Source organism: Sabethes cyaneus, chromosome 2, assembly GCF_943734655.1.
Source record: "Sabethes cyaneus chromosome 2, idSabCyanKW18_F2, whole genome shotgun sequence".
In the NCBI taxonomy this organism is placed as follows: Eukaryota; Metazoa; Arthropoda; class Insecta; order Diptera; family Culicidae; genus Sabethes; species Sabethes cyaneus.
Window position 1 is genome coordinate 161,242,548 of NC_071354.1, and position 117,331 is coordinate 161,359,878.

A 117,331-nucleotide genomic window follows, 5' to 3' on the forward strand; every position below is an offset into this window, starting at 1 on the left:
TGTAGTGTAATAGATAGTAGGGTCTTTTTCTAATTCCCGTCGTAATAAGGAAAGCCATTCTAATTTTCATCATTTGCTGGATGGATTTAGTGAATACTCCAAAAGTTCTTGTACTGATTTGACTAAAACACACTTACCTTCCGATCCGTGAACTTTGAAATCACTGAAAAGCGACTATTAAAGCGTATTATTGAAATTACGCAACTGACTTTATTGCTAAAATTCGTCGTACCGTTTTAAAATCCGTCCAACAAAATTTTTCATCGTCCGAACTAAAAATCACAACAATGTTTACGAAGCTAACGCGCATGTATTTGTGTAGGACGGCATGACAAATGTTATTCTACAAAATTTCTGCAGGTCAGGCAAGTTTTTCTGGCTGTAGAATAACGACAATGCCTTGCGTGAGTTATTTTCATTTATGAATGACGGAAATTAGCACGATTAGTCGACATTGTCTTCTTCGTCGCACGAAAAAACGTAGGAAATTTGGCTGGTAGGACTTCTTTAATGATAAAAAGCATTAAATAGATCTCAGCTCACTTTGATTGATTGCGTATGATAGACAACTAACTAAAATATTAGGAAATAACTAGTTTTGCATTGTGTGTCATAAAAATGCTGATATTTTTAATAATTTGTGTTGGATAGGACGGGAATAGGCAATTACGACGATGTAGCAACATACCCTACATTCCATTAAGCAACGTAAACCTCTTTATTCGGAACCGCCAACAGTACAAATCGTTCGGGGAATCTGTTCGAAAGATACAGTACTGAAGCAGATAAAGTAATTCGTGATTTGCTTTACCATAGGATAATTCGAGAATCACATGGAATGCAAGTAATAACTAGTCGTATTACACGTGCGAACTTGAATTCATTTCCGCCTGTAACAAATGGAATTGAAGAGCAAGTATGTAAATTATTGTTCGCTAATCAGAAATGTCAATAAACGCATATTTGATGGACATTATATCGCGCACCTGATAAGTTCTGAAAACGTGTAATATGATCTGGGGAGAGTAAATTTAAATGAATTCGAATAAACATTTGGACGAATAAACATGCTAAAAATTCTGAAATATGGCTTAGGTTATATTATGTAAAACGGCTGCTTCTCATGAACCAGTATTAACAAAGTCGTGCAAATTTCGGCTGCAGATCAATGATTCAGTTAATGAATATTTTGATGGATCATTTCGTCGGTGTTAAGTTAAATCGAACCAAGTGAGAAAACGCTGATTTCGAGAAAAACGCATTCAAAGTTTGCTGTTCTGTGTGATTTATAGCTGTCAATCGTTCGGAATCATCTCATAACTCTAGTTGTTCACAACATTTACGTAGTCTGATTAGAGTAGAATGTAGCTTAGAAAACTCTTGAACGTTTGCTGTCAATAACTCATTTTTTTAAATTTTGCGACTTGGTCCGGTCTGATCTAACACCAACCATTTGTGAGTCGAGGAAAATTATATTTTTCAACAGTACAATGACTCAAAATATATCACCCTCTCTCAAGAGCGATACTGAATAGCATGCAGGATAATCCATCTCGCTGCGTTTCGAAGGAACTCAAGAGAGTCCCTGAGATGCTCACGAAGCACTTCACTTGATTCAAATAGCTCATATGAATAGCGTCAGTTTGTCCGGAAACCGCATTTATGTAAGATTTGTCGGATAGTAAAAATTTGTTCCGTAGTGTTATACTCCCGTTGCAGCAGTCGAACCGATCACCCTTTTTGTAAATGGGATAAATATCTCTATTTACAAAAAGGGAGATCATTTGGTCCATCCATCCATCCATCTATTCCTCTAGTAGCCCCCCTCCTTCCAAATCCTGGAAATTACTCAGTTTATAAAGCTCTGCTGGTGGTCTTTACCCGCGGATTTGTGGGTCTTCGGCAACGCGATCTCTCGTTTGATCTCTTGGAGTACAGGCGCAAAGACATTACTATCTTCCATTGCATTACAGCCAGGTTAACTTCCAGGTTCTCTTTCTGGCACTTTTTACTCTTCATGATCGTGGTCAGCTGGTTCCTTGCTAGCGATCTTGATTTGGCTTTGCTTTTTCGGCGACAATTCGCTTATCGAGTCTGTGCCGAATTCAGAAGACGTGTCCACGTTTCTCGGTCTTGGGCTGCCGCTGTCCAGTCACCCCTAACACCCGCTGCTCTAGTATTCACGTCAACAGCGCTCATCCAACGGGTACGGGGCCTACCCCGAAGTCGTTGGCTTGTGTCGGGTTCTCTGCCTAATATTGTTTTCGCTGGTCTCTGATCCGGCATCCTTGCTACGTGACCAGCTCATTGTAACCTACCATGGTTTAGTCGCTTCACAATATCCGCATCTTTGTATACTTGGTATATTTCATGATTCATGCCCCTGTGCCACACTCCTTCATCTAATATGCCAAAAGGAATTAATCGCAGATCGCTCGTCGGTTTCTCTCTTTCAACGTGCACGCTTCGTGGCCAGAGTACCACCGGGAGCGTTAGCGTCTTATAGAGCGTTTGAACGGAGTTGTAGGCTACGAGACCTTAGCTGACTACGTAATCCGTAGAAGACCCTATTGGCAGCTGCAATCCGCCATTTTACTTCACGACTAAACTAAACGTTTAGACGGTTTAGAATGGATGCATTCATACTTGACTAACCGTTTGCAGTATGTAAGGCTACACAACACTGATTCCAAAGTGTTTGTAACAAGTTCAGGAGTACCTCAAGGGAGTCATTTGGGACCTCTATTATTCGTGGTTGTCATGAATGAACTCCCAGATACGTTAGTGGATGTATTCGTGTTAATTTATGCTGACGACGTAAAAATATTTATACCTGTGCGCGGCTTGAAAGATTGTACGATTCTTCAAGAGAATTTAAATCGTTTTCTACACTTTTGTGAACTGTTTGGGTTAAAAGTGAACGTTGCCAAGTGTAACGTGATTTCATTCGGTCGCAATTCTAACAAAATTGAGTATGAATACCATCTCGGTGCGGATTTAGTCCCAAGGAAAACGTGCCATTGCGATTTAGGCGTGGAAATGGACAGTGAACTGACCTTTAGTAAACATGTCGAGAAAATTGTAACGAAAGCGAACTCATTATTTGGCATGGTGAAGCGATACAGCCGCGAACTAGATGATCCGTACACGATAATCGCTATATACAATGGTTTGGTTCGCACGACCATCGAGTACGCAAGCGTGGTGTGGCGACCAATTTATAACGTATACATCAATCGAATTGAGCGGGTACAGAAAAAATTTGTGCGATATGCTGTGCGTAATCTTGGTTGGAGAGACGAAATGCCGGACTACCGATCGCTATGCTTACTAGTAGGAATCAACAGTCTCAGCGATCGAAGAATTTTGATAGATGTGTTGTTTCTCAAAGACGTTGTTTCTGGAAAATACAGTGCTCCATATTTGTGCAGCCAGGTGACGAACTACGAAGGTAGAACCAACCTAAGAAGGGTTAGGCCGTTTCACCTATCAAACAGGTCGCAGAATTACGCCCGGAACGAGCCCATGTATCGGATAATGGGTGTTTACAATAATCTTCATCCCGTCATTTCTGTTAATATGTCTAGTGTTCAATTAAAATCTAGTCTTAGGGAATATTTTAACAATTCCATGTAATGTTGATAAGTCATTTTTTGTATGTATTTATATTTTTTTAAGTCTGATAACGGGCAAAGCCTACACATCAATAAAGACAAATCAAATCAAACTAAACTAACCGCATCAAAAGTATCTCCATCTATCACAACCACAGTCAACACCCGAAGGGCTACCACGCTCACCACGAAAACATCTGGGGCGCACTTAGGCGTAGAGGAGTTCCAAATAAGCTAGTCCATCTCATCGAGGCTCAGTACGAGGCGTTCTCTCAAGGTTTTGCACGACGGCGTTTTGTCCGACCCCATAAGGGTTACTGCTGGCGTGAAACGACTGCATTTTATCACCGCTTCTGTTTCTTATCGTTATGGATGAGTCGAGGATAACCTTGGAATCCTCTAACGATAGAGTAGACAAAAGACCTCGACCTAGCCGACGACATAAATAAAAGTTCAGCAAAAATATTCCTCTTTTATGTGCAAAGTATTTTCTAGAACATCACATTGAGCTGTCTGTTGAAATAAACATGTTACAAGAAGAAATGTGATTTGAGAGGTCGTTTATAAACAAAGGTCTATTACTGAAAATGAGTAAAAGGTAAAAGTTTCATTTCTTCACAAAAATTACTTGAAATTGGTTTATCTTACATATTTTGAAACCAAAAAGGTGAAAAAAAGTTTACTCAAAAAGTTATTACTTAAATTGTTGTTTAAGTAACGCTTAAATATTGGACGACACCTTCAAAATATGCATCAATTTTTTATTCAAAAAGTTGCCCAAGACCACATTGAGCTGAGACATGCTGTTTTACCGCAAATATTTTTGTCCCGAAATTTTATTTTCTCGCCCATAGTGCAGAGTCTTTAATTCAAACGTTAAATCCGTACTACTGTATGCCTGCTAAACGTGGTGCGTCTCAGCGGAGACAACGTAGAAAGTGCAGGTATTCACCAATGCCTGCGATACATCATTCATGGCTGGTGGTCTGATAACTGGATATCCAATGAGGAACTCCATCGTCGGTGTCATCAGCGGCCGATAACCACAGAAATTCGTAAACGTATGTGGAAGTGGATCGGACACACCTTGAGGAAAGGAGCGAACGAGGTCTGCAGAGAAGCACTCGACTGGAATCCACAAGGACAGCGTAGAAGAGGCAGACCCAGAGGCTCATGGTGCCGTAGCTTAGCCAACGACATCCGGGCTGTAGACGAGAACCTGTCCTGGCTACAGGTAAAAGCCATGGGGGGGTAACCGTCAGCAGTGGAGATCTCTGATTTCATTCCTTTGTTCTGCCGGACCGGCGGACTTGGGCGCATAAGTAAGTACACTCAAGTACTTTTTTTACACGGTTTAGTTTTTTGAGTATTAAGAACGGGGTAACTTAGAGACCATTTATTTATTTCTCAATACATTTGGGATTAGCTCGACATTCCTCACGTAGATTGTAAATAGTTGCTTAGCTGCACCGTTTTCGAGTAATCGAAGAAAACAAACCGTGTAAAAAAAGACTTGAGTGTAAGCAAGTAAACCCTTTTTGTAAATAGGACATATGAGACTTTCCAATCTGTTCGTAGGTAAATTCTCCTTAGTACATATCTTTAGTATGACCTGATGGATTGCACAATACAGCCGTTCGCTCCCGACTTTCAATAGTTCGACGGGAATGCCGTCCTTTCCAGCTGCGTTTTTCGGCTCTCGCGCTGCTAACCTTGTCCACAGCTAGTGGATCCACAGCCTGTCCATCAGGCCGAGGAGGACACCCCTGACCTGTCTGGTATACGTATGCCAGTGTTGAGCTCACATATACTGCTACTATATGAAGGTCAGAGTCAATAAGCCGTATGAATAAAACAGTTAGAGTAAAAATATAAAAAGTTAAATTTTTCAAATGTGTTATCCCCTTAATATCTAATTGTATGAAAATGTCAACAGATGCAGAATACTTTTTTAAGCAATTTTTCCGAAGACACCTAAGCTAAAAAACGTCAGGAAATGCGAGAAAAGACTTTTGACCGCCTTTTTCCAGAATGGTCCCACTGTGTGCCGATAACTTGAACTTTAAATGAATTCATAAAATATTACTGAATCATAAGCTGCGAAAAAATAGAAACATAAAAAATCAAGAAAATGACAAATTTATACAAAAGAGTTTTTAATTTTGGTTTTTGTTTTTACTGAAAACTTTTCGGTAACTCTTGGCTCTTTGGTTTACCTTTCGATTTTTATCATAATTGGATGGAAATTGAACCTTTAAAATATTTAGTTTATTTTAAGCATTTATTAGTTTGATAGCTTCCTTATTTGATAATTAGCAATAAATATAAAAGACACCAAAATTCAGGACGTGTACAGCCGTACTTTGTATATTATACCTAATGAGCCGTAGTTTACTGCCGCAGAAGATATCTCAGCAAGAAATACGTCCCACCAACTGGCTGCAGCGAATTGCATCAGGCCAACCGGGCAGACAGCCTGTCTCTGTGATTCAAGTCTCGCGACTCGAGCCGCGTATGCCGACAATCGCGTTTTTTATGAATTCGACTGATGAAAGAGTGCGCAGTTTGATTTAGTGCAAGTCGCGTAATTTACTGTGCAGTTCATTGAAATATTTTCGCGCGCGAATACACTGCGTGCATATACAAACATCCAACCGAACCAGGCGGTGTTGTATTTAGTAAAGTTGCTTAGCTGGCCAGTAGTCGGGTGGCATCGGGTCTAATTTAAATATTAATTAAAAATAATTAACAGTTAGATCGTGGCGCGCCTGCCACTACTGGGAGGATGCAATTTGTTTCTGATGCAGGAGCCGTGAGCCCAACCAATCGAATTGGAAGCACATACTTTTTTTTTGTTCTATCGTATGCGCTGGGCACTGAGAACACTGCGTCACTTGTTAACTCGAAACCATTGGTATCATATTAATATTTTTTATTGATATTGATATCATCTGGTAAGAGGACTGGAATGTCGGCATGTTTGATAATCGATTTCACAGACAATTTATTTACGAAGCTGAATGTTTGATGTGGCAAGGAAGCATTTGTATTCAGGCTCGGTGTCACATATACATATGTAGAAAGTGGCTTGCCCCTTGAAAAAACTTAGTATGCAGTAGAATCATCACTACATGTTGCTATGCAATATTGGAGCACAATAAAACAATTGCGTATCAAGTGCAGCAAGTTCATTCAACTGGTAACATCTTCGTACTGTATTCTGCGCATCGTTAACATTGACGTCTCATGTGAGGCGAATGTCGTAAACTTGGAATCTCGCCTTGATAATAATTACTTACCCTAGGCACTTTCAGAAGTACACAATTAGACCAGCACTCCTCACCATTCAAAATCCTAGCTACGTTAATACGCATGCTGCCTCTCCTGGTCGTCAGCAAGAAAGCATGCCGCTCTCATAACGGTATGTTTCGTGCATCAAGCGTTTGCGAGGTCCTATCGCGGATCTGTGCGCCAAGCAGTCTGAGCTGAGCCGAGTTGCATGCCGCCGCCGGGTACTTTGTAACACTTATCACAATCAGTACATGGATTCGGACGAAACTGGCAGTTCGGATGGAGAGAGACGACCGACCGCAGAGAAACGCAGAAGCGATTAATTTAAAACAACTTGGCGGTCATTTTGCCCCATAGCTATACAGTAGATGTATTATAAATCTTACAATCAACGTAACGAGGACACGACGGTGGTGGTGCATTCCGGTTGTACTTATTAATTCCTTGCGTGCGCCACCGCCGACAGATTTTAGCATACTGCAAATGGATATGATGGAATGTCTACTGAATTATTAAGAGGGCTGCGTCACCATAGAAAATAGAATTGAAGATTCGGTTACTTATTGAATAAGGCCAAAAAATAATATTAAAGTATGATCCAATATCCATCCATTTACAGTCAATCGAGAATCCGGTATTTGTTTTGTTTTTTTAAATGCATGCTATCTAGTAAAGTAGCAATAAAAGGCATTAGTTAAGAAAATATTCTTTTGGTAGGTACAACATATTCCTCCCCCAAGGTTATTATATTACCACCAAAATCAAATCACATCTCACTTGTATTATTTTGAACAAAAATTGATTTTAATTTCATTTGTAATAGGAATTAGAGAAAAGAAATCGCGAATATGAAAGGAACGAATGCGAGCGTCAAGCCACCATTGCTAATTAGCTAAGCATTTTGTATAAAATGCTTCAAGGATGTTTTGCACTATTGAGAGTACGATTTACTTTGCACTTAGCCACGGTTGAGGTACCTGTACATTCAACAAACTAGTTTGTTATGCGAGGCAAGTTCGCAGCAGTTTTGCATTAACGTTAGCTGACATGCGGTGGATGTATCGTTTTCATTTGACTTTTTTTTGCATCAGAGACGTGTTAGCAATAACCGTGCAATGGACACTGCGCTCCAACGGCAAACATGCAATGCAATGGCCGCCGTTTTTAAGCTGAAACGCTCGATCGAGGGTAGATCGCAAACTCAGATTTAGACTTGCATGAATTAAAACTTTTTTTATGCGAAAGCTCTTGCCATAACCGCTCTCGCCCATATACGCGAACTGTCCTGCGCCGTCGTCACAATGTCTACTAATGTAAAACTGCTGCAGACGTGCTGTTGCCAAGAGCGAGTAATTTCAGTTTATGTTTATTTTGCACTTTTTGTTTTACAACTTGCCTTTGCTAGGCGTAAGCCGATACTGCTTCTCACTGTGTCTACTTGACTACTTCTAACTAGCGAAGACTGATAGGTGAATGAATGACAACACTACATCCACGCCGTAATCAAGTTTAGAGAAATCACGTCTCACCATAGATATAGCAACGCATGACAGCTCGTTATAAATCAATCAGTTTGTGAACAGTAATATAATTGTTGTCAAACATCATTCCGTTTTTTATTGATTTTAATATAATGTTATAAAGTGCTGATAAAATTTTTATTTCTTCTTTGCTCCTGTATGATCAAGTACACGATCTTCATCTACATGTACATTTGCACACGTTCGGTCCTATCACACTGATGTGTTGATAGTTAACTGCTTAATTTTTTTACTTTTTTGTGAGTTTTTTTTTAATTTTTTTTTTTTTTGCTTTTTAAATAAATCAAATTACATGCTTACAATATTAGAAATAATACCCCTTGAGATTATTTTTTTTGTTTGATTATAGTCACTTTAACCAGCTTGGGTCATTCGTGACTTCTGCGAGGTTGGGATATGAACCCGGCTCCTCGGCGTGAGAGGTGTGAATGCTAACCACTACTACGCCGGGACTGACTCCCCCCCCCCACGCCTTGTGATTAAACAGATACTCCAAATTTGGTTTGTTTCACAGTGATCTGAATCTGAACAGATATTATTATTTCGACAAAAATCGAAAATGTTCATGATGTATCAAATAAAACGCAGAACTATTGGTTAACGTTTCTAGTAATTGACTACGTAATTCAATTTTTAGCGTCTTAATAGAATCTCTCAGTTCATGCTACTACTATGGAAACCACAAAATATTTACTTCACGCATATTTCGTATATTATTTCCGTCTTCTCCAGTGCTTCGATGAAAAAACACATGATGCTTAATATAGCCGTTGCTTGCCCCGCATTGGACATTCTCGCAACATATCCAGCTCACTGCGGCCTGCGGAGGGTTTAAGCACAAATTTGTACGCCTTATATATATCATGATTTATGCACTTGTTCCACATTCAGCTTGGTGTCTAGAACTGAGCGCGAGCTCCGCTCAAATGCACCAAAAGCTCGCTGATTTTAAGCTTATCATCCTTCAACATCCCTGCTACATGGCCGTGTTGCAACACCTTGCGATACATCGAGAGTCTTAGTCTTACGTATCAGCCGAGGTTTGAGTTCTGTAAACAGATGATGCAGCTGCAAAGTTGAACTTGTAAATATGAGACACACACTGTCCTGCTGGCTCGCTCTATCTGCTCAGGGTCATAGCGTGTTCAGGGGACTCAGCACATGCGATTGCTTACCGATTCCCGCAAGTGATGTCCCGAATTGGTAGCGTTGTATGTTCCAGCCTTCCAGATCAACTAGCGTTGTGCCTGTGGCGAACCAACCAACGGTTAAAAGCCCCATCAAATAGTAAATAAATAAATAAATAAAACTAGCGTTGTCTTACGTCCTTTACAGTTCCGAACAATCACGTTGCCACACGATCACCATCGGCCAGAATTTTTTAGCGTGACCTCACAATGTTTCCCGTGGCACTAAATACAATAGCTGGTACCGCCGTACCAGCCTCCTTTCCTACAGCTCGTGATTCATGCGTCTGCGCCACACTCCATTTTGCCATCAAGTATAGATCGCAGAATTTTACACTCAAAAACCCCAAGCACTCGCCGATCAGCTTCCTTTAGCGTCCATGATTCGTGTCCGTAAAGGACCACCGGGAGAATTAGTGTTCTGTATAGCGCCAGTTTTGTGCGAATTTGCAAACTACGGAACTTCAGCTGGCTACGTAATCCGTAGAAAGCCCGATTCGCGGCTGCAACTCGTTGTTTCACTTCGCGGCTTACATCGTTGTCACATGTCACGAGTGTACCAAAGTATATAAATTCCTCCACTACTGCGTATCGTTCCCCATCTAACTCCACCTCGGCACCAACACCACTTGAGCTCCCACGTTCCCTACCAGCAACCATGTAATTCATTTTGGCAGTGTTAATGGTAAGTCCCAATCTCGCAACTTCCCTTTTAAAATGCCTGAAGGCCTCTTCCACTGCTCTACGGTTGATTCCGATGATATCAACGTCATCCGCAAAACCAAGAAGCCTATGAGATTTCGTGATGATAGTTCCATTCCTTTCCTCGTCTGCCCTTCGTAATGCCCCTTCCAAGGCAATGTTGAGCAGGTTAGAGGTAGCAGGTTAGAGAGTGCATCCCCTTGCTTTAGTTCATCCAACGTCTCGAAAGCAACTGAGGTCTCACCCGCTTTTTTAATGCATGATTTGGATCCGTCCAGCGTCGCACGAATCAACATAACTATTTTCGTCGGAAAACCATGTCTAGGAATATCTGCCACAGCTCATTTCGTTTAACTGAATCGTACGCCGCTTTAAATTCCACAAACAGATGGCGTGTCTGCAAGTTGTACTCCCGGCACTTGTCTAGCAACTGACGCAGGGTAAACATCTGATCCGTCGTGGAGCGACCCTCACGAAAACCAGCCTGGTACTCGCCGACCAAGCACTCCGCTAACGGATATGGGAAAGCACCTTGTAGGCAGAATTGAACAATATAATTCCTCGATAGTTTTTACACTCCAGCCGATGTACCTTTTTGAAAATTGGGCAAATGAGGCCATCCAACCACTCCTCCGGCATTTGTTATTCCTCCCAGATGTTAACAATGATCCGGTGGATTGCTTCGTACAGCCGCTTGCTCCCCGCTTTTAGAAGTTCAGCCGGGATACCATCCTTCCCAGCAGCTTTACCGTTTTTCAGCTCACTAATTGCCTTTTCAACCTCCTTCTGTGTTGGTGGCTCCACAGCTTGACCATCGCTTACAATTCCTATCCTGTCCCTGCTGATCTCCGCATTTACCTCTCCATTCAACAGTGTCTGGAAGTGCTCCTTCCACCTGGTTGCTACCGCCGTTTTGTCGGTAAGCAGGTTGCCAGCACTATCATTGCACATCACAGGCATGGCAACATTCCTGCATCTCACCGTTTTATAGAAACTCCGTGTGTCGTTGCTGGCGTATCGCTCCTGTGCGCCGGCGAGCACGTGCTCCTCGTACTCGTGTTTCTTTAGACGATGGATTCTTTTTTCCGCAGCTCTAGTCTCTCTGTACCTATGTTTGACGCGTTGCCGTAGTGAGCATGCGACTCCTGGCCTGGTTCTTTTCATCTGTCACTCTCTAGCATTCGGCATTAAACCAGCTGTTACGCTGTCTTCCACGCATCGTGCCTGCCACCTCTCTCGCAGTTGTTTCGATGGCACCATGAATGTTCTCCACAGCCCGTTTATATCTTCTCCTGTTGTTCTGCGATTCGCTGGTCAAGCTTCCTGGCGTACTCCACTGCTACGCCGTCTGCCGTTAATCGCTGAATGTTGAAACGCAGCGTCCTCTCAATGCGAGCTTTCGCCGAGTTCGACAGCCTTGCGCGAATCTTACTCACTGCGAGATAGTGGTCAGAGTCGATATTTGATCCCCGAAAAGACCGTACATTGATAACATCCGAAAAGTGTCGACCGTCAATCAAGGCATGAACGATCTGAGAGCTAGAGTCTGTGAGGATTGCTAGTTAATGCATAAACTATGCCTTCATATTTGCCCATCTATATTAATGAAATATACTAATGTACTAGATCGCAGCAAACTTCATTATTTACATCGGTCAACACTGATCGTTTAGCTGTCACTTTCGTACACGGGGTGAAAGAACAAATGAAAGGCAACATTCTTCCTCCATTCTATCCCAGACGGCAAACGGACCAGTTGGTAAGTTGCGTGACTGCAGGAATTAGATTTCCTCGCTGGATGATTCCTTGGTAAGTTCCCGGGTTTTCACATTGGCGACCGTGACAGGTTTGTTGCCTAATAAGCAACGAAAAAGGAAAGAGCCTGCTGACAAAATTTGTATCGCGGAAAAATACAGGGAATCATCCAGCAGAATCTGTTAGCGATTGTATGAAACAAAATGGCGTCCAGTGTAGTGAAATAGTTTTATTAACGTGACAGCATTTTCGGCCACTGCAATAGCGAGCTGGGACAGCCGTTATAAAAAGAAAAACGAAGTGATGGCGTATTGAAACGGCGCGTTGGGACGACCGCCGCTTATTAAAGAAATTTATATTTTGCAAGCGTGTTGGGACGACCGCTTTTTCAATAATGCACGCGAGTGCAAGTGTTCAGATTTTAGCGTGTTGGGACGACCGCTCATAGTTACAGAGAAATGAAAGTTGATTGGCGTGTTGGGACGACCGCTAATAATTACAAATATGTGATAGTTGACTAGCGTGTTGGGACGACCGCTAAGAGTTACAAAGACGTGATAGTTGGCTAGCGCGTTGGGACGACCGCTAAGTTACAAAGATGTGATAGTTGGCTAGCGTGTTGGGACGACCGCTACTAGCAACAAAAATGGGACTTAAGCTAGCGTGTCGGGACAACCGCTATGAACAGCATATGAATAAGTGCTTAATATTGCGTGTTGCCACAACTGCTATTAATCTTACGGACGAAACTATTCAAGAAATGGTTGCTAGCAATAATTTATGCTTATAATTTCACCATTTGCAGCAAACTTATGTATTAGCGCGTGAGCTGACAACGGTTATTTCTGTTTTTTTTCTTTTATTGTTTGTAGAGTTCAAAAATATAATTCGTAAACGAGATCACAAGCAAGCGAAATGTCTGATATTGGCCGGTATGTTCGAGCTCCCCAACTCTACAGCAGTGACTCAGAAAATATCGATTCCGACGGGGAATCCGACGAAATATGCACAGGTCGATACGTTCGGGCGCCCGAAGTTTGTAACCAGGAAGATACAGCTTACGACGAAACAGTTGAACAGTATGCGCATTATCGTTTGCCCAGTGTGCGCGTTGATAAACATCAAGAGGAATTGACTCGTAGGATTCGTGAACTGGAAAAAGTCATAGCTGAGCTAAATAAAACCACAAACCCTCCATCTAGCACTGATGTCGCCACAAGAACCGTAGTCGGGCCACCGGATGCCATTTATAGCCCAGCAGGGCTAGGAATATCTGAGCAAAGTCTGCCCAGTATTAGATGGGATAACATGAAGCCATTCCCTAAAGGGATACCTGCGAATAAAATGTGGGAAGCTTGGACAAAATATCTCGAAAATTTTGAGATTGCCGCTTCTTTATCGAATGCCCATGATCCCGTACGGCGGGTACAATTGCTGTTTTTATCAATCGGCGAAGAGCTCCAAGGCATTGTTCGTACAGCAAAATTGCGACCGAGTATGGATGATCCGAATTGTTATTCTACGTTCACAAATAATATCGAGCAACACCTGAAGTCAATGACCGACACATCGGCAGAGCACGATGCCTTTTTGGTAATGAAGCAGGTGGATGGGGAGTCTGCAGTAAGCTTCCATGCACGGCTTATGGAAAAAGTCTGGCTTTGCGGTTATAGCACCGTTGATCAGGATCGCCATGTCAGAACGCAGCTGTTGAAAGGACTAAGAAATCGAAAACTGGCAAGGGCCTCACGAATTTACGGCTATGACACGAATTTTATCGTGCAGTCAGCTACAAGAGATGAAGCTTTCCCGTTAAATGAACCAGCCGTTACTGATGGAACTGTGGCTATTAATCAGGTGTATCGCCGCGAATCTGTAAGGCAACCGAAACGACGAAATAATGGTCCTGCGGAATTCGAACCCAGAACCAAGCGTTTTCACAACGAGAGGCCATTCCCACCGGGCCGCCGCAGCAGATGCCCTCGGTGCGATCTTCTGGCGCATAAATATGGTCGCTGTCCAGCGTTCGATAAGAATTGCAACTCCTGTGGTCGTCAAGGCCATTTTGCGGCTGCATGCCGGCGAAATCGTGTTAATACCATTCAGGGTCGTCGCGTTCAATCGGAAACCATCAACGAAGATAAGTACGAGGTAAAACAGAACTGATATGTACCGTGTTTAAGAAATATATGAATGAATAGTAGAGGAAAAAAACAGGTTACTTAGGTTATTTTCATTTTAGCAAGTAAACACCCTTTCGCTCGGAGACGTGTTGATCAACTGCCGGCTGGGCTCATCGAGCCCAATCAGATTTCTAATCGACTCTGGTGCGGACGTCAACATCGTCGCAGGCCATGACTGGGACCATCTTAATGAGCAACGCAAGTTAGGAATGGTGAATCTTGAGTCGATTGACATCCCTAGGAAGAGTTTACACGCGTACGCCATCAGTAAACCTATACTTATCGCAAATGCTTTCAGAGCTGAAGTACAGGTGGATCACTCCAATAAACCTGTAGTAACAGCAGATTTCTTCGTGGTAAGAGAAGGTCGTCAATCGCTTTTGGGTAGATCGACTGCTAGCGATATGGGCTTACTGAAAATTGGATCATCAATCAATAATTGCGAATTCCAGAGTGACGTGTTCCCCAAAATGCCGGGTGTGAAAGTGAGGTTTAGTGTCGACCGTTCGGTAGCTCCTGTAAGGAACGCATATTATAATGTTCCCGCTGCGTACCGTGACGGCGCCAGGAAAAGGTTACAGGAAATGGAGTCGCGTGGTATCATAGAAAGAGTTACATCAGCTCCAGTGTGGATCAGTGGCATGTCTGCCGTTGCAAAGGGTAAAGACGACTTCCGTCTCGTGGTGAATATGCGGGCTCCTAATAAGGCCATTAAACGAGAGTACTTTCGGTTACCTTTAATCGAAGAAATCAAGGTTAAGCTACACGGAGCTAAATATTTTTCCAAACTAGATTTATCGAACGCTTTTTACCACTTAGAGTTGTGCAAAGAATCGCGTGATTTAACGACATTTCTAACTGAAAATGGCATGTTTCGCTTCACTCGACTTATGTTCGGTGTTAATTGTGCCCCTGAAATTTTCCAAAGAGAAATGTCCCGTATTTTAGAAAAAATCGAAAACAAGGTCGTGTACATCGACGATGTTCTCCTATTTGGTGGGACATTAGAAGAGTTGCGAAGTACAGTTTCTCAGGTATTAAGGATATTGAGACAAAATAACTTGACTCTTAACACAGCGAAATGTGAGTTTGATAGAACTTGCCTCAAATTTATTGGACATGACTTGGACGAGAAGGGCTTCCACATCAATGAGCAAAAAATTAAGGACATACGCAAATTCCGCAGCCCCGTCAATGCTTCTGAGCTCCGCAGCTTTTTAGGGTTAGCCTCTTTCGTCAGCCCATATATTAAAAACTTTGCAGACATTTCTGCCCCTTTGTGGCCCATAGTTACTGCTAAATCCTGGAATTGGGGAGAAACCCATGAAAAGGCATTCGAACTTGTAAAAGATCGCATTGTACACTGCACAGTCTCCTTGGGATATTTTTCAGAACGGGACAAAACCATACTATACACGGATGCTTCTCCTAATGCTCTAGGAGCCGTACTGGCACAAAAATCGTCGGACCGATCTTCGCGAATAATAAGCTTTGCTTCGAAAGCACTGACAGAAACAGAGAAAAAGTACGCTCAGAACCAGCGTGAAGCTCTAGCGGCAGTTTGGGCGGTGGAGTACTTTTCCTACTTTCTGCTAGGAAGGTATTTCGTTTTGCGTACGGACGCCGCAGGCATAACATTCATTCTCAATAGACACCGTGAAAACTCCAAAAGAGCACTGACTAGAGCTGATGGTTGGGCTTTAAGGCTTACTCCCTATAACTACGACGTGGAATACGTGCGGGGGCGTGATAATATAGCCGATCCTTCCTCTAGGCTATATGAAGGATCTAGCGAGCCCTTCGATGAGGATTCTAGCCCTTGGGAGATTGCCCGCCTAGAAGCGAATACGATTACGTTTTTAACTGATGAGGAAGTTAAAAATGCTACAGCATCCGATGAAACATTACAACGAGTGTCAGATGCGCTAGAAACTGGGAATTGGCCTAAAGAATTGCGAAAATTCCATGCGATATCGGAGTATTTATCTAAACGAGATGGGATAATAATTAAGAGTGGTTGCGCTGTTATCCCGGAAAATCTTCGAAATAAAACTTTAGAAATGGCACATTCCGGTCATCCATTGGCAGCCAAATTTAAAAGCATCTTAAGAGAGCGAGTATGGTGGCCAGGAATGTCAGAAGATGCTGAACAGTGGGTCAGGTCCTGCTCCGCATGTGCTGTCAACGGAAAACCCGAGAAACCGACGCCATGGAACGCACGTTTGCCCCAAAAACGGTTTGGGAGACTATTGCTATGGATTTTAATGGGCCATATCTCAAATTTGGAGGAATCTTAATTCTGGTAATTATCGATCTCAGATCAAGGTATGCTATTACACGACCGGTAAAATCAACCAGCTTCACCAACACAAGAAAAATCCTAGATGAGGTATTTGATAGGGAAGGGTTCCCGGAGGCTATCAAAACCGACAATGGGCCACCGTTCAACGGCGAGGAATACAAACAATATTGTGCGAGTCGGGGAATTCGAACAATTTTCTCAACACCCTTTTTCCCGCAACAGAACGGATTAGCCGAAAGTTTCATGAAGGTTGTCAACAGAGCGATGTCCACAGCGTGCACCAACGGAACCAGCTATGTGGAGGAACTCCAAGCCGCCGTACACGCATATAATGCTGCAACACACTCGATTACTAAATTCCCCCCTGAAGAGATAATGTTGGGACGGAAAGTTAAACGTGGATTACCCTTAATAAGCCGTGGCAAAACAAATCACGATGACGAAGTGTTTAACGATAGAGACCGTGAAGCAAAACTGAGATCAAAAGAGAGAGAGGATAAACGAAGAGGTGCAAAAAGAAGTGCTGTAAAACCGGGGGATACGGTAATAATCGAACGGCAGCTGCGGGCGAAGGGTGATTCTAGGTTCGACATTAAGCGGTACACTGTGACCGAAGAGAATAATGGTAGCTTACTGTTGACCGACGAAGAGGGAAGAATACTAAAGAGACATGTTTCGCAAGTAAAAAAAGTGTATCAGTGGCGAGAGAAGAGCCCTGAACACATTGATAAATCCCGACAGATTCCGGTGGAATCTGAACATGATCAACGACTCCAAAGACCACGAAAGGTCCCCTCTTACTTGTCTGATTATGTGAGCTGTATTCAGGATATGTGGTTTTAAACAAATAAATACAAACTTCAATGTATAAGTAATACCATCTTTTGTTCACACAAATAATACCATCTTTTGTTCACACAAATAGCAAATACATGAACCTTAAGCCAGTCCACCTACGCAATATTACAAATACCTTTTTTTTCGGTGGAGAAGGGAGATGTGAGGATTGCTAGTTAATGCATAAACTATGCCTTCATATTTGCCCATCTATATTAATGAAATATACTAATGATGTACTAGATCGCAGCAAACTTCATTATTTACATCGGTCAACACTGATCGTTTAGCTGTCACTTTCGTACACGGGGTGAAAGAACAAATGGAAGGCAACATTCTTTCTCCATTCTATCCCAGACGGCAAACGGACCAGTTGGTAAGTTGCGTGACTGCAGGAATTAGATTTCCTCGCTGGATGATTCCTTGGTAAGATCCCGGGTTTTCACAGAGTCTCCATTTGGATGCCTCCAGGTGTGTTTCCGAATATTCAAACGCGGAAAGCAGGTGCTACAGATGGCCATTCCTCTGGCCGCGGCAAAATTTATGAGTCTCAGACCGTTATCGTTGGTCGACAGACGAAGGCTATGTCTTCTAATGACTGGACGGAAGAATTCCTCCCTCCCGATCTGCGCATTTGCATCTCCGATGACGATTTTCACATCGTGTTTTGGGCACTCTCCATAGGTCCTCTCAAGCCTGTCGTAAAACTCGTCCTTAGCATCATCGGATTTATCATTTGTCGGTGCGTATAAAGTTGATTAGGCTGTAGTTGAAGAAGTTGCCCTTAATCCTCAACACGCATATACGGTCATCTACAGGCCTCCATCGGATAACTCGTTGCTTTTGTTTTCCCAACGCTACTAAACCGACTGCATGTTCTGCTTTTTTGCCGCCATTGTAGTAGATGTGGTACTTGAAAGAAGTGCCTGCAATAGGGTCTACTGCACGGAACTCCCTTTCTCCGGAATTTGGCCACCGAACTTTCTGAATTGCAGCGATCTCCACTCCGAGTTGATGCAGCTCTCGAGCAAGCAAGCCAGCCGGTGCCGGTTCATGGAGAGTTCGGACATTCCAGGTACCAAGTTTCCAATCGTTATCCCTTAATCGTTTTCTGGTCCCTTGCCGTGTCCTATACGGATTGTTCTGTCCTGAAATTCTTTCTTCGTTATTTGTGGTAATTGAGTTTTCGGTATACTGGTAATTGGTCGCGCCCCAGGAGAAGTGATAAGACTCCTCAACCAGAAGCACCGCGATAAACCTAGCCCAATCTGATGTCCTGGAGGTGAACATTTATTAAAAAGTGAACAATCAACCCTACCTTTCGCCCAATTGTATCCACATACTGCAAGAATTTATTCAAAACTGATGTCTTATGTGAAAAAGGGATCGACGGAATATTCATGCATGTGACAAGATGTAGTAATTTTCAATGTAAGGAAGAATTAGCTACTGTCTGACCGGAAATAGGTTTTGGGAGTTTACAATTTATAATTTGTTGCTTTACAATTAGTTGCATGCAATTGTTTACATACTTTTGATTGTATTGTGGTCAAGTGTGAAATAATGGAAATAACTGATAAACAGAGTGTCGAAAAAAATATTAATGTGTGTTGTGGACGTTAGTGGACGTTAGCTAAATGATGATATTTTAACTGTCATAATTTTAACGCGTTGTTCGTACGTTAGTTGAAAGGTAATTATATTTTAAATCAAACTGTCAATAAAAAGTACTATATATCAAATATTTGCAAGGAAATTAGACCTACGAGAGCCCCTCGTTCGTGCCCCTAGGCACAGACTTTCATGTGTTTTATACCAACTCATGTCTCTCAGAGGTCATATGGCCGATTCCTGGAACTGGATAAGTTCGTTTCATGCATGGATCAATAAAGAAATCTGTCCGGGGACTGGAACCGGCCATATGACCTCTGAGAGACATGAGATGATGACAAATCGCTATTTTTTCGAGTGCTGATGTTTTTTTGGCTTCTTCTTGCGGTAGAAAGTTAGATAAACTGTCTTCAAACACTTATTCCAATTTCGAAAATTTTCTTTTTCGATGGCAGTTGATGTTGTCGATTTCTTCAATGGATATTAATATTAGAAACGCTCCGGCACTCGTTACTTCACTGAAGAAATGTTAAAAGTTTCACTCAAATCGGAGTAAAACCATTAAGGTGATAGGTGAAGGGATTCAGTACCGTTTCACCTTAAATGTGATGTGACCTTTAGTGATTTAGTGTTATATAGTCATTTTACCTGAAACTGCACAATAACAAATTTTTCTCAGAGACTTTTTCTGTAGATATTTGATTTATTACACAATAAGCCATTACAAATATTTTAAAAAGTTTCTGTCCCTCCGGTGGCTCAGTGGCCCAACACTGAAGGGGGGGGAGGCGAAAAAACAAAAAGAATTTTTTAATCGAGCCAAAAAAAATGGATTCTAGGCATTTTTATTTTAAGTTTAAACGTGAAAACCAAATCTATTTTTGCTTTTAATATATACGTTGTTTATTTCCATGCAAAAATCTACGAAAAAAGACAAAAACGAAAGAGAAATTTTTTGGCCGATTTTCGGAAATTCCGCTGTTTGACTTTCCACGTCTATTTCATGCGTTTCATGTGGAGAAAACTGGCAGCTCTGGGATAGCTAAGAGATGTGAGCCGCTTTTGTTTATAAATTTTCATTCAGGCAGGCTCTCTCTTATCAGCACGCGTATCATTCATTATAAGTTTTATCAATTTTGCATAAGCTTCAACTTAACTGTGTACATGTAGATTCTTTTGAAAGGCCTAAAACTATAATGAAGGTAATTATTTGTATTTAAAACCGTCATCAAAACATTCGTATAATACAGCTGCCTTCTGTGTGCATTACAGAAATGGTTTCCAAATCATGGAATAATCTATTGTCGAACAGGCTTTAGTAAAAGCTCGGCAATAATATTTCCAAACGGGTTGATTCTTACATCAGGATTGGTTCTATTGCAAGCAACGAACTCCACAGATGCATTATGTAAAATACCCGATGAAGCACTAATTCAGCTTGAAGATCATCCTGAACTGTATCAGTTACGCGACCTGGATTTTGGAGTGATAACTGAAAATTCCAAAAATGAATTGACTGAGTTTAAAGCACAAGTCGCCTTTATAGTTTATTCAAAATCTATTGAAGCGACCATTAGGAATTTCTCCAGCTTGAAATTCTTAGTTGACGGTAGATACAAAAATGTTGCCGAGTATAGCAAATATTTTTCTACATTCCTGTTGCTACAAAAATCTGGGACAAAAATATCTGCTGTACAGATGAAGCATTCATTTTGGTATCTAATGAATAGCACAAGTTGTCAGTTAAATTTGCTGGAAGAAATAACATGTATTACTACTCCGTTCGGAAACGAACATTTTATAAACACCGTCAGTTATGGACATGTGGCCAATATCTTTGGAAGTAACAATTGTTTGGCTTTATTGAATGTTCAAACGGCTTTTGGTTGTGAAGGAGGAGGTGTTTATGACAGAAAACTGTATGTAACAGTTTCAGCTTTATCAGTTTTGTAGGATAACTTTTGAGTTTTATTCTTATTTCAGAAACCTACGCAGTATTCTGTTAGGGTCTTGTTTTAACAATCAAAACGATAACGTGAATTTTCCTCTAGCAGCAAACATTACAGAAATTTTCTTAGCACTTTTTAACAGAAACTTGCAACATAATCCAGAAGAATATGATGCTGCAAAGATCATTGAGTCTGTGTGCATGATTGATTCAGTGAATTGTTGGGGAACTGGCTGTATATTCCGCATGGAAAATTACCCACTAGTCATTACTTGCTCGCATGTCGTAAAAAGCGTAAGTGTTGAAATTTTTGAGGTGAATCATACGTAAGCTCTCATATTTTATTTTTCCAACAGGATAACATCAACTGTTTCGTTAAAGGTTGTGAACTTCAGCTCAACTTACTGTACAAAAATCCAGTATATGACAGCGCTTATGATATTGCAATATTATCAGTAGCTGATAGTTCTGATTTGCAAAAAATACAACCTTGCCGTTTGGCAAAATACCTCCCGAAAGTAGGACAAAAGGTTTATTCAGTAGGGTTTCCATTATTCAAAACCGTCGATTCTAATGAAAGATTTAAGCCAAGTATATTTTGCGGACGAATTACCAACTACACAAAAGGAGTTCTTATCACTGATTGCCCCGTGCAAGCTGGCCAAAGTGGCGGACCTATTTATGATACCAAAGGACATTTATTAGCAGTGATGGTTTCAAATTTCAAAAGTTCCATCGATAATAAAGTGTACCCGCATCACAATATGTGCGTCCCGATTTGTGACATCATTCCCGCTATACAGAAATATGTTAAAACTAAAGGTACGTTTTTGGAATACAGACAAATGTTAAAATTACCACACTAGGATTGTACTTAAATTTTACAGATATTACGGCGTTAAAAGGACTTGAGGCCAATCGAACCATAATTGATAAATGGAAATTACAAAACTTAAAAATTCGGAACAAACTGTAGACTATGAGTAAAACTCAGTATCAGGTATTAGCACAGGAGATTAGTTTTTAATAACTGAAGAAAAAATGTGACTGTTGTCGCATTATCGAACAGCACGTTCCTCACAATCGTGTGGAAAATTTGTGCGTTTTAAGACCTGAGATTCAAGACTACGTGATATTGTGGTTATAAGGGTGCGGGTGGGTTTTGAGGTATAACGGAAATTAAACTTATAGATACAAAAAATATATTAGGAAATCGTTTTAGAGAGATTTTCCGGATTTTCCTAATAAAACTACCATCAAACCTTAAATTTTTTTGTTTTATTTTTGGGAAAAGTGAGTTTTTCGACATAACCAGTGCCAGTAGCATTATCTGCGGTGTTATGTGAATTGAGTCACATGTCGTGAAAGATTCATTCTGATCGTGAAGCTCTCACTTAATTCGATTTGACCTCACGGACACCCAACGAAATGCAAATCGCCTCGCAGAATAAAGTTCCAGATTTTTTTTAATAATTTAAATGCGAGAGTGCATCCGAGCCGCATGGTGATCTGTTTTTACCTGTGATATTGGCTTTATAACCAATAGAACCCACTGTGGATAAACGCCAGGCTACTAAACAGTTGGATAATGCGTAGGGTAACCAACGTATTTTGGACCCCATCAGCAGCTGTACATAATTTGGACACTTACAGCAAAATCAAATCGAAGCATCCAAATTATGTATAGCTTCTGATGGAGTCCAAAACAGGTTGGTTACCCTATCTTCGGTGAAAAATCGTTGCATAATGGATCACAACGAACAATAAATTTATGGGTGGAACAATTATTGTAATGTACGCACGAGACGAAAACGGACTACGGATTAGAAATTCGGGACGTAAAACTGTCCATGTTCTAAATACAAGAGAGCGTTCGAGTTTAGGTGAATTTAACCGAAGAATTTCACTCCTCCGAACAAAACTAGGTAACAAGAAAGCCTTCAGTTGTTTCGTACAAATTGTACAATATACAACAGTAAAAAACACAGAAAAACAAAAATCTGTACCTGAGAATAGAAATTTCGAATATTCCTCACCTTGATATTTATCCTCATTGTCTCTCAACATATCGAGCATAAAACACTAATACATACAGATAAGGTTTTTTTTTCAAAACAAATGGTGCAACTATATTATTACTCGCAGTTGTTGCAATTTTAGTCCAGTTACAGTTTAAAATACTAATATTGGATGTGACGGAAAGATATACTATACTCAATGAAATCTACGCATCTGTGTTTCGTTGAAATAATCGTAAAAACGCTCGTAGTTATCAGTTTTTCACTGATGGTTCTGTGACCTCATTCATAAGAGTTGAACGATGTGCGTATTATCTGTACTGTCAGTAATTCAAAATATTGCAGTAGTCTTTGAAGTGTTGTAGGTAGCGTAGAGAGTTTAATCGGATAGAATTTCAACTTTTTATCTACAGAACGACAAGTAGGTATTCCTATATGCAGCACGTTATTCTGTGAATGACTGAACGGCGGTCCTGTTTCAAGTTTTCTTGACTTTGTGGCGTTATACCAGAATAAGTATCACAGTAGTTAGTCTCTATCCTTTTATGGGTTGTCGTATTTCGTCGTCAAACAATGAAAATTTTTCCGCACCAAGCGCCGAAATGCCGAACCAAACGACTAGCAGTCAGCAATCATCGGTAGACTACAAGGCTCGTCTGGAACGGAAGCAATGTTTGGTAAGTACCGTACTGAATTTGTGCCACAATCAGATTTATCGATTTTTATTTTGCATCTACCTATCTGTTTACATTCATAATTGACAGGCGAAAGAGACTCCGGAGCCGATTTACGACCTGACAGATTGTAATTTGAAGGATGTGCCTTCCGGTGTATACATAATGTGTAAAGTCCTTAGGAAGGAGATATTGTTGTTGGCGAATAACAAATTGTCCTCGCTAACTGGCGGAGGATCGCTGAACGATTTGCAATTGTTGGTCACGCTCAACTTAGCTAGCAATCGATTTAAGAAACTACCAGAAGACATCAGTAAGCTGGAAAATCTCAGGGTATGCATTTGTATTTACTGATAAGTACAATTATACTAAACATACAATATTGAAACACTTTACTATTTACAGGAACTATTTATATCGAACAACCAGTTAGAGAAACTCCCAACAACAATCAATCGACTGAAGAAGCTGGAATTGCTCGATGTATCAGTGAACAATCTAGCTACGCTAGAGCAAGTATCATTTATGCCCAACCTTAGAATATTGAACGTTAGTGGTAATGTTCGTCTGACAAAACTGCCGAATCAGCTGGCAACTTGTGATAATCTAGTAGATATAGTGCTCGACCAAAACACCATAACCGAGCCTCCGATGGACGTGATCGATGGTGGAACTTATGCAATCATTAAGTATCTTTCAACCGGTGAAGTTGCCAGCCTGCCAAACGATAATCGGAACGAACAGTCACAACCCACGAGTTGTAAAGCAAGTACAATCAACTTCATCAACAGTGAGCGAGGAGAACAGCGCCAGGAGGAGCTTGCCCGTGAACGGTATGAGAAGGAAAGAAAGTTGTTGGAACGAGAAAGATTGGCGTACGAAAAGGATTATCTGGCAGAAAGTAAACTGCACGAGCAGCAACAGAAAAAGAAGCAAGAACTGCTGCAACAACTTTTACAACAGCAGAATCAGAGTGATTGTCACGTTTCAAGATTACAGGAGGAGAAGCAGTCCGAACGTCAACGCTTAATTAATGATATTCTAAAAGGTATTTTGATTTAGAAAGTTGAGAGATTTATTCATTTTAATCTCTTTGTTTGCAGACGAAGAGCATTCCAGTGAGTTGGTGGAGACGCTGCTCTCCCTGAAGAATGGTCCAGATCCAGCATTTCTTGAATGCGAACGAAGGGAGCAGGAACGCCTTGTCGAACAGCTTCGTATTCAGCAGAACGATTTCCGCAAACAGGAGATTCTTACGGCTATGACTGATCTGCTGGAGAACGAAATAAATGTTATTCAAAATTTCCACAACCAAAGAGATCAATCCTCGCGCAGTATACTGGAGCGGGAGTACGAGACCAATAATCTGCTAAATAACGTATTTCTGGATTACGACCGTAACCGGCAGGATATCATAGAACAAATTAATTGCAATGAAGAAATTCAAAAATCAGCCGTAGCGGCTCTGATAGCGAAAAATGACTCTCGTACATGGGGTCTAGTCGAGCAGGTTCGCATTGTGGAATCGCAGCTGGCTGCACTTACAACGTATGAAATCGAGCGCAAAAAAACTAGCCAAGATGACCAAATCGTGAGTCTGATATCTATTACATATTGAATAAATGTTTTTAGTGGTCTTTTTTTTACAGAATAATCTCAGCGAACAGAGATTAAATCTTACTTATGTACTGATGGATTTGCTCAAACAACAGGATCAACGAAAACAGCAGGTATTTGTGCTTGAAAGTTTATAGTAGTAGGTATTTGATTAAAATAACGTTTTCATTTTCAGCTTCTGGAAACACTCAAAATTATCGAAAAACAAAAGGAAAGTGAGCAATCCGACTTTTGGCTAATGCAATATCAAAAATTGCTAGATCATCAACCGACGGAGATAACCAACGATACAGCGTCCATTGATCCAATATTAGGTTACCAGTTCCTGGAGAATGGCGTAGTTCATTGTTTGCCCTTTTTATCGAAAATTTGGCAAAACCGGGACAAAGAGTTATCCAGCGTCACAGATGAAGATCTAGTTAACGCTGGTGTTCAAAATCTATTGGATCGGCGCGCAATCCTGGTATCGATTAGCAACTATTATGATTATTTGAATCGAAGAATAGAATATCCTGAGGGAGAGACTTCACCAACAGCACAAACTCCTACCGCTCCTTCACCGGAAGAAGATCATGTGCCGGAAACACCGAGCTCACCACCAGAAGAACCAGCTGCTGTCAGCAGCGGAACGGTGCAATTCGCTGAGTGCGTAGTTTGTCTTGAAGAAACGGTAAGAAAAGAAAAACATGTCACCACAGTCTTGTGTGCTAATTTTGATTTTCATCAAAGGTTCAAGTTATTTTCTTACCTTGCGGTCACATGTGCTGCTGTGCTGGATGTCATGTTGAGATAAACGATTGCCCATTATGCCGGGCCTACATTGAAAGAAAGATTAAGGTTATACAGCCGTGAGAGCTGTACTGTAGGTGAGTTGACATCAAATAGTTCGTTGTGTGTTTAGTATATTTTTGCAATGTTTGATATAAATATTAATCCAAGGTTGTCGGTGTATTTTGTCTTTTTCTTTTTAGCAAAAGGGTTATACGCGTCCCAAATCAACGAAAAACGTATTTGCGTAATACAGAATTTGTTGTTGATGTTTCTTTTCTTTCCATAAATAATCAAATTTATTTGAATAATTTGATGATAAGTTATCAACTGATACATATATTGATTATGATGCATGCATTCCGTGTTCACACAATGGAATGTTATAGCATTATCTTTGAATACGACGTATCCGGTTTCGATTGAATGAATCAAGTGAATCGAACTGAATTGAATAAAAACACGGATGCAAAGGAGTTAATAAAAAACATTGGAAAGAAACAGTACATCAAAACAAAAGCAAAAAAAAAACTATTTTACGTAATTTAAATTCTATAAACGTATAAAGATGTAGTCCATTTTCGATGAAAAAAAGCGTTCATTCCCAGTATATAATTATACCGTTTCATATCCTAATATTGCAGTTCTAGTCACAAATTTTGCCGTCACCTTTTAAAATATTTCGTAGTTATTCAATTATGTTTAATATATATCAAATTTTAACGTTTTACCGAAAATATTACCAACATGCCATTTAGTCTGTTATCCTGAAAACGTAGTTTAACTGAATGATTTGATACAAATCGGCAGTCTATATAGTTATTAAAGCTTTAATCCTTACTGTTAATAGATTTAAGTATTAAACTGTATGCAAAAATATCATGGAACACCAAATAATACCAGAAGCATTACCAAAAGCTCAGTACAGCCAATACAGTAAACGGAATTTAGCACACGTGTTATACATTATATTATATAGTGCCTTTTGAAATAAAAATGCATTATGACATAAATTGAAATACAAAAAAGGTCGGGAATACTGACTAAAGCAGGCAATAGGGACTTGTCCCGCATAATATACGATAGCATTCTAAATACGATGACATTTGAGATCCTTACACACTCCAATCCTAATTGCAAATTAGGGTAAACCAATTAAACAAAATTTACCATACATATATGGCTTCAATACTCACCGCAACATGCTATTCTTAACGTTGAACAAATAAAATTTTTGAAAAACGAACCAAGCTAATTACGACTAGCATAAGAAATGATTTATCAATTTGTTATATTTCTTTCAGACATATTATCTTATTGAATTGTCATTTTATTTGCACAAAACTATAAAGAATGTTTCTTATTGTCACACAATGTTTGTTTTTGAAAGAACGTAAATTCCCAAACTAAAACGACTAAAATAATAGTTGTGGAGTATCATTAAAGAGCATAGACCAAAATTACGGTTTGTTGCTTACTTGGCAAAGAAATTGACGATAAAAACCAGCAGTGCGCTTTTTGATCAAATTTGTATTTCGTATCAAACGTTAATTTAACAGGTACATATCAGCTCAACAAAATATAAATAGACTAAGTTCAAAATAACTTGGAAAAACAGATCAAATCGTTTGCCCGCATTGCGACCAAATCGTCTCACTACTTCCTGCGGTGCACTTTTCCACCGTAGCGGGCCACAAAGGCGGCTACGTCAAATTTGCGCTTACATCCGTCGTAGTTCATGTAGCGAATCTTTCCAAACACTTCCCTTTCACGCCAGCCTTGATCGTGAATGCCCCCGATGGACCACATACAGCCCACGTAACCATTCGGGTCTCGCCCGTCCAACTGATAACGATCGTTCAAATAGATGGCAATCTCAAGTGCATCCTCGGGGGTTCGCGTCCATTCCAGAATCTTTTTGGCCCAGTACATTCGCAGGAATCCGTGCATTTTACCTTCCCGAACCATCTGAATTTGTGCCGAATTCCACAAATCGTCGTGCGTTTTCGCTTCTTCCAGCTCTTGCCTCGTATAGATGTACGCTCTTTTGTCTTTACGATGGTCCTGAAGCGTTTTCTGTGCCCAGTCGTAAGAACCCTTTAAACTGTCATAGTGTTGGTTATAGAAGCAAAAGTTATCCGAGAGCTCTCGTCGCACTATTGCTTCTTCACAAAAAGCAGCAACGCTTTCGGTAAAACCTTTACCATGCTTTTTTACAGCTAACACGCTTCGCTGAACAGATATCTGTCCAAAGTGAAACCATGGTGAAAGATTGGATAAGGCATCTTCTGTGGGATCATTACGCTTTGCATTGAATTTACGTAATCGGTTTTCGACGAAACTTTGCAAGGTTGCGATACCTCCTTCGTAACCGGGTACCGCCCAATCAACTTCGTCCACGGTTCGATCTACTTTTACACTATCCAACAACTTCTTCCAGTTGATGGTGTTCGGTCGAATAGTTTCTTTGTATGGATGCTTGATTACGGGTGGAAACTCGGTCAGATATGTATCAAGGTTTTTGTTGATTTTACTACGGATAGTGCGGGCTGCGTACTCCTGTTTGTCCGAAGTAACCCATAGAGGCACAATGTTGTGAGCATCCACCTGACAGAACGGAACTTCTGAAGGTAATGCTTTACCAACCTCTTCAACCCATTGCATCGGTATCCGTAAAGGACTAAAATCACAAACAACAGCCCCAATTTCTTGATCGCGAACGAATTTTGGTACCGTATTTCGAGCCATTCCAGTCAACATGTGGAAATGTATATCCAGGTTTTCACAATCTTTAGCCACATGTTCTAGACCTGTAAAATAAAAATATACCAATGATAAGAAAACCAATCGACTCTCTTCATTCAAGAAGTACCTTTCAGCATAAACTTGTAATGTCTGATAGTAGCTTCCAAAAACGTAGGGACCAAGTTGAAACAGATATGTAACGGAAGTTCATTTTTCAGTGCCAACTTTTGCGCAAAGAGAAATGCCCAGTTGTCCTGTACCCGTGCGTCCCGCGACATCCAGTATAGTATACCTTTTTTCCCTTCCTGTACTTCCTGCACGTCGGACAGAACGCGTACTCGTTTTTTCTTGAAATCAAAATCCAGTATGGACTTTGCAGCGGTTTTTCGGTTAGCATCAAACAACTCAACAAAATTTTTGTTTTCTAATTTTGCTTGCTTCTTAGCGGGCTCATCGGACCGAGAACTACCGGCTGCAGCATCTGTTTTGGCGGATTTTTTCATTGTGCTGCAAATTTGTTACGTATAAAATCCTGAATTATTAAGCTTGAGGTTTTATGTTTACCAATAATGTAGGTTTCGAATCACTGGTATTACGAATAGACCGTTTGGTTTCATATAAAACGTTCAACATATTTTTGCAGCAACACTAAATAAGTACTAAAATTCAATTATTCGCGGAATATTTATCAAAAAAGCAAGATACAAGATGAGAAGGATGCAAGGATAACAAAAACTTGCACCTTGCACAGTTCACGGTTCACGCCACATTCTAGATAGAATTAACAAAAGGGCAAATGTCGAAAAATATAATACCTAATTTTAAGGTTAGAATAGGTTTATTTATTTATTAAATCAACGGGCTCGAGATAGCCCCAATGATTGTCGATAGTTACATAAAAATACAGTCAAATGAGTAAAATACAAATATAAAAACAGTTTAAATATAACTCTACATCACTCGCGGTTTACTGCTCCCCAAAAAAAAGCTTGCAAATCTTCTGCCAAGTATTTGACGCGAGAGATGAAAATCGAATAATGATGACACTTGATTAAAAACTCGCTGCAAGCCACCGATAGCGCCATTCATAGAGTAACTAGTGCGACGAACTGGTAGTCTCAGCTTGGAACTATTACGCAGTGCTCGTGGTTGCACATTTATGTTAATCTGCTCCATAAGCTCAGGGCTGTCTATTCTACCCTGCAGACAATCCGCAATAAACAAAGCTCTAGAAGCAGCTCGACGAACACAGAGACGTTCTAAGTCAATCAGTTGACAGCGGCTTACATAACTAGGTAGACGGAACGGGTTTCTCTATTCGCGATCCTGAAAATGAAGCCTTATGACCTCGAAGCTTTAGCGACAATGCACGAGATATGCTCCTTGTACGTTAACTGCGGATCTAAGATAACTCCCAGGTCTTTAATATACGAAACACGTTCGATGGGTGTGCCATTGAGCTCATAACAAAACAGGATCGGGTTTTTTTTCTGGAGAAAGTAATTATTGAACACTTCTCCGGGTTCACTAACATGCGGTTCACATCGCACCAAGTGGCAAATGCCTCCAACTGATTTTGGAGAAAGTGACAATCGTCTGTCGAACGGAACTGGGAAAACATTTTCAGGTCATCCGCATCCGAGAGCATCCGAGGGCATTTGATAGCCAAATAAACATCGTTGAAGTAGAGCAGAAAGATCAAAGGTCCTAGATGGCTTCCCTGAGGAATACCTGAAGAGGCTAGATACACAGAAAAGAAGTTGAAGTTCGAACGATTCAGCGATCAAAACTAGTAATAGAGTCTTTTTTGTTTTTATTTTTCTTTGGGAAGGATTTCGCATAGAACCGAATAACAGCAATATAAGCAGAACGCTCACTGCCAATCGCATAGCAGCTTTCATATGCTTTCGTGTGCATTCATATGCGCTCGTTTGTTTTCGTGGAAAAAAGTGACTCGCTACCGCCAGGTTCGCTAGTATCTGTAGAACGTAGCATGTACGTGTTTGGATTTCTACTTCCACTTCTGTTCTGTACTAGATAGCTATCTGTTACGATCCGCATCGCCACTGTTACGGTTCGCGTTCGGAGGTGACCGATATGAATGTATTAAAACACGACCCGTACATTAAACAAATTAAAACTTAACTTTATTGAAATATAACGAGGTACAATTGTGCGAGTCTCATTTTCGCGGTAAAACGGAACAGGAACGTGAACGTCCTGTTGTCAGCACTGGCGAGCATCAACTGATGACAGCTGTCACTGTGACCAGAGAGCTTGGCCGTAACGATGTTACGAATGTCGACGTCTCCGACAATAACGATGTAGGGATGTCCACGTCTCCAACATTATCGGACCTACAATCGCCAATGGCAACCACCAACTGTCTCGATTGGTCAGATATGATCGAAACCAGCGCAAAAGGTTGTCGCTAACGCCCAGTCTATGCAATTTTGCAATTGCGATGTCATGGTTTATCTTATCAAAAGCGGCCGACAAGTCTGTGTATAAGACGTCTGTTTGAGCACGGTGGTCCATACTTCCCGTTATGTATGATGTCAGACACAGCAGGTTAGTGGTGGTAGAGCGCTGGGAAATGAAACCATGTTGATCGGCACTTACACTCAAAACATATACGTTGAAGTTACCTGAAAAGTTATGTGAATATTTTCCACCCAGCTTTTCCTGTACTATTTACGTGATTTTCAGGTAGTTCGCACGCATTCTAATGCGTTAACGTGAAAATCAGATAGATGTTATTATTTTTTCCAATAACAATCACCTGAAAGTCACGTAAATCCCTATCCAGCTTTCCACGAGCGATAATGGCGGATATTGAGCACAAGTGGGCACAATCTTTTGACATTTATTGGAGAAGCGTCGTGTTCGCCCTGACGGAGTTACTATGGAAACATCCATGATTGTTTGTTGTTCGAGTGTAACAATGTAAACATTGTTTAATTTTGCAGATCAGCTGAAGTGGAACATAACTAAACGGATTCAAACTTTTATAGTGGTTTGCGGCCATGACTTGCTGAAGGCACTGGCTCAGAATATTTTTTTCATAATCGTGCGAATTAAACATTCGAAACATTACACATTAAGTACATGACCGATTGAATTCTACTGCGGGAAATGCTGGCCGATCCGTTGCTCACGCAGTACAGCGTCATTATCGTGGACGAAGCACACGAGAGAAGTGTTCTCACCGATACTGTGGCAGGGGTTGCTGAAGAAAATCATTCGTAGAAGGAGTGCCCTGAAGGTCATCATTTCATCCGCTACGGTTGATGCGGAACTCTTCCAGGAATTTTTCAACTTGAAGAAAAAGAAAGACGAGGACACCTCGGTCATACTTTCCGTGGAAGGTCGCATGTATCCCTACGAGGTGTTTTATTTGCAAGGTAAGGTTTTGTTCGTCAGGCTCAAAAAGATATAATACTTTGGACTACACTTTCAGAACCTTGTCCGTCCAGACTATGTGAAGGGAACAGTGGAAACGGTAATGAAAATCCATCGTAGTGAGAAACCGGGAGACATTCTTGCGTTCCTGACGGGGCAGGAAGAAGTGTTAAAAGCACTCGATCTTTTGCGTGAGCATAAGGAGGCTAGTGGGAAGGATGACTTGATAATACTTGCCATGTACGGAACGCTATCCAACACGGATCAGTTGAAAGTTTTTTTCAACGCCCCTAAGGGAGTTCGGAAAGTTATTTTAGCTACAAACATAGCGGAGACATCAGTGACATTTCCAGGAATTGTTTATGGTAAGCCGGCTTGTAACTTAACTGCTTGCTTGAAACTGTAAAGAAATTCTAATGTCAACTACTTTCAGTTATTGATAGCGGATTTGTAAAGTTGAACTGGCATTCAGCCGAGAGCACCACTAACAGTTTGGTAATATTGCTGTTGCAGTTGAAAACCGTAATAATCGACTCGCGACATTCGCTTTTATTCTTGTTCTGTGTGTCGCAACTACGTCGCACGTGGTGCGCTGTGATCGCACATTGATGCGCTATACAACGCACCACGTGCGACGTAGTTGCGACACACAGAACAAGAATGAAACCGAATGTCGCGAGTCGATTACTACAGTTTTCAACTGCAACAGCAATAGTACCGACTAGCAAAGCAGCCGCGGAACAGCGAGCAGGCCGAGCCGGAAGGATTCGCAGCGGAAAAGTCTACCGTCTCTATACCGAAGAAGAGTGGGACAAACTACCCGATTATACTCCACCGGAAATGCGCCGAACCGATCTCTGCAGCACGGTTTTATTTCTAAAAGCATTGGGAATTGATAACATCTTGCGGTTCACGTTTCCTTCACCACCACCGGCTAAGAATCTGCTGGCTTCACTGGAGACTTTGTTCGCTCTAGATGCACTCGACTCCGATGGAAACTTAACGTCCCCGGTTGGTTATTTCCTAGCAGAAATGCCTATAAATCCGATGTTGGCTAAAATGCTGTACAACGCCGGCGAGATGGGATGCTCAGAGGAAATTCTTAATAATAGCCATGCTGCAAGTTCAATCAGTTTTCTCAAAACCAGTGAGCGGCCAGGCGTCCATACGAGCCCGTATTGCGAAGCGAAATTACAAAACGGTACGAAGTGACACAGAGCTTTCGATTCATCCACTTTCGGCATTGTATACCGTAGAACAGCCACAATGGGTTGTATTTTGTGAACTTTTGCATACTACCAAATTGTTTATGAAGGATATTACCGTTATTAAACAAGAGTGGCTCACAGAACTGGCACCTCACTATTACCATAAAGTTACGGTCGTAAGAGATATTTTCTAAGCCTTAATATACTTGGAGTTTTAAAGCCAAATAATTTCTTGTATTTTAATTTGATGACCAGTTTGGATCGTGGAAGTTTCGAACGTAAAAAATTATTTCAAATTAAGCTTAAGTTTTATTGCTTTTCCACTGTTAAAACCATAACAATATCTCTCAGCACTTGTGACGTGATACAATCTGGTAGTTCATTCACACATGCCTTTCCCGTACCCCCCAATCAACCAACACGTGGATCGATCGGTAACGTCCCCAAGTGGGGCACTTTTGCAAGTTCTGCCAACGCTAATCCACCTCCCGAAGAGAATATATTCGTACATTCGGCACAATTGGGACACACAAAGCCGCTCATATTCTCTACAATCCCAATGATCGGTATCCCAGTTTTCTTACAGAAAGTTACCTCCTTTCAGACGTCTTCCAAGGCCATTTCCTGAGGCGTTGTCACAATCTGCGTTTACTCCCTTCAAGTTTTCCATGACGGTGATGTGTTCGTCCGAAGTGCCCGGAGGAGTATCGATAATGAATGAGATAATCCAACTCATCCCAAGCGACGTCCTCTAAAAACTATTTCATCATTGCAGTCTTCTTGGGTCCTCGCCAAATAACAGCTTCGGTTCGGCTCTTCAACAGAAAACCAATCGACATAACGGCCAGTTTCTTTTCGGCACTGGTATAAACCGGTACCCATCCTTCTTCGCATTGGTGAACATCGTGATCCTCTAGTCCTAGCAAGAATGGAACGCTGGGACCGCACAGATCAATGTCTAATAAGCCAACCTAAACGAAAGTGTTGATTAAAAAACCCGAATTAATCCACCTAGCGGCGTGACCTAGCCTTTCTACTGTCACAATAATCATCATTTAATTTCTTAGGAACATCTATGTATAATTAACTTGACTATATTTTTAAATATCCGTTCCGTATTCCTCAAAATCCTTATTTGCCAGTAAAATTCACAACGTATTGCGTAGAATAATTAAATTTTCTTTCCTTGTGTGCGTAGATACTTGTAACACCTTATTTAGTTTTATAATCGGTCGGCCTAAACTTTCGGGCTTCAGAGCCACATAGGAAACTTGTTTTGAATTAACAATATGAAATATGTGTTCAGAACAGATTTGTTGCTAATTAATTAATACCATGTGTTCAAAAGTTAGCATCTTTGAAAAACAAGAGTTCAGAAAAATTATTATTATACTTCGCCTTTGAAGACAAAGAATATCGACAACAAAATGATTAATCTCAAAATTTTACTATTAGTTTGCTTGGCTTCAATTTTGCAATATATCTGAATTAGAAAAAATAACTGAATAGAGCATTAGATATGAAAAAGAGAAATTGAACTTTTTCTTAGCTGGCGCTCCTTCAGATAATTATTTTTGCATGAAAATCAAAACTTATGCTTTTTTTGAATGTACTTTCATGAAAAGATAGTCATTAGCTTGATCGCATCGTTTTTACAATGTTGGAGGGTTAGGAAAACAAGAGGGTTGCAAAAGCTGCGCCTTAAACATGCTTGAGAATGGGAAATATGATCGATATGATTTTCAGTGTTTGTCATTTTTGATTTATTTGTTGAAACATGATACATGACATAAGACATCTGTCCTTTAAAATGTCATTAACGAAAACAAATCTTACAAAATTACTACCGTGCAACGTTTACTTCCTATTTTTCATATAACATTTCTAAGCTCTATCTATTGATTGAAAAGAGCATCTATTGATGCGCAAAATTTGTTTGAAATTTGTATAAATTTATTTGGAAAATCAACTCATTTTTAATCCTAACACCACTATACCTTCATGCTTAAATTAACTGCTTTTCTTCGCTGTTTGCTTTTCGTGTACAATTGTGAGTAACAGCAAGTGAACAAAATGACAATTGAAATCTGAAATCAAAGAAAAGAAAAAGCATTTTCGATTGAATCCCATTATTTAATATTTATTTGCAACAGATACGTAGTTCGCCTACGACGTGCAGGCTTCAACAGCGTCTTATTTCAAAGCGTATACGTATCTGTTGCGAATAAATATTAAATAGTGGGATTTAGTCGGTAAAAGTTTTTTCTTTTCTTTAATTTCAAATTTCGTATTCCACTAAGAGGCTTCAAAAATTTCAGACAATTGATTCAGAAAAGTTAGAAACATATTTTCTTGAATTTCAATGCAAATTTAAAAATTGTAAATTGTCATCCCAAGTAACAATTTGAGTTTTATTACACTCTTATGATGACATTCAAGACCAAAATTGGTCATGAAAACCACCAGAAGAGTACAATCAAACTCACATTGTTGCTTGGGATCACATACACACACATACATACATACATACATACATACATACATACATACATACATACATACATACATACATATATACATACATATATACATACATACATACATACATACATACATACATACATACATACATACATACATACATACATACATACATCACACACATTGAATACAATCAACATTTGTTTTGAATTCACACGTTTTAACGGTTTAATATACGGTGCTTAAGTGTTAAAGTTTAAATAACTTTTGAATGAACTGTCCGATTTTAAATAACTCGGTTTCGTTTGATAGATCTCAGTAGTAATTTTCAAATAATAATAAAATGTGTGATGTTTTTCATTGAATTAATGCTTATATGTTACAAAAATATGTTTTAAATACTATTTTTTCACATTTCTTTATGTAACTTTCAAACTACAAGCCCAATCGTCATGAAATTTGGAAGTTAAGGGTTTGCAAGGCTCCTCTTTCATATACAATCAATTTTGTTCAAATCGGTTAAGGGACCTATGAGATAATGAAGTCCCATATTTTTCATATTTTTATACATAACTTTTGAACTAAAAGTCCGATCAGTATGAAATTCAATAGCGACCAATGGGACACCTAGGCCTTTCATTTGACACTAAGAACATTAAAATCGGTCCAGCCATCTCCGAGAAAAGTGAGTGAGATTAAAAGCGTCACATACACACACACACACACATACACACACACACACACACACACACACACACACACACACACACACACACACACACACACACACACACACACACACACACACACACACACACACACACACACACACACATACATACATACACACACACAGAAAATGCTCAGTTTTCGAAACTGAGTCGAATGGTATATGACATTCGGCCCACAGGACCTTCTTTCCATTTCCGGTTTTCCAAGTGATTTCTATACCTTTATACTATATATTTATATAGTAGAAAGGCAAAACATGATTATATTTTGCCAATTCAAATGACTCTTATAACCGGATTCCGATAAGGTTAACGCGATCTGCAAAATTGAACAATGTTTACATTTTTACATTCGAACAACAAACAATCATGAATGTATCCATAGTAACTCCGTCAGGGCGAACTCGACGCTCCTCCAATGAATGTCAAAAGATTGTGCCCACTTGTGCTCAATATCCGCCATTATCGCTCGTGGAAAGCTGGATAGAGAAATTTACGTGACTTTTCACGTGGAAAGGACGTGTGGATTATTTTGAGTGTAGATATTGTTTCCAGTGTGACAATGGAGGTTCCATGATTACCAACTCAAATAGTTTTGAAACTGCACTGAGCGATGTGATTCCTCTATAGTTGTGTTCACATCTCGTTTACTACCTTTTTTATGCACAGGAAACATGCGTAAATTTCCAACAAGATGGGAATACGCCGCTAGAGATGGACATTCGGAATAGATAGAGCAATGGCGTCAACAAACAGGATATGTGTCTCTTCAGGAATGCAGAAGGTACTCCATCAGGTCCAGGGTTGAAGGACGACTTAAGCATGGAAGCGGCTTTTGAAATTTTCTCGACGTTGACATCAATGGCACCTAGTGTTTGACCATAAATTGGAACATTGCTTGCTGCTAGGGCAACATGGTCAACGCTCAATACCTCGTTAGTGAAAACACTTGCAAATTTGCTGGAAAAGGAACGGCATATATCCTGAGGTGCGGCAGCGATGTCCCCGTTATATTCCATAGATGACGGGAGGCCGGACTCTCTGCGTTGATCGTTTACATAGTTCCAGAAGCACTTCGGGTGATGCTTTAGTTTCCGTTGAGTGTTCTGTTGATGCCGTGAAAAGCATTGCCTACTGGCTCGTCTATATTAACCACAAATTAACCTGTGTGAATGAATCTCGGATGATTTTTGTCACTTCTCGAGTTTTGCAAGCCCCTCAGTGGGCGGCGCTTCCAACGGCGGGTCACCGGCAACACTCGCGACCGGCTCGTCCTGAATGATCTAGTGTTACTTTAGATAGTTTTTGTGGTCTTGTTATTGATTAATGTTATATGGAAGAGTCTCGAATTTCTCGAGTTGGATTAGTTTTTGAGTTTCGCAAAAATTTCTGTTTTATTTGTATGAGAGTCCATATCCCCCTACCACAGGGGTGAGAGGTCTCTAACTATCATAAAATAAATTCAAGACTCAAAAATCTCCTACATGCTAAATTTGGTTCCATTTGCTTGATTAGTACTCAAATTATAAGGAAATTTGTATTTCATTTGTTTGGGAGCCCACCCTCTTAAAAGGGAATGGGGTCGTAATACACCACAGAAAAATTCTGCCATCTAAAACTCTCACATGCCAAATTTGGTTCCATTTGCTTGATTAGTTCTAAAGTTATGAGCAAATTTGTATTTCGTTTGAATGGGAGCCCCCCCCCCTCATAAAAAGGTAAGAAGTCCTAATTCATCATGGGAAAAATGGTTGCCTCCAAAAACACCCACATGCCAAATATGGTTCCATTTGCTTGATTAGTTCTCGAATTATGAGGAAATTTGTATTTCATTTGTGTAGAAGCCCCCCCTCTTGAAGTGTGGAAGGATCCTAATTCACCGTAGAAAATATTTTTGCCTCCAAAAACCTCCACATGCCGAATTTGGTTCTATTTGCTTGATTAGTTCTCGAGTTATGGGGAAATTTGTATTTCATTTGTATTGGAGCCCCCCCTCCTAATGTGAGAAGAGGTCCTAATTCATCACAGAAAAAATTCTTGCCTCCAAAAACACCTACACGCCAAATTTGGTTCCATTTGCTGGATTAATTCTCGAGTCATGAGGAAATTTGTATTTCGTTTGTATAGGACCCCCCCTCCTAAAGTGGGGAGGGGTCCCAATTCATCATTGAAAAAAAAATTGTCTCCAAAAACACACACATGCCAAATTTGGTTCAATTCGCTTGATTAGTTCTCGAGTTATGAGGAAATTTGTGTTTCATTTGTACAGGAGCCCCTCCTCTTAAAGTGGGGAGGGGTCCTAATTCACCATAGAAAATTTTTTTGCTCTCGAAAACCTTCACATGCCAAATTTGGTTGCATTTGCTTGATTAGTTCTCGAGTTATGAGGAAATTTGTATGGAAGTCCCCCCTCTTAAAGGGGAGAGGAGTTATAATTCCTCTTATAAAGAGGGGAGGGGTCTCAATTCACCATAGAATAAATTCTTGTCACCAAAAAAACACCCACATGCCAAATGTTGTTCTATTTGCTTGATTAGTTCTCGAGTTAGGAGGAAATTTGTATTTCATTTGTACAGGAGCCCCCCCTCTTAGAGCGGGGAGGGGTCCTAATTCACCGTAGAAAATTTTCTTGCCCTCGAAAACCTTCACATGCCAAAGTTGGTTCCATTTGCTTGATTAGTTCTCGAGTTATGAGGAAATTTGTATGGAAGCCCCCCCTCTTAAAGGGGAGAGGAGTTACAATTCCCCTTATAAAGAGGGAGGGGTCTCAATTTACCATAGAATAAATTCTTGTCACCGAAAACACCCACATGCCAAATTTGGTTCTATTTGCTTGATTAGTTCTCGAGTTATGAGGAAATTTGTATTTCGTTTGTATAGGCGCCCCCCCCTCCTAAAGTGGGGAGAGGTTCTTATTCATCATAGAAAACATTCTTGCCTCCAAAAACACCTACATGCCAAATTTGGTTCCATTTGCTGGATTAGCTCTCGAGTTATAAGGAAATTTGTATTTCGTTTGTATAGGAGCCCCCCCCTCTTAAAGTGGGGAGGGGTCCCAATTCATCATAGAAAAAAATTTTGTCTTCAAAAACACACACATGCCAAATTTGGTTCCATTTGCTTGATTAGTTCTCGAGTTATGAGGAAATTGGTATTTCATTTGTACACCCCCCCTCTTAAAGTGAGGAGGGGTCCTAATTCAACATAGAAAATTTTCTTGCCCTCGAAAACCTTCACATGCCAAATTTGGTTCCATTTGCTTGATTAGTTCTCGAGTTATGAGGAAATTTGTATGGAAACCCCCCCTCTTAAAGGGGAGAGGAATTATAATTCCCCTTATAAAGAGGGGAGGGGTCTCAAATTACCCTAGAATAAATTCTTGTCACCGAAAACACCCACATGCCAAATTTGGTTCTATTTGCTTGATTAGTTCTCGAGTTATGCAGAAATTTGTGTTTCATTTGTATGGGAGCCCCCCCTCTTAGTGGGGGGAGGGGTCTCTAACCATCACTAAAACCTTTCCTGGCCCCAAAAACCTCTACATGCAAATTTTCACGCCGATTGGTTCAGTAGTTTTTGATTCTATAAGGAACACAGGACAGACAGACAGACAGACAGAAATCCTTCTTTATAGGTATAGATAGCCGCGGAAAATTCAATAAAGTCGCGAAGGGGCTTATCCTCAATACAGACTGTCAGGGATGGGTGGTGCAAAACTGGCTTAATTAGCGGACATGGAGCTGCGGTGATGAAGGGGGGCTTTTCTAATGAGCTCACGAAACAGAGATCCAAGTAACGGTTGGTTTCGTTAACTACATGGTTAACTTGATGGAGCATTGCAGCACTATAATTATCGAGAAGGTTTACTGCACCAGCATGAATCGTCGAGTTTTCAGAATCCGGGAAGAGAAATCCGCTATGGGTATAGGTTTCCATGATATACCTGGCAGGTTAAAGTCGCTCAGAATGATGATCTCATCAAGAGGAGTCGCCTCTCTCATAATAGAGTACACCGATTGACAGTGGACATCAATAACATCTTTGTCGCTGACACGATCAGGTGCGATGTATAAAGCTCAAAGAAAAAGTGTGCGATCACTTAGCTTGATGGCCGTCCAAATTTGCTCTACACAGTTCCATGCATTGTTCTCGATAACCCTGGCTTCTAACCCGCGACGGACAGCTATCAAAACACCACCGCCGATAGATTTGCAGTTATTATACAGGTTCCGATCGTAACGAAAGACTTCATAATCGGATCCAAAAACTTGACTGGAGACTGTTCGGAAATCGAGTCATGTTTCGCATAGAGCAATGACATCTTAAGGTTTTGCACGGGCGAGCATAACCTCACTTCTTTGACGTCTATCAGTGGTTTGTTTACATGGACTTAGAACGTGGGTTAACATGTTAAAAGTGATTATTGCTTAAGGCCTTGAGGGCAAGTCAGAAAAGCACAAAAACTGCCATTCTGAATAGTTTGGAGGGCGACACTGCTGGATAATACGCTTTTAAAACGTTTAACTTCAATTTATGCATATCACGTTCGCCTAACAAAAAGTAAACAAACCACGAGTGGATGTCAAATGGGTGAATTTGCGTTCATTCCGGTTCATTCGTGACGTCACCTTGCAAAACCTTATAGCAACGATCTGAGACAGCTGGTCGGTACTCTCCAATATCAGAATTCATTCCACCGGCGTTTTGGTAGAAGACGATGATACCTTCCTTGCGGCTCGGAGTGGAGCAATCCGTTTCTCTGACAAATACGTTAGGTGGATGTTATCCATTTTCGATGCTGAAGCAAACAGGATTCTCGCCGTCGTCGCCGGGCTGGGCTATCGTCAGGGCTGGGCTGTAAACAAAACGAGTGAGAGAATTTTTTTGCTGGGCCAGCATAGGAAAATCAACTCTCACTCGGTTTATTTACGCTTGCGACATTCGCCCTTTTGTTAGTTCTATCTTCATTAATTAACCAGCAAGTTCGATCTGCCGAATTTCGGACAATAATTCTTTCGATTTTCGAGTAGTTGCATACCTTTTAGAAAAATCTGGCATCTCTGATTGTCGCTCGTTCTGGTTCTATTACCACAGCCACAGCGACCCGAGCGACCCACCGCTGGTTCCCGGTTGATTTGATTTACTTTACTTATCGAGTAACTTGTAATCCTTGTAATGAAGAATTAAAGTGTAAGTTAAAACAATTACATCTGATTCTCTTTCGAAGCTTTCGAAATGCTAACCGAAAATACATTTTGTCGCCTCTATAAAGTTTTCCCGGTACTTCAAAATAAGGTTAGTCTGGTTTTTATCGTTTTATGTTTTCGCATTGTTGATTGCTGTTGTTCGCACAGATTCGAATCGTTCCTGCCACGGATCACAACATATCTCAAATAGCGACTGAGCTAGCGCAAACTCAACTGCTTCCTGTCATATATGAAACCATTTTCATCAAAATCGATCGACTACTTCGACACGAAACAGTTCCTCGCTTCTGGGCGCACTTTGATGCTTCACGCAAAGAATCGCCCACAAATGGCCAGGAAACAAATAGAAATTTTTTTCGCTTTCAAGAAGCTGTTCAAAAGCTCTACGGTGATTTCGGGCAGTATTATCTACAGTTGAAAAGACTGGAAAAAATACGTCAACTTGTACCACTTCCGGAGCATTTGGCCAAGAAACCGACTGACATAAGTGAATTTATTCGGATGTTCCGATGCGCGCTTTTGGCACAGTTACCGATAGATTTCAATTGGCTGGTATATGAGTTTTACAGCGTAGCCTTCAAGGTGTTTGCTTTGAATCACGCCGAGAGTGGTAAGATGGATGATAACATAAATTTATGATAAGTTATTTATTCATTATTTTACAGATGAGTATATGGACGTTCCGGACTCGTTTCAATGCTCTGCTTGTGGTTTAGAATCTGAGCACTGCCAATGTCAGAATTTGGCCAGTGCATTCACTAGCACCAATCGGCAGCTAGCTATAATGGGTCTATTGGACAAGATTGCTGGTTTCACATTAACGATGTTAATTCATGAGCGCATTGACGCAAAGATTGGCGAAACGAAGGATAGCTTTTCGGTGTCTCATATAGAAAGCCTTGAGCGCTGGTTAAACACCGTTGTACTGCAGTGGCTAACCCGGATCTACAACCGAGGATCACTGACTATTGAACCATCTGATAGAAAAATCGAGGAAGCAATTGAAAACTTCCAGACTAAACTGGGCTTCTATTTATGCGAAAACTACGCAAATGCCATTATCGATCAATTTTTTGGAATTATCATCGACTTTCCAATGTCGCAAGCAGCTATCGATGATCTGAAAATATGTTTGGAGAAAATTGATTTGAAAGGGCATTTTTCAAAGACGGTGAAGCAGACGTTAGAGACTAAATTGCTTCACCCGGGAGTTGATACACCTGATATTTTGACCGGCTACGTGGCTGCTATAAAAACGTTGCGTCATCTAGATCAGACTGGAGTTCTGTTGCAAACGATAACGGAACCAATCAAAGAGTATCTAAGAAGCCGCCCAGATACAGTTCGCTGTGTAGTAACGGGTTTGACCGAAGAAGGATGCTCGGATCTTTCGGAAGAACTTGCCAAAAGTGAACATTTGAAGGTAAAGGATAATGTTAACGAAAAACTAGAACTGACGGATTGGGAAAACTGGAATCCTGATCCAATCAATGCGGACGCGGTGGTGGCGAAAGAGTCTCAATCAGGTAGGCCGTCGGATATAATTTCGATGGTTGTCGATATTTACGGCAGCAAGGAATTGTTTGTAAATGAGTACCGTAACCTGCTGGCCGAACGGCTGCTTTCACAACTGGACTCAAACCCTGATAAAGAGTTCCGCAATCTAGAGCTTTTGAAGCTACGATTTGGCGAAACACTTTTGCACAGCTGTGAAGTAATGCTAAAAGATATCGATGATTCGAAACGCATAAATTCGCATATTCTATCCGAAGAGTCAGGATTTGTGCAGGATCGTCCCTTTGAAATTTCCGCTTTAATAGTTTCGTCGCAATTTTGGCCAACATTTAAAAAGGAAACTATGGAATTGCCCGAAACTATCAAGCATATGTTTGATCAATACACAAAGACATTCGAGTCGTACAAAGGTAATCGCACCCTGCATTGGACGCCACTAAACGGAAAAGTAGTTATTGAACTGGAATTAGATGGAAAAATTACAGAGATGCAGGTTACTCCGGCTCAAGCCACTATAGCAATTCATTTTAGCGAACAACGGGAGTGGGAATTGGAAAAGCTAGGTCACAAGATGAATATGCCACCATCTATTCTGCGAAAACGTTTAATATTTTGGCAGTCTCAAGGACTAATTCGTGAAACACGGGAGAACTTCTTTGTACTGAATGACAATGTTAGTAAACGAGACTCGGCGGCAGACCAGCATGTTCTGCAAGCACCTGATGTTTGTGACGACGAGGAAGCAGAAAGTGCAATGGAATCGGCTAGTGACCAGCGAGAAGAGGAATTGCAGGTGTTCTGGTCTTATATCGAGGCGATGCTTACTAACTTGGATTCGCTACCGTTGGATCGCATTCACCAGATGCTTAAAATGTTTGCCTCTCAAGTGGATGTTTCTCAAGAAGAACTTAAGGGCATCCTGCAAAGAAAGGTGCGAGAGCACAAGCTAGTTTACGCCGGAGGAGTGTATCAGTTACCGAAGGCTTGACATTTCGATTATCATAAATAAAGCTATATTTATTACGTCGAATGCGCTACAAAAACTGGTCTATATAATCCGGCTCCAGTCCTTCGGAGTTGATTTTGGCCTTTACTGCTAAAATAGGAACACCAACTTGGACCATTTTAATGTACTTTTCGTATCGAGGATCCCGTTCGTGGATGGGACTGGAGTGTTCTTCTTTTACTTCGTTTTTAACAGCAAAACTATCATCATTTGTTGCTTCTTTTGGTGAAGTCGCATGTTCAATCGACTCTGAAGGAAGGTCATCTTTCAAAGCTTCTATGGAAGCAAGTTTTGCCTCCACAATTAACAAGGATGCTTCTAGTGATTGCATTTTATGTTCGTGGGCAATCAGTTTACTTTCGCAGTCTGTCGCAAACCGGTTCAGAAAGTTTACCGTAGTGAGGATAAAGTGGTTTATGAAAGCGACCATTCGTTTTTGATTCGTTGGCGGAAGCTGGTAAAGAAGCTCTTGGACATTAGATAAAAACAACTAAAGGTGCGTTATTACTTACTTCATGTTTTTCGAGTCCTACCGTTTCCATGATAAACTGCAGTAAATTCCGATTGCAAACAGGTCGAAGGCTGTTTCGATTTGTTCCGTTTTTTTCTGTTTGTTTTTTTTTCGTTTTTTAGAACAGTCCAAGGTGAGTTAAAATAGGTGATCTAGTTTTCACCGTTTGTAGAACAGAAGTGCGCGGAACGATTGGTTAGCAACCATCGACGTTGTTTAAACATTCAACAGTTTCCGCTTTGAAAATTTCGGTGATCGTCAAGGGTAACCCAGCGGGGGTGAAAAACAAATTTGAACATCAGAAAACCTCCCTTGACTAACCTTGGAACAGTCTGTAAACGTATGTAAACAAACCGGGTGGAAGTCAAATTATCGGCCGAGCTGCCAGATATTTTTGAAAGATCAACAATGCTTAAAACAGGCAAAACAAGGGTGAAAATCAGGTGTGTATCTACGGGGTGAAGTGGCTGTCAAATTCATACATTTTCGATGTCCCACGCATGGGTACCAAAATGTTAATTTTGACAGGAACCAAAAAATTTGCTGGGAATTCTCCTTTATACCCTAGACAGACATACAATTGTACCAGCGTTGTACCTGTACAATTGTATGTCTGTCACCGTGTACAACGATAGAATCACGCAAACAAAGTGGTACAACGGTGGTTTCTGTACCTACCTCTTTCACCGTTGTACGAAACTACAACTGCTCGATTTTTACTGCGCGCAGCGCCAATGGCTGGTAGTTGTGATAACAAAAACTAAGCAGAATTTTAAATTAATTATTATTTTGCAAGATTTTGGCAATGATTTAACGCTAAACGCTCGGCATCTTGAAATTTGTGTTTACATTTCGTGAATAGGAAGAAAAAACAACGCTTAGACCATGCAATCAGAGATTATCGGTGATGAGCACAACCTCGTACAACGTACAGTAGTATGTCTGTCACCCTTCCGTTGTACATGTACAACGCTGTACACGTACAACGCTGGTACAATTGTATGTCTGTCTAGGGTATTACCGAGGACCATTTGAAAGTTGCTCTCTTCACTCCTACATGAGAAAGAGATAGCAACACACCATGCTCTTGGTAAATATTATAGTTACTATATATATAGTTCGGCGGATAGAAAATCGGGAGCCAAATAAACGTCAAAAGCGGAGCCAAAAGCTTTTCAAAATCCAAAATGCAGGAGTAATGTTAAAAAAATACACTTTATTTTCATAGAACTAGTCATTTTCAACACCCGCCAGTGATTATTTTTCGTAAAAACCTGCACATTTCACTATAATTTCAAATTTAATTTCATAAATCAGGGATGCCAATTCGCCTGGTTTTCAATCCGCCGAACTATATATATAGTAACTATAGTAAATATAACTATACATATACACTGAGAAAACTTTTCGTATAGTTTGTATGTGTCCCACATATATATAGCGAATTTGTTTATTCAATCCGGGTTAGAACTGGATGATTTTTTTGTGTTCATTTACTCCTATCTGACAGATAAAACTCCAAAATAAAATTCCAACCCGGATTGAATAAACAAATTCGCCAATAGATTTTTGCAATGTGCCCAATAAATGATCTTTATGTGCCAAACAGCTATCATTTACGTGCACGCGAGAAACTTGCACATACTATTCGTATGCGTATAATTTTTATGTATATAATTGCACATACTATTCATACGCGTATAATTTTTATGTGTATTTCTGGGTGGATTGTGTTTATATGCGGCTCATGAGAATTATATGGAATGTCATATGAAAATTTACTATTAGTTATGTGCAGAATATTTTGAGTGTAGAGCTTGCTAATTTGCGGTTGTGTTGTGGGGTTTGTTTTCCTCCAGTTTGAAAAACGTCATGGAAAAACCAACAGCAGCAGCAACATTTATGTGCGGTAGTGCGGCATAGTGTGCGTGCGGTAGCTGTCAGCAATCTCAATAGTAATCAATTTTTTTCCAATATTGTGTTTTGCAGCTGTACCTGGATTAATCCAGATTATTTTCTCTAATGCCAATGTATATGACAAAACAAAACAGCAACATTGCAATTGTTACTCTTTCTCTTTCTCACTCACAGCATTCGCATTGTCGCACTTTTTGTGCCAGTCGCACTTTTAGACTGCGGTGTCCAGTAAGGTGCAAAATGCGGGATATTTCAATGAAGAAATCACACATTGACAGAAGGAACATAAAAGAACGTTCGTTAAACCGCACTCCCACTAAACAGAACTCTGCAGTTTGAAAGTGCGACTGCAGAGAACTGCTACATACTGAAATCACTAGTATAGTAAAGCCTATATGAGGTGAGGTGCATTATGATGTTAAAGAAATCGCAAACGAACTTTTCTTTAGCATTTCTTGGCCTATCTTTTTGTCCATTTCTTTTCCAGGCTTTAGCTGCCAGGCACAATATTAGTCACAGAGAATAATTAAATTATTGGTAAAAAGCACGCAAAATCGGTTAAAATTTGTTCTCAATATTTAAGTCTTCTAAGGATATTTTAAGTAATTTTGATCAAGTTTTAGCTAAACGCAATCTATTTCAGGTAAACTTATATACAAGAATACACGGTGTTGATCACTTTAAACCTTGCTTTAAATCCTTTAAACACTTCAAATAAACCTCATAATTCCTTGACAAGTAGTGGTACTGGTGTGCTCCTTGTTTTCAAGGAGAATTATCTGTTATTTAAAACAGTAAATCATATTGTATATTTATACAGAATTGATTTACTCTTGATTTACCACATATATTGATATCGAATAAATAAATATTTGGAAAAATTCTTAAATAATCTCTGATTAACGCATTTGAACACCTTACTTCAAATCTTTGGTTTTTATATTTAAATTTCAAGCAGTTTTTGTGCTTTTCGAGTAGCTAATTTAAAAACATCTGAGATCTGGCATCTCTGTTTTTGAAATGTCAAAAATTTAACAGAGCAAGCAGAAGTCAAACAATTTCCTTGTTCTAGTTTCCCTCGCAAAAGCGCAGAAGTTTTGATTAGGTTAAGCTAGAGTGACTATATACAGAGTGGCGACAAGTCATCCCAAATGTATGCAATGCGGCTTTTCCAAGGTTATTCTTTCTCTTTCCTGCATACGCGTTGGATAGGTCGTCTGCTCGATTGGAATGACACTGACAGATAATTATCTTTCCAATTTTGACATTGTCGCCACTCTGTATATAGTCACTCTAGGTTAAGCAAGTTTTTTTGAAACAAGGATTAGCATTTTTATTTTGAGACAGCGAAAATTTCACTGTTTAACTGCCGTTTCTTCCACGTTAAATCAATCCAGGATGGTTGAGCGTATCGAAGATCTTAATCTACCTAATGCGGTTGTTACTCGTTTGATGAAAGAGGCTTTACCGGCCGATGTAAAAATTGCCAGCGAAACGCGAACGGCACTGACTCGTGCTACTTCAGTATTTGTCCTGTACCTGACCTCCGCGGCAACCGCTGTGGCCCAACGGAACAAGCAGAAAACGCTTAGTGTAGATCACATCTTTGCTGGGCTGGAGGAAATTGAGTTTGAAAGCTTCATCAAGCCGCTAAAAAAGGATTTGGAAAGTATGTGCTAATGTCTATGAGTATTTCTTGGTAATGAGAACATTGGCTTTACAGATTATCGCAAATTGGTAAAAAACAAGAAAGAGAAAAAAGACAAACCGGAAGCAGAAGAAGCCCCTGAGGAAGCCACGGGTGATTAGTTGAGTCGTACTTCTTTCGTAAATAAGTAATAATTCACTATTATTTTTATCATAACATGACTATGAAAATGCCGTTGTTGAAGTACGGTAAAATTAAAGTTTTATTCACCCGAGCTACATTCAAAGCTGCTTCTGTAAAAATATGATGAATAAAACGACATTTCAAATTTACATTCTCTGTTACAATATATTTAACTAACTCTTATTTATATTTTACATTCTAATTTTTTACACAACATCCGGGAAGTTCAAACTGATTTATATTGTCATCGATACCGACGTGCCATTTTTCGTTGAGATTTTTCCCACTCGTCCTGAAATATTCGGTAGATTTTCATCGCGGCACACGCATCCTCTATGGAATCGTGAATGCCGTTTTGAATTTCCTCGCCAAGAATAATCTTGGATAAATTTTTTAAGCTAGGCGTTCCAAGGGATCGAATCCTTCGAGCTATCGGGTTAAAACGCGATGTGTCACGAACCATGCTGTAAGGAAACAAATTCATTAATATTCCTATTAAACTATTTATACCTGTTTTAAGTACTCACTGTTTTGGGTGCCGTAGATTGAGCACTAGCAAGTCATTTTTAAGTGCGTGACCAACCAGAATACGACCATGCAATAAAACTTTTACTGTTTCCCGAACATAGCCATAGTCCTTTCCACTTTCCATCAGTTCAGGTCGTATGCCGCTAATGTCGGTTCGATAGTCTATCACAGCTCGCTGGGGTTTTACATAAGTATCAAGTATTACTTCGCCCCGTTCATTTACTACCGAGACACGGGCTAGCATGTGATCCTTACCATCTGGTCCCGTACCGACAAATTCGCAGTCTAACGCTAAACATTCTGTTAGTTCTGCAGAGAAAATTTTCGGTCGAATTCGGAGAGATTTATTTTTTTTAATCAAACTTTTTTCTGAAACAAAAATACAGTTACTTAGAGTATACTAAGGTTGTCTTGTAACAGTTTTTACTTACCATCGCTGATGCTCAAATTTCTTATACCCAATATATTGTCCATGTTAGCACCAGCTGCAAATAGTGATACAGATAAAGTCAGTGTTTATGAAGTTATATGCTTGATGTTAAAACATGGTCAGAACAACTTGATGGTGTTTTAAATTAGAATAGATACAATTTAGAAAAAAAAACTCACATGCACTTCTTGATTCCGTTTTTTGATCCACGCTATAAGCACACTAATTCGCCGGTCAAAAAATCGATGTTTACCTACGAATACAACTTATTTGCTACATTTGCATCATTGTTGTCGAAGATTTGTTGCTTTTTAACATATTCACTTCGAGAATTTACAGAAAACCACTTGCTACAAACTAGAGAAACAGTATTTTTGTCAATTTGTTTTGCATGACTGTTTTTCTTTTTTCTTTTATGCTCATGTTCAGCTGTCAAAAAAAGTATAAAATGGAGCGTACATATTAGTACAACGCAAAAAGGCCGAACAAAAATAAGCCGACAAAGATTTTTCGGCGGACATTTGAAAACGGCCTATTGCGAAAAAACAACAGAATCATATAGAGCTTTCCAGTTATGTGTGTATTGGTGCTTGAAAATGAGGCAAACAACAACAGTAAACAAAAAATATGCATTCCTTTGTCACCAAGGTACAGAATGAATTTCGTCTTCCGCTGGCTTAAATACTAGCAAATTTTCAAAATATGTGCTTGAATTTGGAACAGGATGAAAAATTTGAGCGGAATATATGCTCTGCAGTGTGGCAAACGGAGAAACACAACTAGTAATCGCTATTTTTCGGTCTGTTCCTCCAGTATCAGCTGTTCCACAAAATGAGGTAAACATCATGTATATACACGCGTATTTCGTGTTCGCTAGTGTGGGTGTCTGAGCTGTCAGAAAGCTCTATACCTTCAAATGTCAATACACTTTGTTATCCGTGTTCGTATTATTTTAGCTCTGATTTTAGCAGCCTTTTTGACCTTTCTATAGATAGAATTAACAAAAGGGCGAATGTCGCAAATGTAAACAAAACGAGTGAGAGTTATTTTTTGCTGGACCAGCATAGCAAAATCAACCCTCACTCGGTTTGTTTACGCTTGCGACATTCGCCCTTTTGTTAATTCTATCTTCAAATGTGAATTTGCGTAGGACTCGTAGAATTGCTGCAATCAAGCTGCAAAGCATAATAAACTTGATAATAAATATCCCGCATTTTGCACCTATACTGGACACCGTAGTCTAAAAGTGCGACTGGCACAAAAAGTGCGACAATGCGAATGCTGTGAGTGAGAAAGAGAAAGAGTGACAACTGCAATGTTGCTGTTTTGTTTTGTCATATACATTGGCATTAGAGAAAATAATCTGGATTAATCCAGGTACAGCTGCAAAGCACAATATTTATTTATTTAAATATGGTTATTTTTTCGGGTTGGTTCGGATACGCTCTTTTCAAAATGTATTTCGAGAAGGGGTGACCAAGGGGGTGACAGATGCCAGTGCTGCAAGCTTGCAAGACCTTTATCGTTCATCGGGGTTAAAATTATCTGGCATCTTTGTTCGGAAAACTTTCGAATAAATTTATTACGCCATCTTGAAAAGTTACTAATAGTGCCCTTTTTGAGAACGCTGTGCAAATTTGCTGAGTTTTCTGGTTTTGATCGCGAGAAAATTATTTTTCAATATGTTAGTAGATACAGAAATGTTTTACGATCACCTCACAATATATATTTTACCTGTTGCTGCAGGAATCGTCACGCAGGACGCGATAATAAAATGAACCGTGGGGGCCGTGGTGGCGGAGGACCGATGCGTCGCAATGATCGCAATGGCGGACGAATGGAAAAACGATTCGACCGTCAGGAACGGAATGGAGAAAATCTCCGACCAGTTCGCTGGGATCAGGTGAAGTTGGAACCTTTTAAAAAGAACTTTTTCACTCCCGCTAGCAGTGTGTTGGATAGGTCGCGTTCTGATGTCTGCCAGTATTTGGACAAGAACGAGATCACTATGATAGGAAAGAATGTTCCTGCTCCTATCATGTTTTTCGAGGAAAGTGGATTTCCAAAATGTTTCTTAGATGAGATGACAGCACAGGCTTTTCAGGATCCTACGTGCATCCAAGCCGTTGGATGGTCTATCGCAATGAGTGGCCGAGACATGGTCGGTATTGCCAAAACTGGTAGTGGAAAAACATTGGCGTACATCTTGCCTGCTTTAATACACATCAGTAATCAAGGCAGACTGTTACGTGGCGATGGTCCTATCGCCTTGGTATTAGCACCAACGCGCGAGTTGGCTCAGCAGATTCAGCAAGTTTGCAATGATTTCGGTCGTCGGATGAGTATTATGAATACTTGCATATTTGGAGGAGCTTCCAAGCATCCTCAAGCAGATGATTTGCGTCGGGGTGTGGAAATAGTAATAGCCACACCGGGACGCTTGATCGATTTCCTGGAGAGCGGAACGACTAACTTGCGACGTACTACATATTTAGTGCTTGACGAAGCTGATCGTATGTTGGATATGGGTTTCGAACCACAGATTCGGAAGATTATTTCGCAGATCCGTCCGGATCGACAGGTTTTGATGTGGTCGGCTACCTGGCCGAAAGAAATTCGCAAGCTGGCTGAAGAATTTCTTCGTGACTATGTTCAAATCAATGTTGGTTCGCTTAATTTGGCTGCAAATGAAAATATTCTTCAGATAATTGATTGCTGCCAGGAATATGACAAGGAAAATCGGCTGCTCAAGCTGTTGAATCAGCTGTCGCAGCAAGGACAGCTGAAATCGATTATATTTGTTGAGACAAAGAGGAAGGTTGATCAGATCGTCGGATTTATCAAGCGTAATGGCTGGAGGGCCGACGGAATTCACGGAGACAAAACGCAAAAAGATCGTGACTTCGTGCTGAATACGTTCCGCCGTTCAAATACAGGAATTTTGGTCGCAACTGATGTGGCCTCACGTGGTTTAGGTGAGAACACTTAACGGTTTCAGTTCTCTTGTTGAAACGGAGTTTAAAGAAATTCAATCTATGGTTGGTGCCACAGGGACTCGAACTGGCAATGCGTATCCGTAACATACGTCGTATATTGGATCGCACTATGGGCAAAAACGAGCAAAAATACAGACGCAATTAAGATACAGCCTGCAGGCTGATAAAGTATAGGTGATCTTATGTAAAATTTTCCGAAGAATCGCGTGGTGCCAACCCCTTTTCTGTTTGTCATCGAAAAGTGGCCGATTTTACTCAATTTCCCCTATTTTTAGCATTTTTTCGCACTTATTGGACTATACCAAGCAAGGTTTTGCGAAAACAAAACGTAACAACCTAATAAATTTGTGAAAAAAAGTCCATATAATCGAATTAGATTTAGAGCAGATTAATTGTTTTGGTTGAGCTCCCGTTACTAAACTGACAATTCAAGTCTGTGGACTTCTTTACACAAAATTATTAGGTTTTTAAGTTTGTTTTCTCAAAACTTTGCTTGCTATAGTCCAATAAGTGCGAAAAAAATGTTAAAAATAGGGGAAATTCAGCAAAATGGGGCACTTCCTGATGACAAACAGGAAAGGGATTGGCACCACCCGTTTCCCCGAAAAATTTTACATAAGATTACCTATACTTTATCAGCCTGCAGTCCGTGTCTTAATTGCGTCCGTTTTTTTATTGCCCATAGTGGATCGGTTTACCTGAACTGGGTATCATTAACACGCGATTAATTTATATTTGTTTCATCTGGTTGATTCTTTGTTCCAGTAAACAGATTTTTTTTTGTATTGACTGTTTACTAATCATTAAATGACTTACTCAGTAAGTGTAACCAGGTGGAGTATGCAGAATCAGAGCGCAAAGTATTAATTGGTGGTCGCTGCAATTGTCTATTGCTGAAGAATACATTCCGTCTTGCATTAACATTGCACTATATTTTAGAGATTTTTAATACAAAAACAGTCTACCTATTTGAATCTAAGGGATGATATTAAGGTTAAGGACATACCATTTACTAAGTTTTTGGTTTAACTCCATTTTGAAAGATTTTTATTTTGCTTGATGCCAACGCATGCATTGAATTTCACTTCGTTCGTAAACTCTACACTGCTGAAAATTGGTTTAACTTATTCTCGCCGGAGTCAGTCACAATAGGTTCCTGCTGTTAGGGCAGGCGATAAAGCCTCTAACGATGCCTGTTTATTTGCTTACGGACAAGTGTGGCCGAAACGTGTCGAACAGATCGAAGATAAATTCACAACTTCCATCATTGTTGCGGCTTGCACCAGTATTCAAGTTGAATTGGATCGCTCGAATCTGCTTTTGCGACTCAGAATATCCACATGCAAGGAATCTTTCAGCACCGTATTCAAAGTCAGTCGGAATTGTTTTGTTATTTCTCGCATCTCTTCTTCCGATTGCAGTAGCTGGACCGCTGTTTCCTATTAGGATCTGAGCCGCAACAGCCTTCTATCACAGATTCTACAAGAGTGATGCCGACGAGGCAATGGAAATGCAAAACATCGCCGCGTTGGAGAGCAATGCTTCTTCGCCTGAATGATTTACTACCCCGGTGAATACTGGCCAGCAAACCCGCAGTACCTAATTGTTAATCCAGCGTCACTTGACTTGCGAGTGTTGTTCCTGCAAACGATGCGCAGTTGCCTAAAAATGCACATCACTGTTAGCCGCGTTTGAGAGTCGCTATAGGGCTGCATTTATTCTCCGAAATATACAATCTGTCGTGAAACATTTTGCCTTTCACGAGCCTTAGAATGTATTCTAAGAAAGGGTAATGCATGTCAGCACTGCAGCGTTGTAGTAATTGTGGATACCGAATAGAGGTAAGTTTGTGGTTTTTGTCAGTAAGAAAAAGGAATGCGAAATCTGAGAGATAGCTGACATGTACCTTTTTTAGAATCGCTTTTTTAGCCCTTTCCTATTCGCTTCAGCACTCTGAACAAAGCCGTTTCATGGTTACTTTGTTTGCTGTTGTCGGCAGTTATGTGGTTTCGAAAAAACTGCGTACAACATACCGAGAATCCTCTTCCGGGAACAAAATACACTCGCCGTATAAAGTGACGTTGACATCTTGTGGGTAGAGAAAGGGAGGGAGGGAGAGAGAGAGTAATAGTATTTTAATAATGAAGGTTTCAGTCATTAATTAGCCTTAAGGATACTTTCGCTATGGCCAGCACAACGAGCAAAACTGTCGAGGAACACATCGTTATGATCTTCTTTAAATGTGCTCGGGTTAATCTGAACCGTAGATCCGTAGATTGATCTACGGATTTTCCCAAATCGTTTAGTTTAGGAATCTGGTCAATTCGCTTCGTTATGCCTGCGTAATATGAACGACGGAGCGTAAATTGATGCAATGCACACGGATCTGAAAGACGCGTTTGATCAAGTTGACCACGGTATTCTATTCGCAAGCCTTGGGAAAATTGCAGTTTTCTCGTCGTATCGTAGGCGATTGCCCTGCGCATTCTTCGTTGGTTTGATCCCAGAAACCGTCTGTTGAGGGACACACATGGGGAACGTTGTCGCTTAACCCTGGGCCACTGGAAAAGAGAGATTTTCAGTATTTGTTGTTATAATGTTACTGGGAGATACTAACATCGCTGTCATCTTGTGACAACTTAATCTGTACGATCCGAAACGAAATCTTCGTACTTTGGAGTTTTGTTCACCTGTAAGGACAAATCTCAAACTATAGACTCTGTAATACCGTTCGATTTACGGCCATGCGGGTTAACGACATGTATAACTTGTTAAGCTTCAATTGGGTTTTAAACACTTTTTAACTTTCACACTCTCGTAGATGATAAATGTATTTGTATTTGCCCTGAGTGCCCGGGATTTGGTTGCTGGAATGTATGTGGTAAATGCTGATAGAATGTGCTGAATGCTGGTAGAACTAAAGAACAGGTGTCGAATACAATTTTCAAATTCAAAATAATGTTTCTAGTTTTATAGAAATTGCGATTATTGTTTGATGGGCTGTGAACTGAATACCGCTATCGATAGATTTCGTCAGCGGGTCGGCGGCGGTTCTGATGTACATCGCTGTGGTTTTAATTAAAGAAGCCATGGTATCGGAACAAACAAGACACACTTATAGCTCTAACAAGGAAATAAAAAAAGTATGAAGGTCTGTACCTAAGGACACGTACGCTGCGCTAACGTAGAACTACGAATGCAGATGCAATTAGATAACGCTGGACATGTTCCAAATATTCCACAGTTTGTTACGCAAACTTTTAACTTTGTTAGATGAGGTCGAGATTATACTTTTCAAATTCCTGCATCTTGTGTACCAGTCTCTTTTTATTTATAGTTCGTTCTTATTTGTAGTACCCTACGATAAAACTGAACCTTGTCGTGGTGTAGGGCTTTTTAACTAATCAGTAAATGAACAGCGGTCACGTTTACTTCTGAATGTGGGTATATATCAAAATACTTTTGTGATTTCAAGTGGGACTCGGGGTAAAAATTTACCAAATGTGATTGTTGCGTTGTTCAGAAAGTGCTTTTATTCCGTTTAAGAATAAGGCCAGTATGGGGATCTCTGACAATAGATGAAGTTTTCTGGGATTCATCCTTATTTATCACAACTGTCACAAATATCTCCGAAAAATGTCGGATTAATTGAGTTGGTCGGGGGCTTAGGGTTAGTAAGGGGATGTAAGCGGGATACCAGATCCGATTGGATGCCGAAGGACCACTCTGTAATGATTACGGGTAATAGCATTTCTTAGGTAGCAGATGGGAAAATTAGGTCAATTCGTGTCGCGTGTTCGAGTTTCGGCTAGGCGGTGCTGCTAGATAGAGTAGGATTTTTGCACTGGCCCCGTGGCTATCCTGAGCTCTGATGGCCGCCCGCGGGCTCTGTCGATGGGAAGGGGTCGAGTCTTAAAGAGACGTTTAAGCCCAGAGCTTTACAGCACTTTGGTCTCGAGGGTTGGAAGGCGGGCGAGTCTCTATATTTTGAAACTTCTGTCGACTACCGCGAACGTCCAGCTTGTGCTGCGCTCAATTTACTTTGTATCGTGGGAATGCACTGTGAATACTAAGGGGATGAAAGATTAAATTTGCCCTGATAAGTTGATAACCACTAATGCTCCGAAATTTGTCTTACCTATTGGTTCATTTGTGGTTGTTTGTGTTGGAAAACTGAAAGCGGGTGCGCGGTTGAAGACCGGTGTCAGGCGGGGCTGACGAATTCTCCACTTCTTCACTATACCACATATTGCAACTCGAGTGGTACAAAAAGTCCAAAGCACATTTACAAATTCGATCTATTATTTTTCTTCTCATCATCATCATTATCATCATCATCGTCATCATCATCATTATATTTAAAATATGACATTCCGGCCTTTGGCAGAGAGATCTTAGAGTCAGTTCGTGGAGTCCGCGCAGGGCCGAAACGCCTCCGCCTGCGGGTATAGGCGTGACGGCTATGCTTGGGGCTCTACCTGTGTTTTAGTGGGCGCCAGTGCCTGTCTCGTCAGGTAGAACTGATGTTTGAGGTCTCCCTGACACTTTGTTGACAACACAAAAGGGCCCAGCGCAGAGTTTTATACGCTATTAAGCGACCAGTTGGATAACCCGAAAAAAAGGAAAAAAAAAGGAAAGTTCGTTCTTATTTGTAGTTAAAGAATTAAACCACCAAGTCACAATCACACATCCACGGTGTTCAATAAACCGTTATTAAAAAATAAAATAGGCTATTTAAACGGAAAATGCCAGTTGGTTTGAATTGCCATCCTACACCTCAGAGCCAATTTTTAAAAAAATCGATCGACGAATTTTTGAGTTACACCCTTTTGAAGTTTTAAAGGGCAGATTGCTCATATAAAGTAAATAAAAATCTTCAATGACACTTCCAAAATGAACGTAAATCACAGCCGGTATTGATTTTTTATGCAGCATATGCCCATTGCCGACCATTTTAGGAGTTTTACGCTGTATTGGGAACAACCAGAAATGTTCCGGTTTAAGTTATCGCTGTGGAAAATAGCCACTATCGAACATGAACAAATACTTATCATGCATTACACCAGAATTTCAAAACTAGACTTCCGGGGACTTCCGGGAACACCCAGACAAGTGGCCAGTTTCGTCCATGAACAAAAACCTATCGTGCGATACCTTAAATGACACTAATATCATCCGCATGCTTTACAGTCCTTATTTACCACTCCAAATGAATCGCAACATTTTACACTCAAAATACACTTTCTAGCTTCGTATCTGCAGAGTACTTGGAGAAGTATCGTCTTATAAAACGTGCGTTGTGTACGAACTTGCAGGTTCTTGCAGGTTGCAGGTCCTCAGTTTGCTACGCAGATATCTCTGTTAACTCAAAGCTCTTCTGCTTCTGGCATACAAAAAAGGAACGAAATACACTGATTTAAATGAGCTATTGGCAGTTTATTAGCCCACAACATCTACGAAAATCGACGGTAGGTTAAAAACTACAAACTTGTTAGACAAACCTAAAATATTGTTGTCTTGACTTGTACAATTTGGTCAGGAATTAACTGATTTGGTTACAACGGTATTCTTTTCCAATATACGGAAAGGACGGTAAAAGAAAGTAATGAAACCAAAGGTGTTTATAGTATCCAAACAGAGAAGGATCCACGAATCCCCCAGCTTGGGTAGAGTGGAACGTTATAAAAACATGACGGACAGACTTCTGCATAATCTTTTCAAACAGGTATGAAAGGCAAATGCTTACTATAGCCGCACCGTACAGGGCTATTTCCAAGATCTGGGAGAAGGGAAAACTACCGGAAGCGTGGATACAGGTTTCCATTTGCGAGAAGAATAAGTTGGAATGCAATGTACATACGATAAAGTCGATCGAGAACAGCTATGGCGAAGATGCAAGCTACGGGTTGTTCGAAAACTGCAAATACCGTAATTTGACAAAGCTATACTATACTATAGTTAGTAACATCTTTCAAAACACAGTTTTAACAAGACTGATATATTTTTTTTGTCAGAATATGATTATTCTTGCGAATTGTTTTTGTGCTTCCAAGTAGAATTGCAACCCACAACGAAGTAAACGAGTAGATAGAAAAAGTAGAAATCGAAATACGCATAACTGTAGAAAGACTGTTAATTGTGTCGTAGTAGAATTAAATGGAACATTTTTCTAACTTCCTTGTTATTTCTCTGTGTGTTTTGGTTGTTTGAACTGAAAAAGTTGAGAGAATTGGGAATCCGAGTAAATGAAAAAATCGTGTGTTGATCAAAAACGTAATTTTATGAGAAGCAATTCACCTCAGAAGACATTATGGTGAATTTGCACCATCGGTAAGAACAGTTTTTAATTGGTTTAAAAATTTTCCGAAATCCCATATCAGTGTAAATGATGCTGAACGCGCTGGATTTTTGCGTAGACCTTTTAAATAATGACTTAAATTCATCTTCGGGAACCTTTTTAGAACTGTTTTTCTTTCGGTATTGAAGCGATGATGGCATGCTGTGCTGTGGGTACGGGATGGACAAACGTATTTTATGGTTGAAGAAGGATCCTGGTTTCGGAAACTGGTGAACAAGAACCGAACAACGCTCATTTTCGTTCGCAATTCATATTCAGCGTTTATTTTCCTACAATTACCAGCAACCGTGGAAGGGTGTTAGGCGTGAAAATCTCTCTCCCTCCTTCGTTCCTAATCAGATGACCGTTAATTTTGCCGAGCAGATTATTGAGAATAATTTGTTTGAGCGACCTTAGAGGGTCACGTAAATTTTGGCCAAATTTCTGTTCCGTGTACGCGTTTCACTACGCTGACTTGACTGACTTATGCGGATTTGTTTGAACTTATTTTCAAAATGCAGTAAATCCTTGTTTAGACCATAGTTGTAAGTAGTATCAATGTATTATCGAGAGGGTAGGTACCGTTATCGCCTCTCTGTTTCGCTTCCTGAAAATAACCGAAGTTTATCTATATGAGAGCGTTAATCTTCTTTTCTTATTTCCATAATAAAATAAACAGATGTTGACGATGTCAAGTTCGTCATAAATTATGATTTTCCTAACAATACGGAAGATTACATCCATCGTATCGGCCGTACAGGGCGTTCAACCAATAAGGGCACTGCGTACACCTTTTTCACGCCTGCAAATTCATCAAAGGCTAATGATCTCATCGGAGTACTTAAAGAAGCTAATCAGGTTTGTGAGCAATGTAACTCGTTTTTGAACAACATTTCTATTGTACTTATTTGGTTTACAGTTTATCAATCCGGAGCTAGAGGAATATGCTCGCCATGGAGGCGGTGGCGGTCGCAGTCGCGGTGGTGGCGGCCGTGGTCGTGGAGGAAATATGGGACGTAGTGGCGGTGGTCGTGATCGGGATCGCCCAATGCGAAATGACGGCAAGGGTAGACGAGGCGATGACTATCGCAGTGGCACGGGAGATGATCGTGGCGCGAAGTTTGCCCGCCGTGATGATTATGGAGGAAACCGTAACAATTTTGCTTCCAAGACTACCGGTGGATTTGGAAGTGCTGGCAACGATCGTGACGGGTTTGCTTCCAAGCCTGCTGGTGGTTTTGGCGAAAGAGACAGTGGATATAAATCCGGAGGCTTTGGCGGTGGTTTCGGCGGTTCCAGTGGATTTGGAGCAAGTAACTCCCGCAGTGATACGAAACCGTCATACGGCGGTGGTGCCGAAAAATCTAATGGATATGGAGGCATGACTGATTCTAGATCTGCTAGCTACAGTGCCACAAACCGCTCAGCAAGTGGCGCTAGTGGAGGATATGGCGGTGGCAGCTCATCATATTCTGATGAAAAACGTGTAGCAAGTGTTTCGACACTTCCTCCCAATTTTAGCAAACCACCGCCATCTTTTGCTTCTTCAGCTGGTGGTTTCAGTGCACCACCTCCAGCGAGACGCCCAGAGGAAAGATCACGCCCGACCTTGCCCAGTACTGTTGGCAGCTCGTTTGGCTCTCTAAATGGCAGTAGCTATGGTTCAACTGGAGCGGGCGGTATGCAGAGTAATTCGCAATATCAGTCGAATCAGAGCAGATCGTATGGAGGCCGACCTGGCGTTCAATCCGCTGTAGGTGGTGGTGGCATATAAAATCACATTCTGACATTCAACAAATAATAATATTATCCAAATAGCAAGTAAGCATCAGCAAAATATGCGCATCTTTTTAAGAACACTCGTTCCAATCTGCTTCACCGTAACTATGCAAGACAATTATTTTGAACCGTTTTGGTTAATATCTTCAGCAGATTTATTATATTTTACTACCCATAATGAAGTGGTATAATAAGGTAGTGTATTTATCTTAACTTTATGATCAGATATTTTATGTTTCCTCCTGTTTTAATAGAGAAAGAGTAAATATTAATATTTCGATAAATATAATGCAAAAAGTCCAAAATGTAATTTTATTATTCTTCAATGCTATTTTATTTTAACACTCAAAAGCACTACAGATGAAAGTACTAGCGGCGGTACTTCGTCACAAAAAGAATTTACAAGACCGAGTGCCGCCAAAAACGTCTTGTAATTTTTGGAGCATGCCGCTTAGTTGGTTTCGAAGTACGATGCTGGTCTAACAAGCTAGTCGTTGTATGCTCCAATCTCGGCTAGGCGGTGCTGCTAGATAGAGTCAGTAGAACTTTTGCGCTAGCCTCGTAAATGTCCTGTACTCTAATAGCCGGCCGCGATATCTGTCGATAAAGAAGGGTCACATCTCAGAAAGGACGTTTAATCTCATGGCTTTGCTTTGCTTTTCCATTTTATTTATTTATTTAGTATATATCAACAGATAGTGGTTGCCCTAATGATACAGAATTCGTCTTAATAATAAAATGATTTTCGAGCGTAGTACGTTGCGGGGCAAGTGAAAGTCGAAAACAGACGATACTCTATTGAAGACTCGTTGCAAACCAATAATTGCGCTGTTGGCACCGTAGTTGGTGCGTCGGAATGATAGGCGTAAAGTTGGGACCATTCTTAACATTCTAGAGGGAGGGGAGCATTCATGTTGATCCGCTGGAGTAAATCTGGGCAGTCGATGCGAGCAGCTAAAACATTAGGGACGGTCATTGCACGGGAGGCGTCCCGGCGTAGCTGAAGCGTGTCAAGTTGAAGAAGCTGGCAATGTCCCTCGTAAGTTAATCAATAAACTATATTCAAAGCTGCTTTGGTTGTATCCAAGGTAGACGACGAAAGGCATAGCGAACAAATCTACGTTGGATGTTTTCGATGCGATACGAGGCGTTATTATACTGAGGATTCCAATCTGTTGAACAGTACTCAAGAGAGGATCGCACTAATGAACAATAGAAGGCAGTAAGGCATTCCCAAGTAACCACGAACCTTTATATCAATTCAATTATAATGCATTATAGTACGCTTCAAAGCATATCATATAATGTATTATTTTCTTGCATGTACAATAAATGCAGTAATAAAGTGGAAAAGGTCCCCACTATTGTCAAATTAAAGCTGCATTATAATAGCAATTGCTAAAGCACCATTACGGCATGTATTAAACATCGCTTCGCCTGCGTTATCGACATATCGTTATTTTAAGCTTGTTTACGAAAAAATATATAAACATCAATTCGGCCGACGTGTCAAAAGATAAAAATAAATATATATTTTCATATTTATTCTTTAAGTCTGCAGATTCTGGCAGCTTCTCAAGTTATGCGTTACTCTATTATTTACGACGAATGAATTTTTTTTCATTTCAAATGTTACCTTTAATGAGACTTTAACCTGGATGCGTGTATCCCTGCTTGCTTTATTTGCTGGCGCCTTTGATATCTCAACCACAGCTGCTATAGATGAGTGGGTTGTAATTAGTCGTACTTAAACCATCGTTCGTGGTTCGTTGTAGATTTCAATTGGATGAAAAGAGATAGCAGCTATTAGATGAAACAGAGCATGAGTTCTTCTTCTTCAGCAGCATAGAGCCGGGGTGGCTCGTGCTGTTTCAAGCACTCGTCTCCATTCAACTCGGTCTTGGGCCACTCGTCGTCAATTTCCTAGTCGTCTCAGAAGTCGCAAATCGCTTTCGACCTGCTCGAGCCATCGTGCATGTTGGGCCCCCCTGTTCCTGGTGCCGGTGGGGTTGAAGAGGACTATTTTCGTCGCACTGTCGTCCGGCATCCTTACGACGTATCCGGCCCACCGTAGCCTGCTAACTTTCGCTAGATGTACGATGGGAGTCTCCCCAAGCAGTGCCTGTAGCCAGGGATGGTTCGATCACTTTGACTCAATTTTGATTCATTTGACACTACCGTCTCAGCCGAGCAAAATTTGACAAAGTTAAGTATGAGACATTTGTAGAACTCGTTATTGTTTTTAATTTTGCAGAATAAAGTGTTGCTGTAACTTTTATAGTTACGGCGCTACAATGCTAGTACCTCTTTAGTAACTAAATGAACGTTCATTTAGTTACTAATGCGATACTAGCATTGTAGCACCGTAACTACAAAAGATACAGCAACACTTTATTAAGCAAAATTGTAGATCTAGTTATTATCTACAAAGGTCCCATATATCAATTTGCCAAATTTTGCTTGGTTACGACGCTACTGTCAAATGAATCAAAATTGAGTCAAAGTGATCGAACCATCCCTGCCTGTAGCTCGTGATTCAAACGCCTCCGCCACTCTCCGCTTTCAGTTTGTACTCTGCCAAATATCGTCCGCAGCACTTTCCGCTCAAACACGGCAAGGGCGCGTATGTCCTCCGTAAGCAGCGTCACGGCTTCAAGTCCATAAAGAACTACCGGTCTAATAATGGTTTTGTACCTTGTTAGCTTCGTGCGACGGCGTATGCTTCCTGGTCGTAGCGTTTTACGAAGGGCAAAGCAGGCCCGATTTCCCGCTTGGTTGCGCCGCTGGATCTCCTTACTAGTGTTGTCCGCGGTCACCAGCTATCCCAAATACACGAACTCCTCTACCACTTCTAGTTCGTCGCCGTCAACGGTTACCGTCCGTGGGAGGCGCGCGTTGGTTTCCTTTGAGCCTCTTCCTTTCATGTATTTGGTCTTCGACGCATTTATTTTTAGCCCAATTCTCCTAGACTCTGCTTTCAGTCTGCCGTAGATTGCCTCCGCCGTCGCAAAGTTCCTGGCAATGATATCGAAGTCATCTGCAAAGCCTAGAAGTTGGTTACTCTTGCTAAAAATCGTGCCCCTCGTTTCGATGCCCGCTCTTCGGATCACCCTTTCAAGAGCGATGTTGAACAGCATGCAGGATAAACCGTCACCTTGTCTCAACCCTCGCCGCGTCTTGAAGGGACTCGAGAGTGTCCCAGAGATGCGTACGAAACACATCACTCGATCCAATGTAGCGCTGATCAGTCGCGTCAGTTTGTCCGGAAAACCGTGTTCGTGCATTATCTGCCACAGCTTGTCTCGATCGACTGTATCGTATGCTGCTTTGAAATCAATAAAGATGTGATGCGTGGGCACGTTGTACTCCCAACATTTCTGCAAGATCTGTCGGATAGTAAAAATTTGGTCCGTAGCTGCGCGAGCCCCCATGAAACCTGCCTAATAATTCCCTACGAAACCTTGTGCTATCGGTGACAACCGGCGTAACAGGATCTGGGTGAGTACCTTGTGTGTGGCGTTTACCAGTGTAATACCACGATAGTTGCAGCAGTCTAGCCGATCACCCTTTTCGTAGATGGGAGAAACCGCTCCTTCCATCCATTCCTCCGGTAGCTTTTCCTCCTCCCAAATCCTTGAAATAACCCAGTGTAGAGCCTTTGCTAGCTTTTCTCCGCCATGTTTATAAAGCTCTGCCGATAGGCGGTCCTTCCCAGAGGCTTTGTTGGTCTTCAGCAGCCCGATTTCTCGTTTGACTTCTTGGAGATCAGGTTAGGACATTACTATCTTCCATGATCGCTCCTAGGTTAATTTCCGTTCCGCCTTTTTCTGCGACTTCGCCATTGAGGTGTTCATCGAAGAACTGCTTCCACCTGTCGACCATCTCGCGCTCGTTTGTAATTAGATTCCCTTCCTCGTCCCTACACATGTCAGGTTTCGGTGTGTAGCCCTTCCGAGTTTGGTTCACCTTCTCATAAAACTTGCGCGTGTCATTAGCTCGAAATAGTTGCTCTAAATCTTCACGATCTCTGTCCTCCTTTTGGCGCTTTTTTCGTGGTCGTGGATCGTGGTCAACTGGTTCCTAGCTCGTCGGTATTTGGCCAGGTTCTCTCTAGTGGCAATACTTAGATAATTTTGCCAAGCATTTTTCTTCTCCTCCACCGCTTGTTGGCATTCCCCATCAAACCAATCATTTTGTGCACTCCGAGGCTCAATATCTAGCGCCGCGGCAGCGGCCTCGAAGATGGCCGAGCGTATTCTGCCCCAACCGTCTTCGAGGTTTGAAGCACCTAACTCCTCGGAAGAAGGCAGTGCTTCATTCAGTACTCGCGCGTAGCTCTCGGCAGGTTGTGGGTTATCTACCTGCCTGATGTTTAGCCGAGGAGGGCGGCTTTGACGTGACCGGTATACGGTTGATAGTTTTGAGCGCACAGATACTGCACAATGGTCAGAATCAATATCCGCACCCCGACGGGAGCGTACGTTCGTGATGTTAGAGAAAACCGGCCCTCTATGAGAACGTGGTGATTTTGGTTCATTGTACGTTGGTCAGGTGATCTCCAGGTGGCAGGTTATGGATATCCTTGCGCGGGAAAAAGGTTCGGATCAGCAGGCCTCGGGAAGCTGCGAAGTTTATACTTCGTTGGCCGTTATCGTTTGTGTCGGTGTGCTGGCTATGGGGTCCTACCACCGGTCTATACATTTCTTTCCTACCGACCTGGGCGTTCATATCCCCGATGACGATCTTGATGTCCCGTGACGAGCAGCTGTCATACGTTGCCTCCAGCCTCGCGTAGAGCGCTTCTTTCTCATCGTCGGGTCTACCTTCGTGCGGGCAGTGCATGTTAATGATGCTATAATTGAAGAAACGGCCCTTTATCCTCAATACACACATTCTCTCGTTGATCGCCATCCAATCTATCGCGCGTTCCTGCATTCCGCCCAACACTGCAAAGCCCGTTCCCAGTTCGTTGGTAGCGCCACCGCTCTGGTAAAACTGGGCCTTTCCGCCACGGATCTTCCATACCTTCTCTCCTTTGCGACAGATTTCCTGCAGAGCTACGATGCCGAGTTTGCGGGGTTCAAGCTGTTCAATCAGCACCCGCTCGCAACCTGCGAAATTTAGCGATCTGCAGTTCCAAGTACCGAGTCTCCATTAGTCGTCCTTGTTCCGTCGCCTAGGTCGATGCCGAATATTCCGCTCCGAATATGCTTGAATGCTGTTAGTTTTAATTTAATTTAGGTGTGTAGCCGTACCGGGGCAACACTACCGAGTCACTACCGACCATCTTATAGTGCCGAGACTCACTATACCTCCTTCCCGGTTAGTATACGACCTTAGTTTACACCGGGGTTGGTTACCCGATCTCCGCTAAGGTTGCTCGTATTCCGGCTGGTACCACGATGAGGTCGGGATCGGAGTTGCTGGATAAGACGCTAACGACCACTATGGGATCTATATTCCGCATTATCCAGCCGTTTACCAGGCATGAGTAGTGGCCGTAAATTAGCAAAAACGAAGTCAGTTATAAGCATTTTATTTTCACTTATGGTACGTTTTAAAGATTTGTCCAAAAGCTTGTAAGCTACATATTGTAGCTTATATACGCAAATAGTGTTTTTAATAATGCTGATTTACGGTAATGCTTAAACGCATTAGCGATGTTTATATAAGTGTTATAACCATGCGAATTGCTGATATACCGCTATCTGGTATTAGCGATGCCGATAGCTACAGCCAATACGGGGTTATGCGTTAATGCTTGTGGTTACTTGGGGAGTATGAAGAACTTGACCAGCTATACCGCTTTCACGACACATGGAAGTTCTATCAGAGACTCAACGAATTTTGTAAAGGCTTTGTGCCGCGGGTCGAAATGTGTAGAAATAAAGATGGAGGTATCTTGACTGACGACCAGGCAGTGATCGAAAGGTGGAAACAGCACTATGGTGTACACCTTAATGGCGTGCAAGCGGAAGGCCCATGATATTTGATGAAGTGACCTCATTGCTGGCTGTAGCAAACAACGGAGATGTGCCACCCCCATCGATAAGGGAAGTTAAAGAAGCCATCCAGCGGCTGAAGAACAACAAAGCAGTGGGAAAGGTTGGCATTGGAGCGGAACTTATAAAAATGGGTCCGGACAAGTTGGCCGGCTATTTGCATCAACCGATTGCCAAGATTTGGAATACGGAACGACTACCGGAAGAGTAGAAAGACGGGGTTATTTGCTCTATCTACAAGAAAGAGGATAAGCTGGATTGTGAGAACTACTATACTCACTATTCACAGGTGTTATAGCCCAAGTAACATTTTTATTGTATAATAGCTTAACAAGTACTTGTCCCGCAGGAATTAGTTGTACAATAGTGGAATAAGCTATTCTTAAGCATAAATGTTTGTTGGAAAGATGAGTGTCGATCGAAATGCGGGGCACGATTTTCAATGAATTCAGTCAATTTATCAGCTTTGCTTTTTGTTTATAGTCTCCTATAAACAAAAAAAAAACGACGTGTGTGCTGTAGGTTAAATTTTGAGCATGTCGTACATTCCCAAAATTACGTATGAACAGTTTGAATCACAGCTCAAAATTTCTAGTGCTTTCCTCGAGAGATTGTCTTCCCATATCGAAAAATGAGCTCAAGGTCAAGTTCCACAATGCATACAATTTTACAGAGAAACAGTAACAACACTTGAGAGAGCGAAGGAGGTGCTTCGCTTGGTCGAAAGCGGTCTAATTTCAAATATCGTGTTTTCTGATGAGAAAAATTTCCCAATTAAGCAATTCGTTAACTCTCAAAACGATAGGGTATCGCAAAACAGGAAGCAGTATCCGCTCAAAATAATGATTTGTTAAACGCGGATGGGTGTTCGCCAATTGTTTTGAGTGAGCCTGGCGTCAAAGTTAACGCAGCATATAAGTGGGAAAGAGTTTTGGAGGTTACTTTGAAGTCGTGGGTGGGCAAACATTCCGGTCGCAGACCATGGACGTTTCAACAAGACTCGGAATCGTCTTACAAAGTGTGAGTGAACCAAGAATGGCTGAAAAACAACATTTCGGACTCGACCACGCAGTGGCACTCGAATACACTAGTCGAGATAGTCCAATGCATTATTCTCTCTGTGCCATTTTGGAGAGCGAGGTCCGAGCTAAAAAATACACCAAAAATATCGGCAAGTCACCTGTACATAGGTAGGATTTAGCTAAAACTCGGATAAAACTACTCAAAATGCCCTTAAAGTGTACAAACTTAAATTTTGAGTAGAAAATTAAATTATTTTGGTTACTTGCTACCAGGGATGGCACAATCACTTTGACTCAATTCACATTCATTTGACAGTACCGTCTCAGTCATGCAGAATTTGAAAAAGTTTTATATGAGACGATTGAAGAACTAGTTGTTATCTACATCTTTTCTGAATAAAGTATTGCTGTATCTTTGGTATTTACGGTGCTACAATGCTAGTACCTCTTTAGTGACTAAGTGAACGTTCATTTAGTCACAAATGAGTTACTAGCATTGTAGCGCCGTAACTACAAAAGATACAGCAAAACTTTATTCAGCAAAATTGTAGATAATAACTAATTCTACAAATGTCCCATATAAAACTATGTCAAATTTTGCTTGGCTGAGACGATACTGTCAAATGAATGTGAATTGAGCCAAAGTGATCGTGCCATCCCTGCTTGCTACCAATAATTGAGTTATTCGCCATGACAAATAACGCAGTTTTGTGCTTTTACTACCAATTTTTTGGTTAAAAAACTACTAGAGTCTGAGTTTGTACACTTTGAGGCCATTTGGAGTAGGTTTAACCAAGTTACACGTAATTTCATTTAAGAGTGCACATTCGAGTAGCTTTCGAGTCGTTTGTTGATCATCTTAAAGGCCATATAAAGGCAAAAGGGGATCTATATCGAGACAAAGTTAATTGATTCTGAATTTATGATTATTTTTGCACATTTTGTATTTTTAAATAAATGGAAACCATTTGCTAAACCGAATTAATGCTCCTTTGTAGGGTGATTTATATATTGGACAGGCGTTACGCGTGCTCTATTTTGGACTTTTAATGCAAAATCAAATAGAAAATGTCCAAAATAGAGTGATTATAGATTAACCGATAAAATTTAGATATCCTTTGGCAAAAGTTACCTTATGGCGGTGGCGCTGACGTGCTAAGCTTCAAGCAGCTACTCAACAAGGCGTGTGCGATGCAGTCATTTATTCCGGTCAAATTTAATGAGACAAAATTAGCTTCATTAGCATAAAGCTTCCAAAGGTTGTTGAATGTTTCATTCACTATCGCAAACAAACTTCCGGTTTGCTAAAGTACGGGATCGAAGATTGTGTGTGGTGCCTATCGTACAAAACACGCATGGAATATAGGTACAAAACGTCCTTCACACAGGCTAACCGAGCAATAATGTGTGAGCCTCTTCGTCAGGATTAATGAATATTTAATAGAGGGTTATTTGCAGAAGGCCACCTAATCCAGTGGGAAGTTATAATAACTGTTGAGATTCAGGCCGATAGGTGTGTGTGTGTGGAAAAAGTAACCAAAGGTGTTCTTAATTAGAGCATTATATTCTAATTTGCTGGTCAAACAGGCAACGAGCCGGATTCGGATTTGCTGAGTAACAGTTCTTGGAGGGTTGATCAGAAAACTGTGATGTTATGAAACCAGCACGGAAGTAGGAACTTGCTATTTCTATGCAGTCAATTTTTTCGCTTCGCTGTGCCTTAGCATAAAACTGAGAGTCTGAATATGGAAATATCAATAGATATCATCGGTATAATTATGCGTTTGATGAAATCGAATGACAAGCGTAAGATATAGTTACGCTTAAAAATTGATTATGCTAAAGAATTCAGTTAGACTTTACATAGATATATCGTCAGGTGCCCTAGTTTCGTGCGGCTAATTTTGGCATTAAATCGGTAATCTTCCAACGCACATTTCCGTCAATAATGTTTGAAAGCTTTATATCAAATGCACGGAATTAAGGCAGCCCACGGTAGGTTGAATACTGATGGGAAGGATTATACAACAGCGAGTTTTAGAATTAGAATGCTAAAAGTTGAATTGTATGGAAAGTTGGAACTGAATGGAAGATATCTCTTCGGGTAATTCATATTTTAACATTTTCGAACAGAAAATTTTTCTACTGCATAACGCTTTTTGAGATGAACGTATTTACGAAAGTACATAACATGATATTGCAGGTTGAAGATTTAATAGTTTTTGTTTTGAACAAAGTTCGCCAATCCCAGGTTGTTATTGCTCATAAATATTCACGTTCCAGTAATAATCACCACAACGAGCATAACACTTTTATATGCGATCGAATTTTGTTTGATTGCTGGTCCAACGATTGGAATGCATCTGCTCTATGTGTCCGCCTGGTGTATAGCGACAGAGCTGCGAAACCAACGACGAACCGTATAAATTCAATTTTCGGTGTTCTATCTCACAACACTCGCATTCTATGGGGAGAAACATTTTGTACACCGGTGAGTCCCAAAACTATAAATATATGCATTATCTCGCAGACAATTTCATTTGCTCTCATCCGACATGGGATTCGGTGGTCTTAGGGTCAGTGGCGTATGCAGTAAAGTAGGAGGCTTTCTTTTCAGATCGATAGTGGAATTTTTTTCAATTATTGCTCACTAATTCTCTATATAAAATGCCCCACCGTGCTAAATCTTTGAAGTTAACCAAAAAACTGAAGTTAACCAAAAACCATTCTTCACGGTTCAATAGTTTATGTTTGAGAACACTTTTTGGTGTAAATTCACACATATTCCAGTACCCTCCTTTTACCTTTTTTTTTACGCTCCTTGTCGACGGTACTGCTAAAATATATTTATATTTTAGTGGATCATACATCATCAAGACACGGTTTGTGCCACATTGGAAGAGTGTTTAAGGATGAGCGAGTGGGTGGAATAATGCGTGCCAGAAATGAATGCAAAAGAAGCATAAACATGACCGACCGGACCGCGGCACTTCACAGCATGATGGTGCAATGCACCGCGCCGGCCCGGTGGTGTGGCTGGCCGGCTCCGGAGTGTGTAGGGATTGAAGCACAGGACGATTTCGGTTGAATCTGGAATGAAGCCTGGAATCGGGCTTCCTGGTTGCCGGTGGTTTCGCTCGTGGAAGGAAAATAAAATGATTATAAATATTTCATGATTTTGTGTAGGGATAATGTATTATGGACGTGAACACAGCGTAGTCATATTTCCGAACGAAATGAACGTAAAATCGTACATATTTGTATACTGAACTGTTGTATATTTTTCGGTTCATTCAGGGTGTTTGTTGTGAACAACCAACGTTAATCGTACAATATACGTTGGAGGCTTCGAATGTAAATCCGGATGATTCAATTTTCTCGCCTTTCGGAAATACTGCATGTTTATGTTTACCTTACTCGCTGAGTAAGTGTTATAACATTGCTTGTTAGCTTTTTAATTGAGAAACACAATATATGAACAATATAATACCTATTATCATTATTTTCTGAGTGGAGTAAGCTGTAATATTAAGACAAAATCTACATTTGTTTTGTAAGAACTGCTTCAAAGGCACATGACATAGAGCATTTAAAGCTTGATATTGCGTGAAGAAAACTTAAGTATTTTTAGAGCTTAATTAAAGCTTGAAGAACTAGCGCTAGGTTCCCTCTCTTAGTGATGACCTACTAACTCTCAATAATGCAGAACGTGGCTCAAAATTAAAAATAAGTTTGAAATTAAAAATGCTATTGCTATGCTGACCTGGTACTAACCTTTGGCTGCTGAATGCTAAATAATTTACTTTAAAAATATCTATACAGTATCCCCCCGCTAATCCGACGACTCGATAGTCCGAATCTCGCTAATCCGGAAAATTCCGAATTAAAAAGCATTGTACTTAGCTTCATTTAACCGAACACTGCTTTCATTAGGGGTCTTTATTTGAGTCAAGATGTTACTCATTCCAACTAAATGGGAAAGGTAAATGGTGCTCCTTATAACTGCGTTCAATTTTGCCTTTCTTAGTACAACACAAATTTATTGCGTATTTGCGACAATTTTTTTTCGGAAATTTCTAAAGTTGTTTACGTCTGGATGTAAACAACACGACATCTCAAAACCCCACTGACGTTAGTTTGACCGCCGGATTATCGAGTCAAAATTCGTTAATCCGGTCATGATTTGTCGGATTAGCGGGGTGGTACTGTAATAGTATTGCTAGAAGTAATTACAACGCGGAATTGCCTTAAAACATACGGTTTAATATAATTCAATAGTTTAAGTCTTTGCGCAAAATGCGGATATGATTTTTAGAAAGTAGACTAAAGTTTACATCTATACCTATAAAAATGATTTCTGTCTGTCTGTCTGTCCCTATGTTCCTTATAGAATCGAAAACTACTGAACCGATCGGAGTGAAAATTTGCATATAGGGGTTTTTGGGGCCAGGGAAGGTTCTTATGATGGTTAGAGACCCCTCCCCCGCTAAGAGGGAGGGCTCCTATACAAATGAAATACAAATTTCTGCATAACCCGAGAACTAATCAAGCAAATGGAACAAAATTTTACATGTGGGTGTTTTTGGAGACTAGAATTACTTCTATGGTGAATTGAGACCCCTCCCCACTTTAGGAGGGGGGGGGGGGCTCCTATACAAATGAAATACAAATTTCCTCATAACTCGAAAACTAATTAATCAAATGAAACCATATTTGGTATGTGGGTTTTTTTGGAGGCATGAATTTTTTCTATGACGAAGCAGGACCCCTCTCTCTTTTTTGGAGGGGGGGGGGACTCTCATGCAAATGAAATACAAATTTCCTCATAACTCGAGAAGTAATCAAGCAAATGGAACAAAATTTGGAATGTGGGGGGTTTTGGACGCAGGAATTTTTTTAATTATGGTTTGAGACCCCTCGCCCCTGTGGTAGGGGGATAAGGACTCTCATACAAATAAAACAAAAATTTTTGCGTAACTCAAAAACTAATCGAACTCGAGATATTTGACTTTTTCGTAAAACATTAATCAATAACAAGACCACCAAAAACTATCAATATTAACATTAGATAATTCAGCGCGAGACGGCCACAGGCCGCGAGTGTTGCCGACGACCTGCCGTCGGAAGTGCCGGTCACTGCGGGGGGCAGCCCCCCGTAGAGATCACCTCTATCTAGGTTTATTTATTTTCCTAGATTTACTGACCTCTATTACTTTCTTTCAGTTGGGTCACCCCTGCGAAAAGGTACTTTCTACGAAAAGATTTTCCATGAAATGGTACATCCCACGTAAGGTTTTTCGCGAAATGGTATTCTGCGAAACTCTATATTCCGCGTTATGGTCTTCCGCGTTATGGTCAACGGAGAATTGGTGTTCCGCAAAATGGTATTCGGCGAAATGGTTTGTAACGATGGCGAATATTTAAATGCTATCCACTTTATTTTATCAGGCTAAGCAATGGGGGGAGTTGTTTTCTACTTTACTGTGAGAAAAATTTGTATATTAAAACACCCAGAAACTTGCAAAACTCAAGATTGTGACAAAGGTCATCCGAGATTCACGATTTATGTACAACACAGTTTAATTTGTGGTAATACGAAGTTTGTCGGGTCAGCTAGTAGAATATAAAAAAGTGACGGTTACCTTCCGTTCCCCAAAAAAGAGCCTCAACATTGAAAATGCGAAGTCACATGTATTTCATTATTTTGAGATTTGCAGTACCTAAATATATTTTGGAGTGTACTTGATTTTCGACAATCTGCAAAATATGGTACTAATCCATATAGCCATTTTAATACCAAACCACGTTTTCTTATATGGAAATACCTAAGAGAATACGATTAAAAACAATTTTTCGAAACTACCGTTGAATGGAAAATGTGACAAGTTGTCATACAAATTTAAGATTAAAAAATTCTTTAAAAGGCTGAATCATTCTTAGTGGTCTGAAATTTTGGAATATTGTTATTTGGTCTGACTACATTGATACAAAAATAATACTTCTTGAAAAACTTCAAATCCATTTTGGGTGTTTCGTCCCATTTCTTCCCACTGTTAGTCCCTTCGTGCCATAGGTATCTGTACATAAATTTCAAAGTTTTTTTTGGCGGTTCGCACTAGCACTTGCATGAATCACCACGCATAATAAATACATATTTTGTTTACAACAGACCACAATACTTTCCCGTGCTCGGTTTGATGGTAAAGCCGGTCTCAGTTTTAAAAGTTATTATTAAATTATTATTTATCGCTGTAGCCATTGGCCATTAAAGCAAACACCAGATTTAATGTATAAATACACGACCCACAAGCGGGGCTGGTGACACCTATTTAATATTCATAAAACATAAATCAAATAAAAGCGATCAACCAGTGCTCGGGACCGCGTGTTCCATGGGTGCAGAAGAGAAAGAATTGCACACCGTACGCAAGGATGCGTTACCCAGTTTTAACGAGAGCCAATGGAGAATGAACAATGGTTTGCCTTTTCGCGAATGGCACATTTATTTTAAGGCTTGGAAGCAATCTCGTGTCGCCTGCGCTCCGCTGGCCATTTTATGTTGTTATGGTGTGGTGCAAATGTGCATCAATACCGCACGACGCTCGGCTGGGAGAGCTGGAATTAATAATAATTAAATTGTTTGCGCGATGCTTGATATTACCCTGATTTTACCGCATGTATCGAAAATTGTTGATTGTAGGATTTTGGCCTGGTAGTTGGCACCTCCCCGCTGCATTTTTTTTCTGAATTCTCTTGGCGCCGCATTCAGTTCACTTTAGCGAACAGAAATGTTATTTTTATTGTTCGACCCATTATGAACTGGTGTACCTACTAGTTAGTTAGAGACCGAATATTGGGTCTGCACTTGATTAATTTTGTAATGAATGTAATTAAAAAATCAGAGGGGTCGTGTGCAAGACACGACCGCATATGTAGGTGACGCAGGATTACGTTAGTCTCCTTGTGATACATAGTAGCATGTATCCATGCATGTAATCATTAGATTCTTCATGTATACATGCTATATGCAGCATATATACAGGGTATGAAATGGGGAAGGCAAATAAGGAGCGTCCAATACAGCTCTAGCAATCCCAAGCCCACACCTAGCGCCTCCACGTGGCCATACCTGGTAATGCTCTATTGAGTAGCCAAGCTAGGAGGTGCGATGCTGGGTGATTCCCAGTTGCCTGATCTCAAAACCGCGGTTTTGGGCAGACGGTGGAGCCACACGGCCTTGCTAATAGGTAAGCCTAATATAAGTTATTTTAATTATGTTTTTCGTTTTAGCTTATGAAGCATCTCCTGCTATATAGTAAAAACTTTAGCCAAAACGAATTTTAATACTGCACAGGCTGGATGATGGAGTGGATTGCCAACCTGAATCCTTAAGATTTGAAGCAAATATGGCACTTCTCAATTCAAAACCAAACAAATCATCACGTGGGTTAAAGTTGGTACAGCGAAATTGATTATTACATGGAAGGATCCTAATGCTGGAAGGCGACTGTCATAACCCCGGAATGCGCACAAGTGTCTCTGCTTGTGGGTCTGCCCAATGAAGTTCATTCGATAATGAAATTAGGAACTACTGTAATTCTACCTACATACATTGGCAATTCCTTGAAATGATGGTGGCTTTCCCCTACTACTACTGCTACTACTACATGCTATATGCAGCATATATACATGCTACATGCGTTGTATGTAACATTTATCAAAGTAGTAACATTGTATACGTTCGATCCTCAATAGATTTCAGAGTTATTTCTATGTGCATTTGGAAACAATTCGACAAAATCAAGAACACAAACTATTACTTTCCTGCTACCTTACAGAAATTAAAGATTGTTATTATTACCAATGGTTCCCCCACGTTGAAGGGATTTTACCGATCCAATCCCCTTTTATCAACAGCACATCTTTTCACTACATTTCCAATGAAACGGCATACATTCGCTTCCATACAGCATTATATTATAACCGAACTCTGCAGTTGTAGCGCACTTTTCCATCACAGATATCAAATTCGCCTAGGTTTAATCGTCTTGCCGTAAAGAATATGTAATCAGTTGGGGTAATGGGCTTTAGTCATTTTTCTGGCACACTTCCTTAACACAGGCATCAAATTGGACTAGGTTTAATCGCGTTCGTAAGAAATTTGTTAGCACGAGGGGGCTTTGTCACTCTTTCTGGCGTACTTCCCAGCCAAGCAACGACATCAAAATGGTCTAGGTTGAATCGCGGTGTTAAGAATTCTTGTTGAACGAGGAGACTTTGCCACTTGTTTTGGCTTACTTCCCAAGCACAGATATCAAATTAATTGGTGTAGGCTTAGATCATCGTAAAGAGTCTTCTAACCAATCACGAAGCGAGGATTTCCAGTTGGACAATGCTTCAATATTTTCAATTTTTCAATAGTACGTACTTTGAAATCAATAGGTTTCATTATTGGTGTGGATGCGTAGAAGATTTTCCGATCGATTGGCGTAAAAATATTTAAAATCGATCTGGAAGCCACTAAGCTATTAGCGCTCAAAATCTTTCATTTTTCGTGACACTCGCATATTTCGATTTTTGGGAATGACACCCTATCCCAAACCTCGCCGTAAGATGTAGTCCTACGCCAAAAATGAATATAAATGTAATTAATTTCGTAATGTAAATAAAATTGCGAAAAACGCTTTCTATAGGAAAAAACCTCTGCAAATAAAGTAGCATTTTTCTCCTGCCAAATCACGGTATTACCTACTAGAAGAAGAAAAGTAACGGAAAGTTTCAGAATGCAGATTTTTTATTATGTTTAACAATTTTGAAACTTTGTATGTAAATATTCACCTAATTGTGACTCAAACACTCAGCTTATAACTCGTGAAACCATGTATATCCTCAGGTCGGGGTGAACAACAACGACATCCATTTTCCGAACAAGCACTAAAGTTTAATGAGTACAGCTTTAAATTCTCGGTCTACTAAGGAAGCACTTAATTTGAAACCACAAACGAAACGAGCCGTGCTACCCACTAGACCAACACTCAGAAAGAGAGAGAGAGAGAGACAGTGAGCGGCGAACTTAATTAGATTCTTCTTCATTCGCTATCATCATGCTTATAATCATCGTCTAGAGCTTTTACACTGTCGGTAGGTACGTAGTCCTAGGGTTGGTTGCCATAAAAAGCTAAATATGCCAGCGAAGTGGTGGTCAGGATCAGTGAACCGAGCGTTGGATAGACCTTTATCTATCCCTCCATCGGCTTAGGATTTTTTGTTGGTTGCTCAAAAAAGTTGCGCGTTTTCTGTAATAACTCATGCATGAATAAAGCAGCATTGGCTGTGCTCTTGTGAAAAAAGATTAGTATTGTCTTAAACTTTTAAAAGTCGCTAAAAGTGTAAGAATTCACTGGTGAAATGCATTTTTTCCATTTTACTCCTTTATCGTTCTTGAATTTTGAAGGATAGCAAATTTCCTCATTTGCTTTGGTTTAAACATTTGCAGTGCTACTAAATGCCACCGTTGGAGTTTTTGCTTATAATGGTACACAACTGCAACGCGAAAAACCTGCAGGGAATAGTTTGTTTTGCCAGCAATCGTACTATCTGATGAGTGCACTTCCGCTTACCATTTATATTGCTATCCGCGCAATAAATTAGCTATTCCCTAAATGATTCACAATGTTGTTAGTTCACTGCTACGTAGTTGGCAGCGAATGTTTTGTTGTAATAGTTGCACTTTTAAATGCCACAATAATTGTTGCATGAGCTTTAGAAATAAAATAGAAAACCTTTTTTATTTCGGTGCGAATTAAAATGGTCTTTTTAATGTTTCCAAGCGCGTAGGGCGCTATATCTCTGCATATTAGCGTTGATAGGAGGGAATGCTTATCAACTATATTGGCACACTTCATTGTGCCTGATTTTTAATTTCAGGTATAATAAATTTAAGTTTGTCACGAAGTTTTCGAGCCACCGTAAATCTCGCATGTGCATAATATTTCTCGAAATAAATTTTCAAACTATAATTCATTATGTAGTACCATTGCCATTATATTTCATGTATAAAAAGGCGTATTTTTGATCTTAATTTTCTTAATTATTGCCTTTACAAGAAAATTTCCGAATATCCAAGTTAGTCTCATACAACCGGTGCTTACATACTGAGATCGTTTCGTATGGTAATTTGGCATCGTTTGCTTTCGTGTCTCGCTTGTTGCATTTTTCCGACAGCGGTTGTTTTAGAAGGCCATTTTGAATTAATTTGAGCACACTTAGCAATGGTGCGTTTACAAACCGGAGCTTTTATTGAAATCTTATAAACGTGTATTTTAATAGTGAAATCAGTTACCTAGAAACATCACGCGTTATTTATATCATATGATTATCACATATCAAAAGCTTGATAGCTTTTATACAGCTCCCTAATAAAGTAGTCAGAGTTTTTTAGCAAGTTCTATGATCGATGGATGCCGAAAGGTATCTCGCGCAGTCAATGTTTTTGATGAATTGCCCCATTGTTTGTTTCAGGACAGCTTTCGTGCATAGCAACAAATGTCTCTCGGTATTTAATAACTGACCGCGCGCGATTTCGAAAGAAATATGTTGATAGCACAGAATTTTCGGTGCGGTTAACTGATTTCTCATAGTTTTTTCTTATATCGGTATGTCGGATCTCCACTACCTGTTTCGCAATGGCCACGTAACCAAAAACGTCCTCAAATCGTACGCGAGCTCGAATGACAGTGATTGCACCACCTGCCTCGATGGATCCAGATCAATTCTTTTCCACTAACAACAACTCCTTCCTGTGACACTTGTGGATGATGCAGAGGATTCCTCGGTCTCTAGTAGCAGCAAGTGTCGGACTAACATTCCTTTCCCTCCCAAATTGACCTGCATGGGCGTGACCAGCTTTGTTATTGATCATTACAAAGAATTAGATCACCAGAAAATGCACACTGAGAATGATCTGCTACTCCCAAGCATCATTCTGATGGTTCTTTGTGCAATCTCAGCTGATCTAGATTAATCGCGGGCAACTCACGGGCGGTCAAATTATGCTATGCTATGCTATGCATAAAATGGTCTTTTAATGCCGTTTTATTAATAATATTTTGATTTAGTTTTACTCAAAAATATTCGTTTCATTCGTTTCAAAAATATTAATATTAATGCCTGACCGCATTTTAAGGTCAAAGACTAAAAACACGTGTTTGGTCTATTAGTTGTATTGTTAATTTTTTTAGCTGGAGTAACAATTAATTTTACTACATTCATGCTGATAAATTCAAGCAATTTTAAAAGTTTGATGAAATACCAACCAACCAACTGATTTACGATCGATCTGTAGAGGAATTAAATAATTAAAAAAATAAATTCGGGAAAATTCCCAAATTTGATGTGAAAATATTGGATAACGAAACAAGTTGTAACCATTTCTGTGAATTTTTCGCTGCATAACAATGACGTAATCAGTTCATTTCGGCGCTGTTATTTAAAACTTATAGTAAATATAGCTTCGATTGTCTTTCGCCAGCATTGAAAACGAAATGTAAGCTGAGCCTAATTTTGCATTGTAAGATATTCTGGAACAAACGATTGTTTTCGGAATCTGCACCACGTAACCGGTGCAACTCATCACGTGTACTACGTTAAACAAGTTGATATGCAGTCAAATACGTCCCGGCAGTTCCAGTGCCTGACTTCACTATTATTTTATGAGCCGTTTCGCTGTATTTTGCAAAACAGGTATGGTCCATCCGTGTCAGGAGAACAAACTCTTTCTACATAGGCAGCTTAAATATGTTATGGGATTTTGTCTAGTTCACCTCTTCTTGAGCTGCTACTCGGCCGCTGCATACCCACACACACACGTACGATATCTTTTGGTTTTCGTAATTGCGGCCCTGGAGCAATGTTTTCTTAGGACTTGTGCTTTAGTAGGTACGTTGCATAATTTATTGCACGTCGTCGGTGAGTTATAGATGTTAGTCAATGTGTAAGCTTTTCGCACTCCTGTGTGAGATAATCATATTTTATTTCTAAGAACATTCATTTTCGCTGAATAGATAACGTATTGTTTCCGTATTGCTTATATCACCTAATAACAAGTTCGTCCTAAGGAAGAATTTTATTATTAAATTTAGTATCAACAAGGAATGGAGAAAAATTGGTTTATGCTAAGTTCATTTGATGTTTGTATCGAATTCAGGCTTTACGGCATGAAATTTGAATGGGGTGTCCAATAGTCCAATAGATGTTATGGTTTCGAGAAATAGTTTCTAAGAATTTCATAGTCATTGTGAAACAGTTCAACTATGTTCAACAGCTCAAATATGAATCAATATTTAATGTTATTTTCATTCTTATTTCATTGAATTAAACATAATGAAGATAGTCCATCTCATGTTTTGTTGTCTTGATCTTTAAAATGAGGTCAGGCATTAATTAATTTTTATAATGGTAATTTTTCCAATAGACGGAGGGAACGGTAGTAGAAAGTAATGAAATCAAAGATGTTTATAGTAATCAAACACAGTGGGATAAGGTTTGGAGGAGAAAGAACGGAAAATTAGGTAAGGAAGACGTCATGTCCTTAAAATCGTTTTCTTCCGTGAAGTCTAATTTTCCGCTCTTTCCCCTTCACGCCTTGTCCCACTCTGTTTGGATACTATACACACCGTTGATTTCATTACTTTCTTCTACCGTTCCCTCTGTCTATTGGAAAAGCTTACCGTCATAATAAAAATAATGAAGATACTAAATAAGAATGGTGACATTGCTTAGTGGACGCACTTTATAACGTTATCTTTTTCTCAGAATGGTGTCGACTTATTGTTGTTTGAATTTTTTTGGGAAATAGCGTATGTAGTCAAACCAAAATCGTAACAGATTTACAGTTACTTTCCGACGTTTCGCTTTTTATTTTTAAAGCTTTTCCAAGGAATCGTTTAGTTACGAAGCTTTAAAAATAAAAAGCGGAACGTTGGATAGTAACTGAAAATCTGTTACGATGTTGGTTTGACTACATACGCTATTTCCCGAAAAAATTATCTTCTAGCTTAGAGTCAAGGTGGTTCGTACTGTATTGAGAACTCATCTCCAGTCCACTCGGCCCTGGACTACTCGTCGCCAATCGGGCCCTTATATTTCCAATGATGGCAAGGTCCTTGAAGAGAATAAATTTCACTGCACTGTCGTTTGTATACTTGCGACGTGGTCGGTACATCGTGGTTTCCGACTTTCGCTACGTTTGGAAATCTCTCCAAGGAATCCCTGCAGCTCGTGGTTCAGGCTTCCGCGTTTTTTCCGCTTTCGATTTGTACTTTGCCAAAAATGACCTGCAACACTTTTCGTTCGAATGGCAAATGCACGCATGACTTCCGGAACCATGGCTCCAGTCTGGATGGAGTCCGTAGAAAACTACCTAGTCTGATTAGCGTTTTGTAACCATCAGATTCTTGCGGTGGCATATGTTCCTTTATCTAAATATCCTTACTCGTCAACGAAGTCGATGGTGACCAAATATCCTAATAACTACTTCAAGTTCATCGCTGTTAATTGTAGCTGTCCGTGGTAGCTGAATTTATTTTTATATTTGATGTTCAACGCTTTGTTTTTTATCGCAATCTCCTTTGTCTGTTGTTGTCTCCTCTGTCGCATAGTCACACTAGTGATAACGTCGACCCCCAAGTAGCACACGTTGTCACAATTGAGTCGCAGCGGCTGATATGCGACAAATTTAAATGTAAAACTTCGGTTACAGTAACCTAAAATATAACAGTTGTGTAACCGAAATAGCGCAACTTATGTAACTAAATATGGTTACATTAACAGTTACTCAATAACCAATATGTAACATGTAGAGTTACAAAATGGTTACTATTGAAGTTACACATAAACTGTAAATTGACTTTCAATTGGTGGCAAATTAGTTATCTTGTAACTTTTATTGCATAGCGAAAATGTAGCAGGTTTATTATTTCAATCTATGGCTGTCAACGTCAAGCAGTAAATTTAACTGTTGAATATAGAAGAGTGTATAAATTATTATTTCAACACAAATTTTAATGCAGTTTCAAATTTATGGTGAAATGCATGATTCTAGCTTTGAAAAATTCACGCGCTCTTATTTAATATAGCTTTTCGTTACTTACTTCTTTGAAAAATTGATGTTTTGTAAATCAAATATAAAAATTTAAATTTTAATTTTTTGATTTTTTAAATCTATTCTTAGCAATAATGAATTAGTGGAGCATTCACCTAGAAACCATTAAAAATCAAGTTGTTTTCGCTATCACTTCTATCACAGTAAAATTCATAGCCATTTTGCCTTTGGTTCTAACTACTACACCATCGTCCTTGAAGTTTTGTATCGTTTTCGGCATATTGCATGAAATGATTTTAAGCAGCCATTGTTCATTGTTCACATTGTTGATATCGGGAAAAGGTATTTTTAGTGATTGTTGTGAAAAGAAAGTGTTAATTTAATATCAAAGAATAGTTTCAGTTTGAATAAAACAGTTACCACCAGTGTTAATCATAGAAGGTTACATTTCAGTTACATTCTAGTTGTACGTAACCTTATCCTTCGACCTGGTTACGGTATCGGTTATACGGTAACCAATATTAAATCTGTTGTAGTCACTTATTTCTTATGTCGTCATTTCTAAGTTACACTGTAACCTATTTTCATTGCCGGTTTCGTTTCGATGTAACTTGATCGTTTTGACGTTTGAGAATAATCATCATTTGTTTACTTAATACCAATGTCTGGGCGGAGAAGATTCCAAGTACCATCAATTAAGTAAATAAACGCATTTACAAGAGCATTTCACAACCCGTGTACCAATTGTTTATCTTTACCATTAGCAATATTCTTCAGGTCTAGTTTTTCCTTAATCCGTTGTGTTTACAAGGAACAGTGAACAAATTGTTGCGAAAATGTTACTAGCCGACTTTTTTTGACTTCGTAACTGCTCGTAACGGAAAATTAACTGTTTTGCGACCAGCAAGTTGATGACAGTTTGGAAAAAGGTTTCATTTGTGTCACTTGATAACTATTTGGTAACTCGTAACTGAAAGGTGACTGTTTTGCGACGACCAAGTTGTTGACAGTTCGAAAAAAAGGTTTCAATTTGGTCATTTGGTAACTACCTGGTAACTTTTTGAGATTTTTGTCACTAGAAAACTAAAAAGTAACTATTTTTAATTTTATGTAACCTAACTCGTAACAAGTATCCTAAATGTAACTGCTGTGCAACCTTTTTGTATTTTTTTATTTTTATGATTAGTTACAAGTGCTACTTGGGCCCTCGATAATGATATTACAGGAACGTGTAGGATAGTCCATCCTCTGGTCACTATCCTTAGCGTGATTTGTGGAATCGCGAGTGCTCCCGAAGCGTGCCCCCGAATCGTGCTCCCGGATAGCGTTGATTAGTCGCGTCAGTTTATCCGTAAAACCGTGCTCGTACATTATCTGCCATAATTGCTTTTGTTCGACTGTATCATATGCTGCCTGGAAATTCACGAAAGTAAATACGTTGTGTGGGAACATTGTACTTCCGACATTTCTGAAGCATTGCTGGAGTGTTAAAGTTGTACCCGTAGTAGCATGGCCACCCATAAAGCTCGTCTGGTCTTACGAATTGCCTTGCTATTGGGTTGGACGATGCAATAACATCTGGAAGAATATCTTGAAGGTGGTGTTGGTCAACGTAAGGCCACGGTAATTACAGCTATCAACTCGATCACCCTTTTTGTAGATGGTACAAATCACAACCTTCATCGATTTCTCGGGTAGTTTCTCCTCTTCCCAAATCTCTATTTATCAAATGATTTGGCATTACTAGAGGTTACTCACCATGTTTATCGAGTTATGTTAAGGTTGAATCGTTCCCGCTTGATCGGGACGGGAGCCCAAAAGGCTACTTGGTTTTTGGGCATTGCCAGGTTAACTGTCGTTCCGCTTCCTTCTCTTATATCGCCATTGAGCCGATCATCGAAGAACGCGACAAACGGTATGGACAGTTTGGCGTCACCGTGTCGGCAATTATCGGTTTTGTCTAGATTCCGACCGCAATCAACGACCTTACTGATGAGCACAGTCGATCGTCTGCAGTTGGTTAACAATAACAAGCAAGGCTTGGGCGATTCTTTGTGGCTGTAATTTAGGTTTAGCACATACCGTCATCCGGGGATACTTGCAATACCGGGGTTACTTGTAACACTTCGGCGCATCGCGCTTTTGGCAGTTCTTACGCATTTGTTTGTTAACATAACCATTTGTACCCAATGCCATTTTAAAGAAGGGACGTTTACCTATTGTTTCGTTAAGTTTAATTCGTTACATCATTGTTTTGCTTTTTTTTATACGATTGGAAAGTAATTTCACTTTCAGAGTAGGAAAAATGGATGTGCAAAGTTGCGTCAGTTCATTGTTATGGAATTATTTTTTATTGTTTGGTCCCTGTACACAATAAGTGTATCATATAAGCTAACAAATAGCAACTTTGAGCTTTGTTTATGTTTTGAACTTAGAGAAGAAACGATGAATTCGTGTTGTTACTTCCAATATGGCGCGGCATGTAGCACTTGTAAAAAGAGAAATTATCGTAATAGACAGTATGTACAAAGTAAGTTTGCATCTGTACGATGTTAATTTGTCTACCACCATCTCCAGAAAAATTAAAATTGTGAAAAATTCCACGTGCCTTGTAACGGCAATTTGGAGTTCACCGACATGCTGCATTTTCACCGAATATCTTTAAAAAGACAATAGAAAAAATTGGGAAACAAAAAACGCCTCCAGTATCTCTTGTTTTACTACAAATACATTCAAAATATCTAAAAATAGTCATTCGCGGTTTGAAATCAGATATAAAATTATAAGAAACGCAAAATCAGAAAAGTGTTGCAAGTAACCCCGTTTACTGGTTTACTGGTAGCGGTTCGTTCTACAGATTCATTTAGTTTATATTTTTTCTCAAAATCATAAATCAAAAGTACTGACCACTATACAAGTTTTGGCTACTTACACTTTAACCTGAACGATATACTTCGAAAGTTATACTAAGTCAAAGTTCAAAAGTGTTGCAAGTATCCCCGGATGACGGTATATTAAAAAGAATCAGTCATTGGACTTTTTGAAAAGTTACGCGAGTACTGTCTTGCGCTGTCGACCACTTTGCGCTCGGTTGGGACCAGATTTACCGCCTCGTCATCACATAGCCGGTTTTGTTGTGTAGTTCTTACTTGATTGGTTCACATGCTTGTCATCAGCCCCAAATAATGTTCTGGCGCTTTGTGACAGAAGGGGGAGCTGGCTGGGAAGGAACCGACAGGTAGGGTGACGAGGAACGTGAGTATGAATGTATGTTCCGCCATAACTCCGGAACTTCTGGACTGTTCTTCATCATACATCGTTTGTCAAAAGATCATGTTTTTGGCATAAAAGAATCAGTGCGGGGGGCTTGACAAAAAAGGGAGACGATCTCTTAGAAGGAGAGAGAATTGTTCAAATGGGTAAAGGGGTGCGTTTCTCTTGCATTTGGAACGATAGCAGTTGTACAAGTTGCTGGATTTTTGAAAGGAGGAATAGAATGACCATTAACAAGGGGGAGGTTCAAAAACGTAAAAAAGGCTGTGTGTCGATTTATAGAGATTACCGAGAAGCAGACAGATTTACAAGTGGTTGAAGGACAATATAAGGGAAACTGACAAAGGGAGTAGACACATCCAAATGAAAAAGGGGTTTGTTTCTTGCATTATGAGAATTTTCGTTATAATAACAGATGTACAAGTAACTGAGAGACAAAGGGGCCCCGAGTAAGATCGGGCAATCAGCTAGTATAATACATTTGTGCAAGAATTGTCTCTGTGAAACATTGGCGTAAAACTGTGTAGGGAATACGGCACATGAAACGTTTTGCAATATATCAATTACATATTGGTCAGTTCGGTGAGAACCACTTTTATCATTCCAACTTGATCCCAAATTGTCAGAAAGTGACAAAGGAATACTGTGCCAAAGGCGTGAAATGAATACGCGTCCCGTGGCTTTTCCATATAGACGTGTACGGTTGAGGTTTATAGGTGTGTTATGCTGTGAATGGATGGAGCACGTTACCACACCACACTGTCCGGGATATTTCATGGTGCAGTCGTCGGTGGCCTGTTCGTTTCCATCGCGGTTTGATCATACTTTTATTGCGACGGACTGTGACGTTATACATCATCCACGCACAACAATAATGGATGTGTAACATAAATTTCCCAGGATGCTACGGGACATACGTAACCTGTTATAGTATTGCGTGCGTGCGATTGCATTTCGGGTACCGTGGAGGGTGGATGCCGGGAAGGATATTTTCGTGTATGTTAAATGAATGTATTGGTTGTATATTGAATGAAAAATTGCCTATTGAGCGGCAATATTAACTTTTGACCTGCGGTACCTCGTGGGCGCAGTTGGTATACTCTGTCTGGGAGTATAATGTGTTCCGAGGCTGTAAAGGAGTGGTTCGGATAGTAGGAGTTGGCATAATAGTAACAGTTATCACTGTCATAAAACGTATACTATGCAAGTTCATAATTATGTAGTTTAAATCGGTAAATAAATGTTTCTGGTTTGCAAATGTTGATCTATCATTTAAAATTGAAAAACTATAAAATAAGAACGATACTGGCATGCATGTAAAGATAAGGAGAGTTTTCAGATAATACAAACGATGATAAAAATTTAGAAAATGTCTAGTTACAAGTTATTTTTAGCATAAACCAGCCTCGGCCTATCTTAAAATCTATGAAGTTCGCAATATATACGACATGTGACAATTTATGAAACCTGAAAATCAGGGACCCGTAGGGCATATAAGGATAACATTCGGGTTAGTCCCCACTAATAACAGAGTTGCGCTTTGCCCACTGCAAGGTTGCAAAAGCTATCTGCTAAATGCCTTTGAGAAATTGTATTTCCATAGCGAAGTGGAACGAGTGATATACCTACCTACCTAAAAAAAGCTTAAACTAACGAGATGTGGCGGAGCTGTCGGATCAAAGAAATGTGATACATTTCAAGATCCCATCGTGGGGTTTTTCGAGTATGGCGCTCATAGTTCCTTCCGGTGGCTAACGATTACGATATGTCTGTTGCCTGGTTGATGCCGTTGGATTTTGCACTCGCAGAAAAAAGGTCCGTCCGTAGCTGATGCAATTTTGCATTCGGCTGGATATGATTTGCCTTCATTTCTAGTTTGCTGAAAATAAAGCTGCATCGTTAACGTAAACTTTTCAGATGCCTCATTTTGATCTGTGCAATAAACACCGACCCCTTCACCACAGATAAGGTGCAACGTTGGTTAAAGAGTGCTGCACGGTGAGCCGGAGCATGAATGACATCGTTAAAGAGGCGAATGTAAGCGAATCATATCCGATGTTCTTTCGCCTTAATGCAGACATGATGACGCCCTTTACCACACATAGTGGGATAGTGCATATTGTGGGTGTGTTGTTGTAGGATGTAGTAAAGCAACAAGGCTTATGCTCTTGGTTGACGGCTGAAAATGAACATGTTTACGGTTGGCGTTTTCCATTTCTCATTAATGCTTTTAGGAGTGAAATTGTTCTGTTGCAAAATGTGCATGAACTCACAGCAAGTCAAGCAAATTCATTGTCAAGAGATCATTTAACTATTGCAACTTTGAATTTTTTGCGGTAAAGGGCGGCATCGTGAGTAGTAACTTTATGTTTAAGTAATTGTTGTAATTGTTTGTTAGCGCTTTAGAAGATTTTCAAATATGAGCAAGGGGGAAAACGTAGTAATAAAGTTTGATGGCTTTTTTAATCTATACCTATAAAGAAGGATTTCTGTCTGTCTGTCTGTCTGTCCGTATGTTCCTTATAGAATCGAAAAATACTGAACCAATCGGCATGAAAGTATGCATGTAGAGGTTTTTTGGGGCCAGGAAAGGTTTTAGTGATGGTTAGAAACCCCTCCCCCCACTAAGAGGTAGAGATGGGCGAGCCGTTCAAATGAACCGGTTCACAAAAAAGAGCGTTCAAACGAACGGCTCTTGAAAAAGAACCACGGTTCCTCAAACGCACCCGAAGGCGACACGAAGTTTGGTTCGGAAATCGTAATTTACCGAACTGTCAACCTGCCGAACAACGACCTGTGAGCCATGAGCCGCTCTTTTGAATCGGTTCGCAGCAGTAAATGAACGGTTCGGAGCCGCTCACACAAAAGAGCCGTTTTGCTGGCACTCCCATACAAATGAAACACAAATTTCTGCATAACTCGACAACTAATCAAGCAAATAGAACAAAATTTGGCATGTGGGTGTTTTCGGTGACAAGAATTTATTCTATGGTAAATTGAGACCCCTCACCTCTTTATAATGGGAATTATAATTCCTCTCCTCTTTAAAAGGGGGGGCTTCCATACAAATTTCCTCATAACTCGAGAACTAATCAAGCAAATGGAACCAAATTTGGCATGTGAAGGTTTTCGAGGGCAAGAATATTTTCTATAGTAAATTAGGACCCCTCCCCACTTTAAGAGGGGGGGCTCCTATACAAACGAAACACAATTTTCCTCATAATTCGAGAAGTAATTAAGCAAATGGAACCAAATTTGGCATGTGGATGTTTTTGGAGACAAAAATTTTTTTCTATGATGAATTGGGACCCCTCCCCGTTTTAGGAGGGGGGGATCCTAAACAAACGAAATACAAATTTCCTCATAACTGAAGAACTAATCCAGCAAGTGGAACAAAATTTGGCAGGTGAAAGTTTTCGAGGGCAAGAATATTTTTTATGGTGAATTAGGACCCCTCCCCACTTTAAGGGGGGGGGGGCTCCTATACAAACGAAATACAAATTTCCTCATAACTCGAGAACTAATCAAGCAAATGGAACAAAATATGGCACGTGGGTGTTTTTGGAGACAAAAATTTTTTCTATGATGAACTGGGACCCCTCCTCACTTTATGAGGGGGGGGGACTCCTATACAAATGAAATTCAAATTTCCTCATAACTCGAGATCTAATCAAGCAAATGAAACCAAATTTGGCATGTGAAAGTTTTCGAGGGCAAGAATACTTTCTACGGTGAATTAGGACCCCTCCCAACTTTAAAAGGGGGGAGCGCCCATACAAACGAAATACAAATTTCCTCATAACTCGAGAACTAATCAAGCAAATGGAACCAAATTTGGCACATGGGTGTTTTTGGAGACAAAATTTTGTTTTATGATGAATTGGGACCCCTACCCACTTTATGAGGGGGGGGGGGCTCCTATACAAATGAAATTCAAATTTCCTCATAACTCGAGATCTAATCAAGCAAATGAAACCAAATTTGGCATGTGAAAGTTTTCTAGGGCATGAATATTTTCTATGGAATTAGATCCCCTCCCCACTTTAAGAGGGGGGGCTCCTATACAAACGAAATACAAATTTCCTCATAACTCGAGAACTAATCAAGCAAATGGAACAAAATATGGCACGTGGGTGTTTTTGGAGACAAAAATTTTTTCTATGATGAACTGGGACCCCTCCTCACTTTATGAGGGGGGGGGGGCTCCTATACAAATGAAATTCAAATTTCCTCATAACTCGAGATCTAATCAAGCAAATGAAACCAAATTTGGCATGTGAAAGTTTTCGAGGGCAAGAATATTTTCTACGGTGAATTAGGACCCCTCCCAACTTTAAAAGGGGGGAGCCCCCATACAAACGAAATACAAATTTCCTCATAACTCGAGAACTAATCAAGCAAATGGAACCAAATTTGGCACGTGGGTGTTTTTGGAGACAAAATTTTTTTTATGATGAATTGGGACCCCTACCCACTTTAGGAGGGGGGGCTCCTATACAAATGAAATTCAAATTTCCTCATAACTCGAGAACTAATCAAGCAAATAAAACCAAATTTGGCATGTGGAGGTTTCTGGAGGCAAAAATATTTTCTACGGTGAATTAGGACCCCTCCCAACTTTAAGAGGGGGTGCTTCTACACAAATGAAATACAAATTTCCTCATAATTCGAGAACTAATCAAGCAAATGGAACCATATTTGGCATGTGGGTGTTTTTGGAGGCAACCATTTTTTCTATGATGAATTAGGACCCCTTACCTTTTTAAGAGGGGGGGGGGCTCTCATACAAACGAAATACAAATTTCCTCATAACTCTAGAACTAATCAAGCAAATGGAACCAAATTGATCATGTGGGTGTTTTTGTAGGCAAGAATATTTTCTATGGTATATTTTCTATGGATTTCCCCACTTTAAGAAGGGGGGGGGGCTCCTATACAAATGAAAAACAAATTTCCTCATAACTCGAGAACTAATCAAGCAAATGGAACCAAATTTGACATGTAAGTGGTTTTGGACGCAAGATTTTTTTCTATGGTGAATTGAGACCCCTCTCTTCTTTAGAAAGCGAGTTATGGCCCATCTTCCCTTTAAGAGGGTGGGCTTCCATACAAATAAAATGCAAATTTTCTCTTATCTCGAAAACTAATCAATCAAATGGAACCAAATTTGGCATGTGGGAGTTTTAGATGGCAGAAATTTTTTCTATGGTGAATTACGACCCCTTCCCCTTTTAAGAGGGGAGCTCCCATGCAAACGAAATTCAAATTTCCTTATAACTTGAGAACTAATCAAGCAAATGGAACCAAATTTGGCATGTGGGAGATTTTGGAGTCTTGAATTTATTTTACGATAGTTAGAGACCTCTCACCCCTGTGGTAGGGGGATATGGGCTCTCATACAAATAAAACAGAAATTTTTGCGAAACTCAAAAACTAATCGAACTCGAGAAATTCGAGACTCTTCCATAAAACATTAGTCAATACAAGACCACAAAAATTATCTATAGTAACACTAGATCATTCAGGACGAGACAGTAGCGAGTGTTGCCGGTGACCCGCCGTCGGAAGCGCCGCCCACTGGGGGGCTTGCAAAACTCGAGATTGTGACAAAGATCATCCGAGATTCATGATTTATGTACAACACAGGTTAATTTGTGGCAATACGAAGTTTGTCGGGTCAGCTAGTTACTTATAAAGAAATAATTTCAGTTTTATCCTTTTGTCTTTTAACAGGAAAGTTTATCGAATTAAAAGCCATAATGATTATGATTGCGCAGGTGATTCTGATAAGTGTGTCTGAGTCAAGTTTATGTATTAAAAGCCTTAATACATTTTTTGAAAAATGCTCGTCGAATTTATTAACTCATTTTATAAACAAATATTAAGTTGTTTTTGTATGGATAATTTCCCGCAATGCAATGAAGAAAAGGAAACATTACGCAGTTCAAGTCAAATACCATGGTCGTATAGTATCGGGCCTAATATCGAAACAATGTTTGACATTTGCCCCCCGTATGATTGTGCCGTTTCGGGTACTTTTTTTTCTCTTAATAAGCACGGTTGTGGTAAGACTAAATTGAATTTTGTGGCAAGGAAATAAGAAGGTTATTTCCCCAAATCGTCGGTTGCCACTTTGTGGCACACAAAGGTGTCGTTGGAGTGCTTTCTTGTGGAGGATAACTGTTTACGGACGACCAGTTGGTCAAGTTGGTTGGTAGGGGACAGGTGGGTATAAGACGGCCGTCATTGTGTGGTAGGCTCCGTTTTCCTCTTACATGTGTAGCTGTGGTGTCCTCTCTAGGCATTAGCTAGTTGTATAGAGTATTACATAGACTATCGTCGTACTATTACACTACATTCGTATGCTGATCTTGGCATCTGCGGTGAGTGTCGGACGCCTGCCCAACGAAAATGTACATTTTAATGGTGTGCTAATGCCATTACAGGTCTAATTTGCTGCCTACCACAAGTAAGTGGGAAATCTTACCAAAATAACCTTAATGCTATTCTACTGGCGAAGTTTTATGAGACAAGAACAATAAAACTGACCAGATTATGGGTAATTGGCATATTTTTGAACGGCAACACATGCTTAGCCGATGTTGCGTTAATTTACTCCGCATGATTAAGATTTATATTAAGGAAAGCACGTTTGGGAAGAATATTCGTATTAAAAGGCATCGGCTAGACTTTCTTATTTGATTCAATACACGCATATTATGCGATGTTTTGTATTGATTTGTGCACAGAAGGAAGAGCACAGCATCTATCAACTGTATAAATAGACTTAATTTTGTGTTTTTGTCTGGAATGATTAATAAGTGGATTAATTAATAAGTTGTTACTTGGGATTGACTTTAGTCGGTGATTCATCATACTTTCCCAATCCGATTGAGTACTATGAAAAATAAACCTCAATTTAATCCACCTGGTGGTGAAAGGAACCTTTGTTATACCATCTTACTTGTTATTTGAGGTGGAAATCGACACGTCTTCGGGACATAATTCAACTGTTTGTCAACGCTGTGCTACTGACAGATAATACAGGAATTCCCCGAATAAGGCGATGAGTGGTGCTTTTCGCCCACCGCGATATCTCAACTGTGCAGCGGCCACGTCCACCAAGTCTGACTGTCCGAGCATTGTTGAACTCTGGATCGCAAATCAATCTGCTGTCAGATTCCATTGCGAAGAAACTGAACCTACCGAAGGCGAGATGGACCAACCATGGTCTTAGTCAACAAAACCCCAAAACAAAAAAAAAGAACCTATCGAAGTATCCAGCTAATGTCCCTATAGTCGGCGTAAGAGGTGCGCGATCACAGACCAGTTGGGAAGCTCCAGACCCTTGGTGTTGAAACGATTTCTTCTATTGAAGAAGAGATTGGCATGGGATCTAGACCTGAAAGCTCAGTATGCGGCATTCATTGACGAACACCATTCGCTGGATCACTGCCGAGAAATAAAAAAAGAAGAAGATCCTCCTTATACCTGCCATAATACCTGCCGCATCACTGTATCTTGAAGCCATCCAGTAGCAGCACGAAGCTCCTGACCTGTTCAACATCGTGTTACGTTTCCGAAGCCATACCTACGTTTTCGCCGTGGATGTGTCGAAAATGTATCGGCATATTCTCGTCCACCTCTCCCAGATTCGATACCAGAGAATCTTCTAGTGAAATCACGCGTCGGAAGCGTTGAAGGTTGTTGTTGACCGCTACGTACGAAACTTGAGCTGCTTCGTTTCTCGCTGTGAGATCGCTTTTCCAGCTAGCCCGTGACGAGAGTAGGAATTATCCGGAAGCAGCTGAAGTGATCCTGAACGTTTCCTACATGGACGGCTTTCCCATCTGGCTCGGATTCGATTGTGTCAATCAAAAAGTTACGCCGTGATCTGGAGCTATAATTGCTGAAGGGTGGATTCTCTATCCGAAAATGGTGTTCGAACTCGAAAGAATACTTCAGTGCTAATGAAGTGATAAAGGTTTTGGAACTCCTGTGGGACCTGAAGAAAGACCTGTTCCTGTTTCACCACAAATCACCTGATTCGACGAAGGACGAAGATAAGGAGACCTCCTGGGACTCGTGCCACCGGTGATCGTCGAAGCAAAGATGATTATGCAGTATCTGTGGGCTTCTAACCTTGGATGGGATGACCCTGTGGAAGGCGACTTACTTCAGCGGTGGACAGAGTTCCATAAATCGTTGAACCAGCTTAACAACCTCGTGATCCCATGATGCATCGTAGTTCCTGACACGGAGGCAATGGAAATCCATGGTTTCGCCGATGCCTCGAAATATGCCTATGGTGCGTGTGTTTACCTTCGCTGCATTGATAAAGCCGGGTCTTCATTGTCTCGCCTCCTATGCAGCAAATCCAAGGTAGCCCTTCTTGGTGTGATGACCATTCCTAGATTAGAGCTCTGTACTGCCTTATTGCTGGCCAAGCTAGTGAATAAGGTAATTCCAACCTTTAAGCTGCAGATCCGAGAAATAAGACTATGGTCCGATAGCCAAATAGCCTTGACTTGGATGAAGAAACCTTTGGATCGGCTCCAGGTCTTCGTTCGCAACTGTGTGATTCAAATCAACAGGCTGACTGAACGCTGCCATTGGAATTACGTCAGCACGGACCAAAACTCGGCGGATATGGTGTCTCGAGGAATGAAACCAACCCTCATAAGCAAGTGTCAGTTGTAATGGAACAGTACTCCTTTCTTTGCAAAGCCCACTACAAGACTTTCTTTGCAAAGCCTACTATGAGACCGAGCCGATAGAAGATGTTCCTGATAAGTTAATCCCTGCGTTGAAGGATGTGGTCATCGCAAACGCGTTTGTGACGAAACCCGAACTCAGCTTCGAACGTTTCGATTCCTTCGATTCCATATAGCACGCTTCGCCTGTTGTTTTCGAAGTCCCATTGATAAACGAGATTCGTGTGACCGTTCGATCGTGCAGGACATGCGTAGGGCGATGGAGTACATTATGCGTGTCCTGCAACAGACTGAATTACAGGAGTAGATATGCAGAGTATTCAACGTAGTGAGATTCCAAGGCGTCTGGGAGCGTTGCAACCGGCTATAGACGACAACGGTTTCCTGCGAGTCGGCGGACGTCTGCAAAATTCGAAATTACCCTTTGAAGCCAAGCGTCAACTATTACCTCATCAAAAGCACCGAGTTACGGAGTTACTAATCAAAAAACTACAAGGTATGCAGCCCTAAGGGTTGTACGAAAGGGTAACTTAGGACTATATCAGATCATTAGATCAAAGACTAATGTAAACTGCATTTCAGGCATATGTATGTTTATAAGAATCTGTGAATGCCATTAAGAGCAAAAGTGAAATATTCAGATTCAATTCTTCATTGAATGTAATGGTGGCTTTGACAATACGTGGACGGGGGTTCATAAGTACAACGCCTGCAACCATTGAGATATAGCAATTTCTTTTAAAAATCACTTGTGTGCATCATAAAGGTTGAAATAGTAATGAATGACCAGCCCACAGATTATTGTATTACATATGATTATGCGTAGCTTGACATGTTCCAATAATCTTATTTTAACTCGCTTGTGGCATTTAAAAGGGCCATTTGTTACAAGTAACATTAAAACCAAAGCACGTTCATCATAAATATGACGTGCCATTCGAATGTCCTTCTCTTTTAAAATGCATGGCAACAGGCAAGTAAGTTAACGGCGTCGATTCACTATCTTTTGCTCCGAGAAGGTTTTACTATTTTACTTTCAAAGCATACCGCTTGTTACATAGCAGAAAATATGGCACATACGCAAAAATTTCTGTTTTATTTGTATGAGAGTCCTTATCTTCCTACCACAGGGATGAGGGGTCTCAAACCATCATAAAATAAATGCATGCCTCCAAAAACCCCCACATGTCAAATTTAGTTCCATTTGCTTGATTTGTTCACGAATTATGAGGAAATTTGTATTTCATTTCTATGGGAGCCCCCCTTTTAGAAGGGGAAGGGATCTCAGCACACCATGGAAAAAATTCTTACCTTCAAAATCCCTCACATGCCAAATTTGGTTCCATTTGCTTGATTAGTTCTCGAGTTTTGAGGAAATTTGTATTTCATTTGTATCAGAGCCCCCCCGCCTCTTACGCCCTCCTTAAAATTTCTCTCTTAAAATTGCTCCACCATAAAATTGCTGGTCATTTTATCTATCCAACGACATATAAATTTTTCAGTTTTATACAGTAGTTCAGAAGTTATTACAATTTGAAATCTTTCATTCAAACGTTACACTTCTATTTTCGATTTCACAAAGTGCTACCCAGTCCCAGTATAGTAAACAAAGACGTAGTCCTACGTCGAAAATCCACGAAGAAAGGCCCCACGAGATTCAGTCCAGAGTTTTGGCAGCCATTCGTCAGAAATTTTGGATCGTCAACGCTCAACTATTCGCAAGGTAATCCACAGTTGCCTAAGATGTTTCCGCAAGGATCCGTGCCAAGGATCGTGAAGGCGTATATCGCTTTATTCGTATGCCTGTTCTCGAAGACGATTCACCTCGAGCTTGTGTCGAACCTATCTCCGGAAGGCTTTCTGACCGCATTAGACCGCTTTTTCAATCGACGTGGTATGGTGCGCAGAATATTATCCGACAACTGAACCAATCTTGTTCGTGCATCCAAGGAGCTGCGCCAGATAGGTGCCTTTTTCGATAGTGACACTGCGAAAGCTAGAATCAACGATTTTCTACTACGCCGAGAAGTGGAGTGGGAGTTCATTCCACCGAGATCGCCCAACTTCGGAGGCTCGTGGGAGGTTGGAGTGAAGGTGGTAAAATATCCAGAACTCTGGGAAACGTCACCTTTGAAGAGTTCTATACCGTGCTTACTCATGTTGAGTCAATTGTCAATTCCCATCCATTATACACTTCGTTTGATGATCCGAATGATCCACAGCCAATATCTCCAGCCCATCTGGCGTTTGGTCGACCACTGGAGCCGACACACAAACCATCCTATGCGGACGTTTCAGCCAATCGGTCGACGAGATGGTAGTACCTCAATCAGCTGCGGGACCACTTTTGGAGAAGATGGTCTACAGACATCCACTCTGCAATCCATTGTACGTGTTGCTGATGTACAGACAGCGTCCGGAATCTGCCGTCGAACAGTTGCCTATTGCCCCTGAATGTGCGCGACGATCGCTTCCAGCAGTAAGCCTTCCAGAACGTTCCATGTGTGCACTCATTACTGCGACCAGTATAGTTGATCTATTGTAATATCGCCCGGGTGTTTGCTGTATGACCTACACTGCATTTCTTTTAGCTATAATCGCTATTGAATGAGCGATATGCTTATTAAGTTTTATGCGTGCTTGTGTGTATTGAGGTTTTATTCTTCCTTCAAAGCTTGATCTACTTTACCCACATATTCCTCGCTGCCAGTACTATCCCATATTATAGCCATCCCTGATGAGGACTCATTCGTACCTCTTGACCAGTACACTTAACTATAGGAGGGACATTTGCACTGCCAAGAGGCGTCAGAGGGTAAATATAGAATTCAGCATGAAGGAAGGGTATATGGAGGGGCTTGAGAATAAACCCATGCTAAAGTCACGACATCGATTGGCTTGATTCTACTAAAATTCGAACCCACGACCACTCGCTTGTCAACGTAGACTCGATAAGCTTGCGGCTATGGAGCCCCCCAGAACGTTCCTATACCTTTATACTACATAACAGGTGGCAACTAAAATTTTGGATTTTTTTCGCGGCTCTTATGCTCAACAACAAACGAGCTCAGAGGGAAATGAGAGCATGTATGTGTTAGCTGTCTCTCTCCTCTTTTTGTTAATATTTTTTGTTTTGTTTATGCTTGTCCAGTTTTGCTAAAAATGGCGTCGAAACAAAAAGTATTTCGGGAGCGCATTGTACATTTCTACGAACTGCAACAGAAATCTCGGTAAAAAGTAGACGGCACAACATTTAAAAAGCAAATATGTTGCGGCTTCGATTGTTTACCATATATCTAAGATGCCCAACAACTATTCGCAAGCAAGGTAGTGGAAGACCAGCCAAAATTATGGACGCAGAAGGACATTGTTCTCTTTCTCGTTTCTTCAACAACAAGTCCACTGGTTTGGCTATCAATTAATAAGCACCAGACGAATGTTTGAAGAAAATTTTGATCCCGTTTCTACAAAAACATCAAACAGATGGACAATACGTGTTTTAGACGGATAGACCATAATCGCATTACGCCAAAAAGCACAGTCGTTCCTGAATACCCCATTCGATCCCATTTTTCCCCAAAAACCACGACTCGAAAAATCTGTCTCAGTGCACCTAATCGAAGATTTCTTCGGATTTTTGAGTTCCTTGGTGTACAAAAATAACTGGAGAGCCACGAATTGCAAACAGATTATTGGTAGAATCAAGACGGCCGTACAACGCTCCTGTTTTGACGTCAAACGAAAGCTTCGCCGAACAGTCGATTACGGACCGTTTTCAAATGTACACTCATTTTTTTCAACAATGGATAATGTATCTTTAATTTCGGTAAATCAGATCTTCTTCATGTATCTTTGTTTTTTTTGACAGCTTGAGAAAAAAATTCCAAAATTTTAGTTGTCACCCGTTATTTATATAGTAAAAAGGCAAAAACAATTCAATGGTGATCAATAAGGCTGTATTACCTTCCAAATGAGACTAAAATCGAATAAATCGGTTTGGTCATCTCTGACAAACAGGTGACGATTATTTCCTAGTCAAAACAGGGGTTTTAAGCATAACTTTTAAACCACTTTCTTGTTTCAATAAAACTTACTAGAATATTATATGATAACTAGAGCTTTCATTTGGTACTAAGATCGTTGAAATCGGTTGTGTGGTTCCGGAGAAAATCGTGTCATGTAGTTTTAACATTTTTGCTTAGGCCAAATTATTTTTAAAGTTTTTGTCACCCAAAAGTTTTTGGGCAAAACATTATTTGGAAGGATATACGAAAACTCGAAAAATGAGTGTGGAGTGGAGTGGAGTTAACGCTTCTAACACGATACAGAAATGGAAATTCGAACAATGGAATTTCTGAAAATTGGCGAAAAAAAATTGTTTCATTTTTGCTTTTCTTTTCGTATATAAAAAGCAAGAATAGAGTTGATTTTCACATTTAAACTTTAAGTAAAAATGCTCTTTTTGGATCGAATTAAAAAATCTCTTTGTTTTTTTTCGACCCCCCCCCCTTCTGTTGCTCAACACCGGAAGGACAAAACTTTATGAAATATTTGTAATGGCCCTATAACTTTTAAACGAAACGTCAGCCCACGGATCTTTTTATTGTTTGATTATAGTCACTTTAACAGCTTAAGTCATTCGTGACCTCTGGAGGGTTGGGATTTGAACCCGTGATCTCGGCTTGAGAGGCGTGAATGTTAACCACTACACGGGGATTGATCCCAGACCACGAAATGTGAATTACCATGCGTTCTCTTTTTGCCTAATACTCAATGGAGGCGCACTGTACATTATATAACATTCAGTAATTCTACTAGTAATCATAAGTCGATAGATTCGAGCTTTCTTACGACAATGGTCTATGGTTTAAGGATAGAGTAACTTTTGCCATCTAATTTTGCTTAATCCGCTTCATGCAGTTAAACAACACGTAGTTCTGCTAATTTAAATACAAGAATAAGCTATTTTAACAATGTGTTTAGCAAAGTTTTAATTGTTTCGCTTAGAGTAAGGTTCATTTATTTACATGTTATCATACATTTAAAAACAAAATTGGCTACAAACTTGCTCAATTCATTTTAAAAAATAGCGTTATAGTTTAGAAATAAAAGATCACTGTAATATAAAACGGTTGACCGGGGTTTCATCTACCATAAATTCAGATTATTGGCGTGCTAACTTGTTTATGGTCGGCATAACCTTGCTAATTATAGAAATAAATAAATTGTAGCATTAACAATTTTACTCGATGAAAGCCAGACTTACTCTTCGTCAGGTTATTGAACATTCAGGACCATTCGTTAAACCCAGACACGGCATAGTAAGCAGCATAATTATAAACGTGACTATGACTGTCCCGTCCCATCTTGTCTATGCTTGGCTGGTCAGACGGTATCCTCCAGGGTAATTAATTCAAAATTTTCATCTGCTTACGGTGTATTACGAGCAAGCCTAGCACCCTTGAGGTTTCGTCTCTTTCGGGTGACACCCCAGTTAGGCATGTTCAAATTGCGACGAGATGACTACCTGTCTATTTTATGACTGACAGTGAGTGCTTTTCTATTTTCATTCTTTCTGTATTTGTCGTTTTGCTTTAAAAATGTACTGTACTTTTGCACGCTGAGTGCACTTGTCGATTTATTAAAATCAATGATGTGTAAAATTCCAATCCGCGGTGACTCACCAGCCAGTGCGAATAACCTTTTTTCCTAATCAACAATATTGCTTAGTTTGTCCGAAGTCTTTTCTAATTTAATTGCACTTCAAAATTGGTCTGCACGGCTCATTGAATCTCAAGTTTGTCAAGCTGGATTATTTTTATAACTACCAATTATTTCAATGCCATTATCGTCATAGCAGCTCAGAAGGTAAGGAAAAATTCCGAAAGAGAATGCACGGACAGATCATGTGTAATTATATTTCAAAGCCAAAATGAAAAGGGTAAACCGAGCGAAATTCCAATATCAAAACGGCCCGAATGAATTGCCATTCTTCTAGGGTCACAAAAAATGCACGGAAAGACGGGACGAGATAAATAATTTAATTAAAAATATAATGTTCTCATTTATTTTATCGCACACCACCCGCCTAAGTTCTTAATAAAACTCAACCCTTGAAACACCTACCTTCTTCGCCGACTGTTTCCGCCTGCTTGGTCCACGCTGCCACGGCCAGGCCAGGCGGCGATGGTAAGAGTGTGTGTCCTTGTGAACCGTGTCACATTTTTACATTTTCTACGGCACTTCCCTTCAAGTTTTCCTGCTCATTTAAGTTTGTTCGCGCGCTCATGTTGCTACTGTCACCGTCACAATTGCTAACACGGACCTGTCTCTTGGCACTGTGTTGGTTGGTCACGTTGCTGTTCGGCAAAGGACGTATAATCGTGTCGAAAATGTTTTGACTGTTCTTGTGTATCAGCTCGACAGCGTTAAAGGTGAAACAAAATAAGAAAAACAATAATCACAATTTGTGTTGACATATTGACACCAGTTGTGTTTTTTCTCTGGAAGGGCAAAAATATGTTATATGTATTGTCAATTTCGGTCACTCATTTGTAATTTTTATATTGTTTGGAGGAGATTTAATGCTTAATATGAAAAGGATAAAATAGGATTAACTGAAAAATTTCGATATTAGGCTAAAACTGTAAACTAAGCGAAGGTAAGACTCTTATCCACAACTATCAGTCTCCGTTCAAGTGCGTTAGACCATTTACACTACAAAGCCATTTCTAACTCTATAATCTAACTTTAAGCTTTGTTACGCTCTTCGAAATTTATTATTCTCCACACATTTATATTGCTACCAGTTCATTTCATCTAACTTTTCACATTTCACAACAAACATTTTCTCTTCCTCAAGAAAGAAAACTTTTGTCTGACTGCTTTGGAGTCAAAATTAAAAGTAAATTTTATAACTTATAAGCATCTCATTAAGAAATAAAATTGAGTGAAAACAAGGCCAAAATAGATCAAATTGGACAAAAATTAAATAAAGTTATAGCTCGAGTCAGAAACTAGGTTCAAACACAGATATATGAATTTATGAGGAAATGAAAGAATATGTTTATTATGGTAAAAGTTTTAATACGCACAAAAATAAGTTCTGTTTATTTTAAATATAAGACTGTTCTAAAATAAAAGAAAACCTAGGCGCTACATTCTGTTCTTGGAATTTTCTGTTTCCAGTAGAAACAGGACAGACTTCGCAGCCAGTTGTGAGAATGCAGGAAAATTTTCGGGCTAGCGTTATGATCCTATTGACTCTAGTAGTCTTCCCAGTCAAGATTCGAGAATTTTAACTACAGTGTTCGAGGTTATTCTGTGACAAAAGATTCCAATGAGTATCATTATGGAGGTGCATGATCTTTAGTAAATATGAATGTTTTGAAATTTGAAGCATGAATTCGAAACTACGAAAAGAGAATGAAACTGTTCGAGAAATATGACAGCAAAGAATGTCCACATCCCACACGAAACTTCTGTTTAAGACAGGTTCTCTTTCACTGTTGCCTGATTTCTGCTTCTTACTGAACCAGTATTCCTTCTTGAGTCGTGTCAAAGCTTTTTTTTTGTTACGCGCACCAGAAGGACTTACAAGTTTAATTTACCTTTCCTCAATCCTATTCTTTCCGACAAGTGTCACGCCAGCAAGGGGAAAGAGACAGATGGTAAAGACAGACGACAACGCTGGGACAGCTGCAGGAAGGACTGATAAGATGGTTACGATAACGTAGAGAAAAGTAAATATTCTGGCTGTGTTTCGGAAGGCTGAATGCAGCTTAGTGCGTTTGTTCTGTCTGTTGGTACAAATTAATTCATTTCAATCGCGATTGTCGACATTATTGTCGTACTAGAGACGGAACCTTAGAGGGCGCCCGGTGATGAACAAATTATTTATCAATTTGTTATATTTTTAGAAAGGATTTCAGACAGCATGGTGCCATAAATAAGCTAATAAATTATTAGTTGTATACCAGATTGTACTAAAAAGTGCAATAAACAACATTAATGATTCTCAGATATTTACTGTTTCCACTGACATTTTTTATCGAATACCTACATTTCCTGATATCCAATTTGGTCCCAATTTGTTCGTTGTTGCAAATTGCTAGAAACTGTTCTTAGGAAGTAATCGCACGGGTGCGGTTTTTCATTCGTTTTTCTCAGGTAAACTCAGGCGACAGAACGGCGAGCTAGAACATCGGTGCGACAAGTTTTAATTAATTTTACACCCGTTCATAGTCGAAGATCGGGCCCGCTACTCGGAGTGCATCCAGTGAGGCAAGGCGTGGTAATTCAGTCTCACGGGAGATAAATGGATCTGCCGAAATCTGAAGAAACCGAATAAATTGGAAACAATCTGGGTGGCAATTAGCAGAACAAAAAGTGTGACAGCTGAATCGTTGGAAGCATTGTCTCCGACAGTGAGCAAATCGAGCCGCTTTAGGTAGAGTTAGACAATTATTGAAATCTTTTGAATAAAAAGCCCCGACCTTTTAGAAGCATGTTTTGGCCTGGAAAAATCAAGTAATCGTAGAATGGCGGATCTATTTTCACGCAATTATTATTTTATCGCAAGACTACCGGCCGATTAGATTAAAAATTTCGAGCCAGAATTTCTTCCATAACATATTATAGACAACGTGGGGTACGTACCCTATATTGGGTTTACCAGTGGACATTAAACGCTAGAAATTGGACATAAAATTGGCCTTGTCGTTGGATTAGATTTGGGGCTTGAATTTGATTTTGATTTTAATTAAGTTTTATTTAATTGAAATTGAAGTTGGATTTAAAATTTAACTAGAAATTAGACCTTAAGTATACTTTAAATAAGAGATGAAATATGATTTGACATGGGATTGGAAATTGAAATCAATTTTAAAAGCGGTGTTAAATTGGAGTCCACAGTCCACAGTCGAAAACACATTTCAAAGATAAAATTGAAAAATCCAAGATCAAAAGAAATGTATCAAAAGTTAAACGATAAAAATAAAAGGTTTTATTTCAAAAGTCAAATGTCCGAAGTTAAAATTTAGAAGTCAAAACTGATAATAACGTCAAATGTAGGCAAAATTCATAAGACAAAAATTAACTGGCAAAATTAAAAAACAAAAGTCCAAAATCAAAAGTTAAAACCAAATAAAGGTCAAAAATCGAAAGTTAAAATATGACAAGAGTCAAAGTTCTAAAGCCAAAAATCAAGAATCAAAAGAAACAGGTTCAAATTCAAAAATTGAAAGTCTAAAACCAAAATTTAAAAGATGAAAACAAAAGTCAAAATTAAAACTAAACGAACGTCAAACACCAAAGGCCAAAATTAAAAATGTAACGTCAAAAATTAAAAGACAACAGTCAAAAAATAAACTAAAGTCAAATGGCACTTAAAAATTTTAGTCAAAAGTCAAAAATATAAAAAAACAAGCAGTAAAAATTAAAAGTTAAAAGTTAAAGATCAAAATTCAAAATTAAAAAGATCAGTCAAGATTTTACACAAATCAAAAAGTAAAAGCCAAAAGTCGAGGATTAAAAACATTAAAGCCGACAGTAACGGGTAAAAGCTGCTAAATTTAATAATTCAAGAGCCAAAACTCAAAAGTTGAAAGACAAACATCAAGAGTCGTGTCATAATTCAAAAATCAAAATTAAAAATTCAAAACTCAGAAAAAAGGTAAAATACGATGGCCAAAAGTTAACAGATTAAAACCAACAGACAATAGTCAAAGTCAAATCAAAGTGATAAAAAATAAATAAAAGCTGAAAAGCTGACTATTGCCAAAAGTCAAAAACCAAAAGTTATAATTTTATCCAAAAGTTCAAAATGAAAAATTAAAAAATGAAATATTTTTTTGAAACGATGGTTCTACAATTGATGAAGGGACGGTAGGGGAAAGAAATGAAAATTTTTGGTGAAGGAGGGGGAAGAGCGGAAAGGAAGGGGGGGGGGGTATTGGTAGCTATGCTTGACAAGTAGTCATTTTGACTCCTACCTTTTGTCCAATGCTGGAAGGTGCATGAGTCGAACCAAGCTGTAATCTGAGATTATAACCGGATTCGAACCCACAACACCCTCCAGGGCATGTGCCCCCCCCCTTCCTTTCCGCTCTTCCCCCTCCTTCACCAAAAATTTTCATTTCTTTCCCCTACCGTCCCTTCATCAATTGTAGAACCATCGTTTCAAAAAAATATTAATATATGTATGACCTCATTCCAAGGTCAAGACTAAAATCTTGAGATTAGTCTAAAAAATGAAAGCCAAAAACGAAGAATTAAAATCAGTAAAGCCAAAATTAAATATTTAAAAGTCGAAGCAAAACCTAAATTCAAATGTCAAGGTCTAACGCTAAGAGTCAAAATTTGTGTCCATAGTCGAAATTCAAACGCCAAATATTCCAAGCCAAAAGTGAAATGTCAGAATTTAAATACACTCAAATCTCGTTTTGCGTCCACTTTTAGGGGGACGTAAAAAGAATCGGTCGCAAAAAAGAGGACATAAAATCAAATTTTGGACGTAAAACGACGTTAATTCAAATTTTGGACGTAAAAATAGAGAACGTTAATTCAAGTTTTGGACGTAAAAAAGTGGACGCTAATTCAAATTTTGAACGTAAACAGAAAAGACGTTATCTAGAATTTTCTAAAACTACCTAATGATTTTGGCGACGACGTTAATTCAAATTTTGGACGTAAAACGAGAGGATGTTAATTCAAATTTCGGACGTAAAAAAGATGATGGTATTTCAAATTTTAGACGTAAAACGAGACGAGACGTAAACGAGTATCAATAGTTAAAATTTTACTCAAAGGAAAAAAATTCAAAAATCAATAGTTGAAAATCCAAAATCGAAGGTTCATCTAAAGTCCAAATTTAAAAATTAAATGTCAAACAGCAAACAAAATAAAAAGCAAAATTTGAGCGCCACACAAATCAAAAGTCAAATCAAAATTCTACCTTAAATTCGAAATTTTAATTTTCGAGCTTTGAATTGGACTTCAATTGAACGTGAAACTGGCCTTAAAATTGGACTTTGAAGTGGACTTGAAATCGAAGTTGAAATTGAAGTTAGGCTTAAAACCGGATTTGAATTTGGACATGGATGGGACTTGGGATTAAACTAGAAATTGGTTTTAAAAATGAACCAGACATTGGACTTAAAGAGGCTGGGAAATTAAGAAAATGAAGAGAAAATGAAATTAGACCCGAAAGTTTACTTAAAATTAGATAGAAATCGAGCTAAAAATAAAATTTTGAATTTGGCTTGAAAATAAATCTTGAATTTGAAATTTGAATTGAAATTGGAATTGAAATCGGACATGAAAGTGGACTTGAAATTAAAATCGAGGTTTGTCGAAATTTTACTAGTAACCGGCCTTGAAATTAGGCTGAGAATTATTGATCGCCGAAAAACCGAGTGTACAAATTAAATTCTCCAAACTTTCGGGTTATACCTTGAGTTTTGTTTTTGTTTTGAAATAAATTGTTTAGGGAACTGGGGAGCAAGCCAGTGATAGCTTATTCAACTGTTACAGGGTGTTCAATAAGTTCGAATACAACCTTTCATCGTTGTGTAAGTGCGCTTCATGTGCATTCTGTGTATTGGTATTGCTGTCAGCTTTAGCCTTGTATATAGGCTAACCGACGCGCAAGGTGTCGACTTGATGTTATTTGTATTTGTTTACCGCGCGCGATGAAGGAGTACCGAAACGTCGTAGTAAAGTTGTTTGCGAGAGGTGAGCGACCCGGCGACATATTTCAGCGGTTGAAATCCCACGGGGTGAAACGGAATTTAATCTATAACACCATCCGTCGGTACCAGGAGACTGGCTCGGCCAAGGACCGTGCTAGATCCGGGCGGCCGCGTTCGACGAGGACGCCAGCAGCCATCAAGGTGGTGAGAGAGCGGGTTTGTCAAAAAATGAACCGCTCGATCCGGAAGACCGCTGTTGACCTGGATGTGTCGATCGGGACTGCCCACACCATCATGGCGAAGGACCTGTGATGCAAACCATACAAGAAACGCAAGGTTCACGGGGTAACGGAAGCTACAACGAAGAAGAGGCTGGACAGAGCAAAATTGATACTTTCGCGGCACGATGGTCAGGAGTTCGTGTTTTCTGATGAGAAACTCTCCATTTTGCAACAGCCGCACAATGTCCAAAATGATCGGCTGCTGGCGCCGACGTTGACCAGCATCCCCTCGTCTCACTTAAACATCCCGCGGTTCCAGAACGCCGCGTCGGTGATGATTTGGGGGGCCGTATCCAGGCGTGGGAAGGTTGCACTGGTGTTTATCGAGAAAAACGTGAAAATCAACGCCGCGTACTATAAGGCCGAGGTTCTGGAGAAGGTTGTGGCCCCGGCACTTCGTGACCTCTACGGGAAAGATCATTACGTCTTTCAACAGGACGGCGCACCGGCCCACACGGCGAATATCGTCCAAGCGTGGTGTCGAGAGAATTTGACTGATTTTCTCCATAAGACTTTGTGGCCTCCCAGCTCCCCGGATCTTAATCCGCTGGACTTTTATGTATGGTCGTACATGCTGACCAAGCAGAGCGAACATAAAGTGAGCACTATGGACCAATTTAAGAAGCTCATTTCCTAGATCTGGTTGTTTTGTGGTTCTTTTGAGAAACGTCTCAAGTTCGTCATAAAGCACAAAGGGGGGTGCTTTCGCCAAATATATCGTTAAGGTTCTCAATAAACACTGCTTCAATAAAAATTGACTCAGTAAAGAATACCGTGTATTTTCATTTTTTAAACACATTTTTAAAGTGTATTCAATAAGTTTACTTATTGAACACCCTGTATATAACCAATAATCGAATAGCAGTCGTTTAATATGCTGTACCTAATACCATTAAAACCTTTGCAAGTGTTTTACTAAATAAATTTGATTTGGTCTACGGTCATCAAATAAAATACTGGTTGTTGTGCAATTAGACGAAGCATTTTCTTTTCTTCATTGTGAGCTTTGGAAGTTATCAAATTTTCATTCAATTATTCATTCACACATTCATTCAAGTCATCCTTACTTTCTTACTGGAAGAGTAGGAATATGCAGTTGGAGCGGCTGCAACGTTCTCAGGAAACGCGAAAGTTCAACCAGAATCTGAACTGAACCGCTTTGTGACGTGATAAAATGGCCGTATTCTGACGGACGATCGTGAGGTGATCGATAGGTGGAAGCAGTACTTCGATGAACACTTGAATGGCGCCCAGGCGTCGAAAGCTATTTCGACGGTGCAACAAACGGGGAACAATAGGTGAATTTAAGGGGGCCAATTTGGACTGTGAGAACTATCGAGCGATCACCGTTCGCAATGATCCCTACAAAGTGCTGTCCCAAATCATTTTTCGCCGACTATCACCAATTGGGAACGGATTTGAGGGAACTTATCAAGCCGCTTTCATCGAAGGGTGGTCTACAACGGATCAAATATTAACACTGTGGCAGAACCTCCACAAGGGCCATGAATACAGAGGCCCCACGCACCATTTGTTCGTTGATTTCAAAGTTGTGTATGATACCATCGACCGGAAAGAGCTATGGAAAATCATGGACGAAAACAGCTTCCCCAGGAAGCTTGTTAAACTGATTCAATCTATGATGGATGGTGCTGTGTTCGGATTTCGGGTGGATTGTCAAGTTCATTCGAATCACACAGAGGGCTTCGTCATGGATATGGTCTCTAATGCTTGCTGTTCAACATACCGCTACAAGATAATATGAACCGAGCGGATATTAACACGCGGGCACGATCTTCAACAAATCTAGTCAATTCGCAATGCTGCTGCTGCTTTGCCGATGACATGGATATTATCGGCAGAACATCTGTGGCGGTTGCTGAGCAGTACTCCAGATGACCAGACTAAAGAGCTAAGCAGAAAGGATTGGGTTAAAGGTAAATACTTCTAAAACAAAATACATGCTGGCCAGCAGAGCCCAGGCCGACCAACACCGCTTAGGCAGTAGTATCGACGGCGATGAATTTGAGGTAGTCGATTAATTTGTCTACCTTGGTTCACTGGTAACGGCGGACAATGATACCAGTAGTGACTAGTAGACCATTTGGTTTGTATATCTCGATTACAACTGAGAAATACGACATCATATCTGAACGAAAAAGTTATTGTTCACGCCAGATAAGAACATATAAGTACCAAAGTGGAGGCAATATACGTACAAAAATTTTGACGATTATTGGTAATTGTATCTTGCAATTTATACAGCGGTTTTTATAACACACAACTTAATATTCCTGCATATATGATTAAGCTATAACTTAATATTGCAATCATCTATACTGCTTTAATATACAGTCATGTGTTGTATATGAGGACACACTCGACTGCAAAACAATTTATTGTTCACTTTGTTTTGGCAAACTCTAATTATTATACAATTCCAATGTAAAATTGACATGCATGCGATTTAATGTGAACTTTCTATTACGATCTTATATTACCTGGGTAAGATTCGGAGGCGTATTATCAGCGGAAGTCGTGACTACTATGGACTTCACAAGCAATTGCGGTTGAGCAGACTCAGCCCACGTACAAAGTGAACCCTACACAAGAGGCTTATTAAACCGGGCATGAAACATGGACAATGCTCGAGGAGGTCCTCCGAGTGCTCGGAGTTTTCGAAAGACGAATGCTAAGAACGATCTTCGGTGTCGTACACTAAAACGGAGTATGGAGGTGGAGGATGAACCATGAGCTCGCACAGCTCTATGGCAAACCCGGAATCCGAAAGATGGCTAAACTTAGACGGATACAATGGGCAGGGAATGTTGCAAGAATGCCTCATTTCTGCATACAAAATTCTCTCCCGCATTCTGTTTCTCAGACAGAGGCCAGTGCAGGAAACCTTTGTTGGCAAATACCAGTGCGGTTTTCGAGAGGGACGCTCCACGACGGACCAAATGTTTACCTAGCGACGGATCCTTGATGAATTCCGGGAATTCAACTTGCAGACTCACCATTTGTTTATAGATTTTAAGGTGGTGGTCGATTCAGTTAAACGAAGTGGGCTGTGGTAGATTATGCTTAAACATGGTTTTCCAACATAACTGATTAGGTTGATACGTGCTAGCCTTGATGGTTCAGAATCAAGCGTCAGGATAGCGGGTGAGGCATCGGACTTGTTTGTGATGTTAGATGGTTTGAAGCAAGGTGACGGACTATCGAATTTGTTATTCAACATTGCATTGGAAGGTGCTTCGAATAGTAGGCTTACAGAGAAGCGGTACCATCATCACGAAATCTCATATGCTCCTAGTGTTCGAGGACAACATCAATTCTATCGGTGTTAACCGTAGAGTTGTGGAACAAGCGTACACGCATCTTAAGGAGGAAGCTGCGAGGATAGGGCTTATCATAAATTCAACCAAAACAAAGTATATGGTGGCTGGAAGAGTGCGCGGCGCATTGGAACTGCGGTGGCGATAAATAGAGATACTTTTGAAGTGGTCGACGAATTTGTTTACCTCGTTCCGTTAGTGACATGTGACAACGATGTAAGTCGTGAGTAAAAGGGCGAATAGCGGCTGCCAATAGGGCCCTCTACGGATTTCGTAGCCAGCTTAGGACCCATAGCCTGCAACTCCGTACAAAACTCGCGCTCTATAAGATGCTAATTCTTCCGGTAGTACTCTATGGCCACGAACCGTGGACGTTGAAAGAAAGCGACTGACGAGCTCGTGGCGTTTTTAATGTAAGATCCAGTGATCAATTCTTGACGACATATTAGACGAAGGAGTGTGGCGCAGGTGCATGAATCATGAAATATAGTATACAAGTATACAAATATGCGGATATTGTGAAGCGACTAAAACACGGCAAGCTACAACGGGCTAGCCACGTAGCAAGGATGCCGGATGAGAGATCAGCGAAAACAATATTTAGCAGAGAACCCGACAGAGGCCGACGGCTTCGAGGCAGATCCCGTACCCGTTCGATGAGCGCTGTTGACGTGAATGCTAGAGCAGCGCGTGTTAGGGGCGACTGGAGAGCGGCAGCTCAAGACCGTGAAATGTGGATACGGTTACTGATTTCGGCATGGACTCGATAAGCGGATTGTCGCCGAAGAATTAAAGTAAGTACTTGCTTACTTACTTCACTTGCTTAGTTGGCTTTCCGTCCTAAGATATGCCTGATGAATAAAGTTCGCTGTAGTTCAAAGATTCATTACTACCGGCGATCTACAGGGCCTAGGAGGATGAGTGGTTTCGAATCCGGTTATAGTTGGTTCCAATTAAAGCTTGGTTTAATCCGCGGATCCCCCAGATTGGATAAAAAGGTGCGGTACACAACTTCTTAAGCGTTGGTCCGTTCTATTGGATCCTATCAACGTCTTTGTTTCATTATTTTATTCTACCACCCCCTACGTTAATTATAAAAAACTACCGTTATGAAAATTTAAAGTTTCCCTAATTTACTCGGTTGTGGGCTACGGCTCTTCAATTCCTTGGACACCGTGTACTCTCCGCCAGATCTCGCTCCACCTGGTCTAACCAACTTGCTTGCTGTGCGTCTGGTCGTCTTGTTCCTACCATATTTGAAGCGAACATCATCTTTGCAGGGTAGTTGTCCGGCATTCTTACCACATACCCTGCCCATTGTAGTTAAGTTATTCCTAGATATTTGTTACCTGTATTAACTGTCTAACGGGGATTTTCTTGCGTTGTCTATCCCTAATAGCAAGTGATTTTGTGGGGCAGTATTAGGCGGGCTTTATGGGGGCCCGTGCTGCTACGAATCAAAGTTTTACTCTCCGATAAATTGTCCAGAAATGTCGGGAGCACAACGTGCCCACGCATTATATTTTCGTGGATTTCAGAGCAGCATGCGATACAGTTGAACGCGAACAGCTATGGCAGATAATGCACGAGTACGGTTTTCCGGACAAACTGACGCGGTTGATCAAAGCTACCCTGGAGCGAATGCTGTGCTAAGTGCGTGTTTTGGGGACACTATCGAGTCCTTTTGAATTACGCAGAGGGTTGTGGCAACGGGATGGACTGTCCTGTATGTTATTCAATATCGCTATTGAAGGTGTGGTCCGGCGAGCGGGCATCGAAACGAGAGAAAAGATCTTCAGCAAGAGTAGTCAACTCCAAGCCTTCGCAGACGACTTCGACATCATTTCTAGAAACCGTGGGACGGCGGAGGCAATCTACGCCAGACCAAAAACGGAGGCTAGGAGGATAGGGTTAGAAACCAATGTGTCAAAAAGCAAATAGGATATGGTAGGAAGAGTCTCCAGAGAAAGCAACGTTTGCCTCCCACCGACAGTGATTATTGACGGCGAAGTGGTTGATGAGTTCGTCATTTGGGATCTTGAGTCACCGTCGACAATAATACGAGTAAGGAGGTTTAACGACGTTTTTAAGCTGGAAATCAAGTCTACTTTTCCCTCCGTAAGACGCTTCGATCAACGAGCATACGTCATACGCCGCCGCACAAAACTGACGATAGAGCATTCAATAACTCATTTCTGCTTTATTCTTTGCTTTGCTCCATATTGCTCTATATGGAACGACCTCTGTGCGGAGTAGTTAATAACGATAGCACGCAATTTTTAAATGATTATCACCAATTGCATTCAATACTTTCGAAACGACGTAAAACATAACTCAATTATACTTAATTGTTGCGATTGAAATGTTGAACAATTTCTCATGGGGTATCCTAACGGCACCTTGCACTATAAAATATCATCGAGCTCATCATAGTGTCGATGCTTCGAATATTATGTCGTTCTTTCGAACGACCTACAAGGATAGCTGCAGTAGATGGATGACACGTGGTTCACCTCCAGTTGCATGACAGCAGCTATTGAACATGTGTTAGCTTGTTCGTATCGAAAGTGAGAGCTGCCATCGTATATCCTTTCTTTCGGTGCTGCCGTAGAATCCTATAGCTCTTGCCGTGGTCCTGGTGGACGAGCACCGATGAAAATGGAATTATTGATGATATGAACTATGACGATGATGTCTACGATGATGATGATGGATTTGATTACCAGCCTTGCGGGCAGGCTTGTTAAAGTTGTATATATTTTTTCATCTACCCAATTAGTGTTAGTTGTTCAATTTAAGTTTTTCTGGTTGTCACATGAGAAATGAATGCTGATGACTTCAAACATTGCCAATAATAATAACTAAACATTGTTATATTGTAGTATACGTACATTATTTGTTTTTGTGAAACACTGTCGGTCAAAACTATTATTACTGATTTTAATTATAACCTCAAATTGATTTCAAATTTTACCGTTAATAACCGAACCTCATGAGCTATTATGGTTTGATAATTATAAAATTACGAGTATCTTTTTAATACTAATACTTTTTTTCGAATATCTATATTATTTTATTATTACAAGGTGCAATTGCATCACAGCGTAGTTTAAAATTGAATTTAGCAAAACAAACCTGCCCGCGGATGTATCGACACAACCCATGCGGGGGATGCATATCAATGAGCCGCCAGCCTGAAGGGGAGGCTGTACTTTTTTCCGCTTCGTCCGTGTGGCATTATGGCAGCGAAATGATGAATAGCATTCTCGTGACGAGGGTATCGTTGTCTATAGAGTTAATCCATTTCTCAGCTCAGTACCACAAATGGTGTCTGGAGTCTAGCAGCTAGGCGGAATGATCCATCAAACCGGTTCAAAACGTCCAAGTCATTCCGTTAAAGCCTGGAAAGCTTGTTGGATATTGTATTAGGTTAGGTCAAATTTACTTTGTGAAATTGTTTTTTACGACAGCAGGTGATGAGGTTTAGCCGCTGCTAGCGGTGAAACTTGACTAATAGTCGTTAACAAGCCGTGGTCGTATCCTTGCTGCTCACTGAAAGCCTATGAAAGTAGATAATTATGTCAGGTAATAAAATTATAATCTGACTGGAGGCATCTTTTCACGGAATATCTCTTCCAGAGGAGCGCATTTCACGATGAAGAAGTCTCACAAATTAACAAGATTTATCTTGCCCGATAAAGATCACAACATAAGCGGGACATATCATTGCCTGCCACGGCCGAGACGGAACGAGTAGCACTCGTGCAAACAAAGTGTGTAATAATGTTGTAAAAAATGAGCCAACATTTATCACGTAATATCACACCAGCATATCGTCACTGGTATAACATTTTCTTGGATGTCTACCGCGGGGTTCGTTTGTGTAGTACACGAATAAGTCAGCACAAGATGGATTTAGCGCCATGGCTGAGTTCGAGTTACGATCAAAAACTTTAAGGTTTGTGACGGCGAAGGAGGTTTTACATAACTGGATACGGCCTTGTAATTTCGAATACAGTTTTGTTTAATAAATCTTGCAATGCTGGGAGAAATATAATAGACTCGGTTTTCATAATGCTTAGTTCGATATTCATGAATTTTTGAAATAAGCGATGTTAGAGAAAATTAGAGTTTCTCTGGCTAATTGGTAACCTCGTTTTTTAAAAATATTATTATCGTTTATGAGTCATAAAAGTGTACATAATTTTATAAACTTCGGTGATTCTTTGCCACAGTTTGCCTTCGCCTACGATAATTTTGAAAAATCTCCACTCTTTACAATAATACCTAGGTGAACAGCATCTATAATAGACCAAAAGCATTGAGTTTCGCTTAAAAATTTTCCCCCATATTATAAACTTAATACATTACCCACTTCCGATAGGCAGTTTATATGTTGTCTTCAGCGTCTTCATCGACCGAATATAATGTTAAACTCTCATGTCGAGAAGCATTCTACACCTAATAAACTGCGTGATATTTTTATTTGGCCTCAGTTTGTAAGCCCCCGTTAAGGTAGGGAAGGTGAGCGCAAACATGGAAAATGGTTTCATTTTTCTGCCTCCTTTCTACCCTATGTATCCGTGCCTATTAGTAGTAAAACGGGTAACATCGGTGGATCCGTTTGCCTATACCTTACTCCACGCCGGGAACGGCAACCGTTGGCTGCTGCACTTGCTGCCACTTGGTTTTTTCTCGGAGGTCGGGAGCAGTGAAGCTCGTTTTGGACAGGACTCAGCCTCTTGCGATCCACGCGGCAAGAGATGTTTTCTCTTAATTAAGGTGTAGATTTTGTTAATTAAAGTTGTCTTATTAATATGCATATTTACAGAGTTTGCATTTTTGTTCACTTGACTTTTTGCGGTGGAATGGTTTTTTAATTCCGTAGCCAGACTAAAATGCTAAAATATTCAGCACAGAACGTTCTACAGTAATGTTTCGGGAATGAATTTGAAATTATGAAACGTTTGTAATATATAATGTCTGAAAATATTAATGGCAACAAAGAGAAAGTTGTGCTTCTCTTGTAGTTATAGCTCACATTCCATTTCGCTTAACAAGTCAACCCATAATTAGGTGTAGACGTCTAGCTTTGCTTTACCTACTATGTACAACTTCCATAAGTTTTTACCTTCTTTAGCGGAAAATTTTGCTCTTTTCTTTTGATTGGCAAATGTTGCATTCTTATTCTTATTCTTATTAATACCAACACAGCCACAATAAAGGATTCCTGGAAATAATTTTAATTATTTCTAATCATAGAAATATTTCAAATTATTTTCTTGTTTGTATTAACATTTGCAAAATATCAGAGATGTATTGCAAATGTTTAATCGGCCAGGCCAACTGTGAAGTATTGCCGCAAAGACGATTATAAGAAATAAATCTTGTGTGAATAAGTTATTCATGCATAAATTTCAAAATCAACAGGGGAAGAAGAAACGGGGACGTCTCGTACCAACCGTTACTATCACTATCAGTCCTCTCTTTTTACGTCCAAAATTTGAATTAACGTCCTCTCGTTTTACGTCCAAAATTAGTATTAACGCCCTCTCGTTTTACGCCTGAATTTCCATTACGTTGTTTCGTTTGCAGGGAATCAAACATCTCGAACGCACTAGAGACAAAGATGTTGTCCCTACTTCAAAATATTGCGACAATGTATGATGAAAGTTTGTCACTATTGCATGGAAGTTAGGACAATGACAAGTTATCGCAGCTGTTTATCGTGGGTACAGATGTTTCATGACAACTATGTTGTTGCCTGCGAAAAAGACACCCTGTTGTATTCAAAACGTATTGTACGCAATGAAATCAATCCTAATCATGTCACGCTGTGTCGGCAGCGGCAGTGTCAACTTTTATACGTCAGACTTTAGGTCCAAGCAAGCTAGTCTTTTTCTTAAGGTTTTTGCTGTTTGTCCCTTTTGTTCAAGTTGCTGATTGAATTGCTGAAGTATTGTCTCTAACCAGCCGACTTACGACAAACACATATTTTATTGTATAACTGCATCACCAACAACAAGCGCTTGTGAGAGCGAGTGTGTATCAAAATTGATTCTCACCGAAAGTTGTCCTTCTCACTGGTGTGAAGGAACATGCATTTGTCCTATTATTTTGTTATCGTGATACATTCTGGTTGCTACGTATGTTTGTTTTATAGGTACTAGATAGAGAATAACTGGTTTATCGCTCTGCGTTTTTGTCGGTTATTCCTGTGTATGAACAATAATATTATGATTCTCTGCTCGTTTTACGTCCAAAATTTGAATTAATGTCCTCTCGTTTCACTTTCGAAATTTGAATTAACGTCTTTTCATTTTACGTCCAAAATTCGCTTTAACGTCCACTTTTTTTGCCCAAAATTTGAATTACTGTCCTCTCTTTTTACGTCCAAAATTTGAATTAACGTCCTCTTGTTTTACGTCCAAAATTTTAATTGACGTCCTGTTTTTTTACGTCCAATTTTTTACGTCCACTATTGGAGAAGTCTGAGGTTTGAGTGTATTCTACTTCGACGTTTAAAAATAACTTTGGAAGAGAAAGACTGAAATAAAAAATTGAAATAGTATTTAAAACATAAATAACGGTAGATAAACGGAAAAATGTAGAACGGTTAAATAAAGGGAGAAATAGTAGAGAATGATTTATGAAATATAAATTTTAAAAACAAAAGGATAATCAGAAAGTGGGAATAGGAAATGTCTATATAAAATAGAAAAGAAATCACATAATTGAGAGAAAAAATGTAAAATAGCAAGGTGATAGGAGAGCTAGAGGGGAAATAAAGAATGGTGTAACAAACGGGTCGAGAATAAGAAAAATAACAATTGAAACAGAATTCATTATTTCTGTGAAACTTGAAAACGTGAAAAGACCGTAGAATAGAAAGTCAGAAATCAGCATGACTGTTAGGGATGGAAGCTTTCCTGCAAGATCCAGTCATCCTATTTACCATATTCGGAGAATATAGATAACATAGTTTTAACAATTGTGGGTCATTCATTTCGTGTCTTTGCCAAATACAATATAAACTGTCTTTTCAAATTGGATAACAGGAACCATTACTGGAAAGTTCTGGAATACGACAGTCCACGAAAGAGGGTGCCAAACGTCCCTTTTTTCAGAACTTATAGCGTCATATGATCCAACGTCTCCTCTTCTTTTGAAATCGGAAGGATACGCATTGTATATGATGTTTGTAGGACTCATGAGCACAATATCAAGCATAACATTTTTTAGCTAATGGACTCTTCCAGACCTTCATTATATCGATGAAAATTTTAAAAGGAGAAACATGGTAATTTTTTTTATTCCTAAGAATCAGATTTACAAACCTTGTTTCAAGGAGAACTTGTCAAGCACATATTCATAATAAGTTAAAAATATCTTAGAAATCTTTCATTGGAAGAATTTTGATTTTATAATTATAACTATCTTAATAAAATAAGATCAAGCTGACCAAATTAGCACAGTCTTGTTATTTTAATATTCTTTGATGACAATGAAGGTAACCAGTAGACATTCCCAATGCCATTCAAATGCAAGCCAATAAGCATTTGAGCCACCTTAAATACTACTTAAACACTACTTTGGCAAAATATACAGCTTATTTACTGCTAATCCTCTTATAATGCTGACAATGCTTATTTACGGCTGATTACCAACAAGAAGAATTTGAATAGAACTTTGGATGCCAATTTAATGCAGTTAGGTAATCAAAAAGCTAATAAATTGCAACATGCAGTATTAATTTATGCCAGATATGCCAATAAGCGCTTATGTAAGTACTGCTTATGTTAATGCTTATTGGTTACCTGGGTTTCTTTCAAAGCAAAATCCATTATGAAAGATAAACGATTCAATGTAAAATTCAACTTGTTTTCAAATTAACTATAGCTGCATAAAATTATTACATTGACGACTGGTTTTAGTGGCTTAGGTACTGTTCCTTGGCCCAATTATAAATAATTTGAATTGGTTTAAACTGTTGATAACGTACGAAGTGCCATCGCTTGTCTTAGCTGTATTCTCATAGAACCATGTGAAATAGAACCAGTATGAAAATACCAATTATTTTAAGCTAAAAATATAGGGTTTCCTTTCGTCATAACTTTATTGGTGATTTCTACGTCATTTGCATAGATCCCTACTTTCACTCTCACTCTTCACAAGAAAACAATGTACCGAAGTGAGTATATTGGAACCATTCTTACTGATAACGAACCCGACATACAT

General features: G+C 40.0%; 9 protein-coding genes and 2 pseudogenes across 10 annotated transcripts; 7 read left to right on the forward strand and 4 right to left on the reverse strand.

The window, feature by feature from the left end:
• Positions 1-3,039: 3,039 nt before the first annotated feature.
• Positions 3,040-17,418, forward strand: LOC128736257 (uncharacterized protein K02A2.6-like). The gene is made up of 5 exons (XM_053830735.1): positions 3,040-3,451; positions 12,963-13,125; positions 13,194-14,241; positions 14,333-16,509; positions 16,593-17,418. Exons 1-5 carry the CDS (start codon positions 3,040-3,042, stop codon positions 17,416-17,418), a joined length of 4,626 nt encoding a protein of 1,541 aa, XP_053686710.1.
• A 2,766-nt stretch (positions 17,419-20,184) lies between these two features.
• LOC128737556 (peroxisomal leader peptide-processing protease) lies at positions 20,185-22,207 on the forward strand. The gene is made up of 5 exons (XM_053832225.1): positions 20,185-20,225; positions 20,296-20,942; positions 21,007-21,265; positions 21,328-21,793; positions 21,859-22,207. Exons 1-5 carry the CDS (start codon positions 20,220-20,222, stop codon positions 21,945-21,947), a joined length of 1,467 nt encoding a protein of 488 aa, XP_053688200.1. The 5' UTR covers positions 20,185-20,219; the 3' UTR covers positions 21,948-22,207.
• Positions 22,208-23,117: 910 nt separating this feature from the next.
• Positions 23,118-27,348, forward strand: LOC128734578 (E3 ubiquitin-protein ligase LRSAM1-like). 2 transcript variants are annotated; one of them, XM_053828844.1, is made up of 9 exons: positions 23,118-23,410; positions 23,473-23,666; positions 23,754-23,996; positions 24,069-24,711; positions 24,767-25,254; positions 25,313-25,393; positions 25,456-25,950; positions 26,010-26,146; positions 26,252-27,348. In XM_053828844.1, exons 2-8 carry the CDS (start codon positions 23,535-23,537, stop codon positions 26,130-26,132), a joined length of 2,205 nt encoding a protein of 734 aa, XP_053684819.1. In that variant the 5' UTR covers positions 23,118-23,410; positions 23,473-23,534; the 3' UTR covers positions 26,133-26,146; positions 26,252-27,348. The 2 variants fall into 2 exon arrangements, with proteins under 2 accessions (XP_053684819.1, XP_053684818.1); XM_053828843.1 differs by having other exon boundaries at positions 23,118-23,666.
• Positions 27,349-27,581: 233 nt separating this feature from the next.
• LOC128734930 (deoxyribodipyrimidine photo-lyase) lies at positions 27,582-29,515 on the reverse strand. The gene is made up of 3 exons (XM_053829338.1): positions 29,358-29,515; positions 28,921-29,300; positions 27,582-28,858 (listed from the first exon to the last, which is right to left on the reverse strand). The coding sequence occupies exons 1-3, from the start codon at positions 29,408-29,410 to the stop codon at positions 27,705-27,707; spliced, it is 1,587 nt and encodes a 528-aa protein (XP_053685313.1). The 5' UTR covers positions 29,411-29,515; the 3' UTR covers positions 27,582-27,704.
• A 1,527-nt stretch (positions 29,516-31,042) lies between these two features.
• Positions 31,043-33,597, forward strand: LOC128736258 (probable ATP-dependent RNA helicase DHX35; annotated as a pseudogene).
• A 185-nt stretch (positions 33,598-33,782) lies between these two features.
• Positions 33,783-41,405, reverse strand: LOC128736259 (cytosolic Fe-S cluster assembly factor NUBP2 homolog; annotated as a pseudogene).
• A 361-nt stretch (positions 41,406-41,766) lies between these two features.
• Positions 41,767-44,343, forward strand: LOC128734367 (anaphase-promoting complex subunit 2). The gene is made up of 3 exons (XM_053828539.1): positions 41,767-41,910; positions 41,970-42,432; positions 42,488-44,343. The coding sequence occupies exons 1-3, from the start codon at positions 41,851-41,853 to the stop codon at positions 44,323-44,325; spliced, it is 2,361 nt and encodes a 786-aa protein (XP_053684514.1). The 5' UTR covers positions 41,767-41,850; the 3' UTR covers positions 44,326-44,343.
• Positions 44,344-44,958, reverse strand: LOC128734368 (WASH complex subunit 3). Its single transcript, XM_053828540.1, has 2 exons — positions 44,856-44,958; positions 44,344-44,797 (listed from the first exon to the last, which is right to left on the reverse strand). The coding sequence occupies exons 1-2, from the start codon at positions 44,883-44,885 to the stop codon at positions 44,372-44,374; spliced, it is 456 nt and encodes a 151-aa protein (XP_053684515.1). The 5' UTR covers positions 44,886-44,958; the 3' UTR covers positions 44,344-44,371.
• A 3,126-nt stretch (positions 44,959-48,084) lies between these two features.
• On the forward strand, positions 48,085-48,742 carry LOC128738484 (DNA polymerase epsilon subunit 3). The gene is made up of 2 exons (XM_053833667.1): positions 48,085-48,440; positions 48,495-48,742. Exons 1-2 carry the CDS (start codon positions 48,170-48,172, stop codon positions 48,578-48,580), a joined length of 357 nt encoding a protein of 118 aa, XP_053689642.1. The 5' UTR covers positions 48,085-48,169; the 3' UTR covers positions 48,581-48,742.
• A 15-nt stretch (positions 48,743-48,757) lies between these two features.
• On the reverse strand, positions 48,758-49,910 carry LOC128738483 (RNA exonuclease 4). Its single transcript, XM_053833666.1, has 4 exons — positions 49,740-49,910; positions 49,562-49,615; positions 49,130-49,499; positions 48,758-49,066 (listed from the first exon to the last, which is right to left on the reverse strand). The coding sequence occupies exons 2-4, from the start codon at positions 49,602-49,604 to the stop codon at positions 48,847-48,849; spliced, it is 633 nt and encodes a 210-aa protein (XP_053689641.1). The 5' UTR covers positions 49,605-49,615; positions 49,740-49,910; the 3' UTR covers positions 48,758-48,846.
• Positions 49,911-51,158: 1,248 nt separating this feature from the next.
• LOC128738482 (uncharacterized) lies at positions 51,159-60,967 on the forward strand. The gene is made up of 4 exons (XM_053833664.1): positions 51,159-51,244; positions 51,307-52,535; positions 59,573-59,751; positions 59,813-60,967. Coding segments are annotated over exons 1-4 (2,265 nt in total). The 5' UTR covers positions 51,159-51,242; the 3' UTR covers positions 60,668-60,967.
• Positions 60,968-117,331: the final 56,364 nt, after the last annotated feature.

Coding starts and splice junctions, on each gene's coding strand:
- LOC128736257 (XM_053830735.1), top strand. CDS start 3,040: ATGGACAGTGAACTGACCTTTAGTAAACATGTCGAGAAAATTGTAACG. Junction 3,452..12,962: donor CCAGGTGACGAACTACGAAG/GTAGAACCAACC, acceptor TATTGTTTGTAG/AGTTCAAAAATATAATTCGT. Junction 16,510..16,592: donor GCACGTTTGCCCCAAAAACG/GTTTGGGAGACT, acceptor TATCGATCTCAG/ATCAAGGTATGCTATTACAC.
- LOC128737556 (XM_053832225.1), top strand. Junction 21,266..21,327: donor GCTCGCATGTCGTAAAAAGC/GTAAGTGTTGAA, acceptor TTTTTCCAACAG/GATAACATCAACTGTTTCGT. Junction 21,794..21,858: donor GAAATATGTTAAAACTAAAG/GTACGTTTTTGG, acceptor TAAATTTTACAG/ATATTACGGCGTTAAAAGGA.
- LOC128734578 (XM_053828843.1), top strand. CDS start 23,535: ATGGGTTGTCGTATTTCGTCGTCAAACAATGAAAATTTTTCCGCACCA. Junction 23,997..24,068: donor GTAAGCTGGAAAATCTCAGG/GTATGCATTTGT, acceptor TACTATTTACAG/GAACTATTTATATCGAACAA. Junction 25,951..26,009: donor TAGTTTGTCTTGAAGAAACG/GTAAGAAAAGAA, acceptor TTTTCATCAAAG/GTTCAAGTTATTTTCTTACC.
- LOC128734930 (XM_053829338.1), bottom strand. CDS start 29,410: ATGAAACCAAACGGTCTATTCGTAATACCAGTGATTCGAAACCTACAT. Junction 29,301..29,357: donor ATTCGAAACCTACATTATTG/GTAAACATAAAA, acceptor ACAAATTTGCAG/CACAATGAAAAAATCCGCCA. Junction 28,859..28,920: donor TTACAAGTTTATGCTGAAAG/GTACTTCTTGAA, acceptor TTTATTTTACAG/GTCTAGAACATGTGGCTAAA.
- LOC128734367 (XM_053828539.1), top strand. CDS start 41,851: ATGCTAACCGAAAATACATTTTGTCGCCTCTATAAAGTTTTCCCGGTA. Junction 41,911..41,969: donor TCCCGGTACTTCAAAATAAG/GTTAGTCTGGTT, acceptor TTGTTCGCACAG/ATTCGAATCGTTCCTGCCAC. Junction 42,433..42,487: donor TTTGAATCACGCCGAGAGTG/GTAAGATGGATG, acceptor ATTATTTTACAG/ATGAGTATATGGACGTTCCG.
- LOC128734368 (XM_053828540.1), bottom strand. CDS start 44,885: ATGGAAACGGTAGGACTCGAAAAACATGAA. Junction 44,798..44,855: donor TAGGACTCGAAAAACATGAA/GTAAGTAATAAC, acceptor CTTCTTTACCAG/CTTCCGCCAACGAATCAAAA.
- LOC128738484 (XM_053833667.1), top strand. CDS start 48,170: ATGGTTGAGCGTATCGAAGATCTTAATCTACCTAATGCGGTTGTTACT. Junction 48,441..48,494: donor GCTAAAAAAGGATTTGGAAA/GTATGTGCTAAT, acceptor TTGGCTTTACAG/ATTATCGCAAATTGGTAAAA.
- LOC128738483 (XM_053833666.1), bottom strand. CDS start 49,604: ATGGACAATATATTGGGTATAAGAAATTTGAGCATCAGCGATG. Junction 49,500..49,561: donor AAATTTGAGCATCAGCGATG/GTAAGTAAAAAC, acceptor TTTTTGTTTCAG/AAAAAAGTTTGATTAAAAAA. Junction 49,067..49,129: donor AATCTACGGCACCCAAAACA/GTGAGTACTTAA, acceptor GTTTCCTTACAG/CATGGTTCGTGACACATCGC.
- LOC128738482 (XM_053833664.1), top strand. Junction 52,536..59,572: donor TGTGGCCTCACGTGGTTTAG/GTGAGAACACTT, acceptor TAAAATAAACAG/ATGTTGACGATGTCAAGTTC. Junction 59,752..59,812: donor TACTTAAAGAAGCTAATCAG/GTTTGTGAGCAA, acceptor TTTGGTTTACAG/TTTATCAATCCGGAGCTAGA.